Source organism: Cottoperca gobio, chromosome 20 (genome assembly GCF_900634415.1).
Source record: "Cottoperca gobio chromosome 20, fCotGob3.1, whole genome shotgun sequence".
NCBI lineage: Eukaryota > Metazoa > Chordata > Actinopteri > Perciformes > Bovichtidae > Cottoperca > Cottoperca gobio.
In genome coordinates, this window is record NC_041374.1 from 14,936,149 (window position 1) to 15,055,004 (window position 118,856).

Here is a 118,856-nt window from a genome sequence, read left to right on the forward strand (position 1 = left end):
AGTGTTCAACTCTCAGCATTGCAGCTTGTAACTAAAGTTTAGTTCCAGATTTTTGTTCCTGTTCGTACTTTCAGCTAGCAGCCCTATTACTGTTCACTAATTGTTCTCACAGCTTTTTGAGCCGTTTAGTTTTTGCTAATGTCGAACATCTCCTGCTGCTGCTGCATGTTATAAGTTTTTCCACCAGTGAAATTGGTGGGAAAACAAATTGGTTTCTACAAAAATAAATAGACATATTTGGATGTATTTGGTCAACAGATCAAGTATTACAGGGAGAATAAGTCATCGCATGGCTTTGTTTTTGTTGTACATGACACAAGCATAGGTCAGTTGAGCAGGTTGTTATGACCTTTAGCAAAGAAAAGGTCGTCTAGCCTCCTGCACAGACTAATAAAGTCGGCCTGAGCTGTTCTGCAAGTGAAGATCTTCATAAACAAATCTGGTGCTGTTTTCGGCGTTCTTGTTGTTCGTTCGTTCATAGGATCCAATCTCAACGGCAACTGGAATGTGGAGCAGAATTAAAAATATGCACAATCACACCTCCTTTTGAATGGTTTCCTCGTGTGCGTGCGCTTGTTGCAGTGTGTAAAATGGGTATGAAGAATGTTGGCTCCCTATTGTTGGTTGGTAATGTAAAACAGCAATCACTTGCCAGGGTTTCCTGCTGTTCGTCTCGCAGCGAGCCAAGGCCATGACAAACATAAGCTGGTCAGCACCCATTTCCACAGAAGTCATTTGCAAATAGAAAATGCTTTCATGCTACACTCACTGATATACACTCACACACACACACACACACACACACACACACACACACACGCGCGCGCACACGCACACGCACACACACAAACACCAGAGGAATGGAAGAGCCTGTTTTCGATACATCCAGACCAGGGTGAACAGCTTTGAGATATTAACGTTCTCCAGGATGAGACTGAACCTGATCCAAAGGATTCTGGTGCTCATGTAGGACCTAGAGGATGAAAGGAAGCAGAAACAGTATAAAGAGCAGAAGAGTAATGAGCTCAGTGGGCGTTAGACATCATTTCATTCCTACGTTAGGCCAAAATGCTTTTGAATTTGAAGTGAATTTGAACTTATATCTCCTATTCTTTAAAACTATAGGTGAATATAGCTTTCCAGCCCTTTTTGGGAATATCATAGTTATAATATGAGTTTCTCTACAGGTGCACGGCAGAAATTGCATATTAACAAAAGAGACAATTGCTGACTGTTTCTTGAGGGATTCAAACAGAGCTTCAGGCATCACAGTCTTTCATTAGAATGCTGATGCAGTCAAAATGCAAGCCTGGAAAACACAAACTTGGTGAAGAAGGGAGGCTTGCCTTGTCAGGAATTTACATTGAAACACCAAAGAAGAGGGCAGTCTCTCCTCTTTCCTTTTTCTCTCCCTTTCTGTTGTTGTCTTCAATTGTTCTGCTCAGTGGCTTCATCAGCAGTTTCCCTCCATTTGAAAGTGTGGGATTATGCAAGAGAGGCAGCATCAAATGATAGGTAACTCACCCACCCCTCCCTCCAATACCACCCCCTCTCCCTTGTCTTTAAGTCTCCCGGCTGCTGAGCATGTAAATCTGCGAAGTCTGTTAAAAACACAACTCAACAGTCAAGTCACTCACTGACAGGCAGCACTGTCAGCACACACAAGATGTTTTTTGAAGTCAAGGTCAATCGTATGAAAACATACAGTAGTAGTCCCTACAATGTGTGCGTGTGAAGAATTGTACGTGGGTGAGCTGATGCATAATGGAATGTCTTCTAACATGCAGAAGAGCCTTCAGGATACAATTGTCAGTTTCATTGTAACATTGTAGCGATTGTGTGCTGAGGTTCCTGTGTATGAAAGCTGGGATGATGTCAGCGGATTGTTGCGTTGTGACGCCCTGCACTGCTTTTCAGACAATACAATGCAAAAGAAAGACTACTTTTTTTTCAACCCCCCCCTTCCCACTCCTTTTTTTGTCGTTGGAAAAATGGAAAGAATTTAGTATAATTTCCAAAGAATATTTATCCATTGACAATGAATACATGTATACCGACAAGTTGTGTTCATGGTTCATTGACTTTCTGGGCTCTCCTCACTAACTCCTTCTAGAACGAGATTAGAAAACGTCACAAAAAATATCAAGAGGGGATAATGCACACCAACATTCATTTTGTGCGACGACGAAAACAAATAAACGACAACTTGATTACAAATGCATTTTTATGAGGAATAGCCGATTTATTTTGTATTGGAGTGAATTCTTGCAATAAAGCAGCACTGCTCTCCCGAGACAAAGTATTTCTGTAAATGATTGCTAGCACAGGATGTGCTCACAAGATTATTGACAAAGTCAACCAAAAATAAAACCTTTGACACACTGTTCTTTATTGACCTATGACATAACTTCTGTGGACCAAGTAAAGCTGTTTTTATTGACGGCGTGGGCCTTATGTGCAGTGTCCCAGAAACTCATCTGATGCTGTCAAGCTAAAGCACATTGATTATTGGGTGTCAGTGAGTGAACTGTCTCTGAACCTTTGTGTCTCATCTGAGGCGTTGAGTCCTCCTTTGAGTCTTCACGCAGTTTCTATTTTCTAGAGGAACTCACACTGTCCTTTTAGTTGATGAAATCTCTCAATCTCTGGCCTTTTTAAAAGATGCAGTTCAATACTTTTTTCCAGACTGCAGAACCGTCTGATCCTGGGATTAAAGCTGGGTGCATTTCTCTGCCTTGCAGTCCATAGATCCAACACAACCAGTATTTTCTTTTTCATTAATGTTTCATCGATGATTGAACTATTAATTCAAATAACACTGAGTTACTTTACCATTGATCTTTCTCTGATATGGTGATAAGCCTATTTTGATTAGCATTACACAATTAGTATCTGTTCCCTTGACTATTTCTTGGCCTCTGTGTGTGCTAATTAGTGATTGCTAGCATTGAACCAGTGATACAATGCAGGACCTTTTTGTTTCATTGACAGACCTGTTGATTATCCCCCTTTGGCATGCCAGTACTCCATTAAACAGATTGTTTACTTTGCCCATGCAAATAGATCCACTCTTACATCACTTGCATGCGGTGATGTACAGTATTTCGCCACATTTAATAATGCTATTAAACTTTACTGTGCAATGAAAAGACTGTACTCGCAGCCATTAGTGCTGGTGCAGGAAACCAAGTGCGCTGTAATTTGCTCCACATTATTGCCTCCGCTGCATTTTACTGTTAATATAATGACCCAATGTGGTGGACAGCTTACCACTGTGGCTTTAGATACATTATGTATTATTAAACAATAAAGGATTTATACAGGTTAACTATGTCTCTGCATCTGTCACGTTGGTATATGTATACATGTGTGCACAATATTTTCCTTTATGAATGAATGTTTTTACCACTTATTTTTGCTTTTGCCATAAAATATGAACACTGAATCCTACCACAACAGGATCAAAGAGAGATACACTACAATGAGCAGTGCATAATGAAAATCTTTAGTTGTTTCCCATACAGAGCTGAGTGATAAAACATCACATCCTCTCCCCATGCGTGAGTGTCACCCTGCATTATACCTCGGTGGCTGCACAGCAAACCAAACCAGGCTCAAGTCATGCCTTGCAGCTTCGCCAACCAATCTGCCCAGCAACATCTTATCCAAGGCTTGACAGATAAACAGGGGGGGTGCTGGTGAATGACTGGATAGGTGTGTGTGTGTGTGTGTGTGTGTGGGTGGTCTTCAAGGCATGGACATCAGGGAAAGAGGGTCAAGGGGTGTGTGTGGGTCTGTAGCTCGTGGCACTATCTGGAGAATGTAGGGTGAAAATATAGCCTGGACATATATGACTGATGGCGATGAAGCTGCGATGAATCTGGCCTCCGCATGAATGCTGATGTGAGTCATAAGGCATGTAGTGCTGCGGTGATGCTACAATAGGTTGAATCCTATGCAGAATTATAAATTCATTCCCAGTCATTTTACACGGGACCATTGGTAAGATTTTCAAACTATTGACAATGGAAGCCAAGGGAGGTGCTGGATGTAGGGATTGGGGGTGCTGTTAGGGTGGGAAAGGGGTAAGGCGTGTGGGGGCAAGCAGTTGGTTCAGTCATGATAAGGAAAGCCAATACTGTAGGAGAGAGAAAGAGAGTACAAGAAAGATAAAGACCTGCAATGTCTTATTCTATAAAGGACAGGCTGGGAGGAGGGAGAATCTATCAACGAACACACACACACCCACACACAGATTGATTTGGGCAAGTGGTTGAAAGAGAGAGAGGTTGGGGTGATGGACGCTCATGGTGGATGTCCACATTATTGTTCTGGCAGAGCAATCTTCTCCAATCTTGGCAGTGTGTAATGGAGGCACGAGAGATACCAGGTGCTGTTACCTTCTCCATTTGGAAAGGCAGGGCCACATGCCAGACTGAATTGGATGAACCTTTTATTGTTTGGCCTGCATTCAGCTGGGGTACCACCGTAGGTCCCCACTGTTTGCAAGAACCCCGAAGGAAAAGGGAGGGGGGGTTTAGAAAATAAATACGAGGAAAGACATGGAGACCATTGACCATCATTTCTATCGGTAATAACAATATAGCTAAAAGAAAGAGATGTCGGACAGGGCAAGAAGCCTATACTCCAATGATCAGACATAGTAATGTTGCCAAACTTTAAATAATAGGGTAGTAGTGCTTCCTGAACTCAAATAGTTAGTTTGATATGCTCTTTGGGTAAGGGTACATGTAGAGGCAAAAATGACAAGATTCTCTCTTTTTTAACAATTAAAATGCCTTTTTATTGCAATTTATATTCGTATTCAACTATTAGGAATCTTCTACTTGACTTTAGCTCAACCTATTTGTAAGCGGAAACAAAGGCGTGGACCGTATCCTTGCGTTGAAGTTTGACTTGACTGGCTGCAGCGTAGTTGTGGTCAGTTTTCCAGTTAAATCAGAGATTGTTACCAACATTTCAAGTCGATTCACTTTTAGATTTTGGTAACTACAATGTTATTATAACTGATAGAAATGATCATTGCTGACACTACAAAGACGAGACCTAAGTTGCAATAACTTTAAAATATGCTTTAAGTAATATATTTGCCCTCAGTAACTTGTACGTCTTAATCAAACGTGTAGATGTCTAATAATTTGGCGATGCACTTGTGATTGAGCGCTCATCCCTCAGCCTGTGAAACTCATAACGCTCACATCCATGCAGAAACAAAGAGAGTGAGACAAATAAAGAGCGGGTGTGGCATGGGTGGGGGGGTTTATATGGCACACTGGGACTGTAGATCATCTGATTAATATCCTCCTCTTTTATTAGGAAAACAGTATTATTGTGTTTGGTCATCGGAGCATGACAAAACAGCTAATACACTGGCTGCTGCAGAGCTGATTATTGTCCATTATGTTTGTTTTGAGGACTTTGGTCAGGCCCAAAAGGATTAGGGCTGATTTAGAGACTGAAAGGGGGGATTTGGAAGAGTATGTGTGAGTTTCTGTGCATGTGTACAGAAACTGTTGCTGTGAAAGTGTGAAGCAAACACTTTGAGTCTTTAGAACAAGACCCAGAACAGGGAGCGTGGCGCCTTGTTGCCTGGTGACTCTCGTTGCTAGCCGCACTGGCGATACAATAGGATAATGAAATCTCTTGCTGTTCCAACTCTCCAGGCTACAGCACAAACAGAGCAGTGAAAAAAAAAAAACACTTCAATTCATTGTCGCTTTTTGGATTACGGCTCACTTAATAATGCCTTTTCTTTGTGAGGGAATAATAGCACGGGACATTATACGTGAAGAAAGAGGGAATTGTTCCCACTGGCACCTCTGCAATTACCATAAAAGTTGTCTCTGCTTTAGCATGTTGTCAGTTTCTTTGATTGATCGCTTCAAAACACAAACACAAAGACAAGCGAGTGTGTTACAAAAAGATGTATTGTCGCCACAGCTCGGCGGTGCCAGAGGCCACGGTGAAGATGGTTCTCAGCATATGATAAGCCTCTGAAGGCCTCCTCCTCTGCGTTCTCGCCTGTCATTAGTGAAGAGGCTTTCTCCCACAGGCAGGTCACCTGAAGGAAGGTGTGAGGAGAATCTATTACAGCCACTGTCATGTTCCTTCTCAGGGACAACCCTGCACTCCTCCTCTCACACTGTCCGTTGGTAACTATCTGTTTTTCTTCTCACCTTTCCTCTCTTGAATCTCCTCGCCTCCGTTCACCTCTTATATTTTTGTCTCTTAGTTTCTCCTTGCTTACACTTTTGTTACCTCTCGTCTTTCCTCCCCTTACTTTGCTTTCACATTTCCTCTGCTTTGTGAGGTGTCCGACAACATCTGGAATCCAAGGTATCAAATTATCTTTTTAGAAATGGGATTCAATCCAGGGAAACCCCAATTCACTCTTCTAACCTTGGCCGTCGCGACAATTACTGTGAGCGAGGAGGGCAACAGCAACAAGAGAAAATACATGATTACTACACCGAGGCCTGCAGACTCATCAACCGAAGGGAGAGGAGATAGAGGGAGAAACAAAGACTGATTGCCGGTCGTGTTTGCGAGGGTTGAGTGGGGAATGTGTGTGCGCATGTAAAAGCACATCCCTGTGCTTCTAATTAGCTGATGTGTTCATTAGCTCTGTCAAGAGATTAGACGTTCAGTCAATCATGGCAGCAGAATGAAACACGGTTTTTAACGTTTCTTCCTCCGGTGATTACGTGTTTCTCTTAGAAGAAATGTAAAGTCAAGGATAAAAATCCCTGTTGTCCTTTAACTTCTCCGTCATCACCTTTTTGTGCCTTTTTTGTCCCGTTAAAGCACTCGCAGCATTGTTTCCTTGAAACGCCATCCTTCATAACCTTGAGGAACCAGGGAGAAATAAGAGACTCCTTCCACTTACATTCTAAAGAGGGATGTTTCAATAGCATTGGCAGGGAAGAAAAAAAAAGAGATGTGGCCCTCATGTATCCATGGTTACCTTGGCTTTATTGCTGTTTGTCTTGGGCAGCAGATGCAATAAAAGTGCTGCGAGAGAAATGACTGGGCAAGGGGTGTAATTGCAGGAGAAGGCACCACACGCAGGTGTTGGGAGGGTATCAGGAGGCAGGAATTGACCTGAAACCTTCTCTGCTCTCAAAACCCCTTTCAAGCTAGTTGGTTTACAAGGGTCTCATTAGCCATGATTGGACGGCCCCTGAATGTGCGCGGACATCATATTTTAGTTTTCCAATTAAGATCCCGGGCTTCAGGACTCTCAGGTATGCTATTAAAAAAGGCTAAATGTAAAATTAAGTGTCTCTCGCAGCGGGCTGGATCAGACATGGCCTCATTCGAGGAATAATGAAATACAGAGGTGGTAAGTCAGGCGTGCATAAGAGACGGATAGGGAAAAATGGAAAAATAAGTGTTAAAATGCAACCGTTTGTAGGTGCGTTGGAAGTCCCTTGTGTTGTCAGGTGTCTCGCGCAGTTAGCCATTTATCGCAAACTCCCCTTTTTGGCAGTGGACATGGAAAGGAAGTATAATTCCCACTTTCTGTCACCTTTTTTCATTTTTTTACCTCGTCTCTTTTCATAGTCGTACCTCTGCCGAGGACCTAAGTGTTAAATGAAATAAAGACAGGAATTCATTCACACCTCCTTGGTCCTGGTGGGGCAGCTGGGAGGAAAAGGAAGGCACATTATCTCCCGTGGTGTGGCCGCCACAGATAGATTGCCCACTGGGGCTCTGGATAGTAGCTGATACACACATAAATGAAATCACACATACACACTTGGCTTGGCCATGGGAGGATTGAACACTCGGGTGTTGTTTGCTACTGAAATGACACCGTTTAGAAGGGACATTTGGAGAAAATTGAGCTGGTTGTGGGGGCTGCAGGAGGTGGAGATCAGAGGGGTCTGGCAAATCCCCCCCATACTCTTACTTTCTGCCTGGCTATAAATCATGGACGAACCTTCCGGAAACCTCCCCCTACACACACCTCCACATATATGTGCTCCTCGCTCGGAGTAGATGTGAGGTTAAATGTGTGATGAGTCCCATGTTGTGCCACTTTTGAGCTGTATAATGCTACAGTTTGTGAAGTCTTCACTCCAGCTGCTGCATGTCATTGACATTTCCAGCATTCTGAAATGACAGATGAATAGTGATAGCCTACTCAACAGGGAATATGGAAAAATGAAAAAAACTGAGAAGTAGACAGAGAAAAGTCAACACTGTCTGAAAGATAGGCCTGCTCACGCAATTAACACATTGGCACATAAAAGCCTCGACTGTCACAAGCGGCTGGTAGCTAGTTATTGTTCTGGTGCTGGCTCATCAGGGAGAGTGTTGCCTTTGGGGAAGGACACCCATGGGAGCCTCGGGAGAAAGCATGATGATGACACACAGGATGCTCATCATTCAGGCACACCCCCCTGGGGCCCATAACTTCCTGATGTGACACCAACAGTTTGGTCACCGACAAGCCATCTAATCCACATTGGGGGGATTGTTACGTAGCACTTAACTGTGATTCTTTTAATCAAAAGGGGTAGGGGTTCAATTTAAGTGGCACTGCTTAAATAATCTACAAAGAAACAATTTCAGATCTGAGACCAATTTTAAAGAAATTCATCAAACAAAGACTGCTTGGAGTCACAACATCCCCCCCAATCACTCATTGCCAATTCATTATATAATAGATGCTTAATAATTAAATCAAAAGGAGCAGTAAATAGAGATCTAGAGACAGAGATAGATGTGTCATCATCATTTTGTGTTATCACATAACCGTAATTTATGCCTCTGTTTAAATGGAAGTTATTGGATTGTGAGATTATAAACAAAATATGGCATTCTATAAATATCTATCTTTAAAAAGTGCATATATTTAACCCTTAATTTAGGCCATACAAAAAGACACAAAGTAAATATAGTGAACTATATAGTACATTTCTTCCATCTCTTAGCTTCAGTTGCCATTGAAATGGAGAAGAAGCAAGTTGCACATTCATAACTGGGATACTGCGCCATAGTTTATGAATAAATCCCAAATTGACCCTGAAGCTCAAAGTTGCACTTATTTTAACTGCTGAATCTTTATTATTATTATTATTATTATTATTATTATTATTATTATTATTATTATTATTATTATTATTATTATTATTATTATTATTATTATTACTTTTGTACAAAGCATAACCTTCGGCTACAGCTCACTGTTAGCATCGCATGCTACAGAATTTCAAGCTAGATATTACAATGTTTCTTGTTGAAAGGAGTCCTTGTTGATTTTTTTTTTTGGTTACCTTTTTTGACATTTCATCAATAACCAGACATGTTCTAATGCAGTTGTTCTTTTTCATACTGATGATTCACTTGGAGAGTTTCTTTTCAATCCAAGCTTTGGCAAAGCTACTGTTCGTCACACATCGTCAACCGAGAACAGTCGCTCGGACTTTGCAACTGTCTTGAGAAACTCTTGCTGAAACTTTAACACTGCTGGGAGCAGGAGTCTGCAACATTAATGTGCATATATTTCTTATTGGAGTTGCATCTGACAACAGTTATTGTTAACGTCTGTCATCTCTCAGTCTGGAGGAGTGTTCAACAAATTAGTGTCAGTCCGATTATTTATTAGAGTCTGAGCAGGTGCCATTACCAGTGACTGCATTGATCGCTTCAGTTCTCTTGCAGACATAAATTCAGACAAACATGGGCATAGCGGGCATACAAATGAGATGATGAAATGTGTCGGCGCATCAAAATGTTCAAATCTGAGCAGTCGCACAGAGAACCACTCGGGTCAATGCAAATAAGCTTTTGTCATTGATTGACCCGGGGGAAAGAAAATGGAGATTTTACTTTTAAAATTAAATTGAGCAGGGAGAGTGAACGACGCAAGATGCTTTAAAAAGCTCTCTTGATTCATTAAAAAGTCTCTGTCACCAGAGACGAGGGGGAATAGGATTAGTGTGTGTGTGTGTGTGTGTGTGTGTGTGTGTGTGTATGCGTGTGCGTGTGCGTGTGTGTGACACAGCTGAGTGATTCTCTTCATGTCTCTGAGGGGTAATTAGCTCTGGCGTGGCCTGTCTTTGCTCTACAGGCCTGTTCGGTCCTGGGACTCGGCCGGCTGTGTCATCAGAGCCGTGGAGCTCAGTCTGTGGGGAGCACAACATGCAATGGACCTCTTTCTGTGGAGCCTGAGGGGTCACTCTCAAATAATCAGCCTGTCAGACCGCACTCTTTATGTTTCATACTCCCAAGTGATGTTTTTAAGTGCCCGTCTTAGATATTCCAATTCCTTCCCTTTCTTTTCTCTCCTCTCTTTCTTCTTTTTGCTCTTTCCTTTCCTATCACTTCCCCTCTCCCTCCTCTTTTCTCTTTCTTCTTCACTTACCATCCTCTTTTTCTTACATTTTTTGTCTTCCCTTTTTTCTCCTTTGCTTCCTCTTATTTTTCTCTTTCCTTTGCCCTTTCTTTCTTTCCTCTCGCATCCTATCCTAATCCTCTCCCCCCCCCCTCATTTCCTTCTCCATACTGTCCTTTTGTATTTGTCCACTGTGTGATGAAATCACATCGTCTCTCCTGCGGCAGCTTCCTTACCTTGAGTTGTATGATTGTCCAGTGGGACTACCACCAGTTGTTTCTGTATATAACAAAACCCCTCTTTTTCCGTCTCCTTATTCATGACTCCTGTCATTGATTTTCCACAACAAGGAGCGTGAAGGCTATCAATATTTCTAGCTGAAGAATGAAATCAATCAACAACACCCCTCCATGAGCGGTTAAAAATGAGAGCCCACTGGTTTATTATTAAAAAGCCAGTAGCTAGTGCTCATCCACCCATCTCCTCATGTTCTGCTTGAGCCTGTGTTCACTAATGGCTGGCCGGTGACCGACCTCAATATACGCGATCGATACATTGCCTTATGTGCTTAAAGAGACTATCTACAAGTGGAGAAAGTGCTGCAGCAATCCAAACAGACTGCGTGTTTAGCATGAGGTATGATTGCAGATACTCACTTAAGCATATAAACATAACATATTTGGGTGGCCTTCATAGCATTGTTCCAGAGAGTATAGCCACTCACTGAAATAATTCATGTTACCACAGAGATTCTGTCTTAATTCTTTTAAAAATACTCCAGGAAACTGATTGCTGGCCGTACAGCGAACGATGGCGCCGCTTTGCCCTCCCTGTCTCCAGTCCATCCTCCACGCCTCCAGTTATTTACAAAATTGGTTTAAGTTATTGTTGACACAACCTCAGATTTATGTGAGGTTTGGCGTTTTCTTCTACTTCGTGCTGCACGGTGCCAGCATTTTCCTCTGCTGCAGGCTGTCTGCTCAACTGCTTTCACATCATCAGAAGTTCCCATAAATCATAATCACCAGTCAGAGTATGGAGGCCAAAAGTTGCATCATTTTCAAAATAAAAGGGAACAAGGTATTTAGAACAGAAAAGGTTACCTTCAAAGTTTTGATTTTGCCAAATGTTATGAACCATTAGGGACACTGCAGCTGGACAGCAGGTGCCTGGAAAATGTTGAATGTGCCACATTAGTTACAGCACCAGCACCCAGCATTTCACCTCAAATCCGTGGTGGTAGTCGTGTGCATGCATGTCTACTGATGAAGAAGAGCCGAGATGGCTGAACACTGGATACCGGCTGTGTACAGTACATCTCAGGTTATCGTATCAGGAGAGTGTCATTTTTTAGGAGGAATTAACATTTAAGAAATAGAAGGTCCCTGAAATGGTACCATCTCTCTCTGTGATGTATTTTGTTTTGAAAAAGGGATAATAATCATAGAAAGGAGGGGCTGTTGGATTTGTTAAAAGAGGCAGAAAGGTGGGATGATTTTATTTCTTGGATTTTTTAGCCATGCTAGGAATGGCAATGTTGGTCTGTCTTTCTGTCGGATGGTCCACCATTTTGGTCTAGAAATATCATAACGACTACTAGATGGAGTGCTAATAACCTTGGCGATCGCCTGTCTTTACATCTATAGTGCTAATAAATTAATTGTATCTGCAAATTAAAGAGGTACTCCACTGATTTATTATTGCAATAGACATCTTCAAAAAACAATGGCCAAAATGGCAGAGAAGATAGCTTGACTTTTAACCATAGTGTGGCTCAAGGCTAGAAAAAATGCTGCATCCTACAATTGCCATAATTCCACCAACAGCAATGCTTCATTAGAGCTCCCCTGCCTGTAAATGCCTCTGTAATGCTCATGCCTTTCAAACTCCACATGCCTAGTTCGTAATGCAGGATTTGTGTAATCACTTTGTTGTCTCCAAGCCAAAAGCTGAGATAACATTTATGACAGTGTTATCCAATTTCTTACACTTGACATTATTATTATGCGTTTAGTTTCTGGCTTTTAGTCCTGTTAATGCTCTGTGTGAATATTAAGCCCTATTTAAAAATGTGTGAGACCTTTTCTGTGCCCTACCCCTTTGGACAGATGGCGTGGTCCACCATTAGAATGCTATTTAGCTAATTATCAGGGCAGCAACCACATCTAAGCCTCCTGGTTATTGCCAAACACACACAGACACACGTACTTTACTCTACAGTGTGTCTGGAGGGGAAAAGGCCAAAACTGCAGCTTTGCCAGTCAGACTCAACACGACACCACAGGGAGCTTTTTCCTCACTGGAGAGAGCTTAGAGCACTATGGGATGGATGATGATGATGGAAACAGGAAGTAGGAAGAAGTATTGGCCTTCTGGTTGACTTTCTATGTACTGCTATCAACACTCAAAGTCCACAGTATTGAACCAAGCCAAACGTGAGTTTTGCTGTTCACCAGACCACGGGGAGGTCAGTGGTATGATAGCTCGTGTAGTTAATTCAGCTGACGTGAAGTTGAGGGATTTAGTGATGGACAATTAGAATTATCCCCTCCACTGTGCTAAGGGCATTTGAAAAAATATAAATATGCATATATGCAATCTATCATTCCAATGGAAACAGCAATAATTGGGCCAAATGCTGTGCATGTCAGCAACGCAGCAGGGAGAAATGGGAATGATCTATGAGTTTTCCTAATGGTTCCCGCTGAGGAGAGCTGCCACATTTGAGGACATACAGTATATACACTTTCACAAAAACAAAATGAGATGGCTTTGAGATGATGGAGGAAAAACAGCTCCTGTCAGAATGGCATGTCACATACAGACAGACAGCTGACATTTCACACCGCAGTCAACAATCAAGCCATTGTTTATTAGGCACAAGTCTGTAGAAAGAAAAGGGGGGATGGAGGGAATGGCCCAGTGGATTTGATGCCAGCGCACACATTTATAAATCTCTGCATGGATACATACAACATACAGACGGACAGGCTCTCTGAGGACGACCCCAGATTGGGGATCCCCACCTCCCCCCACCCGCGGCCTCCAGGCAGTATCCTGTTCACTCATCCACATCCACTACAAAGACAAAAAAAAAAGAAGAAGGGTTGTCCCACATCCAGACGGCTCTGCATCCTCTAATGAACCTGACATTTAGCTGATATTTACATGTCATGCATGACTCTGAATTAGCATGCTAGACGCTAAACCTCAGATTAAACCAAAATTTTAGTAATTATACACAATCTCTCATGCAAAGATTTACTACAGGTGACCCGCTTAGCCAAGACATCCACTTAGTCCTGGTTCAACCTTCATTAAAATGTTATACACACACACACACACACACACACACACACACACACACACACATGGTATTTACATAGCAGTGAAGCAAAACACAGTTTCTCTGCAGGGGAACTTTCAATCCTGTGTGTCTGCTCAGGTTGAAATTGCTCTGCTGACAAGAGACAAAATATCAATCAGAAGTAATTTTCTTCCTACTGCCTCGGCTGTCAGCGGCTGCAGTCCAATGTTGACCCTATGTCATAATACATTTGTTTACCATTTACATCACTCACAACACTGACTCCAAAACGCTGAAAGACATTATGGCACCATCATCCAGAGAATATAAAGCAGTCAGGGAACTTGTGTGGTGGATCCCTCCTCTGCGTCGCATTCTTTCACCTCAGCCCCCAGTAAACAAGGCTGCATACTGAAAGGGTATATTATAAATGCCAGTTGGAAGGCAGGCACACATGTGAGGCGATAGCGAGTGCTTTTTACATTAATCAGATGACAGTGACGGTAAGGTCTGCCATCAACACCTCTAATGGACATGTAACATGACTGACAGACGACTAGCGGTGACGGAGGTGCTTATATCAGCAGGTTAGCGCCCAGACATCCTTGTGGAGTGATGGGTGTTACTGGTTCCAGGAGAATGAATGTCATTCTAGTCAACACGGTCTATGTATATGTGCCATACTGATTCTAACTCCACCTGCAGACAACAGCATTGCACCCACGTCTGAAGTGATCTCCCTCACCTTACTGTTAAACACTCCGGCAGTGGATTTGCATGAAGTCCGTATTGAAATGTCAGGCTGTTAATTTGCCTGGACCACGGCTGTGTGCGCATTTTCTACACCTGAGGCCCGGCAAGTCACGGTTACTTTAATTGATTTTTCACCGGGTCACCGAGAAAGGAAAGCTTAAGGGCGGATGTGGACCCGGTTGACATAATTGACATTTGGAGTTAAAAGTCAAGCACTGGTGGCTCCACATTCCACAGCGAAGAAGTTAATTCAGCCAGCGCAACTGTGTGACATATAAGGATCATGTGATGTGAATAAGAAAACTGGCTGCCAGAGTGTGATAGCAATTTTGTAAACAGCATCCCCTTGGCAAAAATGCTGAAATAGCTGTCATTATATCCATTTATCAATTATAGAAAATAGAATGAGTAACAATTACGGCAAAAATAAAAAGATGTTCCTGTCAGTCCTCCATTCTTCCAATTAAACCTGCGTCCACTGTCACTTGTTTGTCTGCTTTCACTGCATCCCTCAGGTGTTTGTAAGTGTGTGTGTGTGTCCATCACCCTTTCCAAGGTGCCTGGGAGCTGAGGGCCCATCTGTGGGCTTCCTCCTGAGCCTCTTGAGAGGGCCACAAAGGTTTCTAATTATCCCTGACCTTCTGGCTCTCCCTCGCTCTGCCTCCCAGTCCGGGCCCCTGTGGCTTGCTCAGGTCTCCCCTCTCTCCCATTCACTCCCTCCTCGCTCGGTTTGCCCCCTCGCACGTTCAAAAATAACCCCTCCGCTTGGCTCCGGCTACTAATTGCTGCCATTTCAGAGACAAAGACGTGTTTGGTGCGAGGCAATCCGGAAGGTCAGTCAAGGAGAAAGGCTCCAATAACACCTGCGTGTCTGTCGAGGCTTGGTGGGTGTTTAGAATCACATTGCTTTGACAGCCACAACTCTTTGTTTCAAGGTGTTCCATTTGTGGAGAAAAGTGCTGCTTCGAAACTGGTCATTAACAGGAGGGCGGGCAGGGATGATGCAGGGATGATGCAGGGACAAGATTGCTTTTAATGCTAAAAGCTGATCACTTTCAAGCTCAATTGGGACTTTTTATTTAAATATTCATGGTATGTTATTGTACTCGACACAAGTTAAGATGCAATTAGAAATGGCTTTAGAATTGTGCATACTTCATACTGCATAATATTTGTCTGCCTCGTTCCTCTGGAATATTTAGCATTTTAAAATAAGATAAGATACCATCTCATTGATAAGCCATTGGTACTTATTTGCTGTTATAACAGATCCCGCTCATCTGGGAAGGTTTTTCCACGAGAATATTTTAAAACCTAGCTTCAGGGATTTGCTCCTATTCAGCCACAAAGGCTGAGGTTAGCACTGATGTTGGATGATAAGGCTGGGCTCACAGTATGTGTTCCAGTTCATATCAAAGGTGTTGGATGGGGATGTGATTGAGGTCAGGGCTTTCCAGGTCAGTTAAGTTCTTCCACCCCCTAACTGGGAAAGTAATTTCTTCATGGGCCGGCTTTTGTGCACGGCAGTAACGTCTTGCTGAAACGGGAAAGTGCCAAATTGATGCCACAACTACTTTTATATAATGTATGTATGTTATAGCATTAAGCATCCCTTAATTGGAACTGCGGGACTAACCATAGTTCCTCTTTATGGGTGTCCACATACGTTTTTTGTAAGATAAGAGCATGACAGGATAATGCTTTATTGAAAAGTGGGGAAATTCAAGTGTTAACAACAACATGAGAAACATCGGAAAACAAGACTAACGGCTCTTCTCGTTCTACACACTATTCCGTACCTCCTTGTCTACCCCACCCTCCTGCCTGCGACCCAGGGGATCATGGAAGTTCTAACAATAATCCTGACGTAGTTAACATTTGACTCAAAAGCCACAAATGCCAACCTCATGGTGGTGTCCAAGGGATCACCAGAGGCGCATCCTCTGGGGACCATGCATTGCTCCATGGTAGTAGTAGTAGTTATGTACAAGTTTTATAGTTTTAGATCAATTTGCATTCCATGATTTTCTTCAGCATTTCTGTTACTATAACCCACCAGTGAGAGAAAACCTTTTGATGAATGGAAACAAAATTGGTGTGACATATTTAAAAACTGATTTATGCCTTAAAAACTTGGTATTTTGGGGGGGGGGATATCTGCAGCTGTTGTATTTTAAGCATTTGGTTAACTACACAACACTTATTCACAATCTTAATTTGTTTACAACTGTCTCACAATCTCTAAATTTCACAAAATGTTTCGTAATTAAAGTGAGCTAACATTGCCCTGGTCTTGACAGCCGATGATGTATGAGTTTTGGGACAAGGTGAACTCATTTGTTTCCCCATGCATGCTACAACCGCTCAGAGCACTGTGGTTCAGTTTATGGTCATGGATGAACGGAGAAAGTGAACATGGGCGGTAATTAAGACCCCAGCTTATTGAATTTCACACGCTTCAAATTTAGATTTATCACCCAGTAAAAGGTGGCCTTGCCACATTGTGAGGACGTTGAACCAACAAACAGTGATTAGCACGTAGAACAACTCTTCTAATTAGCCTTAAATCACATATTTGGAAATTAACCTCAACGAGCTCTTTGCTGTTTCAGAACCCTATTAAATATGTAACTTTTAGATGCTAATACGCATTTTCCACCTGCCACAAACCTCAAACAATAAGGGAATTTTCTCTCTTTTTTTCACAATAGATAATTGCTGCATTTCTAAAGAACCCAAACAACAGCATCGCCATGGAAACTATAATTATGTACGTCCCGATGAAGGGTGGAAATAGACATGGGAGAATGGGGGTGACGCTGTAAAGCATGTCAATGAATATCAGAGCTTGAGCCCTGCAGTAAATAATGACTCCACTGCAGCACTCTGTCTCCTGCCGAAACCTTGCTGGTCTCTCGGAGAGAGTTGCCAAGGAAACAGTGAATGAAATAAATCTACAGTTCCATGTCAGAAGGTTGAGGGAGAAGCAAGACAGGAGATCAGACATTTACAAAGCAAAGATTCAAATCTGTAATCATTTCTTTCCTCCATACGTGTACACATGCAGCATAGTGATAGGTGGAAAAGGAGCTGTGAGGCATTCTTCAGAAAAGGTAAAAAATACTAAATTGATGAAAAGCAATGTTGGGCCACATTTCAAAATGCATTCCTTGAAGTCTACTTTAAGGGTGCTTCTTCTTCCCTGGAAACACAGACTAACATGGGAGGTGTTTATAAACTTTGTGAATCGTGACAGCAAAGCATGACAACAAAAGGCCCTCTCTCAACCCGACTTGAAACCAGCAGCAGCAATAACAAACTGCAGAGCCTTGTTTGCATCTTGTTTGTGTTCAGTCGGTGTATCTGTCAGTTATCTTGCTCGTGTTGTTTTACGCCCGTGTTTCTAATTGACAAGTTGAAAGCTGTTGCCCCCCTGTCCTTAATCCTCCCCACCAGCATTCATTAAGCATCCCTCCCCTCTTCTAATTAACAGAGCATTACAAGAGCAACAAAATAAATCAGCACTCTGCATACATCCAACTGATAATGTATTCCAAAGTACTTATCAGGCAACACAATTCTCTCTCTCTCTCTCTCTCTCTCTCTCTCTCTCTCTCTCTCTCTCTCTCTCTCTCTCTCTCTCTCGCTCTCTCTCTCTCTCTCACTCACGTAATTAGACACTGATCAAAGTATTGCTTGATTTGATAGGATGCAAAAAAACAGATTTACTGTATAAATTAAAAAAGAAAGAAATGTAAGCCTGGGCTATAGTTAGTAAATAAGAGGAATGTGAAATAATTTCCCCAAAAAATAGGTTATAAAAGACTTTCAAATTGAGTATGAACCCTCCAGGACTTCTTTTTCATGTGGAAACTTGTCACAAACTCTTTTCCACCGATGGACTTTTGGTTTTTAAAGAAAAGCTATTTGTGGTAACTGGTTCCACAGTGATCAAAGGCAGAAGCATCCTTCACTGCAATGATAGTTCTGCTCGATCATTTTTGTAATTTTGAGCGTTTGCGTAGGTGGGGAGCTCTCAAACACACAAGCAAGCAGACACGCTCTTCTCAAAGCCCCACGGTTCTGCTTTAACATCTGTAGTTTTGTTAGCCTTAAACAGTGCACGATGGAAGAAGTGTCACTTCCTGTCATCCACCCCCTTCTTCATGTGGTGGTTCCTGAGTAGCAGACCTGTTCTTTTGTTCAGACCTCTGTAACGAAGATATTCATATCCAAAAGATTATTTGTGTTTGTTTGTTGTTTGGCACATGTTCAGCATCTATACGTGTGATTTTTCATGCACCAATGTATCTGCCTTGTTTTCTTCAATTACACATGTACAACTTTCCAGCAAATTCCCCAGTTCATCTATAATGGATCAAGGGATGTTCTCGCTGCTGGTACTGGATCACCTCAGTAAGCGGGCCTCAAACAGCCCAGCATGTCCTGGCACTTGTCCGAGCGAGAGGAATGGGGACCCCGATGACATGGATGTGGAGCTCAGGCAGTGCCGAGCTGCTCAAATATTGATCAGTGGGACTGTCTTTGAGCTGGTTAGTCTCAGCCAGCCAGTCACCCGTGGGACTTGATGGTGGGTGGAAAAGGCCACACAACAAAGAGAGAAAGAACTCGCAGGCTTGTCTGACTCAATACACATTCCACTGGTAGATGCCGCTACTTCTAACGCAGCAGAAGTCCTTGGAGGGAGCATCACCTTTATATTGACGTTCTGCTCAGCTCTGCTAGATGGCGCATCCCTAAGGTTGGACCCAGGGTGGATGGTTGATCAGTAGGGGTCAATAGGCCGTTGTGCCTGATTTCAGTGTTGTCATACAGAATGCCACATAGACATTGTTATACTAAAATAAATACAAGTAATTCACAACACTGAAACGACCTTGAGGATTTGTCACTAAGCCTTTATTAAACTCTGTGCCAACTCTTCCAAATTCTAACAAATTGAAAATATTGGAATATGAAATGTAGGATATTGATGGATCAACCTAAGGGTGCAGATCAAATCGTAGAAACCACTTCTTGGGTATCATGGGGGAAACGGAATTTGAGTTATGCTACATGGTGCTGAATGTTTAAAATATAACTCTGTTTGCACTGCAACTCACCTGGCGTGAGTCTATAATTAAACTGAACTTTTTGATGAGCTCTAACTTTTACTTCTCCTAAGTTGCCCAGATGCCAAAAGCCAATCTCGCTCGTACTCCAATCCATACTCTCAGATCCTATTTGGATGACTGCCACTGATTCCCTACACGTCAACACAGCATCAGGTGCGTGGCTGCATTTCGACTCATCCCTTGCCCAACTTGAATTTTCATCCTCATGACTGCAGGCTGCTGAGTGGCAACGGCTGGGCGAACATCACGGTTCTGCCAGAATCCTGACATGGCTGCAGATGCACAGAGTGACACAGGGTACCTTCACCCCTCTGGCAGGGGTCCCCGCCTGGCCATCTGGTGCCTCTAGAGCAGGTGCCAGTCACTCATCCCACCCGCCCGCCTTCCTGCCTGCCTGCAAGACACAGCCCTCCGCTGAGGCCTTCGGACCGGCTTCACAGCCCCTGCTCCCACCTCCTTACCTCCCTTTCGCCAACAGTGAGTTATCTGCTGCCCAGGACGGAGCCACGGGACATAAAAGAGCCAACATGCTGTAGTCGCTCGAATCCGTTCCCATACACGACGGAGAGCTAGTCACTTGGCTTGTGCAGAAAAAACAGGGATGTTCAGAATAAGTGATGTGGGCTTAGACAGATTGTCACTTTGCATGTTCGAGACAAAGAGGAATGTCGGGGGAGCGTGCAACCAGGCAACCAGTCATTTTGTCTCGTCTGTTGAGAGCAAACTGTTGAAGAGGAATAGATGTGTCGCCAGGGCAGACAAGCTCATGTAGAAAGCCTCATCAATCCTTCCTCTGTCAATCAATGTTGGGCTGAAAGATATCTCCCGGTCGAAGCAGCTGGGAACAGAAGATGAAGGCGCTGATTTGACTGATGACATTTCAGTGGACATTAGCACTTTAGCTGCCTTTCACTAAAGCCCATCAATATGACCGCCTCCTTCTTATAGACAGGCAGCACTTTGTTTCAGCCCCTATTTTTTCTGTCTTTCATTTCATTAACTCAGATGTCGGCCGAAATAAGCAGCTGTTATTTGTTTGTTTGCTCGCTGACATTTCCTTTGACATCTACGATGCATCAGAGCGGCCATAATCTCTGCCCATCTTCTTGAAAGGAGGCGTTGCTCAAAATGTGACACATGTTGCTACTTCATCCATTACCTTCAGCACCTTGTCGCAGAACTTCAGTGGCTGCAGATGAGAAAACTAAATGAAACTCTTCTAAATGTGGATGGATTGTATGCATAGGCTCAAATTATTCAGTTTGCGGTTTTAAACAAGATAGTCATATTTCAATTTCTGAAGGTCCTTTTTGAAAGCTGATCACGTTCTTTACCACTTGTGTAATTCAATGCCATGCTTTAGTAAAAGAAGAAGCTTAGAAGTCTCCCAGCCACATCAAAACTTCTAAACAAACTAATTTAAGGCCAGATTGTAAACCCAGTCTGTCTGTTACTCTCGATGGTGTGTTTTGGGGTTGTGGGGAAGAGGTTGACATGAAGACAGATGTTGTTTGGGCTATGTAAATGCTGGAGTTGTTTAAGGGGTGAGCAGGAAGACAAAATGATGAATGTGTGTCAGTGAGGCACAGCATCCCTCACACAGAAGTTTTCCTGGCGAGCGGGGGGCTTGCTGCCTTGTGCTGTTTTCAAAGGAGGCCAAAGCATGCCAGAATGCAAGTTTTTGCAAACCGCAGCTGCTCTTATCTGAGCAGTCCTAAGCACTTCCAGAGGTCCTATCTGTTTTGGTGTCAGCGGTTTAATCACAAACTGGTGAATGTCATGTGGTCGATGATGATCTAAGCTCCAAATGAGTCACCGTCGTAGTTTTCTCAGCCCAATAACTTTACTATTACATTATTACAGGGTTATGCTTTTCAGTCTCAAAGTGGACTTACCAGATGAACAAAAAGCCCTTCAATGGCTTCCCCGCACACCTTGGCAACCGGAGGGTCGCCGGTACAAGTCCTGGTACAGACCAAGTGTGCACTGGTACTTTGAGAGGTACCAGTTCACCTCCTGGGCACTGCCCACTGCTCCTAGTACTAGGCTTAAATGCACTCTAAATTTCACTGCGTGTGCTGTGCTGTGTGCATGTACTTGACCATTAAAAGAGGATTCAAACTCCTCCATTGTCAGATGCAGAAGCCTCCCCCACCGTGCTCAGCAGCGAACCCAGTGAGATGCCAGCAGTTTCAGCGAACATTACTATCTTCATCTTTCTGCTGCACTAACACCCTGTGTATCTAACCCGCTCTTCGGAGATAAAGAGCAGGCGACCGTATGCACGCGCACACACTCGCTCACATACCAACACGGCGATAAATGTCACAGCACTCTCCGTCCCGTCCCCGTCCCCCCCTCTCAGATAAAGACGAGCACAGATGAAAGCCCCTAAGAAAATATAATAGGGCAACGCATTTGTTGTGTTTGATAGCATCTGCATGGAGAGGACAATAGAGACACACAAGGAGGGCTCAAGAGGAGCATTCACAGCAAATACATTACTTCAGAAGGAGTACAAACACACCACTTGATTCATCACGCCGGCAGCGTCTGCGCTTCCCGAGCTCTTGAGTCGGAGGGAAAATGTAATCTTGGTAGAGTTTGGTACATTGAGAAAACACCCAACCAACTGGCTAATGTGGAACGGAACAGATTTACAAATTTCGCAGCTCAAGGAGGGGTTCAAAGTCAAATCAGGTTGAGCCGCCTGAGTGGGAGATGTGTGAGAAGTTGATATGTTTGCCATCCCTTGAGGAAAATACTCATTCATTATATTCATTGATTTATAACAGATAAGTTCAGTTCAAACTCGCCAACGTTAGAACTATTTTTTTTACCGGTTTTCCTTCATCTTTGGATATATATCTGAGAAAGTAAAGAAATCCAAAGTGATGGAGAAACTTCAGCAGCACACACACTGTGATGCAGATGGCGGTGGAAGGAGTTTTCCTCTGTTCACTATTCTTGCGGTGATTTATTACTCTCTTAATAAAGCCTCTTAACACAAATCTAAAGAAAAGAAACAAAAAGCAGAGGTTTGTGTAGTGGAAAGACTTCATGAATCACACTGACGCAGAGCCTTCCTCCCACCCCCATGGGTAGTTTATTGAGCATTAGGCCATTACATTGTGGAAACAGTGAAGGGCAACGTTTTTTGCAAGTCGGCCAAGTTGTTATCTTATCAGATGTGATTTGTGTGTTTGTGTCTGGTCGAACTTATTAAATGCTTCGAGTCTTAATGAAAAGCGAGGAGAGGACACTGACTCATATTTATAAATATTCCATCGCTAAGGGAATTGATGAGTCTTTTCTTGATAAAATGTAGACACCAGCACTCAAACATTACGTTGCTATTATCCAAAGAAAGTCACCCAGCCTGATAATGAGTCTACTTTGTAATAGGTTTTATTCTGAGGCTTACTGTTTTTAATGGACTCACTCACTAAGTCTGCTGATGTAGGAGACCGGGTGCATGCTGGGGTGGAACACATTATTTTGGTAGATCATCATTCTCATGTAGATTGTAGCAGATTAATTCATCAGTCAGTTGACATAAAATGATGTATAATCATTTTTAAAAGATATGTTGGGATAAACATTCTTTTGTGGTTTTACTCAGGGTCATGTGCCGCAGTGCTTCCTGGCCAGGTGCAGTGACTTCCTGCGGTTGCTCCTGGTTTCCTGGCAACCTCACAGTGACGAGACTCAAGGAATTTGCTTAGCTTAGTTTAGTAAGCATACCTTCTGCAGACAATAGCTTCATATTTAGAGCGTAGATAGGAGAAGATATTGATCGTCTCATCTAACCCAAAATGTCTGATGTATTACAAAACAATAAGTTAATTTATGTTATTGTAATTTGAATATCTTTTTGATTTTGAAATTTAAAGATGGCCCGTTGACTTCTAGAAACTTGAGATGAGCATGTGCGACTATTCCCTGATATTATACAGATGGAAAAGATTAATCAAAATGCCATAGTCCCAAATATTGTTGCGTTGCTTAAAGATTACTTTCACAGGCTTACGTTTGTGGATCTTTAAGACTTTACAGATTGTTCTTACAGCTCTTATTTCCACAAATTCTCCTGACTGTGTGTGGGTGTAAACTTTGCTTTATTATTTTGTGTCTCTGTGCTACCTCACCTTAATCCCTATCTGTAATTGATGGGAGAGGATTAAAGTCTATGTTTCTCAGTAGATTTGTTTTGAAAGCAGGTATCTGAGCTTCTGTTCTTTACACCTTTTTGTCATTTGCAGTGTGAGTTTGATAAAAGAAAAATAGAACTTAGCTGAATATCTATGGCTCGCATGACAGTAGACAGAAGGATTGTCTATGCCTTTACCCAAAGAAAATTGTGTTGTTGGCTGGGTGGATTTAAAATAATGTACAACAAAACATTGTTCTGGGGTTTTGGAAGCTGATTTGTGGCAATGTGAAATGTGATGCTTGTTATCATAGCTATAACCTGAGATACAGAGCGCACTAGAAACAGACACAGTGAGTGATACATTGTTCCCCTCCACCTTTAACTCCTTTTATGAAGAATGTCCTCTGCCTGCCTTTAAAAAGACGTGAAATACTGTGAGACACTGACCACTGCCCAGATAACCATTCACACGCTCATTCATACTCCCCCGTACCGCCAGACATATCTTCATATTTTTTTAGGAGGGTGCGTCTGGAAATTCCAAAGAAAGCATTGGGTAGTGCAACAACAAGAAACAAAAAGCAATGTGAGTAAGTATAATAATGGATTATAAGGGTTTAAACCCATTGTTGGTAGAATTCTTAAGGAATTATATTTTTTCTTCTAGGTTGTCTAATTTTGGGGCCCTGTTCAACAAGTCCTTGTACTGTACAGTAGGAAACAACAATGAGAGGTATAGCTATACCTCTAGGGACATTTACTATTTCCCGAGCTACAACATCAGCTGTCTGAGAACACCTGACCAAAACACAGATTCGACTAGAGAGGGGTCAGAGATCGTGTAGGACTCACTGATTGCCCGGAGAAAGATCAGGGAGTTCAATAGCATCCAATGTCAGAGACCATCTTCCAATAGAGACGGGGGTTACAATGGAGTTATCTCCATGACAACCAAGCAAACACCATCGGCTGATAAAGACAGTGAGGAACACGTGGAAGTTCTAGAAAAAGCTAGTGGACTTTGACTTAAAGGAATAGTTTACTGTTCTGCCACCTCCTATGGTTAAGGTTCCAATAAGTAAAAGTACTTAATTAGGGTGAGGTAACAATGGTGGTCATAGTTGAAATAAAATACGATACGGATATTTTTGAGCACATTCAGCAATATTGCAACACTATTGTAAAGTTAACAATTAGGGCTTTCACAAAATATGATGATAAAATGATAGAAAAAAGCTTGAACAATCTGGTAAATTCTGAAAATGACATCACTTTACTTTGATGCAGCTTTTAAAACACAATCACAATATGGATATGATATTCATATATTGGCCACTGTTGGAAGTGCACATCCAACCCCATTTAGGTACAGGTGCAGGCGGAAAAAAGCAGCATAACAAAGGAAAAGGAAACATAATCCGCTCACAGAAACTCTTACAAAATGTTCAGAAATGTGCAACTGCTGCTCCTGAAATCTCACAATCCTAAGAGGTCGTTGTAATCGCAGACATGGCTTGTTGTTTTTCTGCTTAGGACACTCTTGTCCTGTCACAATCATATTTTGATTAAAATATTCAGTAAAATAAGAAAGAAAACAAAAGTTACATGAATAAAATTATGTTGGCACATAGGACCCTGCGAATGGGTGATTGTGGGTGTAACAGCAATCAGCTAAGAGTCTACTGAGTGTTGTTCTTCAAAATCAGTTAGCTTATCACTTAGAATCTTTTTCATCCCTTTGTACGACAAACAACATCTGCAGAAAACACACTCGGCAATCAGCTTTTTATAGCTCGATCTTTTAAATAGCCAATTAGTTCTTTGTTTTGCCTGTGCTGTGTATCAACTGAGACAGGAGTCAATTTGATTTTCCATTTTGATCAGCAGCAGCAGTCGAGAACAATTGATTGAGCGCGGTGAATGACTCACTTTAAATCATGATATTACACTCATAGATTCCATGAATAAACATCAGTGGTAAACACAGAGAGGGTGGTCTCTCCTCTCGCTGGGATTTGCCTCGTATTATTTTAATTCTCACCTATTACAATGCATAATCTCCTTTACCGCTTTACAACCGCAGAGAACAATTGCAGCCTGAGAGCCGTCTATTGTATCAACAGTATGATAGCGAGTAACAAAGGCCTAATTACTACCTGCTGGATATGATGAGGAATAATTAGCTCGATCTTGGAGAGCCACTGACGACGGAGCACACTGAGGCCCATTAATGAAGGGAAATGAAGGTATTAACTCTGATGTTCTCACACCAGTAGTCAGCTGGATGTAATAAAAGCTAAACTTATCAGTGTGGTTTATTACTGTGTTATAAAGTGTTGCGCTATACAAATCTCTTGGGAAACACTTTGATTCTTTCTTGAACTGTTACTGAAAATACTTTTTATTATGAAGCAAGCCAAAACGAAAGAGAAAAAAAAGCAATAACACGACAGCTAAACAAACTCTTCCGATAATTGAGCTCCCCGCTAAGAGTCATGTTTAACAAGGTGCCATCCTCCGCCTCATGGTAAACTACTGAGTCCAGCTGAGAGTTGATACTCCCCACCTCCCCCCTCCCCCCACAGCCTTAACACTGAGTCATTAAACAAACTATGCACACCTCCTCAATCTGCAACGGGGAGTTTAGAGCTTCGCACTCTGGGTCAAAGTTTAATCCAGTGCAGTGCTGTGTAAAAAAGCTCTGGCCCCTCCAGGCCCTCCCTGCTGCTTCGTGCAACATTCCTGCTTCTCAGGATGACCAAAGATTTCCGCGGACCATTAGCATTGAACAAAGGAAAGCGGCGAGTGGGAGAGGGAGGCAGGTGCGCTTTGCGTCCCCATGCATGTACAATCCCTCAAATACAATGTTAGCAACTCTGAGACACTGGCGGAGATGGTGCCGCCACTTAGGAAAAACCTCTCTCTCTCTCTCTCTCTCTCTCTCTCTCTCTCTCTCTCTCTCTGTCTCTGTCTCTCTCTCTGTCTCTGTCTCTGTCTCTTCTCTCTGTCCTCTTCTCTCTCTCTCTTTCTCTCTCTCTGTCTCCTCTCATCTCTCTCTATCTCTGTCTCTTCTCTCTCTCTTTCTCTCTCTCTGTCTCCTCTCTCTCTCTCTATCTCTGTCTCTTCTCTCTCTCTCTCTGTCTCTCTCTGTCTCTCTTCTCTCTCTCTCTCTCTCTCTCTCTCTCTCTCTCTCTCTCTCTCGGTCTCTGTCTCTTCTCTCTCTCTCTCTCTCTCTCTCTCTCTCTCTCTCTCTCTCTCTCTCTCTCTCTCTCTCACTGTCTCTGTCTGTCTGTCTCTCTCTCTCTCTCTGTCTCTCTCTGTCTCTCTCTGTCTCTCCTGTCTCCTCTCTCTGTCTCTCTCTCTCTCACTGTCTCTGTCTGTCTGTCTCTCTCTCTCTCTCTGTCTCTCTCTGTCTCTCTCTGTCTCTCTCTCTCTCTCTCTCTCTCTCTCTCTCTCTCTCTCTCTTTCTGTCTCTCTGTCTCTCTCTGTCTCTCTCTCCCTCTCTCTCCCTCTCTCTCTCTGTCTCTTCTCTCTCTCTCTGTCTCTCTCTGTCTCGCTCTCTGTCTCTGTCTCTCTCTCTCTTTTTCCCCAGATGCTGTCACACTTTCACCGGTGTGTTTGACAGATGTTGTGTGGTTATATGTCAGTGTGTGGCCAGCTGTTTGTTTTCCCTTCTGTGTATGTCTGTGGCTGTCTCTGTCTCTTCTTTGCTACCCAAAACATTACAGATAGCTCCATAATTCAGCAGGGGGCTTTTTGTCCTCCACAGTGTAATTATATTATGAAGCGCTTGCCTCTGAAACGGTGATTATTTCACTTGAATTACCAAAATAAGTTATTGTAACTCATAGCTTCCACATTACCGCAAGAAAAATAAGCAGTGCAATTGAATTGTGAAGGGAGAGTAGCGCGTGCAGATGAAATATGTTAATAAGATGCCAAAGCATGAGCGCAACTTCTGGTTAATGGCACAACACGGCAATCTGGCCCTCCAGGGGAGAGAGAAATGAGCTTCTACATCACCACAACTCCCCCATCTGAGAGAGGGAAGAGTCAAGCAGACAGACGGAATTAAAAAAAACCAAGGAGAAAGACAGAGAGGCTGCATGTCCCTGCCTCCCATGCACATTATCTCTTCAACCAGAGGAGAGAGAATCCGTAAAGAGAGGATACTTTCCTTGACATATCGGAATAAAGAGCACATGAAAGGGATACAAAAATGGTGACAAGAAATACAGGAGAGAGAAGGATGTGAGACATGAAGCGGCAGAGAGACGCAGGATGTTAGGGGGAGCAGCAGGGTGTCGGTGTGAATGTGGCGCATCGACACATCTCGGGGACCCCGGCCGACAGATCCCATCGCTCTCAGCATCGCATTACACACACAACTGTTATGCTGTTTGAAACCCATCAGCCAGCACCTCAAAGATTCATGGTCGCCTCGCTTCCCCTCATGTCTCTGCAAGGGTCCAAACCTAGAACATTCTTTTTCTTTTTTTTCTCTTCCCATCAAAGGCGTTACTGATTCTGAAGCTATGTGAGTGGGCGTGACAGTCGTCTGACATCAATGTCCCAACACTGTACTGGAATGATATCACACAAACGGGTGGGCTGATTGGGCCGAGGAAGGGTGAATCCCGGAGACAGGGCCACGGCGAGGTCACGATGACAGCTCCTCGCGTGATGTAAATACAGGAGACAAAGTTTCATGGCGGAGTTGCAATCAAACAGCCAGTGTTGATTAAAACGACACATTTGTTTTGCAATGGGGTTTCCAGCAAATGAAATGGTCTCATTAAACTGAGGTCTGTGTAGGGCTATCAGGGGAGAGGGAGAGTGATAAGGGGGAAAAAGAGAGAGAGAGAGACAATTGGATTTCCGTGTTCTTTAATGAAACATCTCACCACAACACAGAAATTATTTGAGTGACAGGCTGTTTGTCAATTCAAATATTCCGACAATTCTAGTGGGGCGAATGAATGAGAAACAATTTCCCTTCAAATATACTGCTACACCATTATTTATTTTTCTTATTGTCAACAAATCCAATGAAAAGACCAAAAAAACACAAATTGATCCAACTAACAAGTACTGTGTGTATCTTATTCCTCTGTGCTATGCAATAGAGCTCCATTGTTCAGCATCCGAAGAACTATTATAAACACATCAATGAGCCACACTGTGGCACTGGGTGACAGGTTCCTACATTACCATGAACACAGACACTGCAGTTTTATCCGACTCAATCCCACAAACACGGTCCTGCTGCCCCAAATGCTCACCAGAGCACCAAATGTGGGTTAATTTTCCCTTTTTCAAAGGCGTACTCCACCCGTTTCGCATCGCACTACTATAACACTGTCGAACAATACAATGATACAAATCAGATCACCTTTTTGTAAAACACATTCTTATTCCTCGTCAAAACCTAGTGCCTAAATTACCCACAAGGCAATTCAACAGCCGACAGTACAGTCGGACATTTCGGGTGTGTTATGCTTGTAGTATGCTAGCATAACCAGAATATAGCCTCAAACCCCTAGCCTCACTTCTTTTCAACTCCACACTCCCAGAATGTTTTATTTTTCAAACTTGAGTGACATCACTCAAGGCCATTCTCAGACTTCCTCACTCTGGAGACACAAAAGCTTTATTGTGATTTCTGTACCTATGCAGTATTACTCCCCAACACCGGTAAACAGACATTAATGTGTAAAATCGGTGGAGTTCCCCTTTAAAAATCAGCTCGGGGCTGAGTGCCACAGACAGGGTGGGGAAGTTAGAAATTATTGAGTGATGACTAATGCAGGGATCAGACAACACAGACTGATAATGATTCAACCCAACACATGTGTTTCATCAGAAACTAAAAACAGCTTTCGGTGCAATAATTGCTTGTTTTTGTTCTTGGTATATCCAAATGACCGATGCAATAACTGGGACCCCTTGGGATGACTCAACATAAAGACCATCATGTTTTTGCCTAGTGGGAAAACCTCTGACATGTTCCATGAAGTTTGTCCATAGGATCACTTGCGCAGAACTGGGAACATGGCAAAACAAAAGAAATCAGTCTGTGTGCATCTTGTTGTAAAAAACAGCAAGCTACTATTAGTCTGTGACCAACATGTAGTCTACTATGTCTCTGGGCCAGGTCACGGCAAGCATTTATGACTCTTTGATAGTTTAATACTGGCATACAGCATTGTTGGTTTCGGTCTTTTCATGGGATTTGTTGACAGTAAGAAAACAAAATAACGGCAGCTTTATCCTTTTAAAGGTGACCTTAGCCAGGCAATCCCCAACGTCCTGCACTCACTCACAAACTGGCGAAAGTGCACAAAACAGTTGTTGAAAGCATTTGTTCCATTTCTTCAAACTGAAATAAAGGTTAAGCAAAGACAGATTACCAGTATCACTTTAAAACTGACCACAAGTAAAAACAACAAAGACACATTTGTGCCTTTCGTAATCTCACCCTTTAATCGTGTTTTTTTTCCTTCCTCCTTTTATTTACAGCCTGTTTGCACTCTTACTCATTTGCGCGCTTTGTTTTTTGTTCACCCTTCAGCAGCCCAGCTAGTGTGTGAGTATGTGTTTGCTTATTTTTCTCTTGTGCATATGTGATAGGACGTCTGACATGATGATAAAGCTTCGTGTCTGTCTTTCCAATAGAGGCAGGTGATAATTGTGTCTATCTCTTCCACAAGATAGAAGAGGTGTACAGAATAATGATACACAGTAAAGATTACTGTCGCCCTGTGGGTGCCTCTTCATTCCTCCCTGCTTGATTGATAAGGCGTGTGTGTGTGCGTGTGTGTTCTAAGGCAAAAATGGCATGGCTATATAGCGGCTATAGTCATTTCCAAAAATGTTGCCAACCACAATTGTCTCTAAAATAAGTTGGAATGGACAACAAAAAAATTGGTCTCCACTGTTAATAGTACTGTAACTTTTGTTTTTGATTCAGAACTCAACATACCCTTTAAAATAGTAAAATAAATGGAAATTATTGACATCCTCGATTTTAATATTTGGTAGCACAGTCTTTGGAGGAAATACCTTCTGTCGAGCGCTTCCTATAGACTTCAATGAGATTCCTACATCTCTACTGGCAGTTTGGCCAACACTTATTTTGCAAACAGCTCCAGTGTTCTTAGATTTGAAGGGGTGCATTCATCCGACTGCTGTTTTCAGATCTGTCAACGGGTTTTCAATGGGGTTTAGATCTGGACTCAAACAATCTGATCTGGATTAAAACAGTCTATCGTTTTCTTTTGAACCATTCTAGGGTGATTTTTCTTGTGTGTTTTGTGTCTACTGGATGACCCATGACCTTCGACGGAGACACAGCTTTGTGACACTGGGTGGAACATTGCGCTCCAAATTACCTTGGTAATCTCCCAATCCATGATGCCAAACAGATTCAAGACACCCGGTACCAGAGGCAGCAAAACCCCAAAATATCAATAAAAGTGCTCCATGTTTCTCACTGTTGGTACAGTGTTATTATCTTAGAAGGCTTCATTTTGTTTTGCTGTGAACACAGAGTTTATGTGATTAACACAAAAAGCTGAATGTGTGGTTATTAGATTGCTGGCCCCTGTGACTCTCCACAGGTAAATCGCCTGCTTTCAATCCAATCCACTTCTCAAAAGGTGCCAATAATATTGTCCAGGTAATTTTTGAATTTCTATGTGGAATAAGCTCGGATTGGTCTTATTTGAAAGAATAATGCAAGGTATTTTTGGCCACGACTGTAATGGTGCATAATTATGCTGCAAATGTGTTTTGCGCACTTAAGAGTTGGCATCATCGACAATCACTTCCCCTTCTATTGCACACCGAGGATAACACACACACACACACACTCACAAATACACACGCTAATCATGATAATAGCATTTGTTAGCAGGCCTGAATGAAAGCCACAGTGTTGACGAGAGGTTTTAGAAATCAGCCTTTATTCACTTTACGTTATTAGAATTTTACAAGGAAATATGAATTCCATATACTATGTCCTTTCCCCTGATAACATTTCATGTACATGTTCTGCCAAAAGGCACACGGTTGGGAGAGATAAAGGGAGTGCTCCAACACAAACCCCGGCTGGATAATCAAAAGATTTAGCAGAGCCCTGGAGTTGGATACTCTACACCGTATTGCTCTATTTGGAGTGGGGAGGTCTAATTATGTCCTGAGGACTGAAGCGGCTTCCCTCTGTACCTCTCTCACGCACACTTCTTACCACACAAACACACACAGGCTATTTCTGCTAACTATCTCACACACGGCGGTTAGATGAGCTTTGGCCCCAGCTTGTTTACCGTCTCCAGATCCTCTGACGGCTCCAATCTTAGCTCTTCACACAGGAGCCTGTTTGGCCGTCGAGGCCAGGTGACAGATAAGCTGGTGGACGCTCCACATCCAGGCCTAACAACGCTGACCTTTTGGTAAACACAGATAATCGGTGACTCATTTGGCCCTGAGTCCCGGGACCTCTGTTTAGGAAGGTTATCTCCATTTAAAAGTGGAGTCTGGACCCTGCAGGCATGTGGACACGATGGTAAGCTTTTGTGACCTTGTTAGCCTTTGTGTATGCAGATACCTCAAAGCTGCCCCTGGTTAAAGGTTAACACTCGACATAATAAAACGGCTTTTGTAGTTGTTGACCTCTGAAAGCATGGAACTCGTCACCCGTGTAAGTGTACGAGTATGAAAAGCATACATCCTAGTCTCAAGTAAATCACAGGGTCAAACAACATGCTTGTTCTGTGCTGTTTTTAGTGGAGGCTGGGCAGTAAGTCTTTGACCCCTGTACCACTTCACTAAAGTCCAGATTGTGATCAGCAGAACATATATCCAAAGCACATTCACTTCTTTTAAATGCCAGCAAGAAAACAGAAAATGAAGTACCCTCAAACTCGGCGATATGCAGACTTCAATCGGTCGGTTTTTAATTGAGCCGTGGACACGACTCTCACAACGCATTACTCAACTTCTCACAGCTGATGCAAACAATAAGTGTGCCAGCTCCATTTCAAGGTTACAGCTCATTTCCTGTTAGTACGAAAAGGTAAAGTGTGTGGGTCTTTTGTGAACTAACTGCTACAACAGTATACTATGACATGAGTATTTCGTATATAATGCATATAATTAGTATGCAGTATGGATTTGGGACACTTTGGTAGATATAGACTTGATTTGACAAACTCAGAACTTTCTTTAACTTTCTTTACTTGCAGTACAATCATGCTAGGACTCGTGCTCGATGACTTAATGGTCAGTATGGAGAGGACAGATTGCAGAGATCAATGTGTATATATGGGAATGTCAGTCATACACTGCTGTTCCCCACCTGAAGTCTTTTGCATGCACATGCATTAAGGTAAACCCCTGTCAGAAACCTGGTTATGTGAAAATAAATCTGGCTTTGGAAATCAGGTTACTCCTAAACCAGGGGTCGGGAACCTATGGGTCGCGAGCCATATATGGCTCTTTTGATGACGCGATATGGCTCGCAGACAATTTTGAGCTGACATTTTTTAACATGATTAACAAGTAATAAACAATTATACGGTGTCATTTTAAAGTAAAACATTTAGCAGCGGATTTGTTTTTAGTTCTCCCCTCTCCTTTCCTCCGCTCTGTCTCTGACTGCACAGCGCACACACTTACACACGTGTGTGTGTGTGTGTGTGTGTGTGTGTGTGTGTGTGTGTGTGTGTGTGTGTGTGTGTGTGTGGTGTGTAGCCCTGCCCTTCGCAAAACAGCTGAGGAGAAACTGCGCAAAGCAAGCAGTAGACCGGGGGTCAAACTCATTCACAGAGAGGGGCAACATTAAAAACTGGGACTACGTCGAGGGCCAAACACGGTCCACATGTATTGAACAGGATACACATAAAGTGCAAAAAGATATGGAACATATTTAAATCAACTGCAAACGGGTTGTTGAGCAGTTCAATTAAAATATCTGAGCAGCAAAGTCGGCAAATGGTCTCAGTTGATCAGCAGAATGCTGTCGGGAACACAGAGGTGGAGATGTTTGTCAGTGTTTGGAAACACGTAGTGACCAAAGTTTCCTTCTGCATCAGAGTCTCCCACAGGCAGCTCGGCATCATACATGTCCGTGATCACACGGCCCTGAAGCTGCAGGTTTAACAGTGAGATGCTTCGTTATGTCGCACAAACAGTCCAGCTCACATCGTCCCAGAGATCTGTGCTGTGTTTCCCTTTGCTTTCCAAAAACTTTCATTTCATTCACACATTTAGATTCTTCCTCAAATGTCTTTTCCCGTGGTTGTGCCATGCATTGATTTAATTACCAAAACCGGCGGGCCAGTTATGACAGACATATGATATTTTCTCGCGGGCCGGATATAATAATAATAATAATAATAATAATAATAATAATAATAATAATAAATTGTATTTGTAAAGCGCCTTTCAAAGCTAAAAGCAATCTCAAGGCGCTAAAATGCAGGACAACAACAAAAACAACACCAACAACAACAGACATAAGAGGTTAAATAGGTCATAATTGCCTTGAGTTTGACACCCGTGCAGTAAACACTGAAATATGAGATAAATAACGTAAGCGTTTAGTTTATTTAATAAAAGAGCACCTGTTCAATGCAACACTGATACTGCTATTAGTACTTGGAGACTTGTTATTCTTAAAAAAATGCATGCATAAAGTTGCGTTCAAATTGATTAAATATATGGCTCTCAAGGAAATACATAAACAAATATTTGGCTTTTATGGCTCTCCCAGCCAAAAAGGTTCCCGACCCCTGTCCTAAACCGTTATGGAGAAGAAATGTGGTTACCACGGAAAGCCCGCAGTAACGGGGTGAGTGCATGTAAACGCACGAGTCGAGATTGACACCAACTCAGTCAATGAGACCGAATATGTGGCCTCAGACAGGTAGTAAGAGGCTTTCGCACGTGTGTCTGTGACCTGCTGACATTTCTCCATGTCGCTCAACTCCTCTGACTTAGTTTGAGTGAAATGTTTTAATATTTGCCCTGCCCCACATGGCAGCCAAGCTCTCTTTTCGGAGCTCTGAGTGAAATTGAGCACTTCAGATCCTATCTATTTGATTTCTCACTGTCCTAATATAACCTCTTCCACATGAGGCTTTTTATTAGCGCCCTGGGAGACGAGCTTTATTTGCAAGCTGTTTGCTGTAGCAAATCGTTATTGCTCCATGGCATTTCAATTGAATAAGATATGAAGTTATTGTGTCATTCACTGGCCCCAGACGTGACTCCAATAAGAAATTTAGATATTGAAATAAATAATAAAGGGAGCTGAAGATATGATTCTACCTGAAGAGGGTAGGAAATATCCAACAATAGTGTGGAAAGAATACTATTCCCAAATTGATAGCTGTTCATCTTAAACACTCAACACATCCACATGAAGAGATAGATATTTTGCTAAAAGTTCCCACACACAAGTTCTTTCACAACTCCGCGTCTCAAATTTCTGTGCACTCTGTACTGCACTGGAACTTTAAGGTATTTTTGCATCATTTAAAGTTTCAGTTTACCCAATACACACACACACACACACACACACACACACACACACACACACACACACACACACACACACACACACACACACACACACACACACAGTTTGGACATTTGAAGTGAATGAAATGTAATTGAATAATAACAATAACAATTGAAAATATTGGGCCTCGTGTACCTCATGTGTCACAACAGACTTGTTGTTCCGTGGCACATACAAGTTATTTTTAGAGAACTCGTCAAATTCACCATTTTTCCCATGTTTTAAATTGTCTCCAAATTCATGAGTCAAGTCTTTTTCCACAGACTTATTTGAATTGTAATATCTTGATCTGAATAAACGTTTTCATTTAAAAAAAAAAATAAATAGTTTAATTTCTGCGGTGGCCAGTCAAATATGGCCATATCCTGGCCATATCCTTGATATATTACTTTTGTAATGTGAATGCTGTGTTTCTACTGTCACATTCTTCCAGAGTTGTGAAATCCTCTCCTAGTTTTATAGCCCGCTGTGCAGGCCTCTTTTCAGAATCAATACACATACAGACAAAATTGAGTCAATCTCCATAGACCCCATGTTTAAACGGCCAACTTTACAGCAACAAAAAAAAATCATATTTACAGCCTGGTACAAAAACGGTTTTGGCCCCTGGCCCAATTTGGTGTCACAAAAAAGTACAGGTGTGTAGTTGAAATCAAAATGAAAGCCGAGTTCGAAGATGGGTTTGGTCCGAGCGAGGTTGCCGGAATTACACCCCTGGCCCGATTTGGCATCCCCTCTGGTGTGATCCCATTACATGATGGTGTCTGTAATTACTTTGACTTTCTACATAGTAGAGCAGGCTGCACATCTCCAGCTTCTCAATAAGATAACCATCTCCTTTAAATTTGCCCTGCTGCTGTGGGGGGGAACAGCATGAATCATGGTCATGGTTTCTTATGGCATGAAAAAGTGCAACTATTGACTGACCTCCTTTTTGGTTGCCCTGTAAATTCTTTGAATCCAGCCGACGACATTGGACTGTTTTGAACTCTGGAAGTCAAAAGCAATTTCTCTCTAGTTTTTATTATTTTCTGCAAGAAAAACTAAGTTGAGCTTTGACTCAAGATGTCACTGGCATTTACTAAGGTGACAGTAATGACTAAATCCATGTAGGTTCTTACCTGTGTATGTTGAATAGCTAATGTAGGAGAATGTTACACTAAGTTGTTTAATATTATTGTAGTATATGAACCTTTTGAGGGTGCATGAAAAATGTCGTCTTTGAGCAGGGATGGTGGTATATTGGTGTGCATCGCTGCCTTCCAAGCAGTTGACCTGAGTTTGGTTCCCAGCCTGTTGCAAATGCTTCCATACGGCTCCAGAATACAGTTGCTTTGTATTGTTGTCAGCAATGTGATGTTATCAGACATTTTCCACCCTCTTACTTGGTACAGTGGCAAGTAATTGACCAGTGTTCCATTCCCAACCGTCACAGTTGTGTTTTGTCTGTATTGCTTTTGGATTCAATGTCCAAGATGTGATTGTGTGTCAGTCTGAAAAAACGTTTTTAATATCAACAGTTTGACTCTTTTTTTGTTTTCTCTCTCAACTTTGTCAGTGTAGTGTAACAAGAGAAGGACTTTACCTCCACAAAACTCAATGACAATAGGAGGTGTGAATCGACCAATCACAAAACCACATGATAAGCAGAATCTGAAGATGCTATTTACGTGTGAAAACCAGATGACGCTAGCATATTCAAGTTGTTTGGTAAAAAACCTCCATCCACACGACCACAAAAAGAAAAAGGGAATATTTTGAGTTTACCGTGACTCTCTAGTCTGTTCCTCATCCCTGCCTGAGGCTAAAAGCCGCAGGCTACGCTAGCAGATACTAGCATAGCGCACCTGAATTTCCAACTGAACTGGCGTTGGTTGAGTTTCATTGTGGGTAATGTACATTAGGTGCCAGGGAGAGGAATGCGTGGGATAAAAAAGACAACATCTCTGGTTGTACTGAACAGATTTAACTGTTCAAAGTGATTCTGATAATGTTATGGAGGTGAAATCAGTGGTCTGTGATATGCAGTATTTCAACATGACAACTTATACTATATTATCCATAGTTGTTATAACTCACACTCACACTGTTCAAGGATTTTAATGCAGGTTGCTGTCCAAGGAAAGCACCCTCCACTGCACAGTGTATCATCATTTCAAAGTCAGACTGCTGACGTTTAATGGCACCTACATTTATGTCAAACTATTCCTTCTTTATTTCTGTTACAGTACAGATAGCGTTAACAGATGTGATATTTAGTTATTATTTCATGTCCCCTGACACTACTATTGACACAGCTAAATATGTTATGTGTAAGTCTGCTAATTCCTTTTACTCTAGGGTGTCATTTTTGTGAATCAAAGCTGCTCCCATATTAAGCAGGAAGCCTTGTAAGGCAATTTGGAGGCATTCGATCTCAGCAGCCACCACTGATGTGCAGGTGGTATTTATTAAGAGAGTTTGGTCCGACTTCTTCACATGATTTGGAAGTTGGAAGAGTTGTGACTGAACCTCAGCAAAGTAAAGTCACTCTGTACAAAGCCTTGAGGCTCCAGGGCTTATCTTTGCAAGTCTACCACCACGGCTGGCGTGGAAATATTTCACCAAACCTGACTGAAATGAGTCCATACTGGTCTGTTTGCTGCTAAAATGTTTGGACGCACACAGACACTTTTCTTTATCTGCTCCCTGTCAAAATTGTTGAGGGACACCCAGCACAACAACACACACAAGCTCACATCAGGCAAACACAGACAAACAGACAGACTCCTTTGCCATCCAACTGACAAACATGCACACACCTGCGTGCACACACACCCACACACACACCTTATCACAGCAATGGGAGGTGGTTTTGAAACTGTGACAAACTGTCCAGCCAGCTGAGGCTATCCATGGAGAGCATTTCTGTTCTGTTGTTTGATGCTGTTTTAGTAATTAACTCAGACAAAAGCTCCAGCAGCTCCCTTCTGATGTACACTCAACACACACACACACACACACACACACACACACACACACACACACACACACACACACACACACACACACACACACACACACATATATAAATAGACACACATTCCACATCTATCCTCCCTGATAATCAGGGAGTCTGGAGACTTGCAGAGTGTGTCAACAGCATGAACCGATTTATACAGAAATAGTTTCAAAATGAACATGTGGGAATCTCTGTTGGTGGATGTTTTGAAGAGCATGCAAGGTTTTGATTGTACTCATGTACTCATCTTACTAAGCATCTGCCTCACATCCTTCTACAGATCCTGAAACATGAAAGTCAAACAGCAATAAGGGGAGTTCCCTGAAATGTAAATATGTCGGCACATGATAATTCAGTGTAAACTGTTAACAGCAGCACCGTAACAGTGAGAAACTGCAGAAAAATGAAATGCTATGAGAAAAGAAAATACCTGGAACTCTTTAACTGTTAGTGTGTTTGCCCTGTACACAGGAGGCATTCTTACTGCTTTGAGAAGTATTCATTTTAAACTAAAAAAGAATGGTCAAAATCGAAGCAGCAGAGGTTGAGATATCCTGACTTTAAGGCCAAATTTTGGAAATGGTGGATCACACATTCCCCATAATGCAACTGGATAGCGTATATATCATTAGACCTTCCCTGCCTCCTAAAAGGTCTCTTCTTTCAAACCCCGTACTGTTGTAGTGCAGGTTTTCAATCCTACACACTGGAAAGAAAATACATTCAAAGAAAACTAAATGTCAACTAAATATGTGGACCTGTGGTGTCTAGTTTAAATGTAGACGTTCTTGGGGTTCAAAGTTCACATCTAACATTGGAAACAGCAGTTGAGAAACAATCTCTCAAAAAGGTCAATGTAGAAGCTGTTCTGAGGCTCATATCTCGTGATCTTTTTGCGGCTTTAAACTTGAAACCTGAGCCTTATAAAGTTGTTATTGTTATGATCTCAGTCCTGGTTGAGTTGACAACCCCCATGGTTACTAGTATCAGCAAATGTGTCATGGTAAAAGGGTATGACTTAATAAAACTCTTTAGGATTATAAATTTGAGTCAACATGGATTAGACGTAATGTACTGATGAACAGAAATTGAATTTGTGGCGATGTTTTGTCAATTAGATGTAAAGCGAGCTGCTGCCATCCTTGCTAATTCATAGAGAAGAGTACTCCCCAACATATAACTAACTATTGGTCCTTCCTTTCTCCAGTCAAACAGCACAAATGACAGATTTTGTTGATCTTATAAGGGACCGTGACAGTATTTACAGTTGTCACCATGGAGCTCCGCAGCGACACGCAAACTTGTACTTTTTGAACTTCAAACCAGAGCTGCACTGTGTTTATTTAAGCTTGTTTCTCATCTCGAGTGTTTGGTGAAATATGAGAGCTGTGTTTTTATGTTTGGAGAGAGGGTTTCCTTGGCAAAGTACTAAATACGCTTCTCATGTGGTGATACTGCGTTTGAGGAAGGTGAACCTCGATCCATGATGTTTGGTTTAGCTTTTATAACATTTGTTGTCCTCTGGTTTGACATCTTACCCTCTATATTTATAGGGGGATTCAAAAAGTTTATATTCCAAGGTCAAAGTGAAAATGAACAACTTCTTCTTCATAATAAACATTACCTTTTATGGCACCACCAACCGTGAAATTGTGTAACTGGATGTGGGTAGCAGGAATGAAGCCCTTTTGAGTCCTGGTTTAGACGAGCAATAAAAGATCCAAGTATTTGCAAGTTTCCACAAACGTCTCATTGAATTGTTCAATATCTGAGATAAACCGACATGGCGCTCTCAGCTGAACTTAAAGCTGTCCCCTGTCCAAAGAGAAATCTTCACCCGTATTGAAAACTAAAACAGATTCCACGCATTGCATCGTGTAGCCGAGCCAAGTAAAACATTCCACATGTGTTGGTATCAGAGGAGCTTTGGGAGAGTTGTGGGTTCAGCTTGGCAGACTGTCAAAGCCATTTCCAAAGCAGCATCATATCTTAGTGAGGTAATTTCATTGAATCGTCCCCCGAAGCGAAATGCCTAAAAGGCCCCTAATAACTTTATTACCATATATATCAAGGCCAGGCTTTGGTCTTGCTCACATTTGTGGAAGACTTGGAAGCCATCTGTGAGCCGCTGTGCTGCTCTTTCAATCTCTCCTCGTTCGTTTGACCTACAGTCATCGCCGGCTTCTGTTTCCTTTTTTTTTCTCCCCTCTTTTGTTTCCCTGCCTGTCTTCATTTAACTTGTCAAGTTCCCGGTGCAACTATGCGCCAGCCCTGTATTATACTCTGCTGTTCTCATCACCGAACCCTTCAGTTGCCTGGAAACTGAGTACGGAGAAGACGTGTGATGAGGCAAAGAACACCTTCTGATACAAAGTAAACATCAAACCTTGTTATTTAAAGTATATGGAAAGTCTTTTGAATGATAGTGAGGTGCAATTAGAGTTAACTGTTGGGTAGATCGACATTTCCTTTTCAGTATGCAGCATTGGTGTGCCTGTGTCCTCTGCACTGAGGTCTGCAGCTGATATATGATTCCAGATCATAACAATACTGGATAGTTAATATATGTGATGTCTGAAGCAACCAAGGACACTTTTCCTAATGAAAATAAGGACACTGTAGACAATAATCTACATTGCCAGAGCAACAAGAAATAAGTCGTTTTAATGATAACATAATGCTACAGTTAAGGGCTTTTAAGATTTAGGCACAAAAACAAATTGGTTAGCTTTTGGGAAAGATCATTTTATTGCAGAGCTTTAGTAGTTTGGTCAAATTTTACGTATGCTTGCCCTGCTGACTGACAGGCAATACACAGGAGTAAATGCAATACACAATATAAAGAATAAATTAGAATATACTACCCCGTTTCTTTGGAGCAGGTGGCTTGGAATTACCTGATTTGATTTGATCTGAATTGAACCTTTTTAAGGTTAGTGAACAGTGATCAGTGGTCTCTAGTAACAGGAAACGTCTCCCATGTTGAGGACAATTTGTTGACTCATCCATCTCCCCCACCTCCTCTCTATAATGACGCCACTACTTCCTACTTTGTTCATGTCATTACCAGAGCTGGTAAAGTTTTTTTTTTACTTGAACATAAACACATATGGTTTGATTTATTTGCTGAAACAACGCAGTCTTAGCCAAAGCTGCATGAATTAAAGCATGTGGACGTCTGAAAAAACTACATCCAAATGTGGTTGTTGAACATCTGAGACCAAAAAGTATTAGTGAGGTCCAACACTGATGTTGGGGTGATGAGGCCTGACTTGCAGTTGGGGGTGTTCCACTTCATCCCAAAGATGGTAGATGGGATTGAGGTCATGGCCCTATGCAAGTCAGTCAAGTTCTTCTACACCAAGGTATTGTCTTAAGGCATTTTCAAACCTGCTTTGTTTAGTGCAATTTTATCGGACTCTGTTTCGTTTTTCCCATTTGGTACTATTTGTTTGGGCAGATCTGAAAACGGCAATCACGTCAAGACTTTTAAGAGGAAGTGGCATCAGTCCGGTCACAAACAAATTCTATAGTGTTTGTGGTGGAAACATGAAAACACTCTGAGATATCATTGGATGCTTTAGCATTAGCTTTCTCTTCATTCGAAGGACCAGACCAAACCATGAAAAACCCTAACCCTAAACTTTGTTTTCTTGCAGACATCATAAACTAATTGGTTGTGACAAGTGCATTTTCAGGAGAGGCAAAGGCAGATCATTTTTGGATTTCTTTGCTAGGGGGAAGCTGTATTTTATCTCTAAACAAATACATCTAAGTAAATATAACAACAACAATAATAATGAAAATAATAACATGGTTTGTGATGTGAATAAAAGTGCCATGAAAAGAGGGCCAAAAACCCCAATCCAACATTAAACCACATGCATGTGTGTGCTTCCATTGGCTGAGGGCTGATGTATTTACGGCTCACTTCAGACTGTATCACCAAACCCAGTTAGACAACTTTGCACACAGTCAAAAACAGCAAATCACTTTTGTTGGCTCAAAAGTACTCTACACAAAACATTTACAAATATGCTGTCAAACATAATGCAATGTGTTATTCCCACAACATTAACACAGTTTGTCTTTTAGATTAATGGCCTGACACAAACAAGCACATTCATCCATCCTGTGTGCTATAAAATGTTCCCACCAACACTGACGGGGCTGGACAGCTGAAGTCGCTGCAGTGGCACAAACTGCACTGACTAACACCCTAATTGGCTTGATTGGCTTCAGGAAAGAGAGAATAATGAATAATAAATGGATTCAACAAAAATACTTTATTTCAGCTACTGAAAGCTAACAGTCACTTCAAATGTTTTGTTTTTTTAAACGTGTCCTCGTAGAAGAAAGATCTGCATGTTCTTTTAGTTCAACAAATTAGTCAGTCACTGTGTCAGTGTCCCGCCCATTGCAACAACAAATAGGAATGCTGATCGTTATCGGCCGATATTCAGAAAGAATGTGCGATCCAGTGATCGGCATCAATGCTTTCTAGTTGCCAATAGCAGATAAGAAACCGACAAGATTGACTTTTTGTGATTCTTTACTCAGTAAACTTACTATCAACATGTTTTTTCCAAAGCTTTTAGCTCTTAAAAGCCGGTGGGCAGCTCAGTAATTTTTTGGCTATATAAAGGCCCTGTCACACATATCTGTATGGCAGAAACGTATGCTGGTGAATATGAAAATTTGTCAGAGTCCAAATACGTCCATCTTTTCATCGGATCGGAAAAGTGAACGTATACAGATACGCATGTCTAACCTATTGATAGCGTATCACTTACTAATACAAAATGTATCAGACGAATACCCAACGAATGCATAAGATATACAAAAATATGGCGTATACAAAATATCGGCAATACGCTGGTTTATGTTGATATAAGGTAAGGCATAAGTAGTATTCGTTAAGAGCAGGCGGTGTTACGCTGGTCGAACGCTGATGTTTTGAGCACGTTAAAAATGTGCTTCATAAGTTATGCAGACGTTACACATAAGTTACGTTACGTTAGACATACGTGAATACGGAATACGTACGTGAATGCTTACCTACGTAAATATAGTACGTAAATACCTACGTGAATACAGTACGTGAATACGTTAGAGGTACGTTAGATATAGGCTATGTCGGCTCTACAGCCAACTTATTGATAACGAGTGGATAACCTATTCGTAACCTATGTTAAGCTTATCCCTGACGACGGAGTAACTTATTAAACGTGTTTCTACAGTACAACTAGCGTTAAGCTAGTGTTTTGGGAGCTTATTGGGGTTTGAATATAGTATATAGGGTCCCTGTGAGTAGCTTATCCTCACTTCTTCACAGCACGTCTTGATGAGTACATCAACCCAGCATCGGAGAGCATGGAGGATGCTGAGAGGCCGGGACAAGAGTACATTCTAGCCGTTCTCCAGCATCAGCATGACGTGAACCAAAAGGCACTTTTGCAGCTCCATTGTCCAGACGCTCTGATACGTTTTAAATAAGTAAGTGATACTCTATCAATAGGTTTGACATGTGTATAATAATTTTGTTATGTATACATCAGCTACAACACTGCTGTGGAAAAGTTGGACATATTTGGACTCTGACTAATTTTGAGCTACTTTTCATATACGCCGGCATACGTTTCTGCCATACGGAACTGTGTGACAGGGCCGTATGTCTGGCGTGTTCGGCGTATCGTCTGCGTCCTTCGAACGACAACAATTTACCGTTAATTTATATCAACATATTGCCGATATTTCGTATACACCAGCATACGTTTCTATATGTGTGACAGGGCCTTAACGGTGCTAATGTTAATGGAGGTTGCATTGAGTTACACTATGATGCGTTCAATCTCCATTTAGTTAAAATTATTATTGAGAGTATTTTTTGTTAATCAAAGCAAACATTTGAATTAAATTACTATCAATTATTTCAAAATCATTTGAATTGTGTGATTTTATGCAAATAACGACTATAATTGACAGTAACAAGGTAAACATTTTAGACTTTGGGACAATTTGTAATTATTTTTGGTTGGTTCTGGGACGGTGGTGAAAAGAAGTTAGTCTGGACCCTTGTAATCTGTATCATCAAAGAAACGGATTGGAGCATCTCGCATATAGCATTGTAAATAAAATAAGCATTGAACTTATTTTCTTGCTTTCTCATTTTAAATATGTATTCAGTCAATTAAAAATTATATGCTGTCATAAATAATGTCCTTATCATCATGGAATAGTTATTTTGCAATTAAGACAATTTGGGTAAGACAATCCTTCACAAGCAGTGTGTTGGTCAAAATGTTAAAGGACCTTGTGGTGAGATTTTCTTAGTAGTTCTAACAGTTAACATCTGACATTCATTAGATTTAGGTTAAGAAATGTGTCAGACGAGAAGCAGGAGCAGAGGGCAGACAGGATTTCCTTCCCTTCACATATTGAGGCAGCCCTCCATCACTTCATCATCACAGACAGCGAGCCCGCCGTATGTGTTGACTTTTCAAAGCAGTGAAAGAACACCATATCAAATACCATCAGTCCTACTTGTCAACCCCGCTGCCCATTGTATCTTGTCAATGCGATGTCTCGTCAGATTAAAAAAAACAAAACCGAACAAGGGATGGCCGATCCGTGCATCACGCGGCTGACATTAAATCGATACGGGGGTCATGTATTTGCGGGTCGCTCCATGGCCACAGAGCTAATGACAAAACAAGACGAATTAAGTCTCTGCTTAGGCGCACTTCCTCGGCTTGACAGGATGATGGGGGCGGCGTAATGGGAAAACAGGGGAAGAGCCGACGAGGAACCATATAGCCGAGAAGAACAGTGCTTTTTATAGGCCTCATTTGGAGAGTTGTTGGATATGCTGCACACTGTCGGATGTGACACTGATTACCACCAGCATGTCAAGGCAAGATAACCTCTTGAGTATGTGTCATGCTGGGTGTATATGTGCATTTGTGTGTGTGTGTGTGTGTGTGGTTTGTCTCAAGAGCCCATTGTGAGGCTGTGAAGGTGGCAGAGTCGGAGAGGCACAGACCAGGCCTGATAGAACGGCTAGAGGCATATCGCTACATCAGACGCTGGCAGTGAAACAAATGGGGTCACAGAAGGTCAACAGCGTCACAATGTCAGTCTCAGTCTGCTGCTGGTATGACTCTTAGTCTTGCAGAAACAGGAGGAGCTGATAAAGCAACAGCTGAGCTCTGACACGCTATTGCAAAACAAACACAGAATAGTAGCTCATAGTCTGGCATTTGATTCATATCAGTGAATTTATAGAGCCTGAAAAAGAGTGTGTCCGAAATGAAAGAACAAGAATGCAATGTGTTGGGCGCAAGTGTGTTGTTTGTGTTGTTCTCGTGCCAGTCCTCTGTTTTTAAAGCGCTTGCCGAAACCTTGTGGCGATTACACCCAGCCATATGTCTCGTCTGTAAGCGCTGCAGCGTCGCAGCCATCCAATCCATTTGGCCTTTTTAAAAAACAGCCACTCTCATCAAACGCGTTATAATTAACCATAAAATATGACTGGGGGAAGTGTGGTGGACTGTCGCTTTTGTCCGCCGTCCAAAAAAACGGGCCTGGCTTCCTCTAGTGGGAGTCTTTTATAGCAAATTAAAACAGAATGGTGTGACTGTGTGCAGCTCTGTGTTTACTTTCTCCCGATATATTGTAATAAAGATGTAAATAATAGAAACTAGTGAAACATTTTACAATTGGTACTTTAAAACCTCACAGGCTGCCACCGGAGTAAAGTAGATGCATGTATTTGTGTGTTCAACCCACCTTCCACAGCCTTCCTGCTATTTTCAGATTTATGTCAGAAAAAGTGAATAGTGGAGCTAGTAACAAGCATTTGAGGTCTGCACCAATAAACATGCACTTCTGCATGCTCGGTGCTCAGAAAGGTGATGTTCACTGGGGACCAGGTTGGTTTTCTTTTTGATAATTGTCTCTGTTTGAAAAGCCACTAAATCTGTGGAAGCTGGAAGTTTCTATATTCCCAAGTTTCTCTCTCTCTCTCTCTCTCTCTCTCTCTCTCTCTCTCTCTCTCTCTCTCTTGTCTCCATTTCTCTCCCTCCCTATATATATATTTAATACATATACAGTATATGCTGTGTATATACAGTACATACATATAGAACATACATTATTGAACATTTTGCCAAAGCAAAGAATGGCAAGGGCAACATACAGAAAGGCAAATTACTATGTTAAAAATGGTCTATGTAGTATGCACCCTCTTTGCATGTAACTTAAGAATGACTACCTCTCTTTGTAATATGCTGATACAAACTTTTCTACCACTCAGAGCACAGCCCACGCTGCATCATTAGTATTTACATTTTTAGTATGGATTAAGTTTAAGGTAGTTACATTTATTATTATTTTTACATATTTGTGGTAAATATTATAATGTCATCCTCTGCTTCAACAAGAGCTTTAATTCTGTTTTCTCCTATTTTGTGGTTTCAATGTTAAAGAATAAGGCTAGTATTATTATTTTCAGCTACACCAGTCACGGTTGACATTAAGTTCATACTACTATTTTGTTTTGCCAAATATATTTTAAAAATAAAACGCAGTTGTAAAAATGTTCACTGGCAACATTCTTTCAGTGAAGACAGTTCATTCTTGTACTGGAGTAAAACCGTAGGGACATGGTCAGGGTGGACGTAGCAAAGAAAGGACAATAAAACTCACGCGTGGTTAAGTTAAGACAGCAAAATCACTTTTGTTGTGGTTAGGGAAAGGCTGTGGTTTCAGTTAAATGTTGTGTTGTGCTTCAAATCTGTGTTTTTCTCAAACCGTAACCAATTTTTTCTCTCACTGTAACCAAGTGCTTTGAGTGCCTAACATAACCATAAAAACATAAATCATGCTTTGGTCGCTATGAGTGGATAGTGTTGGGAAAATAAGCATAATTCAGGTGCCGTTACGTTTCTACCACATTGTATTTGTTGTAGCAAAATATTGATACAGAAATGTAATATCTGAGAAACGGGGTTGCCCTGGGGTACTTGTATTTGTTCCTACTGAAGATATAAATGTTTAAAAACCGATATAGTTTTATCTTTTTTTATATAGAGTTGCATATATTAAAAAAGGGCTCAGTATTTCCTAAAACATATATATATATATATATATATATATATATATATATATAGCTATTTACAAACATTACTAGAACAGGAGACAATAGTGCATAGTATTGTTGGGGACTATTTTCCTCTGCGGATTAACATTATTTTGCTGCAAAAGGGGGGTATTTGCAGCAGTGTATGTCGGTGATAGTAGTGATAATAAACTACAGTGTGTGTGTGTTCATTTATAACAAAGTGCAACAGTGTGGAACATTGAGGTGTTTATAATAGTTTTTATGAGATATATCAGGCTTTGGATCCGCAGCACCCCAATTTCACAGTAGTAGGATACATTCAATGTTTTGTCTTTTCATGGGATATCACCAGCCTCATCCTTTTTAATATATTTTACAGGTAAGATCTGAATATTCGGCTTCCAAATGTTTTTGCTTAAATCTTTCATCGTATACAAAGATGTGATTTCAGTATACTCTTCTGATTCACCTTCTCCTTCTGGCTTCTCCCCTCCCCTGCTCTGTTTCTCTGTCTGCAGCCAATTACATTTTCTTCTCTCCCTGTCAACCTCCATTTCTCTCTCCCTCTCTTTCTGTCTGCATTCAACTCCAAATCTCTCTATTTCTCTCTCCCTCTCCCACTCTCTCCATCTCTCTCTCTCTGCTGAGCACAATTTCTCCCTCCATCTCTCTCACTACATCAAATTCCATTTCTCACTCTTGATGTATAAACATTTCTCACTCACTGTCCCGTTCGCTGTATCTGGCTCCAAATATTTCCATCCCCTTTCTCTTTCCCGCCCTGCCTCTATTTGTCAATGCCTGTCTCTTCCTCCTCTCCGTCTCTGTCCGGCTGCATCACTTTCTCTCGCTGTCTGTCTCTATTTGTCTTGGTGGACAGGTTGGTTTCTCTGAGGGCTGCACTCTGACACGGTGAAATGGAGTTAGTTTGTTCCTGCAGCGGCACTTTGCAGTCGGGATAACAACTCCACATATTGACGGAGAGGAGAGAGTGGACTTCAGGGGTCATCGTGAGCAGAGGTTTCCTCAAAGGATACACATGTTTTTTACAACTTGGCTCTTATTTTCATAGGTTTATTTTTAGTCTCAACTATTGCATAACAGCGCCCGGTGACAGCAGTTTGACAGGAGGATTGTTCTGTTCCCGGCCTCCAAACCCGTGTCTTTTGTGTGATAACTTATGACTATAATAAATTATCATTGTTGAGACTTGTGCTTTTTTGGACCGGGAAGGAAACGCAGTGTTTCCCACATAATTAGATTATCTTTGTGGCGTTATGGGTGTTTTTGTTGTATGGGAAACCCTAAACCCTAAACTTTCCTCACGATACTCGTCATTGGTCTGTAAATTGTTTCTTTCTTGATTTTGGTTGGCAGTTTTACTTTGTGTGTAGGAATAGGCTCCAGTATCTACAGTATGGAATTTGAATTGAATGGAATTTGAACAAGTCCCGCCCTTGGACCGATGCACAAAAGCTGATTTGTTTTTTCGTTGCACATTTCTTTGATATCTGTGTCCCACTAAATGCACGCAATTGCAGGGATCAGAACAGAGCTGTCATAGAGGTTGGTGGAGAAGGGCGTGGTTACTAAACTATGTCTTCACATTAGTAATGCCCCTGAGGGTTTACATGCGGAAGGACCACTTCCCCCAGGCCCTCAGCAGCCACACAAACTGGCCCCCGCTGTCAATCAGACTTGGGATCGTAGACGCAGTACGTCTGCTACAGGCTGGAGTGCATGCTGAGGATTTGAAACTGGCTCTCCATCTGAAAATGGTGGACCTAGAAATCATGACCCATGACGTTGAGCTCATTCACCTCCAGAATAAGGGCCCTAGAAATGTAACGGGGGGGGGGGGGGGGGTTACAGCCACAACAACTACAACAACTACAGAGTAACAACAGCTGTGATTGGTCAGCCTGGGCTGCTTGTGTTTCTGACGCCAGTAGAGAGTGAAGACAAAATGAAACAAGTTGAATATAGCTCAGTTATCTTCTTCTTTTCAGTTCAAATCCAAGGCTGAAGTATAAATCACACCTACGCCATTAGTATCAATGGCAGGACTGTTGCTAAGCACTTGTGTAAAGTATAAATCCAGCTTTATACTCAGACTGTCTGTTCTACTGCACACTTAGTAGTCTATTATTGCCTTGCAATTACTGCTCCGCACAGCCAAATAGGTACATGGCCAGTTAATTTGATTGTTACTCAGATACGCTGGCTGCATTTGTGTCACTGAAGTTGTAACTTCAAAAATCCCCCAATAATCGCCCTGTCAGATTATTTAGGAATTTGGATGTGTCAGAAATAAGCTTGTAGGAATATGGTGAAGAAACATTAAAGTGGATATTCCCTCTCCAGTAGTAGAAAGTAACTAAGTATATTTACTCTACTGCACTTAAGTACAATTTTACGGTATATTTCATTCTACTTCTACTACAATTCAATGGGAAGTATTGTACTTATTTTCTCCACCACATACAGTGTATATTTTAATACTTTTCAGATTAAAAGATTAAAAAATATTTCTTATCTATAATTATTTTTATGATAATCGTATAAAAGCAAAACATTGTTAAACCAGACTTGTGACCCCTTTCAAAGAGATCAGTGTGCCCCTTGTAACATTTCAAATTCCAATTCAAACTTCTCACATGGTTCCATTTATGTTTTTAAACAAAAGCCCAAAGGCCTAAAATTATCCGATTTTTCACAAAACAAGGGCAAGAATTTTCTTCAAAATCCAAATTACAATTTGTTTTCTTTCCTCTCCCATTAATAATTCCACAACCCCTCAGGATTATCTTGTGACCCTTTTGAAGGGCCTGACACCCTAGGTTGGGATCCACTGGACTAAAATAGCTAAAATAGTAAAATGCTGCTTACACATTGATCCAATGGTGTTATATATAATAATATTGCAGTCGCAGTGATTACTTTACTTAATAAGAATGGTCCATACATATTTAATGTTCTGTTGTATTGGTACTTTTACTTAATGAAGGATGTGGATACTTCTTCCACCACTGCCCTGTCTGAGCTGATGTAGGTATCACCTCCAAGTGCTGTAGCTGCTCTCCAGCCAGCTTTGGGCCAGTGTTGGCAGCCAGAATCAGACCATCGTACCGGGACTGATTCTGGTGTATCGTTCATCACTGGGTCTGGCAACCAGGCATGTTGGATTTAAGCTATTATTGGCCTGAGTCATTTTGACTTCCTGGGTGGCACTGAAAATAAAAAACTGAAGCTCTGAACCAAAGGAAAACCTACTGAAGCAAGAAAAGGACACCAAAGCCATTTTGTAGGACAAAAATATATATCACAGCCCCGCAGGTGAGTTTCTTTGTTAAATGTAAGTGCCAGTTTACAGAGAGGAAGGAAACCTTATCCCAAACCTGAACAATATTTTCATCATTGTTGCCTATTAGCTTTTTAGGGTGAAAGCCAGATTCATTTAGAAAACTTAATTTCAAGAAGTCTTGCACATGCACAGCCTGAGGATGCCGATACATCCTGAGCAAGCATGTAGCAGCTGAAGGAAATCTCACCGACAAATTAATCCTTTAGTCTGATTGCCTTTTTGTGGCATTTCAATTTTGTGTTAGATACGACACTTGTACAACTTTGACAGAGAAGTGCGTTTAACGTGGCTGTCGGTATGTTTGTGTCGCATGTGTCTTCAGGAAAACTCAGCGACACTAATACATTTGACGTGAAAAGTCCCCTCAGTCGTTCTGCTTTCTGATGGGAAAACCTTTTTAGTGATTTGTGAGCTTGTGTTAGTGCGAGTGAGATATCTGAACAGTTGGGTATGACTCAAACATGAGCTTTTTTTTTACTATGATCTCAGTGTATGGCTCAGCGTCGTAAAACCACATCCTGTCAGTCTTCTGTAAATAAGCCAAGACTAAATCACCAGTCCTGTCACATGATGCAGTGTTTTGTCAGCAGCAGCTTCATGACATCAGTCGCGCCTTGTGACAAAGACATAAATATGCACTTCAAGATGTTAGAATAGCCACATGAAAGATAGAATATATATATCAGCATGACACGACACATAGTGTACGAGTGCTCCATGTACACTCGCACAAGCTCCCACAGTAAGACTGATAAGGTACCTCCCACCCCTCCAGCAACACACACACACACACACACACACACACACACACACACACACACACACACACACACACACACACACACACACACTCGTATACAAAGGCCAGCATCTCATCTTCCTCAGTAGCCCATCTCACTGTTTCAGCTAATCTTTACCATCACAGGCCAGGCCGCCATTGTTGGGATTTCCTCTTCTTAATTACTAGGACACTGGGCTTTGTGTGCGCGGCTGTTTCAGGCTCCATTTCTAACCCTGTTGTGTGTCTTTAACCCCCGTGTGAGGTTGGAAGGCCAGAGGGGCAACTAGGTTTACCACCTGTTGTGGCAATTACTAACTGAACAAAGCATAGAAGGCAAGGAGGGGTTTTATTTCACCTGTCAGTGCCTTTTTATTTTAGTCACCTTAATCAGAAGGTAAACTTCCAACACGAGCAATAAGCTGCTGTAGATGTTTTGCTACAATGACTGAATAAATTCCACCACCTCCACCCTGATCAGGAACAAACAGTTCCGAGGTTAGGAATGTTCAGTTTCATGGTGTCACGTTACATGATTTGGGATTATGCGGTTGACATTTGGGCTTATAGTTATATTTATTACTTTTTCTCATGTATTGTTTTTCTGTTGGCACTCATCATCGTCCACCTGTTGCCCCAATTATCCAGTCTCTTTCGCTTTGAATTGAAAGACCCACCAAAACGGCATGTTAACGATATGGCCCCATTAACAAACCATGAAGCTATATTTATCATAACTTTGTTCCCATATTTGCAAGGCCCTGAAGATTTTTTCTTTGTTTTTGCACAAGTTTAAAGATTACAACCCTGTCTTCAAGTGTACCACGGCTTATTTCTTGGGTGCACCCTAAAGAGCGTGCCACAGTGTTTGGATGTCTGTCACGCTCCCATCTCATGGAACAGATACGCTTCTATTTTATCTAATGTAATAACAATCCACACAGGCTGCGAGACACAAGCAAATCATGTGTCAGACATTTGTGTGAAAGATCGGAATTTGTCTCATCAGACAAGCTTTTTTTAAATATCAATAACCACAATCTTCCCCTAAACTTGACCATACCTTAGTTTTCCTTACACAACCCTTCAATTGTTCTGAAGGACACACCTTCACAATGACTAAAGTTTCTTTGAAGAACTTGAACAGCGCTGTAGCCAATGGTACTGTATGGAGTATACAGTACATTAGCAATATACTTTATAGATCTCTATATATAGATCCCCCTGGGAGCAGAGGGTTTCTACAGCAGTCACCAAGGTGATTTTAAGGAGGGTAATCTCTCATAATTCAAGTCGGATGGATTCACCGGAAATCAAATCAGCTTCCCAGACTGTGAGCTGAGGAGGCAATATCCCAGTGCAATTCTTCATTGACCTACATAGCGTTTCTCCCTGTCAGTTCTCTCCCGCTCTACACCCCCTCCTCCCTCCATTGCCCTGATCTCTGGGGCTTCTCCCTGTGCGTTTGATGATGAGCAGCACAAAATTCATCATCTCAGCCTCCGAAGTGGAGAAAAAAAACCTCCCAAAAAAACAAGTGGAGAATAGAACATTACCCGAAAAAAAATATATATATATTTATAACAAAATTTTGAATGTGCCAAGGCGGTTTTGCTCCCTGGCTTCCCTGAAATGTAATTAAGCGTCGGAGACAATCGCGAATCTGTGTGCCTCCCCAAAAAAATGATCGCTTGATTAGGTATCGAGGTTTGGGTAATTTCCATCAGTGATGATGTGAAATTGGGGTGCTGCAAGAGTGAGTTGGCTATGTGTGTGTGTGCGCAATAGGTTCACACACACACACACACACACACACACATCTGCAGTTAAATGCTGTCACATGTGCAAACACTCATACAAACCCACATGCACACCCAGAGACAGACAGTGGGCTCCCTCATCATTAATTCAGGAGCCATCACTCTCACCCTCCTCCTGCCCCTGAGAAGCTCTCGATGCTTCCCGGCAACATTATGCATATTTATTCATACATCCTCCCCGCTTCACTAAATGTCACTGTAAATGTTTCTACTTCTAATGAAGCCATTTCTTTATGGTTTTTTTTTTGTTCCATTCCCTCTACCGCCCCCTCCTCCTCCCTCTGCCTCCGTGTTTCCCCCTGCCTCCGTTTGAATGAGGAATATCCCTGAAAACGTTTCAGCGCTGTTGTTCTTTCTCTATTACCATAATGTCTCTAAACTTGAGAAGTGCTTTATTCAGCCCTCTGCTAATTCCGTTCATACTTAGTTTCACCTCGCCCAAACGCCTCAGAGGAGAAACGCTGCCTTTGTAGCAATTACTCCAGACCTTGATCTGACTGAACCACCCCCAACATCACCACCACCCGCCCCTCAAGAGTCAGCGGTGCTGGGATTTTTCAGGGTCTCCTCAGTTTCTTCACCCGGAGCCAGCTTCACTTCGGCTTCTGCTTGTGTCTCTCTCCGCTTTTGTTTTCGATTGCATTCACCCCTCTTTCCCTGCTTCTCCACAAACACGCACATGTGCATTCCACACTCCTGCGAACAAAAAAAGCCCCGACAAAACACTGACAGAGTTTGAAGGTGTGTCGTTTGTGCCAGCAAGCCTGTTCAGGAGTGTGTGTGTATGTGTGTGTGAAACCTTCTTCGCTGGTAATTATCAACCGCTGCAGAAATTGTGAAACAGGTACAGCAGCATATTGAAAAGCCTCTATTCACATGTGCAATAACCTTTCAGCCTGTAGCTGTCTCTTACTGTGGTTGTCATGGAGGAGAAACTGGAACACAGTATGATTAGTAGGTAACAAGGTCTTTTAAAAAGTTCATGGTCTGCACCTCTAATCCGCTTTGCAATGCAGTGGAACAAGATGAGAACATGTATTTAAATATTCCTGCTGGGGGAGGAAATTCCATATCTGTCATCTCATACTGAACTTAAAGGTCTGGAGTGTGTGCCGCAGTGATGTCCCTGATGCACTTTGTAAAAGTCAGAGAACTTGTTGTTTTCACAGAGGGAATACTGCCAAGATGGATATGGTAGAGCTCATATCAAAAGGTTGGGTTTTTCTTGCATAAATCCAAGAGATTAAATGGTCCATGTGGAAACGGCGAGCAAGATTCAGTGTCTGGCTGAGATGAGAGCAACATATATTGGATGATATGACCTCAGGACTGGCATCCTGCACCCAGTCATTTTGGGCAGCAGTGCTGAAAATATCAGGGTTTGCTGTGCAGCTGCGAGCGGAAAATGGACGAAATCTCTGAATGGGTGGCCTAGCTGATTCTCCCCAGGCTGCGAGCTGGTTTGATTCTCCTCTCCAGTAAACTGTGTGTGTGTACTGTTGTGAACTATAAACCAGGTTGGTTAGTGTCTGCTGTGGAAGCAAGAAAGTAAAAGTGAAGGTCTTGAAGAGGGTTCTATCTGCCCAAAGGCAATATATTTTGTTGCTGGTCCAGGTCAGACCTCGATTTGTGTGTGTGTGTGTGTGTGTGTGTGTGTGTGTGTGTGTGTGTGTGTGTGTGTGTGTGTGTGTGTGTGTGTGTGTGTGTGTGTGTGTGTGTGTGTGTGTGTGTGTGTGTGTCGGTCGACTGGCTCGCTAATGGCCGCCGCTCATACGGCAGTTATAGCTGATATTGCCGTGCTTACCGCATTGTTGCATAAGCGTAACGCCCACCCTATGGTTGGGATTTAACACTGGGTTAACACTGTTAGCTTTGTCAGCACTGTTGCCGTTGTTTGCGCTGTTAGCACCGTTAGCTGCTAGCCGCCGACTCAGCAATTGTCATGAGGCAATCCCTCAATAATAGATATGCTCTGAATTCTGTAGAAATAACCTTTAAGTGTCTTAATGTGCCTTTAAGTGTCAGTAAACCTACGTCCGGTAACAAAGCAGGAAGGAATATTCCCTTTATTTAGCAATGTGAAAGTAAGTAAGGGAGGTTGGGTTGGTGGGTGGACCGGTAGCATTTCTTATCTCTCGTAGGTGTTTGGTTGGGTTGAGATCTGACTGTGAAGGCCATAACATATGATTCACTCATCCAACCATTCATTTAGCCCCTGTGTACTTTCTGTAACCTCTAACCCAAAATAGCACAAACTGTGTCAAATCATGTCAGAATTCTTGGCAGTTGACTTCAAAGACCGACTTTTCAATCAGAAACTGAGATGGAATGCTCGCACTGACTGAGTGCCAAATGGATTGAACCTGTACATTTCACTCTGACTCACTCACTTTGGTGAATAAAGGCCAGGCTAATGAAATGAAGTCCACTGCTCACAGGAGCCATAAAGCGTCTGCTTTTGTACCGGAGCTAATTATTCATCAGGGTCGTACTAAAGATTAGTGCGGATATATATGAAGAAGCGAATCCTTTAAATGGCTCTTTTATTGTTCCCCTACAATCCCCCCCTCTCCCCCTCATTTCAGATACGGCACAGGCAGCCACCTTGTGAAATGACTCTAAGTCATTGTTCCTGTGTTATCCTGGAGACACGAAAGGCTAGTTAGTGCCGCCTTTGATAGAGATGCCCGGCACCATTTTAACATTTGTGTTATCAGCAAGACAGAGAATTACCAAGGCTTGGAGGGGAATAAAGCCACTCAATCCTCTGTCTCCCTCTCTCTCTCTCTCTCTAGGAGCAGAAAATAATAATGTGTAAGGATTGTAGGCTTATCTTGCTCTATTGTGTCACAAAAAAAAACTTTTAAAAAGGGGGACATCTCAATAAACATGGCAACCTCCTGAATTGACAGCGCTGCTTACATTCCTCATAGGGCACGATTATAATACACAGTGCATAACAATTATTTCACCACTGATGCAAAGAAGAATGATGCTAATGCTGTTAATGCTGACGCATGTGAAGTCTGATTCAAATTTATGCTGAATATAGTGATTAAGTCTGCAAAAACCTTTAATCAGCACACTTGTTTGTAAACCCAGCTGTGCACTCTCAAGGCATTACAGTAAAGTGAGTTTGAGGAGCAATAGGTGGCTCTCTCTGAGCTGCTCACCACCTCTGATGCCCCCTACAGGGCAGACGCCTCTTAACCACAGAGACCTGCAGCTGCAAACCTCCAGTTATTGCAGTCAATTGCGCTAAAACAGCAGATAACTCAAGCAGCAGCGTGTGCCCGGCTTAACCCTTCAGGCCCAGTCACAGTGGCTAGAGAAGCAGGTTTGGGGAACTTCCAGGCTGGATTGTTCTTTTAATTTCAGTTCCCCTTACTGGAGAGTTGCACAATAAGAGAAATATGAATGGATGTTTTGACCAGAAGTTTAGCTCTCTCCGCTATGAGTTCCAATGAGTCTTGTTTTATGATCTGTGGTATGGCATTTCCTGGAATCATTTTCAAATTACTGTTTGTAATTGAATTAATCTGAAGGGTCATTCATAATTCAGACTAGGAATTCCTGCCTGCAAAAAAATATTGTTAGTTTTTTTTAGTTTTTACCTTAAATCATATAATATAGTTAATTCATGCCAAGTCCAAGAAATGTTTCTGTCCTTCTTGTTTAAATCTTTAATAATACCAAATATTGGGACTTTTATTGTTGTTTGATTTTATTGACTTGACACCCTTGGTTGGTGTCCCCTCTCACACCTATAGTGTCACCCCTGGTGAAAAATGACATACGCTGTCATTCAAGAGTCTTTTTTGGTAAAAGCTGAAGATTGTCCACAACGAGAACAGCTTCTTTGTTCACAGAAACAACTGTGAGAGAGAGTCCTCTTGGTCCCTATGGGCTCCAAGCATACAGGGAATTAGCCCATACAGTACCTACTATGATAGGCTTATGATATTTCTATAGGAACCTGTAGTGTGTGTGTGGAGCTCAATATCACTTGAATAATCCTGCAGGGCTCCCAGAGAGTTACAGGTTTACAGTGATACCCCTGTTGTGTCCTTGTAACACTTATAATAGAAGTGCTCTCGTTTCTCATCGGGGCAGATAAAGCTGAGAAACATTTTCTGTGAGTGATCCAAAAATAAAAAATTGATCTCATTGAAAATGGTTTTACAAGCTCTAAGACGCCATCGGGTTAGTGCATTTTCTGTCTAAAAGTGTCTCTCCACTGTCTGACTTTACGATGCGTCCTATAAAGGCTGAGAGAGAAGCAGCTGGGTGAAATCTGCATCTCGATTGTAGAGACACCCCACACACATACGCCAACACACACACACGCACACGCACGCACGCACGCACGCAGACAATCACGCGCTCCCGCGTGCTCATCCTCGTAAAGGGGCGTGTGGGTCTGGCAGGGACTCAAACCCTCTGCATTTGCATCAGTGGATGAGCCGAGAGTGGTGGCGCGCGGAGACACGGACTAGGGGAAAAACTTATATTAAATCAACCAGGACTTTTCTGGTTCTCGTCATTATTATTTCTGTCCCTTTGACGTTTTTGGAACTGCTATTTCTTCCCACACACTAGCCGGATTTCACATCTGACAGCGCTGAATAAAAGGCAGTGAAACGAGGAGAGAGAGGCAGCGGGGAGGAGACTAGTCTGTACGCGGAGAGCAGAGCGAGTCTCCGGGCATCGGCTGTGCGTCTTTGCGCGCTGGGGACCTAAAACTGAACTGGACTGCGTTGTGGTTCTCCCCCGGTGTACACAGAAAGGGGGTGCTTTTGTGTGGTTCTGGAGAAGATCTGGTGTCATTTAACGGAATCGGAAGAAGCCTATCGGATCGTACACTCTGCTCCACGCATGTTGGAAGTGGAGAGAGGAGAGCTGGATGCCTGCGGGTTTGCGAGACCTCAAGACGCAGGTGAATGCAGCTGTTTTTATTTCATTCATGCATAGGGCTGAAATAAATATCGATGCGTTAGTGTGCACTGAAATTAGCATAGATTGTTCATCATTTCCCCGTAATTTCACGTACAATTTTACGAATTTGGCTCATATAATCCCCCTATTGTTTTATTATTCCTTATTTTTCCGGTTTTAAATTGTCCAATTCGAACTTGCATATTAAAACTATTTTTTGTTCCCCCGTGTATTGCAATGCACTGTGCTTTACGCAGGATTTTGCAGTACATGACTGTATGTGCTGGTTGAGGTTTGTTGAAAACAAGCCTGCTCCGTTCCTTTATTTTTGTGCGGAGTGACCCAGTAAGGGCATCCTTGAGTAAATGACTCGAGGCTACTTTAATTTATGCTTTAATTGATTTCCCCTAAATTATAGAGTGCCAGTTTAATGGTGTCACTGTTGTGGGGCAGACAATCGGCGCATCTGGGAAGCTACTGGAGCATAAAAGAAGCCCACTAGGTCTAAAAGGGAAAAAAACAATTTCTATTATTTAGCTCCTGTGCAAAAATAAATGGGCATAATATAAGCACTGCAGTACAAATATGCTCCCATCTGAACTGAAGGATCAGTGTTTTGAAGGCTTGGAAGACACCAAAGGGAACTTCTGTAGATTAGATAGTTCAGAGTGTCACATACAATGATCAGTCCCAAAGAAACACCCCTACTGTATTCCCTATAATGTCATTTATAATCGTTCAAATTATGATGTTTTATCGTATTTTCGCAAAATATGATGATGATCTAAATAATGTTTTATTCTCCTGGAGGGAGCCCTGTCCTGTTACATCTCCCATTATTGTCTGGCTTCTTTTTGTAAGAAGTGAGGGAGGGAGGGGAAGAGAGAGTGAGTGAGTAAAAGAGAGAGGGAGAGGGAGAGAGAGAGGAAGAAAGAGAGAGGGAGTCATGTCACTTAACGGACTGCTGGTACTCTGTGACTCAGTGTGAAGCTCCGCTTACATATAAAGACACAGGGCTTTTCTCACATAGGTTGGCTATTTGTAATCAAGCCAATCATCAACCTCTCCCAGTCTACACTCAGAGCCTATAGAAGCAAAGTGGTCACAATTTGGGGAAGGGGTGTATCCATGTCTTTATAGTCTTGTTGGTATCAGCAACAGCGCGTTTAGACAGATCGGAGATGTCCAGAGCGCACGGCCGCTGCACGCATTCCTAACCTGCTCACATCTCCGTCTCTTTTCACTCCACAGCCAAGGATTACCTCCTGCCCGGACATCATTTGACGGAGTATTAACGAACAACATCAAAAAAAAAACAATAAAAAAAAAGGAGGGTGTCATTTCTTGATATATCTTGGCGTCTTTGTTGAGGATATGGCACGGTCGGCGCTGGAGAGAGGAGCGCAGCCGGCGCTGGAAAGAGGAAACAGGAGCTGAATGACAGGATGCCAGCGACCTGAGCCCGCTCTCAGATCAGTTCCAACTTCGTTAAAAGAGACACTTCTGCTTTATTTGTCAAGCTCAGAGGAGGAGAGAAGAGTCTTGCCCAAAGAAAACTGTTGAAGGAGTTTCATATCGGAGTTTTTTTTTTTGTATGCTTAATTTTATTTTTTGGGTGAGAAAACAAGGATGCATTGTGGATTAGTCTTTATCCTGTTCATGGGAATCCTTTTGGTGGTCAAGGCTTTCAAAAACGGTAAGTGTGACATCTGATATCTCTATAAATAAAGCTTTTATGTACTCTGCAAAGCTACTTATCCCAATATTTTTCTAAAAGATTAGCCTTCTCTGATCTCCGCTGATCTTTTGGCAAACTCACAAGCGCTCACCTGCCCATTCCGCCAACACCCAGGAAAATCCCTCTTATTACATTTCAACAGACTTGGACATTGTTGCTCAATAGCGACTTTTTTTAGAGATCATTGTGGCCCTATTTAATTTAGTTTTCTTTGTTTTATAACTTTTAAATATTATATACCTGTAATATCATTGCCGTATATTATGTATATATACCGTGTTGCTGTTATTGCAATGTAACTCCCATGATACAATTACTGTAAAATATCACTTAAAATCTTTTTATTTATTTTCACGCAATTACAGTATCTTGTGAGGCTTGTAAACTATCGCCTCAGAACATGATTTTAATCCCCTTTTTTTGTGTGGCCAGCTATCAGTTACGGAGGTCTGTGTTTTGGTAAAGTTCAAAAAGTCAGCGCGGCTTATAAAACTTCCCCAAGTTCTATCATTCTTACAGCATCAGTTTCGTTTGCGCTTTGATCCCATATTCATTTTATATTCCGATTTAATTGATTTTCAAGAGGTGTGTGTGTGAATGTCAGAACAGCAGATGGTGGAAGCTTTTATGCTACAAGTATGAAAACGCGCGCAAATGTATATAATAGAAGTAGCGGGCCTCTGGAAAACAAAGGATAATTCCCTGTAATGGTGAAACTCATACTGTATAAGGAAGTTTAAAGGAACAGACTCGAGTGACTTTTGGCTTCGGTAGAACAGAAACCTTTTTCTGAAGCTTCTCCGTTCACTTTTTCAATATTTTTTTTAACCGCTTATACATCCACCCAAAGCTGCTCCTTTTCTTAATGTAATGTGAGGAACTATTCCTTCATCTCAGTGTAACTTCATCTTGTTTACCACAGAAAGTAATACATAAAAAAAGTCTACTTTTTAGCAACTCTCTATAAACATATTATAATATATTAGACACGATATTAATATTATTAATAATAATACTAAATACCAAAATAAATATACATACTTTGTTCCAATTTAACTCATGCAGCTCCTTTTAACATTTGTTTGCCAATGAAACTCTGTAAGATATATACAGTACCAGTCAAAAGTACATTAACTGGTGTAGTCCAACTTACTCTGTAAACTGCTATGTAGCATAATAAAAATGTATATAATTAGTAGCATTAAAAATGTGAAATAAGATTTTCTTTCACTAAAGGACTCTTTCCAATCCCCTCTGCAGATAAATGTGGAGGCAACATCAGAATCTCAACCGCCAACTACCTCACCTCGCCTGGATACCCCCTTCGCTTATCCCCCTTCTCAGAGATGCGCGTGGGTGATATCTGCGCCTGGTCCTCACCAGCGGATCCTCATCAACTTCAATCCGCATTTCGATCTAGAGGACCGGGAGTGCAAGTAAGTACACTGTGATCTTGTCTATGAAAAACAGATGTGCTTCTGGTCCCAAAGAAACTCATTCATTCGATCTGATTTTGTCCCCGGGGCCCCCTCGTGATCTAAAGTTAGTCGGTAATAAAGATGGATAGAGTGAGACATCTATGAAAATATTTTACATGGTTTAATTCTGCAAAAAATGCGCCCATTTGGCCCCCAGACCTCACTTTGGGAGACACTACACAATTAGAGGCTGTATAGAAGCTGTTCATACACACTGATCTGTGTGTGTGTGTGTGTGTGTGTGTGTGTGTGTGTGTGTGTGTGTGTGTGTGTGTGTGTGTGTGTGTGTGTGTGTGTGTGTGTGTGTGTGTGTGTGTGAGATACTCATTCCCCCCTTTCCCTCATGCATATTGCACATGAAACTGCGCCCTCTAGTGTCGCAAGCTCACTGAAACTGTGAGGTTCCTGCTCTGGCACTGCACAGGGCAGCAGGAATGTCTCACCCCTGCCATTTGGTTTTGGAATGTCCTCGCTTCTCGTCCTTGTGGAATGAAGTCACCGGGGTATAATATTGATTTGAATTGCAGTCCTTTTGCAGAAGGCTTTGATGGAAAGCCTCGGGTCACCAGAGGCCATTAACTATGGTTACTTTATGCACTGCAAGGGGAAAAAAAATCTGTCTTAATGAGCCGTTTACTTTCATATTCCCTCCTAAAACCCCATTAGTCTGCAAACAAGTGTGACATTCCAAGAACGGGTTACATAAAACAACAAGTCTCAGTTTATTTGAATCAGTCAGGCACTTTGTTAATGTCAGAGTTGGACACATCTATTTTTTCCCCACCTAAAACTCAAAACTCTGTATTTAAGGTGAATCTTTGTGACGGTTAGTTACTGATCTTTATTTGACTTGTAAGCCGCGAGCTGTCGCATCCAACAAAAGGCTAAGCGGCTAACCTGTTGTCAGATAGATAGTTTAAGCCGATGAAACAGGAGACAGACAGTAATGTGATGAGCCTGTGTCAGTGTGGGTGCCCTGAGGTGAGCCTTGCCTGGGCAGACTGCCTCGCTCTGATTGTGTGTGTGTGTGTGTGTGTGTGTGTGTGTGTGTGTGTGTGTGTGTGTGTGTGTGTGTGTGTGTGTGTGTGTGTGTGTGTGGTTTTGGTGCATATGTCGGTGCCTCTGCCCCGCTCTGTCTCAGCTGTTTGTTTACGCTGCAGGGCTCGGGAGAGTACAGGGCTTTGCTGGATCCTGTTACTGTATCCTCGCTCCACCCAAAACCTGGACCCTACACTTCTTTTGTGCTCCCTCAACGGCCCCCCCGTATATGTCCGCGGGGTTTGGCTTTTTTTAATCCCGGATTTCAATCCCACTTTAACCTTTCTTTACTGCCGTCAGAGATTAATGGCTGAATGCTGCTGTCTGTTAAAAGCTGGATGCTCCTTGACACTTCTTTTGGGTTCAGATTTCCGCACCAGAGGGACTATTAAACTGTCCAAGATCCTCAGTTAGGACGAGAGAGCGAGGACGGGACAGAAGAAGGGAGGGTTAGGGGTAACAATGCTCATGATAATCAAATTAGTCAGGAATGAATTTCCTGTTTCTAAATGCACGCAGTAAAGAATTTTGTCCTTGCAGGCTCAAGGAAGGCTGATTTTTTTTTTCCAACTTGAAACGAGGGCAGGCTTAGTGATGCACCCGTGTATCATTTACAAGTTAGCTCTGCGCTTTCATTTAGCAGCCACTGAATTTGCTGATTGCCAGTTAGTTGTTAAATGTGTTAGCAGATGGAGTTTGTGTAGTGGATGTGTTTGCGTCTGTCTCTCCCGCTCTCTTCGCCTTGCAGTTTTTTTTTTCTTCTTTTGCCTCGACCCTATTTCCTTACTCATTACATTGGGAGCAGACACAACCAATAGTGTGGTCAGAAGGTTATAAACTGCTTGTCTGGAGGAAATGTTAACAAATGACACTGGCAGATGGCTGTCAAACTTAAGTAAGTCTCTGATTCATGCGGGTCACACGGAGATTGCGCTGGAAAACAGGGTCGACCTGACTTACGGCTTTTGTGGTTTTCATGGGACGTTGGTTCCGCTCCCAAATGTATTCCACCTTGTGTGGCTTAACTTTGGCTTTAGCCAGCAGAGACAAGCCATGAAGTAAAATCCATTTTCCTCCTTAATTTCAAATTATGGCACTATGTAACATGAGAGTGGGTTATTGTGCTAATCGCTGACACGGCATGTCATAGGTAACTCGATTATGGGAGGGGGAATAGTTACTTATGTATCTGTAGACAGTAGTTGGGTGTGATTTGTGTTAGACCCATCAGACTCCCTGTCGCAGCGCCACTCACCAAATCAGCTCTTACATAATGGAAACTGATGAGAGCCAGAATGGCTTCCTTATCTGATGGACTGGCAGAGTGGGCGGAGGCGGTGGGGGTCACAATGCATGCTTCAGTGCACAGCCTTGCAATCTAATTAGTGGGCAAATGGAACACACATGCACCACATGTTCCCCTACATGGCTGTTATCAGCAAACCAAACAAGAAGCACTCAAAGTGGTGCTCGTAAAAAGAAAAACAGCCTTTACTGAGTGGAGTCTGGCCAAGGGTGGTGTTGTTGCACGTGTGCGCTCCCCTTGACAGGTTTGTTTGGGGAAGTGCAGGAGCCTGTATCCTGAGAGCTGGGGGAGGAAAACACTTCATCACAGAGATAAGGAGACTAAGTGAGCCCTGGGATTCTGAATGCAGAACGTGTTTACCTTTCACGCACCGTTGTAGACTTTCACAGAGTGGAGTTACGGGGGCCGCCCTCTCCGCTCTCGCAGCTAATGAAGTTTGAGGTTTGAGTTGATTTGAATCCAAACAAGTGGCAGACATGATTCCCCTAAGGCAGATTGAAGGGCAATGTATCTAATTTGGAAGACAATTCTTACCGTTCGAGCAATATTTTCTGTGAAATCTGAGAAAGTTAGTTTACCGTTTGGAGCAGACTTAAAGAAGACCTGGTGCATCTTTCATCCTGAGCTGCAGGCTGTTCTCTCCATCTCCTGCTGACTCGAGGAGGAGAACCAACTTTCTATAGATGTGATGTACCCCTGACAACATTATGAATCATTGATGACATCGGATTTGCTGACCGAATCAAAAAAACAGTTGCTTCTCTAGCACACTGAGATTCCTTGCAGCAAGCCAGCCAGTCAGTCAAGGCTGCACTATTTGTTTTGGAGGAGCAGAGGAGAGGGGTTAAAAACAAAGGGAGAGAGAGACCGTCTCCTCTTTCTCAGCACTCCCTCATCTCTTTGCTTTTCTCTCTGTCTGGACGATATTTTTCTGGACCTCACAGAAATTCCAGTATGACTGTGTGCTGTAGATGGAAGGGGGGGTTCAGATGAGATGTATGGCAGGGTGGTACTAGGCAGCGCAGATATTTGAGGAATGCCTTCTCAAGCAGCCCTTTGAGGGGGAGATAGAGGGGAAAGTCAGTGAAAGCCTCCCACCTCTCCACGCATCAAAAGTCTTCTTCGAGCCCCCCTGCCTTCAGGTGCCTGTAACTCAAAGCATGGAAAAGCACTCTTTTCCCTGTTTTTTTTTAATTGTAGTCCTTTCCTTTCTCTGTCCCTTTGCCCCTTCCACTGCGGTCTCCCGCCGAGCTGCCCCTGTGGAGCTGCTTGGCCTGCGGAGCTGCTTGGCCTGCTGGGAAGGCAAACATTCTCTGCTGTGTACCCTCTACAATAGAGATCATGCCCCTCCTGGCATTCCTGACCAGGCACTGGACTCCAGAGATGACTAACAGGAGCTTGGGAAGGGGGGGCGTGGGTATCGCCCTATGCTGGATCTATAGTTGGCTCTTTCTTTGTTATGTGGAATCTCACTAACGCCACTCACATGGTCACAGCGCCCAACAAAGAGTGCCACCTGTTTCTTGGAAGTGAGAGTGGAGGACAGAAGGGGCTTTTGGGAAAAGATCCTTTTGGCCACTTTCCCTAATTCCCCAGTCACCCTGGCACCTGAATAGCATGCATCAGCTGCACGATAAAGAACCGTGGAGCTTCACAGCTGGGGAGTGAGGAGCAGTAACTCCTCACTGGATCTGATACCAGCTCCTTCTCCTCTCTCACGCTCCTCTGCAAGGCAACCATGGGCAAATAAGGAGAAGTGGTTTTGAGTGACCGTTTATCAGCCGTTGTCATGGAGGAAAATAAATAAGGCAGGAACGCAACATGAGCCTTTTTTTAACAGGCCTGTGGCGGTAGAGGCTTTTAAAGAAGGGAAGTGCTGCGACCTCTGGGGCCGAGGGTAACGGGGCTTTGGAGTGACATGGATTGTTGGAGATACTTATGGCCTGTTAGCGGGCATTTATTTCGGTTGTCGATGTGTGCTTCTTTTCATAGTGCATATCAGGGAAGAATCTTGCTGTCGGAGTTCAAAGCGGCGCTGCAAAATAGACACTGCAAAATAAGAAGTGTGCGTAGGAAGACGCCGCTTCATTTAACAACCAGGTTTGACAAAAGCAGCTGAAATTATGCACCTGGTATTTTCCACAGCAATAGACTCCCACAGTTTATAACAATGGAAATCAAATTACACTTAAAATTACATTGAAACAGTTTACTTTGGAAGACTAGCTTGTCAGCAGCGTATCAAAACGCGATCCACTTTAAATATATCTTGTTTGCACTCCACTGGCAATTATACCAAACCTTATTTTGTCAGCATGGTAAAACTTCGAGAGACTCTGCATTTAAAATGCATTTAAAAAGACCACATTATCCCATTTGTTACCTGCGAAACGTAATGGCTTATGAGGCAGGTGAGCCATTTAAAGCAAATGAAAGCTGGTGATAAATGTTAAGTGTTCACCTTGTTAATTAACCAGAGGGCAGAAGAGACAGGACAGCAGACAGAGATGTTGCACCAGAAAGCCGTTGACCTTCACTCTCATTACTCTCTTTCCTCTTCTTCATCTCTTTTAAACATAAAGGGTTACTCCCTGGCTAATGACCAGGATTAAAGTGTGTGTGTGTGTGTGTGTGTGTGTGTGTGTGTCAGTGACCGTGGGGTTGAGGGTCTTTTTTTTCACCCGCCGTTGAAGTGTTTCACCTTGGCCACGGCTTGGAAGGGCAGCCTGATTGAAAAGCTTTCTGGCCGTGGCATCTGCCATCCTCCCCGCTGCTCTGTCACCACTTTGATTCATGCACAACCTGACCACAACCGGGAGGCGAGCCACTCTAGCTCGCAGCGGGAGGGAGGTCCACTTCAGAGCTGAGGAGTAAGAAAAGGAGGAACGAGGGAGGGAGAGGAACAGAGAGAGAGTGCTCATAAATAACCCGGTGGATTTCAAGCCTCGGCCACATATCTGCAGCAGCACAAAAGCATCATACAATCTCACGTGTCTGCCTGTTTTGTTTTTCATCTCAATGTGGGAGTTAGCGGCTCATGTTTGCCAGGGATTGAGTGTCAGTAAGCTGTTTCTGGCACACGGTTAGTGAATTCATTTCTTTTTTCCTCCATCTTTTTCTTTCCAGCCCCAAACCAATAGAAGCTTCCCTATATGGAAGTTTTTTGTGGAATGGAGCCGCGGCCCACACAGCTTAAGAAATGTCAGTCGTATGCTCTTTTACTTTTTTTTAAATCCAAAACAGATTGCGAGAATAGAGCCGCATGGAGAGCCTCATGATTAGAGGACAACATTTGGTAATTTCAGCTCTCTATCTGGACACACATCTATTGATTGTAAGAAAATTCATACTCCTTTTCCTTCCAGTGCTGACGAAAAAGCATTAAACACTGAGGCTGTGATTCAATTATGTGTTTCTGTTTCCAAAGGACAGTTGGCAATAAGTACCGTCTCCCCCTTCCTCTGCCTCATATAATATAATTAGCAACAGGTTTTCGTCTCTCGCCTTTTATTTTTCTTTCCATCAAATGCTGATTTCTCAGTTTATGAGGCTGTATGGAACACAACAAGAAGGGATAAGGAGGGTGAATGAATAAGGAATAATTTGAGTTCATGATATGTGGGTGGCAGAGCAGTAGTCAGGGCTGGATTACTTTGAAACAGTACCTCCCAATGTCTTACTTATCCACCCGTCCCAGAGGAGAAAGGAAAGAGAAGAGGCTGTTTAGTTGAATTGATGAGGGAGTTCTGGACACTTTAATGCAGCGTGTCCAGGCTTGTCAGACATGTTTCGTTCAGTGGTCTAACCTTGAATGGGGCTCATGAGTTTGATTGATGTGGCCGCGGTCCTATGCAGCCTGTTTGTTGCCCTTACGCCACAGCGCTTACGGATCCACAAGGGGTGGCAGGTGTGAGGGGGGGGGGGGGGGGGGGGCTTAGCGACCACAGGGTTCTTTATTCAAACAATCAAGCAAGTCCCCAGAGGGGCACTTGGTGAAGCAAAGTTTGTTTGCAATGGGTAAGAGGGTAGGTAGGTAGGAAGTAAAGCCAATGACCCTCCTGTCTCAGCCCCAGATCCCCGGGGTCATTTTCGGTCACTGTGTTTGCGCACAGCGGGCCACCGGCACGCTGGTGTTTCTCCACCACTCAACTGGGCGTGATTCGACCGGGGAGGCAAGCAGACAGTGATTGATGGGGCGGTACCCCACTGCTCTCTGATTGAGTTAGAGCTACTCACAGTCCCTCGCTTTGTTTGCTCTTTGCTTGATCTCTCCTCACTAAATTGGCAACTTTAGTTGTGGTCTTTCTTTTTCATAGCAGCCACCACTTTATTTCTTTTTTTTTTCTCACGGCTTTATTTCTTTTGTTACATGGCAGTAATTGTAAAAAAGGATTGTAAATTCAGTCTCACTGCAACCTTCTGTGGCATTATCACAGCAGGGTAGTGCTGAAAGAGTTATTAGTAGCTTGTACCCCTGGCGCCTGTCAAGCCGTTCCAGGTTGACCTCTGCCTACACAGGGATAAGCGTCAAGAAGGCCCCTCTCTTCCATGCATACTTAAACAATCTCCCAGAGGGTTTTACCAGAAAGAACCGGGAGCTGAACCTTCTGGACAGACCGCGTCAATGTTGGCAGAAAGGTTTGATTGTAAGGCCAGTAAATGGAAGAGTCACCTTGCCCTCCAAATTCTGGCAAGGGCTGGCTGGCCATCAGCACTTAGATCGGCTCTTTAATGCCAAGCATTCAGCTTCACTTACATGCCAGAAATACACCTCTTGGCATGTGGCCCTCACAGCGCGGCCTATTTGGCTTTCGAAGCGCTGCATCATTGGAAAATCAAGTTCTTTGCAAGCGCTGAGAACAATACAGCCATCAGAATGAAATGAAGGATGTGGTTTCAAACGGTAGATATTGGGTCCAAGGGCTGATCCACATTCAACGGAAACCTCCCAACTGATCAACTGGTCACGCTAGCAAATATGCGCCTATTTTTATTTATTTTTATCACCATCCTTTTTCCTCTTCCAGTTAAGAGCCAGAAATAGCTTGGTCTTGTCTCAAGGTTATTGTGTAGTTTAAGGTCAGGTGGCTGAACACATATATACACTCAAGCGGACTATCCCAATCCTCCACAGTCTTCCCTTTTCCCAGCCAAGTCACTGCTTGTCCAGCCAGATGACCAGGTCACAGAGCACCCAGGCCAGACTGCTCAGAATCCCCCCGCCTACACAGGCTGCCGGGAGGACAGAGAAAAGAAAGACGACGCCAGGGGGGACGGATGGGCCGTTTAATTGAATAATTCCCAGTGCAGTTATTACTACCATGGCCCTCGAGCTTCCTCGCTGTTGCTGAGCCATGTAAAATAATCTTAGATGGAGAGAGAACATGCTTCATACCTCTGAACCTCTTGCTGGATTCATGTTGGCCCCTGTTTGCCAACGACCACTATCAGCTTTTTGCACTACTTCTCTCTTTTGTTTCTGTTCCGTCACTCAATTAACCGCTCAACTTACATGCCTTCACACTCTTTCTCTATCTCCCCTCGCCAGTCAGTTTCCTTTTAACCCAGCAACACCACCATCCCACCCACACCACACTAGTTCTCCCTTCCTGCCCATTGTGGAGATGAGAGTTTTGAACAGCACACACAGGCTTTACCTCTAGTTGACCTCAGCCTCAACTCCCCTCCTCCTTTCCCTCCCTTCTCCGCTCTCCTCCTCAGCTCCTCTTGCCGTCTCTGAATATGGCATGCTCCTTGCACACACAGCTCATTACCCGACAGGGAGCACCGCTAGCTTCTCACAAGCATCAGAAACAGATAGATGATTGCCGTCCTATATGCCGCTCCATTTTGGAGAGTGCATATTGTTGTTTTTTTCTCATCAGCCTGTAAAATGCGAAGCGTTCACTTGGCTAATTTTAGTCCCATGTTAAGTTCAGTAGGTCAGTAGCTCAATTTTGTTGGCAATTATTTCTATGTTTCCTCATGTTTTTTCTTGTCACATGGTTTTCAGCATGCCAAACCTATATCACGCACATCCTACACAATGTAGTCATGAACAGGATATCCAGTAATAGTCTTCCCCCCTAACAAGCACCCCCTTTATTAGGACGTATTCAGAATAAATGAGATACTACTCTTGGAATCTTTTGATTAGGGCTATGATTCCTGGTCTCTTATGGAAGTTACCTCTTTGGTATTTACGATCAAAAAGTCACAATTTCATTATCTTTTTAAATGAAAATCTATCCTTGTTTTCTAGTCAGCTACAGATAGACATTGAGCATTCTGCATAGTTTTTTCTAGGTGGTGGTCTTTTGTTTAAACAAGTCCTGAGGCTTTGTGTTCTTAGATGAAGTTGAGTAATGATTCAAATAGGTGGTGGCCCAAATAATGTAACAAAACCCCACTCTTGGCCCATTTTGGACTACATACTTTGTGAAGTAAGATTAAGATTATGGGGTCTTTAAATCTCCATTGTACAATAGGTTAAGAGGAAGCAGCCCAATTCTCCCTGCAGGGTGTGCGTGTATTTATGTCACTGAGTCCCGTAGGTGCCCCGGGGGGTGAGTAGGCGACGAGAGCAGGGCGGTGACCGTGTGTGTTAAAAAGACCATATACGCGTCGGTCCTGCTGTGCCACATTGCCCCCTTTCTCTCAGCGCCCTGTTATTTTTACCCTTGACTTCTCATTGTTGTAACTGCGGCGTATCATCTGAGCCATGCCACAGACCCCTGTGGAGGACTCTCTCTTCGCTCACCTCTGCCTGCCCCTCTCTCCTGTGTAATCAGAGATCCTCTCAAATGTCAAGGTGGGACAAATGGGAGCCATTCCCTCCTGTAATGGCCCCAGAAATGGTCTGGAGTGCTTCCCTTTCCCTGCCTCTCTTTTTCTCTTCACCTTTGAGGAAACACACAGGACTTTTCATCCTTTCTATCTTAATGGCTTGCTTTCTTTCCTTGTATTTTCCAGACTTGTATGCAAATGTTCTGCTTTTCTCTCTTGGTCCTTTGTAAATCATATCACAGAGTTTCTGGCTCTGTGGTGTTAACATGTTAAACCTTTGCAGAATAGGGTGTATAACTGAGATACAGCATAATAGCGCTCTTTCAAAAATGATTCTATAATAAGGCCATTACTACACTGCTTTACTTATATGAAGTGTTTCTTAGAAATGTACCCAAGGGGGTTCATTTGCAAAAGCATACATTCACACGTGAATATTCATATCTGCGCACTCGGATGCATACAGATTGCTGCTGTAATGCTAAGCAATTTCATTTCCGAAGCTCACTTAGCAGGGAAAAAGTGCTAAATGTGTATTTCCATTTTGCCACGAGCAGTTTTCTAATTAATTGTACTTACTCATTCTCGCTGTATTTATGATAACAAGAAGTGTGATGTGAACGACATGTGGTTAGATGGATATTCTCAACCCTGCTCACAACTGCAGCTTTTATATACAGCTTTCATACAGTTGAAAGTTTTTTTTATATAATATTATTTTTGTTTTTATTGAAATGTTAAGTTCTAGTTTTGTGATACATTATATGCTGTATTGATATGATTTGCTTGTTAATACGTGTTGATGGCTCATCATGTTTTCATTTTCATAAAAAAAATTAATATTTATCACTTACTTATTGTATTATATTAATTCATCACTGTTTATATAATATTTTAAATTATTTTAAATATTCAATAATTCAAAAATGACAATATATTCTTTTTTTTTTTTTTTTTGATGCACATTCTTTTTTTCTCTTGAATTTCCATTAGCTCCGCAAGAACACCATCTTTATTGTAAATAATGTGGTAAACATTGTTGTCTTGGAGCTGGTTCTAAACCAACCCCTTCTATAAAATATATGTATTTTTGATTAATAACTTTTTGATTATTTTTATCTCCATGTCAGCAGTGTTAGGCCACATAAGACAAATGACTTTGTAACAGGAACGGCGTCTTTTGTTTTGAACTACTTCACATTTCTATAATCACGTTATTGTGACCTATTTGTCATGCTTGGCCCTTTTAATGAGGGAAGAAGGTCAAACTGTACTTAACAGGATGACTGAAAATATGCATGGCTCTGCTTTAGCCCTGTAGGCATGTCACAGTAGCCCATGGGAATGGAAAGCAAGTCAGCTGAACATACTACAGCATCGCCAGGGTTCAAAGTGCAATAGTCCTTACATGTGAGGTGAGTGCGGGGGATTTAGACGGCCCGCTAACAATGGAAGCTTTTGTGGTCAGTTTTATTCCCCTGCTTGTTTTTAGCCCCCCACCCCTCACCCCCCTCCTCCTCCAGTTCACCACAGTGTGAGCCTGCTCTGTGCTGAACAGAAAGGATCCCCCCTTGGGGCAGAATTCTCCCTCTGTCAGTCTGCGCTCATACCTTCGAATAAAGGATTATTGTGCATGTTGCAAAGGGAGGGGGGATGCAATAATTGGGTCTAAATAGCCAAATTCATTAATTTGATTGTTGCCGACAGCAGATCTCTCGACAGCGTAATTAGGTAAGCTAATGGATGGAGGCACGCTAAATCCATCAATGCTAATGATAATTGCTGTTCACGAAAGCGGACATGCTTTACAAACGTGTGGCAGAGGCCGCCACAAAATCAGAAACAGACATCTAAAAATATGAGCGAGCGGAGTGTAACCGTGTGGGGGTGACACCCAAAGAGGCCAGTTGGAGGGGTGCAGCTGTGCCGTGTGGGCGGGGAATATCCATCTTTTTTCATCTTCCATCCGTCCATGTGGCAGCGTGGTGGTGAGCAAAGCAATCATGCCCTTCTGCCCTCGCCACAGAGGAACCACTTCTGAACCCATCAGCTCTGATTGGTTGGTAGTTTGTCCCACTGGGTGGGTTGCCATGTTCGGAGGACTTCAACTCCTGCAATAATTTTCTGCAGATTCAGAAGTGGAGACACATCAGTGGAGAGGAGAGGGTGATTGCTAAAAAAAAACAAAAAAAAAAAACAGTTGATCTTTTTTCCAGCTTCATGGTCAAATTCTGTTTTAACGGTGAGGTCTTGATCATCAATAAAAATGTATGTCAAATAGGGTTAATGTTTTAAGCTGAGAGCATTAAGATGTACACCCGGTTTACTGCCTATTTTTCGCACTTCCTTGTCTGTCAAGGAGCTGATGCGGGGCTCATTGCAGGAAAGAGGGAACCTGTTATTCTAGTGCAGGTTAATGAGTGTCACATGCACGAGGGAGGCCGTATGTGAGGTAAAGTAGAGAAAGGGAGACCGTTTTATTTCAGCGAGGTATGTCCCCTCCAGGCTAGGAAAAAGTAAGTCAGGGATCAGCTTGTCTCGTGCCCCTTGTACAAACAGTAATGATGTTTTTTCAGACCCCCAAGTGACAGTTTGTTAGCCGAGACTCGTTAACACGTGAGTCTCCGGAGTCAACAAAGTCCCTTTTCCTGCTAACTCCCCTGGGCCTCACAGAGCTGTCCCAAGTCTGTTTAGGCCTCTCCACTTGTGTTTCCCAGAGATGTTTGACATGTTGTAGGTGACATGTTTTCATGCGATAGCAAGTTATACTGCGACAGCCGCAGAAAGAGAAATGCCAGAGTGAAGTGCAGAGCATTTGTTCTATACACAGCTGAACCAAAGGGAGTAATAGCAAAGAAAGGGCTCTTGTTCTGGGGGTTTCCACAGCATGCTTGCGCTTATAAATGGTCTGATTAAGAAATCTAACCAATTGTATGTGGTTTATATAGTCTGTCATAGCGTTATTCCATCGCTTCGGATTGTATTGCTTTTATAGAACCATATCAAGCAGACATTTATAGAGGGAGGACAGATTGTTTCCATGGGAAAGCTTCAGGCAATATAACTGTTATATTGTTAGGACGCTAGTTTGTCGCCTTCTCTTTGGCTTTGCAAGGAGGGCTAATGTTCTCATTTGACACTAGCGGATTGCTTTCTCTCTGTGCCTGAAGAAAGGAGGCAGGCTAATACATTTGAGTCGGTGAAGCGAAGGTCGTTGAGAATTACATTCACCCCCTCCTCACCCACCCACCCCTCTCTTTTTTCTCTTTAATTTCCCCACTGGATTGGCAAACCATTTTCACTATTAGCACTGTGGTAGGCAGTGTGTAATTGTCTGTGTGTGTGTTGTGGCGTGTTGGCAGGGCCCACCCAAACCCAAAGCAGACTAGACAAATAAATAGGTGCATGGCTCAACTGGATTGTACTGTCATGAGGAATAAGAAGAACAACGGCAGTGATACAAGATAAAAAAATCACTACTCCGGCCCCTGATAAGGGGAATCCTAGTTTTAAATTGGAAGGTTAGGAGGACCCCACAACTGTGGGACCCATCCAGGGCTTCAAAGTAGGCCAGTTTCTTCTTTTCTGACCCTAAATGGAGGTTGAGGCTCCTATATAAGGACTCTCAACACTGGAAGTCCCTGCAGGTGTTTAGAGCAATGGATTAGAGCTACGTTTTACACAGCTGGCAACAGGAGAGCTTTTCAGGGCCCTCGAACTGCCCCGCCAAGCGTTTGCCATAATGTCTTCCAGATGACAAGGGCCTGGATGGATCTGTATTTGCAGAGCAAAGCATGTGGGCCTATTCGCGCAGAATTGCTGGAGTTCTGGCTAACACACTATTTAGACCATTAAGACCCAAATACATTTTGGAGAAGGAGGTCTTTTTTCTTTTTCTTTCCTCGCACAAAGAGAACCCCCAGGGTGTATTCTCTCTTCTATCTGCATCCTCTCTCCCGCTATGCTGCCTTTACGAGGGCCATCCGAGCTGATGAGGCGCCAGGGTAAAAATGCAATAAACAGCTTTTCTGGAGGTGTGAGGAGTCGAAATATATAAACGAAAATAAGTGTATCCCTCTTGTTTGGATGGTGACTAGGGAGTTTGCGAGACAGGAAAAATAAAAACATTGGTTGACTGCCATCTGTCCATGTGCACACACATAAAGCCATGCTATATTGTACACACTATGCATAATGTTGTGCATGTTTGCACATGTATCGTGCATATGTACACACAAACAGCAAATCCACAGAAGCACTTGCTCAGCTACTTCTGTTGTACTGCAGCTTGCTCTCCTCTCCTTCTTCACCTCGATGATGCATTTCAGCATCAATTTTTTAGGCGTCTGGCAATGCCCAGCTTTTGGCAGTTGCTGGGTGGAGCGAGAGGGTGGGGGTGGGAGAAACAGAGGCTCTGAGGTGAATTATAAGTCTGCTGATAGAACACAGCAGGGACACGGAAGGATTGATGCTCTCTGTTGTGAGCTGGGAAAGATGGAGAGGAGAGGAATCAGGAGGGGAGGGGAGAGAGCCCTCAAGCTGAGAAATTGATGGCACAAATATATATAATAATATTGAGAAAACAATATCTTTAAATATATGCCCTGCTGACCTAACTCAACGATGACGTAGGTACAACAGAAAGAAACCCGATGCCCTCTTAAGAGGAGCCCTTAAAACTAAATAATGAGTAACTCCCCGGACATTTAGCCACAAAGCGCAGGGGAGGGAATAACATTGTAAACACCACGTGAAACTAGTGTTTTACTGTGCTGCAGCTGATAAAGTAGCTGAAACAAAGTGGTACTTGTGTAAGCCGTTGCCACAGCTGGTGGCCCGGCGAGAACAGAGGAAGAAGACCCGGTCTGAGATCACTATACAGAGTAATGAAGAAAGGCCAAACAAGTCCAAAACCAGATCTTTCCAGAAACCTTTTGATGATATTTGTAATGCTACAATGTCTGTATGGGGTGGATCCTGAAAAGAGCTTTCAAGAGCAAAGGTCTGGTTATCAGAGAGAACAGACTGGCAGTCATTGTTTTTTATAGACAGTCGGCAGCTTTCTTTTAACCAACTTTTAACCCGAGACACTAAAAATGTAAAAAAACAAAGAAGAGAAGAAGAGGAGGCACTTGATGCATGTTGACAGCTACATATCACCTCAGATCAGTCCATCCGAGCAGAAAGAAGAGTGAGGTCATCCATCCACTGCACCTCCTCGGGGGACCCAGTTTCAAGGAGTGCCACTTCTGTCCAGCTCTACCTTTTTAGTTACACTGTGTTCTTTTCTCTCAGTAGCTGACTTCTACTCCTTGCTTTTATACATCATGTATAAAGACCCAGTAGACACCCCTCCCCACCTCACCTTTGGCAACTAAATTTTTGTTTTTACGCTTTAAAAAAAAATGTGACGCAGGTGAAGGAAACCCTTTTTGTAGAAAAAGGTGTCAAAGGTTGCGTGTGGATACAAGTAAGGCCCCACCTGAGGAATTTGGCACACCCGAGCCTTCATTTAAAGTGTAAATCGCCTTTTTGTGTGAAATCCTGTGCATTAAGGGAATTCAGAATCGCTAAGGAGAAGTGATGTTTTGACAGTAATTTGGGAATCAAGCAAAACTATGGAAATAGGCCCCTTTGCCCAGAAGGCACATATTTTCTGTGGAAGGGAGGAGGAGACCGAAAAAACATGTGTGCGACAGAATGTGCCTCGCACACCTGCATTGCATTATACTTCCCTACATCAGAATTAATTTCTGTATTCGCTTTGTGTGAATTGCATTTATTTTTCATCTGGTTTCTGATGAAGATGGAGGACCGTCGCAGCAGGTCATCCGGGTTTGGGCAGGAATATGCTCGATAAGGGGCCTGCAGAGCTGAAAACTTGGCAGGAACGGTATGTTATGGGCAATTAGGAACTATGGAAACCTGAACCAAAATCTGTTGTTGGAGCTGTGCTCGCCCCGTCACTCAGTCAAAACACAGCACGGAAAAGTCATCCGAACCATCATGCAAACTTGCACACATACATATACAGTAGGCACTAGTGTAACAATACCTCTCAAGTGGATTTAACAAGTGCCTGAAAATACACACACACTGATAACCAGAGGCTGTTTGGACCACCCTCGTTGGCGAGTCATTTCTCCTCTACCAGCTTAAGTTTCACATGCCAGATTCTGTGTGTGTGTGTGTGTGTGTGTGTGTGTGTGTGTGTGTGTGTGTGTGTGTGTGTGTGTGTGTGTGTGTGTGTGTGTGCGTGTGCGTGATGGCTGCTGTTCCCAGTCCTGTTTCAAAGCTGTTTTCCTCTTCTGCTCCTAAACTCCAACTCAATTAGGCGTCTGCTCCCTTCAATAGCCGTAGGTCTGAAATTCCGTTTGTGTGGGTGTGTGTTGAACAGCATTAACACCTGCTCTTTCTCTACACCAGCCTAAGCCAAAGGCCACGATATAATCATTTTCAATTCCAGTTTTCTCTCATACGAGAGGAACACACACTGTCAGTGTTATCTAGTGGTTGAACAGGAGATAGACAACTCTTCAGCTGAAGTTCAGTAGTCAAAGCAATTACGTAAACCCGACCTCAGTGCTGCTGGGAGGTGCATAACACCTCTGCAGTTTGTGTGTGTGTGTGTGTTCCAGGTTGATATAATGAAAGCATAACCCGCCCACCTGTTCTCTGAGTTTTAACCTGAGACCTCATTAGTACACAGTGTTTTATTTCCACTACATTAGCTGCACAATATGCTGTGGTGCTCTGTGTTTATGTGGTCCTTTGAGTATGAGTTTTTGTGTGTTTATCACCATGTGTGTGCGTGTGTGTGTTTGTCTTCATACATGCACAACACGAGTGTAATAACAGTGATAAATGGTTTTCCAACAAATCCAATATACAGGAACAGAGCAAGAACATAACTAAACCTGAGGGCACTAGAACACAGTGTGACTAACGCCGCTTCCTTTTCTCTTGTCTTGTTTAGGTATGACTATGTGGAGGTGCGAGATGGTGTGGACGAGAGCGGTCAGCTAGTAGGGAAGTACTGCGGGAAGATCGCTCCCTCTCCAGTCGTCTCCTCCGGAAACCAGCTTTTCATCAAGTTTGTGTCCGACTACGAGACGCATGGAGCAGGTTTCTCCATCCGATATGAGATCTTCAAGACAGGTGTGTGGCCTAACACAGCTGTAGCTTCACTTTGCAATTTGAAATATTACCACACGTCACAAAATATAGACCTACAACCACAGCTATATGTTAAGTATTTCATTGATATATTTGTATCAAATTACGCTATTATAATGTAATTGTTGAGTTTCTGGTTCAAGGTTAGGAACACGCATAGGAAACCACATTAATATGAGCTCAACATCACAAGTAATTTCAATCTGATTGTCTTTAGCTGATGCTGTCACCCATACGCAGAAAGAAAACTGTGGGAATAATTTATAAAAATGGGTCCAGAAAGAGCCTCTCTGTGTAGTTTCATGGTTTGTGTGTGATTTAGTCAAGGCACCAGAGCATCAAATTATGCAATCGCAATATGGCAAGCAATATGCTTCCTTCAAAACTAATGAATCATAGTCCCATATGTTCCATAATTATGGCAGTTTTTATCTGCTGAGAATGATTGTACAATAAGCAAGGGCATAATTTGCTGAGCATTGACTCAACAAATGTTGGTTTATTGTCAAATGGCAATCCACAGCAACAGTATGAACCTGGCATTATAACCACTGATGAGCTGGTTTTGGAGAAAGTACACTCGAGCCATAGAAGTGGCTTTCGGAAGTGCTTTCACTGCAGTGGTATCCAATCAGTGTGAGGTTCCTTCCTTAATGTAAATAATTCATCTGGGTAATTTAGTGTGGAATCATGTATGATAAACCACAGATATCCTCAAAGGATGTTTTTCTTATCAGAACACAACATCCCAGGAGGAAGGATTTCCTGTTGGTTGGCAGCCTTCCTTTGTTTGGACTGGAAAGGCTGTGGTGGAGGAGGTGGAGGAGGTGAAGGAGGAGGAGGAGAAGGAGGTGAAGGAGGTGGAGGAGGAGGAGGAGGAGGAGGAGGACAGCACATATCTGCAGAGTGACTCGTAGGCAGACAGGTGCGACAGACTCCACTTTCATTAATTAACCTTAGCAGCAGTCTATGTCCCCCCCCCTGTGACCTCAGATACATGATGAATGTCCCTGTGAGGTCCCTCCTTCCTTTTAATCTGGACTAGTGTGTGTGTTTGTGTGTCGGGGCTCGTGCGTGTCACCATCACGGCAGGGCAGCTGGTGGAGTTTGGCTCTCCATTTACGAGATCAAAGCGACATTCCACCCCGACATACGCAAACTCATCCGCACACACTCCCTCGGTCCCCCTTGATAGGCCAGTTAAATCTACTACATTCTTCCCATGATTAGCTTGGCATTTCCCAGTCTCATCTATTAGCCAGGACTGATTTATAAATGAGGCGTGTTAGGGCCCAGTGGCGATAGGGGATGGAACCGCTGAGCAAAGTCATAGGGCGCTGAGCTATGAGGAAATATGCATCAAGAAAGAAATATAGATAATAATGTGGATAGAAGATATATAGAGAGTTGAAGCTAGATGAGAAAGAGTTAGCTGATTATCACAGCTTATCAACAAGCAGGGTATTAGCTGGGAAAACATTGTGTTGGCTAACACATGTAACGTTAATGATGATACACAGATGCTCTGATAACGGATGGAGGAACGGGAGGCTTGTGCATGCCAATGAAGGCAAATGCAAAGAATGCAGGCTGTTTATCACCGTGATTATATGCGTGGAGATCACTGGAAGTCAACCTCAGGGGTTTGGTACTGCTTTTCATCTGCTGTTACAAACAAGCAAAGGTCACATTGAATATATATATACCCACAAAGCAAACGCATGTAAACACGTACTCCCCTCAAGGATCATACGCCAACTTTATACAAGTATGTTTACATGTGCAGGTTTACCCACTTAAGCTCTAAACTATGTAAATGCCCTTTCTCACACACTTCAACATGCTGGCGTTTGCAGCCCTGCTTTTATCAACAGTAGCCTTCAAAGTGTCTAATTGGAAGAGAACAGGTTGTTTTGCGGCTCTCTGTGGCCGCTTCCACACCCGTCTCTACCCCTCTCCACTCCTCAATCCCATCCAACCATCTTAATTAGCATGGCCAATTTATTTTATAGCCTGCAAATTGGCAGCCTCGCTCCACTGGCTGAAGTCTGGCAAGAGACGGGGAGAGCGAGATGGCGGGGGAGAAGGAGATAGGGGAGAGGGATAAATCGGGGGAGTGAGGAATATGTGAGTGGAAGCGAGCTCAAAGATTAGCAAGATGGTTGTGTTTGTGTTGTGTCTCTGCGGAGGCCTTCGACATTAATAAAATGGTGCATAAAAAAGTTGAGCTAACTCTGGCAATGATTTGATAAACAACCATCAGTATGAACAACAAATCAGTAATCGGAGTGCACTGAGATGAGGTGGGGTCACCATCCACCAAAAAGACTGAACGCGGTGTTTATCCTGTCATCAGACAGTATGGCACTTAAAATCCTCAAGTGCTTCTGGAAAGATCCGTCCTCTTAAGTACACATGCACACACATGCACAACATATGTTTTCTTTTAACAGCTCTTAGTAAGCTTAGAGCCACATCAATGCTGGCCGAGGACCCATTGAAGTGGGCGAGGAGGCATAGATAGTGCCACTGGCAGCCCCCCTCCTCCTCCTCTCCTTTCCTCCCTCCCTCCCCCTCGCATGCACACACAAACGCTCATCTCCGTCTCCTCACGATTACTCAGCAGAATGACTAAGTGTATTGGCTGGAGGCCCATAACGTTTGTCTTTACACTAAAAAACACCATATTTTCACGCAACAGCCCTGTTTATCATGTCACTCTGATGCGGGCGCTTTCAGTCTGAGCACACACCTGTGAAAACACTTTCAAAGTGCGTGTGCGTGTAGGTGTGTAGGTGTGTGTGTTGGGTGGGGCCTAATAGGGGGTACGTTCTGCTTTCATGGACGGCACACCCTGATGGCGTAGGTCACATCTGGCATGGAGACGTACTGTCATCACACACACACACACACACACACACACACACACACACACACACACACACACACACACACACAGCCCTCATTGAAACCTAAGACAACAAATCTCTTTAAGGGAGACTCTGAGACCCCCCCCCAACAGTGTGTCATCCCTCACGCAACGTCACAGGCACAGTTAAAGCTCTAAGTGCCATGTCAGTAATGCAGTGCCTCAGGGTGTGTGTGTGTGTGTGTGAGAGGGTGAATGTAAACCTGCCATTTCATCTGTTTTAATGACTGACACTCCACAGGCTTCAGGTTAATGTTTGATTTAGTGTTGAAAGAGTTAATTCTCCACCGACGATTAACCCCTCTGCATTAAGACGGAGTGAAGCGGAGGGGAGTTACGAAGGCGGCGGGGGCAGTAATGGGGGTGGGGGGGTGGTGAACTGGGCTAATGATCAGCCAGAGAGCAACATGGAACATAAACAGTGGTGATTTACTTAGCAATCCAAGAACAACACCTTCAGCCCCTATGGCTCCGGCCTCTAATAACCCATATGAAGGAGAGATGAATAGAAGGGGAAAGAAACGAGACAAACAGATTTAAAAATGAAAATAGCAACAGGCTGTCACATTTAACGCCTGTTCCCTGGCGCAATGTTGTTCTAATGATTAACGCCCAGTCTCTGGTCTGCTTTCAGCACTTAAAGCAACAGCTTAATAGAGACATAGAGGACAAGTCATCAGGGAGACTAACAGTCGAAAGGCTCCCTTAATGTCAAAACCATATTTGTTTAAGATTTATATCGATCTCTAACACTTGCAAAGATTGAAATCAGATCTCCATTACATATCATTTTGTCTACCACGACTTTTCCTGTTAAACAAACTCGAATCACTCAGTGACTGACATTTGTTTACTCCCCCATCCAAAGGAGAAGGGCTCAATGTAAACGTATTACTGCCGGCCGTAAATGTTTGAGCACCTGGTTGGAGGTTGCCGGTAAATGTTGCGTGCGTTCAAGGTTACTTCTTTTTACTCTCTCCCGACATCCTGTCATAAATTCAGCTGTTTGTTTAGAAGCAGTGGTTAGACTACTGGGTGCACACTGTTTTATCTCAGATAAAATGGGATAATCTAAGCATGTCAGCCTGAGTCAAACCTTTCTTATTATTTACCAAACCATTTCTGTTTACTATTTCAACCCCTTTTTCTATTGAGGCGATAGAAAAGACACCAACAACTGCTAGTGATGGTTAGCATGTGGCTGACAACGGCATTTATTTGTCTCCTGAAGCTCCTTGTCTCCACAGACGCATGCACTGTAAGTCCGAACGCTGCCACAGACTGCTATCACTGAATGCCTCCCAAGCAGACATCAGCACAAAGCATCCTGGGTGTAGCGAGGAGAGCCAGGAACAGAAGCCCTCCCGCGTGGAGGCACTAGATAAAAGAGATCTGTTGGATGATTATCGCGCCGGTGGGACCGAACAGAGCGCTCCGTCTTCTATCGCCACTCTATTTTGTTTGTGATGTCTTCTCTCTGTCCTTTTTTCTTGAGGGGGTATAAACACAGCCAGGCACACAAAAGCTGACAATAGGGGAGTGTGTCCTTGGCTCGGCCTCAGTCATGATAATTCAGAAAAGGCACAGAAACAGGAAGACTTCATGGTGATAGGAGAGATATGTAAAGTTATCTGCAAATAAGTGCTATTACATTTGTTTAAGCCTGCATCAGTCTAGGCATTATAGTCTTATTTTGGTTTTCAGTGGGAACCATTCCCAAACACAAAATCTGTTCTGGTCAACTGCTGAGCTCAGATAAGGCTCATGGTGGAGGCTGATGAAATAGATGGAGAGTGGAGTTCAGAGCCAATATCCACAGGAAATTCAACAAACTGACCTGAATTACACTGTTGATACTGCAGCTGTCTAGACCCCTCAGGGACTCATGGGCGCCTTTTTCAAAAGAAGTGGCTCGCATCTATAGTTCACTCCCCCTAAACCTGACATTTCTCCACAAAAAAATGGCAAAGTGTGCCCAACTGCAGCATCCAGCAACCCTCTCATCTATGAAAAATGCTCTCTCTCTCGACAAAATCTCTCCATTTTCCCGGGGTAAATACGAGGGGAAGCTGTGAAATGAATGGTGCCCACTGTTCTCGAAAGCCACACTTTAGTGGCAGCACTAAATGTCAGCTCTTTTTAGACTCAAAACGCCGCTCACCGTGGCTTTCAACTTTGGGGGGTGTGAGAGAGAAAATCAACATGGCTCTCGCTCACTTCACTCACTCCATTGGTGGACGAGCTGAAGTGGACTTGATGGTCTTGAATTAGGAGCCCAGCAATAAGCTTGAGTGACAGTGGAAAAAGCAGTTTGCCACATTTATTTAAGCGACAATGACTGTAGAACGGAGGCTCTATCTAGCGATAACTCCCTGCAATTTTGGTTTTTGATCGGCCCCATCTGCGCCCATCACACCGGCTGTCAGAAGAGCATGAAAATTACATTATGCTTTTCACATTTCGGCCTCTAATGGCTCTTAATAATTGCCCTGGATGGCAGTAGTTTTTTCCCCCTGAGTTGTGTGTTATGTGTGTGTGTTTGTGTAACCCAGGCTTGGCAACAATCTGACCGAGCACTTGAGCATGCATAGTGAACACGTCTTAATGTCTCTTTCTATCCATCGTAAAAAATGTCCTGCGTCATTTTTTTAAATCACATGTCACTCATTCTTAAATCTTAATCTCGTGCTCATGATGCTCTGAGATGTGGCTGACACGGGAAATGTGTCAATGCTCCTCATCAGCTGAAAGGCAGATCTCCGGGGAGCTGTGTGAATAAATATTTTGACTTTTAAAATTGTGTTTGAGTGTGAATGTGTGTGTTGATGTATGTGCAGTCAGTTCCATCACTGACACTGTCATTTTGCCTGAGTCTCATATGTTTCACAGACGTGTCCTGATGAGGGGGGGGGGGTGTGTGTGGGAGAGAAGATTTTGCACAGTGAATCAAGCTGTTTATTCGTCGCTCCCTGATTCTGATGATTGAGTTCTTTCACTAATGTTTACTCTCACAGTCCAGATGTTCCAGGAGTTACAGATTTAGCAGCAGTAGAGTGATGTTCGTGCCCATGAGTAAATGAAAAAAAGTCACAAAACCACATAGTGGAATGTTGAGACACCCAGATGTAGCCTCTATTGAAAAGAAGAACTATCAAGGTGGTCTCTGGTCTCTAGGCCGTAAACTGTCCTTCAATCAATAGAACAGCTGGGAGGCAGAGCTTCTCAATACCCACCACACAAAGAAACCCCGAAACAGATCACTTAACCAACAGTCTTTCAAATGAACCATCCCCACCCTTTCTTTTGTCCCCGCTTCGTCTCGTCTTCTCATTTACCATCTCGTTTCCTCCCTGCAGGTCCCGAATGCTCCAGGAACTTCACCTCCAACAGCGGTGTCATAAAGTCGCCCGGTTTTCCAGAGAAATACCCCAACAACCTGGACTGCACTTTCATGATCTTCGCCCCCAAGATGTCCGAGATCATTTTGGAGTTTGAGAGCTTCGAGCTGGAGCCCGACCCGACGCCCCCTACTGGTGTTTTCTGCCGATATGACAGGCTGGAGATCTGGGATGGTTTCCCTGGAGGTGAGCAAGCAATGTATAATGTGCAAAACAAAAAAAGAAATTTTCTGTATTATAACCATGAACTAGTTTTTCTTTTAGCTAGTATTACTAGTATGTGCTTATTCAATTCTTAAACTACTTTCACCCACTGCTTAGAAATCTGCCATTGTGTAGTGGAAAATGGAGGAGGAAATGAACAGCTTTACACAAAGTGATGGCCTTATCCGAGCCAGTGGGCTAACTGCCTTAACCAGACTTGGCAGGGCTCCAAAAATCTTTAGTCATCGCTCAACGCCAAAACACTTCCTGCTTATGAGAGCCTACCATCCTTCCTTGTTTTTGTCACATGCTACGTTGATTTGTATAGTGGGAATTTAGGGAAAATCTCAGTCGTTTCTTCTCTGACGCAGGAAATGACTCTGAAAGGAATTTCCTTTTTATAGTTGTCCTTGTGTTTCCCACAGAAGAGAATTTGAACTGTACCAGTTGGGTCCAAATAATAGCCAACATCTCCTGTTGCTGTTTGAGCAAAAACCTGCATCCCTCGCGCCGATGGAGACAAAATAAAATATTGCCAAATAAAAGCATTCTCAAATCCATCTAAAGAATCGGCAGGTGAGAGACCGAGTGTTCAAAGCAGTGGCTCCATGGCCTGAGATGAGGCTTTGAACTCACTGAGCGAAATCACCTCCTTGAAGTTTTTTTCCTGGCTTTTCAAACACGGGGTGCACAAGATGAAAGCTTTTCTCACCCATCAGGGGCTGAGAAGTGTTCTCCGCTGTGGCGTTCCAAGTGATCAGGTTGGGGTGTAAATCGCGGCGCCTTTTCAAGGGAGTTTACTTGAAGTTCAATATTCTCTCAGCTCACATCTCTGTAAATTTGAACTGTGCGCAGTTGACCTTTGATTCCACAAAGTCTTTCCTTCTCGTTTGTATATTCTCTCCCAGAGGTGGGACATGTTTAATTGTCAAGATGTGTGTTGATTATGGAGACCCGCAAAGGCTTGGAGAGCTGAGAAATATGTCACATTATTATCACCTTTTAATACACATTTTAACAAAGAAAAGTACATCAGGCTTCTGGCATAGAAATGTTCTGTGCTATTTCCGACTTATTAAGATTCAGAGATTTCTTTCTGCGGACAGTATGACACAAAAGAAGCAGAATAAGACACACCAGAATCTTTTGTCAAAGCTGAATAGGCTTTCCAGGGGCAGAAAATGGACTCCACCACTTCGGACCGACGTGGCTTCACACCCTTCAAGTGTTTTTGTATGTGACAGACAGCCTTGTATAAAAATAAGCCATGGGTAGACAATAGTGTGTCAGCTTTTGCCAGGTGGCTCCTGTGGTGTCTGTTGGATCGATAGTGCATTAGGGCTGGAGGCATGCTAGGCGTCGGAGTGTGCCGAGATGGGAGATGTCTGGGCAAATGCAGGCCTCTGTGAAGCACCGGGCGTACACCTCGCTGGACAGGTGCTGTGGAAGAACAACTTCCACTCCCTCTTCCCTGAGGAATGGAGAGGCAGGCAGGATGCAGACTTCATAGCGAGGCTCTTTAAAATTTCATAGCGCTGGGGAGTCATGCAGATAATCCAGGAGATGGCATTTTTATGTTCAGCCCAGGCCTTTACGGGTTTAAAAAACACACATAGATTCTCACGCACATACACCAGGAACCTGGGTTATGAAGATTAATCGGAGCCATAGCACCCCTGCCCCAGGAGTCCCTGTGGTCTGGCCTTTGCCTTTCATGTAGGAGCTGGGCTGAGAGAGTGGCATGTTTTGGATGACAGGAGGCCACAGGGAGGCAGGACTGTCACTCGCCGCTGATCACAGCATTACTAATCACAGATAAGCTGCAGGTCCCTACACACCAACAGGAACACACACTCACAAATGTGCATGGATCATAGCACACATCAAAGGCATAGGGCAAGGTCATTGTGCTCTCCTGCTCCCTCCCTCAGTACCCCATCACTCTTTCTCCATATTTCTCTGCCTCCTCCCTCCACCTCGCATTTTCCGCCCCTCGCTGCCCCGTTCTTCTCACTCTGCTCAGTGGAAAATGTGCTTTTATTGCTTTCTCTCTTTTAATGCTGCCCTATTGTCTCTACCCAGTCTCCTTCACAAAACTCACTGGGCCACGGCTGTGTCCGCCTCAAGTAAAAAAGAAAACGGCCAAGGAATTTACAGCCAACAAATAGACAGAGAGCGTGACCTGCCCACACCACAGGTCCCTCTTCCGCTTTGCTCTTTTTGTGTCAGGAATGTTGGGAGTCTTTTTTCAAGCTTCTTTATGGGGTCGGGTGAAAAAAGTGCAGCCGGTGTACATACCTCACTGACACACTAGTTTTCACACCTCCATGGGGGGTTGGTAGTTAAACCCATGTGTGACATGGCTGTGGCACACAAACAAATATTGAGTTAACGCAAGTCTTTGTGCTTTTCTCTCCTTTCTCTTCGCAGTCGGTCCATACGTCGGGAGGTACTGTGGGCAGAACACCCCAGGCCGGATCATCTCCTACACGGGCATTCTGGCACTGACAATCAACACCGACAGCGCCATCGCTAAGGAAGGCTTTTCGGCCAACTTCACCGTCATCGAAAGGACTATTCCAGAAGGTGAGTTGGCATAATAACACTGAAAATCTGATTGATTGGGATGTCAGGGAGCAAAACAACACAGGCAACAAAAAAAACCCAGTATGTGTATTGAGACAGAAATCTAAATAAATCACAATCCAGAGAGAGTTGTTCAATAGAAGAAGATCTGCATTGTATTAGCCTGAATTAAAACAGGGTAGTTGCATAAGATTAAGAGGGCAACAAAATAACCCCCAGAGGACTAGTGCTAAAAGTAAGAAGCAGATGTTGTCTGCAACCCAAGCCACACAAGGTCCTATTATGACGAATTCCCACGTGTTTAACAGAGCTGAGGAGTTATTAAATAAACACTTACTGCTTATTCACTTGGGTAATATGGGGTAGAAGTCCACCTCCCATGGTTTACAAGACCTACATTTACACACTGTGAGTCCAGACAGGCTCCAAAAGGCAGCTTCCCAACCAGTAACCACCCCGGACACACATCCCTGCTTTAACATTCAGCATCGTCATCCCAGGGCTCGACCCCCCGACCCCATTTTGCAAAACGCTCCAGCTAAACATTTCATTAAGGAAGACGAACGCTGGTAAGAGTCATAAATCTGTCCAGAGGCCAGACCACCCCAAACACACACAGTCAGTCTTTGAATAGCAATAGAGATGGATGACATTCAACAAATGTACTAATCGTCTCCAAAAAGGATTTTGTCTTGCCCAGAGGGAAGACAGGCGCTGGGTACACACACAACAAACGACCCCGCCTCACAGTAATGAGCCCACCGATGACTGCTGATGTCATTTCTGCTGTCAGTTTCTTCCGAGTTACTTGAGTCACTTTAATCACACATGTAAAATCAGATTTTGCAAATCAACTCTTCAATTTCACCATTAAGAGGCACGGTGAACTATCTGACCCATGATCAGTAAATACCTTCATTTACATGAGTTACTTAGTCTTACATCACCGACCAAGACGTTTCCAAGATCCAAACTCGGTCTGCACTCTTCCAGAGTTGTACCACTTGAATCATTCATAATCCCCTTATGCATAATACACGGTGGATTTTCTCGCCTCCGCATGGCAAGGGGAATGGTACACTCGAGCAGAAAGCTACTGATGAGTGGTGATAAGGTGATGAAAGGAGGCCTTGTCTTCTGTTCTTACCCCGTCTCTCTCCAAACACCCTCCCCACCCATCCAACCACCCTCGCTATCTTTTTCGGCTATCTGCTTTGGTTGGTAACCAACATGATCAGATACCGTCCTTGGCCACAAACAAACACCTCTTTGATTTGTTTATCGTGATCCAGTAAGTGATTACTGAGTACAAAGGTTTGACAAGAGCGAGCAGTCTCATCAGCTGACGATGAGGGCGAAGAGGTGTGAGACATTTTTCTCGCCATCTCACTGAGACTCCGACACACTCGTGCGCGATAGCATGCACGTAGATGCGCGACGGCGCGTTGACACTGAAAAGCACACGCTGACCCAGTGGCTGAGGTGTGTTAGCAGTGTGGCAGATGGGGAGACCATCTGTGTTAACTCCCAGGCAGCAGCCACATAGCAGCTCCACACTGCTCCTCGTCCTGTGCCCTCTGAGTGTGTATGTGTGTGTCCATGTACACACAAGCACATTTATGGCGTTGGGAGCCTTGCGGTCAGAGAAGCGGGCTTGTGAACGAAGGGTTTAAAACACGGCCGAGGTGCTTTATGACCAACTTCACCATCAGGCGAAAAAGAAGTAAATAAACAATAGGAAGAATAATGGTCCACATGAATGTGTGAAAGTGTGCCTTCACATACCTCTGTTGTTGTGGGGACATTATACAACTCCTGCCCAGATCAAAAGGTCATGTTGTTTGTTCCAACCGTTGCAGCGGTGTCAGCATGTCTGACCTCCAGGGTTAGAGAGGCCGGCCCCAAGCTGACCCAGCTAACTCTTTAGTCCTGGAGCCCAGAATGCCTCAAAGCGGCTGCCCCATGTCAACACAAACAAGGAAAGCCACCTCCTACCTCCTACCATGGGTGGTTGAGTGTAATATATGTCCCCAGAATACACACCTAAACTCCCCCAAGAGACCAAGATGGGGAAAATAGTCAGTGTGTGCAAAGAAGATAAACTGCCCTCAGGGATGTGAGGGAAACAGATCCAGTCAGTGGAAGAAACAACTGGAGTGAAAGTCACTTTATCGCCTAATACTGGTGTAATCTTAGCCCACGCTGAAAGTTTAATGAAGACATTTTTACGTCTTAATGCGAAACACTTCCATTCGGCTTCCATTAGAAACTAAAGAGGGAGAAACGGAAAAGGATTTACTGAGGCATCGCTGATGTGCTGTTCTTTTCCGGGCCAGCAGCGCTGAGTGCCTGTCGTGTGGTGTCCTGCTCCCCAGGGACGAGCTCTGATTCTGGGGGACATTGAAAGCTCATGCTGGGTACATTCTGGTGCTTTCAGTGCTCAGGATTCACATCTTTTACTCTCTTCTTTCATTCCCCTCAGACTTTGACTGTAGCGACCCTTTGGGGATGGAATCAGGAGAGATAACATCGGACCAAATCATGGCCTCATCGCAGTACAACCCCAGCTGGTCCCCAGAGCGCTCCAGACTCAACTACTATGAAAATGCATGGACGCCGGCATTGGACTTGAACAAAGAGTGGATACAGGTACCATATTAATTCTCATGTCACAGAGATGTAATTTGTAGGGGGGGTTATTTGCTAAAATATCACAGAAAATGACTAAAATGACATTAGATTTCAGTAACTGAGGAGAGGTAGAGAATATCTGAAACCATGGCAGTATAGAACAATTCGCCAACTGCCTGCAGTATGTTTATGGAGGTGAGTCACAGTCTGAGGGTGTATGCAGTATTAGAAGTGACTACTGCCTGCTTGAACACAGTAGGAGTGTTCTGTGTTTGTCCTTCAGTCTCCAGAGGTGCAGTGTCTCCATAACACTTTCACAAGACGCGACCATTTCGATGATGAATGTCAGCTGTCCTGATGGACCTCCAGGTGGTGGAGTCCACCCCTCACAAAAATTGCCTGTGTCCACCCTCTCTGTCACTGTCTATCTATCTGTCTATGTCTTTTCTCTCCCTCTGTCTTCCTGTCCTACCTGATAACTTCCCCTTTCCTTGATAACAGTGGCCGCCTCCGGGGATGCTGGGATTTAGTCCAGGCATCCTGCCCAGCCTCACGAACATGCACACACACACACACACACACACACACACACACACACACACACACACACACACACACACACACAGACACACACAGAAACGGTCTCTGTCATATTTTTCTGTCTGTCGGCTTATCTTCACAAAGCGATCATCACCCACCAGGGGGAACTTTATGTGGAAAGATTAAGGATTTAGTTCTTCCCTCCCCAGATGGGGATAAGTCACATATCCCAAGTCCACTCACAGCACAAACCCCCTGTGACAGAACAGCACTACCTGGTTGCAGTTGGAGCATGTTTGATTTATTAACCGAAAGCCTCCAGGCCTTGTAAATGCCCAGACTGTTTTTCTTTTTCTACTGTTTTTCTACAGTCTTTGCTTCGTTGTTGAAAAGGTTTGGCCCCCACATATTCCTCAGGGGATGAATAATAGAGCTGACCCAAAGCCAAATATTTGCTTGGGGAGGGCCATAAGCAAGCTTTTCCTTTATTATTGCAATGAAAATATTATCCTGAAGGCCCCTGTTGCTCCTTCAGACTAATTTAATCAGTGTTTGAGCATGTATGTGTGCGGGCTTGAGTGCATTCTCCCGTGTGTGTGTGTGTGTGTGTGTGTGTGTGTGTGTGTGTGTGTGTGTGTGTGTGTGTGTGTGTGTGTGTGTGTGTGTGTGTGTGTGTGTGTGTGTGTGTGTGCGTTCTTGGCTTTGTGGTTTAGTAGGAGGGTCTGGCCGAGTTCATATTGTCCTGAAAAAGACCCCAGCATGCATCTGAGTGGATCAGGAAGAAACATGGCCTGCCTTACCACTTCCTCCAGCAGTTGGGCAGTCTGTTGTATTAAAGCATTTTTCTCTTTGAAAGCAGAGGCCATTGTTCACAGTCAGATATGTGTATCAAGGGTAACAGCACAGACTTGAAGGCTTCTCTACCCCGGTTTTCCTTTTTGTCAGCGGAAATTACAAGCGATCAGAATGATTTGTTACCACTCTAGACATCGCTGCTGTAGTATTGATCATATTGAGTATTTGATTTGGCAGTAAAATCTGGATGTGCTCTAATGGGCATGCTGATTTCCCAATACTAATCGAATCAAAACACTGAATGGGGCTCTTCTAATTTCTCATTTCAAACCCTGCAAAAGAGCTAAGTCTGTGGTTGCCACATAATTTATGCTTTTGAAAGAGTGTGATGTACTCGTGCCGAGCACTCTGAGCAGAAGCCCAATTATCACAAGTGGTATTAAAAGAGTAGAATTCTTCATTCCTTTTTCATTAAGCCTGTCTGTGGTGCTACAACAAGCTCAGGCCCCCTCTCGGCACGTACAAATCATCTCAGTGCACCGTCAGATGCATAGTAATCAATTCATTATTTATTTCATTATCATTCCCTGACTGCAGTTTGAAGCAGACAGTTTTTATTATTCATGAAAGCCCGCCTTTTGATTCCTGGGCATTTTCCTTCACTCTGCTTTTCCTTCTTTTTTTGCTGAACATAATCCAGATTTGTCATCCATTTTATTGCTGCCTCATTCTAATGCATGGAGAGGAGGAGGGCAAGATGCTAGAGTCTATGTGCTCGTCTCTAGGTAATTAGATTGGTGTGGTGTGGTTCAGCATTGAGTGCCGGGTTAGCCAGGCCATTAATCAGCCCTTTGGTGTACACAGAGATGGACAGATGTCCTTTGAAGGGGGTTTGCGGCTTGAGGAGGGAGTAAAGAAAGAGGCAATAATCCTTCAAAACAGAGCTTCATTTCATTTGTTCCTTTCAGATCTGTCTTTTCACTCCTGTTTCTTTTCAGGTCCACAGATCTATATCAAGGTAGAGGGAGAGTTCTGCATATTATCTGCCTGTGTGAGCCATGACATGACTTTGAAGCTTAAGAGGATGAACAGCAGGGGTCTCTGCAGCAGGTTGCAGCAAAACATAAATAAGGGCACACCTACAGACTATCCAGTTTATAGCCTGATCCTTGCTTTATGAACTCAGACTGGCTCCACAAGGAAAACCTGAATGCCACATGACACTGCATCTGCACGACACATTCGTCTCTAAGGCGAAGTTGTTTAGGCGCGTCATGGCCTGAAAATTGACTGTTCCTTGGAGGATCGTGACGGGGGTAATTGCAGAAAAGCTGACATAGTGTGGAATGGCTTTGTCAAATATGTCGGCGAAGCGATCTGATGGTTCACCGGGAGTCACCCCAGCATCTGAATGATGCAATAAAACCCAAGACTGGGTCTGTCGGGCAGACTGCCATTGATCGCACATACACAACATGAATAATTTACACTGTCTTGGAGAGAACCCAACCGTCAATACCTTGAAAGCTTCTTTATTGAGCATCCCATAATGGCAATATATTGTAGTGTATGTTATCTCATACACTAGCTTAAGTTGATTTTGCTCTCTATATCTATAATTTAGCTGCAAAGGCTCCTGCCATTATCTTTAATCTTCGTGCCAGGATGCATTATCCTTTAATTACCTCATTGGTATTTATGTATGTATCAGCCTGACTGATAGCTAAACAAATTTAATCATAAGAGGAGATGGGGAGTCCCTTTTACTTTTGTCATTTGAGAAATGTTTTCATGTTGCTTGTCTAATAGATGACAGTACTAAACCAGTGTTTGTTTGCAAATATGCTCCTTTATCTCCATATGTGGTACAGAGGAACTTGCATATTTACATGGGAGTTTAAAACCTTGAGGGGGGGTCGGGGGGGGGGGGGGGGCTGTTTGAATCCATAAGGCTAGCAACTGTGAAACATGGGCCACTTATCAAAGATAACAGGTTGAGTTTCACCGCCTTATCAACCAAACGACCACTAATTGCACACTTCCTCGATGAAAGTTTCGGCCACCGTGGCGTTTCTTTCCCCCCACAGCCTCGAGTGCAAAGGCTAACGTCAGACGCTTAACAAGTGCTATATCCTGCTTTACTTCTCATCCCAATGTGCTTTCAATTACCCCAGGTCAATGAGTTGCAGAAATGCCCCCTTCGCAATTGTCTCTCTCTTTCACTTCTGTCCTTGTTCCAGGGCGTACCGCCGTGCAGAGTGATGAGTAATTAGAATGTGGACTGGTAATTAACGGCAGCTTCTCAGTTGATGAAATCTAGCGAGAGCTAAGGATCGGAGTCTGGCATGTGGCTGCCGGTGAGATCATCATCGCGTCGTACAAATGGAAACAATGGACGCTGTCTGTGCCTCGCTGCTCCCGTGCCTCGCTCTCAATTGGAAAATCAATGAGAGGATAGAGACCCACACTCGAGTGGAGTAGCCCAAAATTGGAATAAATCGAAACATGAGGGATAGCATGATGTCATGAAATAAAACTGCTGCATACAAGCCCCGAGACAAGTTAAGCTGTAATCAGTGTCATTTTCAGTGTCTGTGTTTTAGACAATAAAACCATACAGCAATAGAGTCATCACTCAACGGTCATACGCAGCTGTGTATCGATGGGAAGGATCATCAAGCAGCTTCCAGACATGACATACCTTCAGGTTGCCCTCGTTTCCTTCCTTCGTTTCATAACCATGACTCAGAACGTTAGTCATGTGTGTGTTGCAAGCATGGGAATGACCCTGGAGTCTTAAAGATGATTCAGAGGGAAGGAAACCTTAAAACCTCACTGTTAAATGCTTCCTCTAATAGCTAAGCTGTGTAATCGGCTTAATCATTCAACAGTACATATCCGAGCACATCTAACACACAACAAACCAGACATCCTTTTATTTTATTATAGCTGCCGTCCGACCCATACATCCCTCTTTGTCAGGAACACAGGCGATCGTCGCATGGGATCACATGCATAATTTAATGCCACCAAAGAGGTGTCGGGGGCTAAAAATAAACTGCGATTCTGTCAGGTGAATATTGTGATAAATGGGAGGTCGTGAGTGGACCTCTTAGGTCCTGCAGCATTTGAGTAATACAATTTTCATGAAGGGAGAATTAATTACACTTTCAGGTAATAGAGCTTTTTCGAAACGCTTTCACTGCCAAAGAACTGCAGGTAAAATGAGTGAAAAGATTGCTTGAACGCTGGTTTAGAAATACGGCATCTACGGCTAGAACGCATCTCTTCAGCTGTGTGTATGTCAGTTCACAGAAATGTTAGCTTCCTCTTATTACCATACAAAGGACAATATAATCCGATTGTGTGTACAAAAACAGGTGACTAGAGGCTCTGCATGTACTTGATGATTCCAAGCTATCTTTCTTCCATCTATACCATCCTTAGAGATCTATAAAGCATTTCCAGAGGTTGTTTCCGGGACGCGGGCCTCTGTGTATGTCTGCTCTTTGACTTTGGAACACAGAGGAGCGCTCCATCCTTTCTCACCCTCGGCATTTCTCTTGTTGTTTTTGGTGAGAGAAAACGAATAAACTCATTCCCCAGAGGCCTCGGTTATTCAGTCAACAGCCCACACACACACACTCCGAGTGGATGCTTTCCCCCCCCCCTCTGTTGGGGGAAGCAGAGAAATGGATTTAAAAAGAAAGTATTTGGTAAACTTCTCCCAGAGTACGGATTGCTGCATGCAACTTCTTGGCAACTCAATTATAAGCCATTCAAGCAGCGAGAGATAAAGCTTTTGAGCCTTCGCTGTTTCTTGAACGCCCCCCCCCCTTCCCCGGCCTTATAAACCACATGTCTCCTCACTGCACCCACACAACAATGACTAGGCTTTATCCTCAAATACATATCATGTGGCCTTGCTTGCTGCACATCTGAGTCTTGCAGCACAGAGACAACACACTGAGGAACGGATAGACCTAATGATCACGCCCACAGCTCGCCAGGGATAATTGTAAAAGGATCTCTCCAAACTTATACAAACACCTGTAAATACATAAATACTGTGTGTCTGTTTGTCATTGCCCGTCATTAATACACGCATATATACGCCTCAATCAAATGTTGCTAATCTAATTGCATGCACTCCAGACTAGAAATGGCTGATGTTACAAGCCCGAGCACGACTAATGCTTTTTCTGCCTCTCTGGTTTTATTAGTCTGTAAAAAAAATGACTGGAGCTGTGTACACTGGATGTTGTGAGGCAAGGTGCTTTGAGTCATCGGTTTGCCTCACAACAGGAAGTCGAGAACACCCAAAACACACACAAGGAGTATTTTTGAACTATGCTGGAGCAGGAAAAACTCCTGGGAGACAAGTACACATAGGATTCCTGCCCACATATCAGCCTGTCATTGCTTTATGGAAAGATTCTAAAAGTTCTGGGTGATTTCTTACCCTGCCTGGCATGTTTATGGCTCGGACTGTATGTGTGTGTGTGTGTGTGGCCCTTCAGATATGAGTGAACTGCACACCGGCATGCCCAGAATGTATGGTGTCATTTGTCTATAGGTAGCCAAGCACGCAATCTCATAGGGGAAATAACAACATGGTGACCGAGAAACAGACTCAATCTTTTTTTCTGTTGGATCAGCAAAGTCTCAAAATGAAGCGCATCCCTATAGATGCTAGATTAGGAGTCATAATTCACACCTTTCCGCTCAGTGATTACATCACCCATTAAGCATGATTCAGCCTTTCAGGGCTCGATGACGAATAGTTTATCATCTGAGAGTGATATATTTGCCTGAGATCCACTGTGCACTGCTTGCAATTTTCTAAATGTTAGTTATTGGTTTATGTATATAGGTCAGCTGGTGCGGTCCGTGGCTCCGGGCTAAAAGGAGTCCCACTAGTTATCATTATCTGTTTGTTTTCACTGCGGTCTCTGTGGTGTGGGATGGACTGTGCTTTACTTCCAGCCTCCTCTCCCTGACCCCTGTGTTAGCAGTGTTTGCTCGTTCCTAAACTTCTAACAAGCAGCCACTAATAAATCATGCTTTGCTCAATGCCCAGGCCCTGATATCAACCCGCTTTCTGTAAAATTGATCTAGTCTGTGCACTTCCTCATGCTTATGTCCTTCACAAGTTCCAAAGCATCATTGTCAGCAGCTTGTTTACCCTCCCAACCTTCTCCTCTTCTCTCTCTCTTCACATCTTCTCTTAGTCTTTCCTTTATCCCTTCCTCCCGCCATAACATAAAAACATAAAAGTATGTTTGAGATTTCAGCTCCTTAAAACTGGCCAATTTCTCATACCTTCGGTGCCATTTAAATAAAAACTTTTTTTTTTCAAAAAACAACTTTCCAGCTGGCCCAGAATATTAATTAAAGTCCTACATCAGTCCAGCCCTCTTCAAACTCCATATTTCAGCACGCTCAAAGTTCTAAAAATTGTTTGAGTCTGAGCACCCATGAGTGTTCCCAATTAGCCCCGCCACTCATTTCATTCTCAGAGGCTCTTCTTCTCCATTACACCTAATGAGATCTTTTTCAAAGAAAAATCCCAAGGCCAAGTCTTCCTATTAGACCTTTCTTTATTTTTTTATTATGTAAGCCTTTTCAGTAAGCCGCATGGCCGTTGGTCCAGATTGCAAATGAGTCAGGCTGGCCATTTGAAGACAGATGTTAAAGACCTGCCTGGGCTCATATACACCGGCACAGGCCGCGCTGCCTTCCGCTGTGCTTTCCTCATCCAGCGCTGGCACATATGGCCGCTTACCCGTCAGAGAGGAATTCAGCTCTTGCGTTATTAAATGGGAACCGTCTGAAGCTGAAGGGATTTGATTTTTATCTCTATTTGTGGACCCAAAAGAAATCTGGGACTTACTGTATAAGCCCCTTGAGCCTCTAGACAGGAACAAAAGTATTCCGTCTCTGTATGTGACTGTCTTTTTTGTTAGTCTCCAACCATCCAAATCCTTTGAGTAGCCAAGAGAGAGTGAGAGAATAGCATGGTGGAACCTCATTTATTGCTCCCATCTGTTTATGTCTTTTTAACTTCTGGAAGTGAATGTGAGGAGCGCCAATGACCAGCGTTCTGTGGCATGCAGATGTTCCGTTCCTGCTCTTTGCTCCCAATCATTAAGTGTGGTGCAGCACTGTATGTAAGGTTGGCAGACGAAGCTTGCTGGCTCTAGCTGTATGGGTTTAGCATGCCGGAGCTCTATGGAGATGTTTGGTGGCAGATCACCCTGGCTTTGATTTTCTCAGCTTCTGTCTCGCTCTCACATAAAGCCTTTCACTGTTGTCGCTCTTTCTCGCACACCCTTAAACATGCGAATACCGAAGATCTCCTCAGTAATCTCCTCAAGACTCCAGTCGCCATTCCATCTCACGTCAACATCAAAGGCCTCTTCTCTCATCACGATCTGGAAACCCGCTCCACCACTGCTTCCTGCCTCACTCCCACGTTTTTGCAGCGTCTGCACGCACCACCATTACTCCTCATTACCGTCAGCTCAGCCTGTCAGAGACGGTGTTAACGTTTGTTCAAATTAAGTGTGCTGCTTCATACACTGAGGAGTTAGCGGCCTTTTTCTTTTTAAGCTTTTCAGTTTCACACTACACTCACTCTTTTCCTTCGATGATGAAGGGATGGTACGGTGGGGTTAAGCAGCCTCCACGGAGGTCAAAGGGAGACGATTTATTATCACTGGTGGCTGAAAAAATTCCCAGAATGTCCCAGAATTAACAAAAACTGACCTCCCCTCCAGGCACCTAGTCAGGCCCTTATATTCCCAGTGAAGTTAGGCAATCTTAACATCATCAAAAGCCAGTTTGAAGGCTATTCTTTCCACAGTGACAGAAGCCAGGGTGACATATAGAAGACTGCGTGTGCGTGTGTTTTCCCTTTCCTAGCAGTGATGCTCATTGTTGTGAACAGGCATGATGGTTGGCAGACAGAGACAGGTCTGATGCAAACTACTGATTTTCTCTGCCCAGCATCACCTACGAATACTACACACACACACACACACACACACACACACACACACACACACACACACACACACACACACACACGCACTCACACGTATGAAAATGTATGAATGCGACTACAGACTAGACACTGGCTCACATGCCTCTCTGACCCCGGCACCTCTGGCTTTCTCCTTGTGAAAATGTAATAGCCTTGCAGTAATGTACCGCAGTTCATGATTACTTTATAAAGCCCTGCATATTTTAAAGGAACAATATTTGATATTCAATCTGTATCTCTCTTTCCTCCTGGCCAATTTTGATAATGTGATTGCAGCAGAACTCGCTCCATTCAACATTCACTTTTATCCAATAAGCTCTTGTCTCCCATCTCAGGAAATTAAGTTGTCATCCTGTGTCTCTTTCATTAATGTGAATATCATTTCATTGCTGTTTATTACATTCCAGGTAGCCGACTATGGCCAGAGGTGATTCTAATAGTGGGGTTATATTTTTAACTCAGCTTGTCAGTGCATTATTAATACCGACGATGCTTTCAAAGTCTTTTCTACTAAAATGATTCAGGCTCTATAAAGGGAAGATCTTGTCTTTACAGCTCCTGTGGAACATTTTAAGCAGCGTTTTCTCAGGTGTCTTCTCTCTCTTTCCCCTCCACAGGTGGACCTCGGGTTCTTGCGCTTCATCTCGGCCATCGGCACGCAGGGCGCCATTTCCCAGGAGACCCAGAAGGTTTACTTTGTCAAGTCCTACAAAGTGGACGTCAGCTCTAACGGAGAGGACTGGATCACTTTGAAGGAAGGCTCCAAACAAAAGGTAGGAGACTTAATTCCTCGTTATCATTAAGTTATGAGTTGAAAAAGTGAAATAATCTGCAAACACGAAGCTTTGATAACTTTTGTAGATACTTTCATAGCCCCCTAGCTCTACGTGAGCTTCTGCCTAACCGTGTCATAAAAGCCACCGCTGCACTTTATGGCACTTGAAATATCCCGTCTTGGTAAAGTAGCCTGCTGTCTTGTTGTGGTGGTCTATTCTAAGTTGCCTTTGAATTTAATAAAAGGGGGAATACCCTGCGACTTGAGGCTCTGTCTCCCAACGTGCAATTATACACTTTCCTCTGTAGGGTAATATACCCACCGTCTATGTAAGTGGATGGTATTTCCAGCACAGGCTGCGGTGCTAATGCAGCGCTGCAGTAGCCCTAGAGAGGATTATGTAAAGAATGTAGCTTCTGTTTTATGTCAGGCACCTGTCAATTTGTCGTAAAAAAAGCGGGGATGACAAAAGACTTGACAAACAAGAGTTAAATGCATAGAGGGACACAGGGGAGGCTGTCATGTTTGAGCAGCTGGTAGAGGAGGGTCCAGGAGAGAGGGGAAAGAAGAAGAAGGCATGCTTGACCGGAGCGCGACAGGCCGTAACCATCGATTGCTGATCGCACCAGGTTTTCTCCATCTGGAGGCAAACACCCGACCGCTGTGGGTATACAAAGCACATGTGTGTGACGTTTAAATACCACATGGAATTTTCGAGTGAAAGACTGCGAGGCCGCAAGTGTGACAATAAAAGTTCTCAAAAGCAACAGAGCATCCAAACAAGCGTGTTTGTGCTGCTATGTGCACATGCCCCTGGCCTTGATTATTTTATGGTCTCTCCAGAGTACACAGTTCCCTTCTGTAAAGTGGCGGCTTAAAGGTGCCGCGGTAAGCCTGGCCTGGGTTTTTCCGGACTCTAAAGTGCTTTTGTGCGCAGGGCCACCATTTGCTACATGCTGAGCCTGCAGTTTGCCGTCTTAGCTCTGGAGAAAGCCACTTTATACAGTTAGCGAGTGGAGAGGAGCCTCGGCGTGACATTTAAGAGAGTGGATGTCTCTGTTGCAGCCCCTTAGTGACAGGTATCGCTCAGGGACTGGGATGCAGACGGGTAGGCAGGCTGTACGGACTAATGGATCAGCCCTGGTGCTGTTTTAGTCCCTCCTAGATTAGCTGAACTGCTTCCTTTCTGTCTGCCTGTCCATCCTGCTCCTCTCAGCTGGATTCCTCTCTGCTCCATAGCTACTCCGTCGGGGAGGTCATGAGGTCACATTGTCATCGGTGTGATTCAATTACGCGGAATGAACTGCGACGGACTGTAGGGAGTTGTTTTGCTGGGTGGCCAGCCTCTTCGTATGGTGCTAGTAAAACTGCCAACCCGGCCCCAGAGGAGAACAGTGGCATCTCTGACCTTTAAACAAGACACTGCAGTAAAACCTCCACCAAATCTGGAAGTGGAGGACTGAAAAAGGGCATCTTGAGACAATCTGGTCTTGTCAGTGTTACACATACTGCCTCAGGTTTCTCAGTCACATCCCACTGCCTGTTTGCGCTACATATGGCAGATGGAAGATGGAAGATGGCAATTTCAGAGGTGACGGGGAAATTAGTTTAGTTCATGTGTGTCACATTTGTCTGCATACAAGCTACACAGCATAGCATCACACCAAAGATTGATCTTTTTAAATAAGTTGTTTAGACTTTCCAACACTACTTCATGTTTGAGCATCTTGACTCATCGCATGACAATCTCTCCCTGCCTTCGCGCTCTGTTTCTTGATCATATTCAGCCAATATCATCTCAATTCAACGTGTCAATTTTCCTTTCCTTCTGCCTCTATCACAAGGTTTTCCAAGGCAACACCAACCCAACAGACGTTACCAAGACGATGCTGCCCAAACCCACGCTGACGCGCTTCGTCCGAGTCCGTCCCGTTACCTGGGAAACAGGCATTGCGCTGCGCTTCGAGGTGTATGGGTGTAAGATATCAGGTTGGTGCTGCTGAGATCCCTGCTGATCTGCATACACACACTCACACTCACATGTCAACTCTATCTTTGCTCACAGCTGCCACTTAAAACCCACAACTCTATATTACTAGAAGTAATCATTTATTTCGGCCCTTATTGACAGTTTTCCAAAAAGAATGCTCATAAAAATAATAACTAATACTTATACTAATAATACAATAAGGCATTCAATTAAAAGGAAAGCCAAAAAATACTTCCGAAAAGGTGTAGGCTGAATCTTAAGCTTATTATATCTATCTTTTAACATATCATTTTCTAATAGACCCTTTTACTGTTACAAGCGTCCAACCATTTTATAAAAAATAATAATCCCGTCTAAATGTTATGTGTTTACAGCCTCATTTTTTAAAGATAAAACATTTAAATGTATGTAAAGTTAATAAATAGTGCGTTGGTTGGTTCGTAATAATCCAATCAATTTAAAATTCTTACAGCTTTCTTCTGTAGCATGAAAATTGGATTAGTGTTGGTTTTGTACTTGTTTCCCCGGATCTCCATACTGCTTATATTCTAATTAGATACTGAACAGTTTCAACTGCAATAATCAGATGATGACACTGACTCTATTTAGGATTTCTGCACATTCCCCGGTGTTAGTTTCGCTCCCTTCTTGTTGCAACAGACTTCCATTCTGGCCCCAGTTGTACAAACACCTTATTTCTGCCAGGTGTGAGATGAAGCGCTATATCTGTGAGAGTCTTGCTCGAAGGCTAAAGCTAGCTGCTGCATAATAGAGGAGTGGCACACGAAGGAGGATTACCTATTTATGTTACCCCGTGTTTAGATGTACCTCATTCAATATGAATGGAGCCAACAGCCGTCAGGCAGAGAGAGCCGGAGCAAGGTGGGATCTATATGGTCCCCTCCCTCCTGTTGAGCCGCTCTCAGCCTCCTCTTTAGCCACTGTCTGTCTTTTGCATACAGAGCTTTGATTTTGGCAAAGCTCTTCTTATCTTTGCCTTTTTGTTGATGTTATTTTAATGAGTGGTGTATGTGCGTGGCTCGCTTTCATATGGTTTTCAGCACATCTGTCTGCATCTCTATGGGTTTATGAGTATGTGTATTGAATGTTAATTATTGCTCGCTTGTGTGTTTTGTACTCTCATAGGGAGTATATCTTACAAGGACAAAAAAAAAAACACCATTGTTGTCAGTGTTGTTAGTTCAGTGTTAAGCCTCGGATTACAGTTTGAGTCCGAATTAGTTGTAGACCGCTAAATGGGCTCATATGCGAGTGTGTGTATGGAGTTATGCAGTTATGCATTACATATGTGAGCTGTTCATGTAATAGCAGAGGGCACTGTGGGTACAGCAGGGTTACAGCTGGGGCGTGTGTTTCGGGCGCACAACCAAACCGCTGTACAGAGCGTAAACACATCACAGGACCGAAGTCACCACAGGGCCTCCGTAAGGACGTCAGCACCCCTGGGTGCTATGAAGTCACTGCCAGCTCCACAGCGTGCAGCCATCGCTGTCGCAGAGAGAGAAACTGCAAGGCTCTTGAGGGCTGCATAAACTCGGTGACTCACTCCGTTCTTTCTTGAGTTATGATACCAGAACTTTATTGAAAAACTTTTGTTGAAAGACATTTTTTTTTTTCAGAAAGTATATACAGTGCACCAAAATGTGAGCTATATAGAGCTATATGAAACTATTCAAAAGGTGCATTTTTTCTAAGTTCAAGACCATAATGCAGGCATCCGATTAAAGGAGGAGTTGTCCTCCAGAATGTTGCAAGATGTTTTCCCCTAAATCATCATGGTCGCGTGCCTCTGCTGATACAAACAGCTACTCATTAATAAAAAGATCCACCGCCCTGCTGTTTGTAAATATGCCCTGGTGTATAAATATCTCTGATCAACCACTGATGCTCCACCCAAACCCGTAATGTGGGCCATTGCGTGCATGCCATCTCCGAAGCTTCTGTGATCGCAGCTGAAGTCGATTAAGAGCTCCAGATGACCCGGGGAGTGTCTAAACTCAGATCAGACACAAACACACACAATCACACACATTTACCTTCTTCTCATATCCTTCCACTTCAAAGGCGATCAGTTTTCAGTGCCTTAGCTTTGCTCTACCAGAGGCTGTGATCAGTCTCAAACAGATCTTGGCCAAAGACGAAAGAAAGGAGGTAGAAAAACCCACGAAAACAGTCGAGAGGCTTCCGCACCGCCATCCTTTCTTCCTTGAGCTCTAGAATGCGGGACCAGAGCTTCGTCTCACGGGTCTGCATAGGAGCTGTTTTAGATAACTAGCGAGAGAAGTCTGAATGAGGCCTTGTTCTCCACGTTTTTGCTCTTTTTTCCCAGATGCAGCTACGCTATTGAGTCCTGCAGCAGTACAGTGCGCACTTTGTCTAATACAGACACAGAAGAAGTAATAATGCCCGGAGTTATCCCTCCGTGGGAGCAAGATAGTAAATATTTTATTGCATCAGGTCCCTGACTCAGTGTCTTGGGATTAAGTGTAAGGAAGAGACAGAAAGGAAGATTAACCCCTAATTCAAGCTGCTACAGTAGGTTTTCAGCACTTGTGGTAATTACATAATAGAGAAACTTTTATGAGCTCCAGTGTTTACTACTTGACACAATTCACTTCAGGGTTTTGCTGAAACCTTGAACAACAGTGTAATAGATCCATAAAAACGTATGTCAAAAATGTCAAAATGCATGACGCAGGATTTTCTTTTTTATGCGTGACAGGTGATCAAAGAACTGGTACTTTGCTCATTTGAAATGTATTTTTTCAGGTTGTTGAATTGGATCCGTCCTGCGTCACATGCCAGTAGAAATGTTGTTATTCATCAAATTTCAATAACATTTCATAACATAGGATAGGAGCTTAGCAAGTATGGTACTGGATACCTTTGCAGTATTACAAAGGTGACAACATGTGGAAAATCAATGTTAGATCAGGTTATATCATGCAAATGCTTCCCAGCCGTAGCAACAGGTTGCTCGGCTTTTGATATGGAGGAATGGCATCGAGAAAAAAAAGGATGTGAAAGAAAAAGAAAACAGCTGTCTTCTTTTTGAAATGAATGGGAGACGCATCCAAAGATGCTTAAACCTACAGAGAGTTAGGATAGGGTAGGATCAGAGAAGTAGAGAAGAAAGTTTGAAAATGTGGACAGGAAACAACAAGGTGTTAAAAGACACAGTCCTACAGATGTTGACAGCTGCAGAGCAGAAGGTAGATGAGTGCAGCAGCAGATAAAACACAAAGAGAATGTGTTTTTATGTGTTAGTATATGCGAGTCTATAGAGGGAGGAGGGGGTGGATACGGGAGATGAAAAGAAAAAGCACTCCCAGAATGCAGGACATAGAAGCACCAACCGAGAGGAGGGTTTTAATTGGCTGCCTGGAGACAACCGCTTCAGGCAGAGGAATTAGTATGCATGAGATCTGCAGACAGAGAGAAGGAGAATAGAGCGAGAGATCACAGCAATATCACAAAGAGTTTGGGGAATTATCCTCCTCACTTTGTGTTTCACTTTTCCTGTTGTCCCTATAAGAACCTCAAACTATACTTGTGGCATGGTAAATGATGTTGAACATCAAGCCTTTGGATCAATTATTTTGTTGCCCATCATCTCTGCAGGTTTGTATCAAAAAGCTAAGTTCCTTTTTTCCCCCCTTTTGTCTTCCAGAGTACCCATGCTCGGGCATGCTGGGCATGATATCAGGTTTGATCACGGACAACCAGATCACTGCATCCTCCCATACGGACCGGAGCTGGGTGCCAGAGAACGCCCGCCTACTGACCAGCAGGACGGGGTGGACCCTGTTGCCCCAGCCCCAGCCCTTCACCAGCGAATGGCTGCAGGTGGATCTTGGGGAGGACAAGCTGGTGAAGGGGTTGATCATCCAGGGAGGGAAGCACCGTGAGAACAAAGTCTTCATGAAGAGGTTCCGCCTCGGCTACAGCAACAATAGCTCCGACTGGAGGATGGTGTTAGACGCCAGTGGAAACAAGCCAAAGGTGAGGGTTTTTCTTTGCCGTTGATCATATTCTACAACACCCTTGAACCTGGATATTTGTTCAGTTGCTACACCAGAAGCATAACTCTAACCAAAGAACCCTTAATGCTTTCTTAATGTTGTGACAAAGTTCTTCGGAATAGTTGGATTTCTAACACAAAAAGAACACTGTGTAAAATGATTTGAATACATGCTTCTAAAAATGTATCTCAGATACATCAGAGCATCGATTCCGATTATGACGCATTCAGTCAATTTTCACCAGAGCGTTGCGCCTGGCAGTTGTGAGTCATGCAGAAGTTGCTGCGAGTCAATTTCAGCGGCGCTTTGAATCCCATTAGGATAAGCATCTCAAGTCTCTCAGAACCTTTTCCCAGTTCTCTCTTTTCCTGCTTTGTATTCTGCACGACACACACCGTTCAACCCTTTCAATGGATAGTGAAACCTCTCCAGAGACGAAGGAGGGGTGAAGGGAGCCGGGGGGGAAATAAGGGAGGAAAGACGAGGACGAAAGGGAGGAAAGAACGTGCAACATAGAAGTGACCCAAGATTTATCTGCCAGTGCACGCACAGAAGACACACGGCAACACTTTGCTCAATGCATACACACGCTTACACACAAAGAATATATACGTATATACGACGAACACATATACAACCACACACACCTCCAAGAAGAACTGCAACAGCCCATCACCAATTACAAGCGTCCCTGACAGGGCATAAATCTGATCCAGATGGGCTGATGGTTGATTTATGAAGGGAGTAAGGAGGATCCATATCCCCCCTGTCCTAGTTAGCCGCCTCTCTCCCCTCGGCTGAGAGGTTCACAGCGTCTAAGGTGCACCAGGCTCCTTCACGTGATCAGACCCATTAATCCACTTCCATCATTTCTCTATCTCCTCCTTTGCTTGCTACTCTGGCATCCCATACCCTCCTCTTTTCCCCTTCATTTATTCCTTTACTTGAGGAGGATCTAAGGCAGAGTTGAAGGAGACGAAAGTTTCCTTTGACCGAGTAGTGTGTCATGCTGTCTTTGCCACTGGCCCCCCGCTTCACTTGCCTAAGCCTGTGCTTTAGATGTCAGCAAGATGAGAGCGATTTGGTCATCTTCTGTTCTCCCTAACCACATACCCAGCACATGCCACCCATCAACCCCACTTCTGGTTTTCAGGAGGCAGGGATAAGTCTGCCTCGGGGTATCTCCGTTTGAAGAGATGCATCTGTCAAACGCCCGGCTGTGACATTATCAGCAGCATTGCCTTTTTTCACTCACTCCTTCCTCTCTGTCTCTACCCCTCTTCCTTCCACCTTCTCTCATTTTCCCTGCCAGATATTTGAAGGGAATAGCAACTACGACACTCCTGAGCTGAGGACGGTGGAGGCCCTGCTGACTCGTTTCATCAGAATCTACCCAGAGAGGGCCACTCCTGCTGGCATGGGCCTGCGACTTGAGCTCCTGGGATGCGAGATCGAAGGTAAACTGGAAAATCTATTCAAATCTAATGCAATGTCTGTGTTGTGTCTAAAGTATCACTTACGATTAGGTGCAAAACATGCAAAGAAGGCAAGGTTGTTTTGACATTTCTACGTGTGGTGCGGATTTCTCAACAAGCAGTAATGACGTTTCGACCAATGGTAGCAAAGTTACTAGCTAGAGTGAAAACGTTTTTGCCATGCTGATGACATTTCCACAATGACAACGTAACTGGGCAAACCTTGACTGCAGTGCATTCGTTCAAAGTCATATGTTAGCATCTGAAAGATCTTGACGCACACACAGGTGAGCCATCTATCATCCTAGGTAATGACAAGTAGCTTGCGCTTTATGTCGAGGTTATTTAAAGATGTGGCGGTTCCCTGTGTTGAGCCCACAGCTGTCCAGCTCCTGCTCTTTATCCCTACAAGGGACAGTTGTCTTGTCTCCCTGTTACATCAAAGTTGCCCCCATTGCTAAACACTTCTAGAGGATCAAATGAAAGCCCACCTGGCCCAATAGGATTATTGCAGCATGGCCCCCATCGCATTCTTACCAACCCCTGCATGTCTTCCTACTTTCAAAGGACCGCACACACTTTGCCATCTTTAAAATTACCCCTATTTTTTTCCAGCTCTTTATCAGTCTCTCTCAAAGCTGATGCAGCACAACTCAGCGATATAAGAGTGTGCAGCGCTAGCCCTAAGTGGATTTACATATTGGATTTCAGGGAGGCCCATTCCGTTGTAAGCCCCATAGACTCCCACCGGGAGCTTTAGTCAGATGATAATGCATGTTTTCAGTGTTAATGCCAAACACACATACTCACACAGACGTATACACACACAGAGCAACCGCAATCACCCTGCCAAATATGTGGTTACAGGCATGGATACACAGCGAGGCACATACACAGGTGCTTGTACGAGGGTGCACAAGCATGTGTGTATGTGTGTGTAGCAAGCCATAGCAGGAGGGCTAAATCCTCATTTCTGTGAGAGGCTCCCCTGACGCAGCATTGACCCCATCCCTGACCTTCCCCACCCTGAATCTGACAGGGGCTGATCTGCCTCATATTTCATCTCGCAGAGGGAGAGAGCGAGAGCATTGGCTCAAACACACATACACAGATAGTGTAAACATACATTTTTAAGGCAGCTTTCCCCCCTCTCTCTCCAACACTCCCGTTTATTACTCAGTCAGTGTAAACACACACCGCAGGACGGCTGTGCAGCAGTGGAGCGTGGAGTGGATCATAGGGCCATGCCCACATCCAAGTGTAGCAGGGCCATAATGATAGGCCACTGTGGCAGCCAGGGGCCCTGCCTATGTACCCAATTCCAAGCCATGTTTCTGCATCTTTAAAGTTTCCACTGTCCAAGCCCTAAGGACCGTGCTTTAGCTTCGACTCTATTTATACACCCACACCTCCACAGCATGATAAAAGGAGGAATTGTAATAGCTCAGGCCTAGATTGAAGCCCAGTGTGTTACTGTGGGTAGAACATGCTGAGCTTCTGAATACATATTTCAACCTTTCCTTGCTTTTCTTTTCTATTTTCTGTTTTAATTATGATGGCAGGCTGAAAATCCACCTTTTCAGACTACATCTACGCCCCATGCTAGCACTCCTTACATCTCATTTCTTTGAAAAACCCCATGCGCTTTTATTGCAGCACTCTGAACTTCCAGTGTCAGTTTGTCTCAGAGGTAGTTTCCGGCTCTTGTCACTATCACGTTTGAATGCGCCTGCCGAATTAATGTAATGTTAATTCAAACCCTTTTGCATTTTCCCACCTGATCTCATTGTAATCTAATCTATGTGGTCTGCTGTCTCTCTTCTCCTCCGTCTTTACAGCTCCTACACTCCCGCCTACCACGCTAGTCCCGAGCATTACTCCGTCGGACGAGTGCGACGACGACCAGGCGAGCTGCCACAGCGGCACAGGTGATGACTACGACGTGACAGGTGCTAACATCGCCCTCATGAGACTGCAACCAAACCCCCATGCCCCCCTCTTGCCCTTCCTTCCGCCACAGCTCACACTCTATCTGCTCCACTTCCCCAGCTTCACCTCTCTCTGTTATAGTCAGATTTGATACCGCAATCTGCCACCTCCTGCGCACACTTGCAAGCTAGCATGCATGCACCCACGTGCGTGTTGGCGTATACGCAGCTCTAATTATCTGCACCTGCCTCATCCCTTAGTCTGTCCTCTCTTACCTCCGCAAACTCACATTAGAGGATTGTCGCTCTTGCTCCAGAGATGGCTAAATGTGCACATCCACACACACCTGCTTCTAAACCTACCAGGAGGTCTTTCCTTTCCTCTCTCGCCTGCCTTGTCCTCCCGCACCTTCTTTTCCACTCACTCCTCTTGGCCTCATTTCCCACTAACCCAGTAAGTCTCTGAGCCTGCACAGCTGCCTGTACTCCCCATTAACCAGCAGTCTCAAATGATGAGCATGGCACAGTCTCGGTCACGTGTTTGAGAGTATTACATAAGAGCGTCATGTTAGATATATTGAGACAGGGCACATATAAGACTGAAGAGAAAGCCAAGGCATGTGTTGATTAGCTAGATATAGCTAGCATGGATAGATTTAGTGCATGAGTGCAGTTATTTGAAAAGAAACGTAACTCTTGTCAGGCTAAGCTAACCATGCTAATGTGTTGTGTTGTGACAGCGGGTACCACAATGCCAGAGACCACCACTGCTGAAGTGGATACCATACCAGGTGAGAACACTTTCTATGACACCCAGGTCTATAATGCATTATAAACATACTTATAATGTGTTATAATATGCTTATAGCATTGGATTATTATAAGAACTATTCATAATGCTTCATAACAATAATCATACAACATGATAAAGCATTGACTTATAAGGTCACTCAATGATTTTATTTAGCAAAGATCATAGTTGTAATACATTATAATAACTTTACTGTGCATCATAATCACTGTTATAATGCATTATATAATGTGATACTACTTACTGTAAGTGGTCATTGTTTGCTGTAGTTAAAGTAAAACAATTTTTTACAAGATTTATAGATATTTTTCTTTACTTTAAGCAAACAATGACCACTTATATTGACTTATATTCATATTATAATTCATTATAAAGTGATTATTATACTATGGCAATTATAATACACTATGATTTTTGCATAAAATAGGAATGTCAGTGATTGACCAGCAATTATGAAGTAGTAAGATACTTGACCTTATAAGTGATTATAAAATGCTTCATTGTAAAACAATGCTTACTGTTAAAAGGCATTATGAATGAGTGCTTAAAACTATAATTATACAGTGTTACCCATTGTTTCCTTCCCATCAATGATTCCAAATCCTTCTGAACGCTAAACTTGATGTCTTCAAAGATCACATGTGAGAATGTTGAAACGTGGAGTAAATATTTAACTGCTCAAGGATTTTTTAAATTAATTTCCATAGACTTATCAAAAAGTGTACCATAGCTAATGATTGCCAGCTCGAGGTGGCCTCTCTCCTCTGATGTGTGTCTGTTATTAAAGCTGATGATATGGCCCTGAGAGGCTCCTGCTGACAGGGTGAGGGAGGTTGTGTGATGCAGGGCTAGCTGATGATTAGCACTGGTGCTCTGTTGCTGCCTCCTCAGCATAATCACTAATCACTGGGCCGACACTGCCGCACACTAAACACACACACAGACTACAACACAAAAACAGGGAAGCACAATGCAAGTGACCACAGGAAATTGAGTGTGCTTTAGGGTCACAACCAACACACACACACGCACACACACACAGTGCTGTTTCCTATAGCCGGTTGATGAGGCAGCAGCCAGCTGAGAGGCTGTGCCCCAGTCTGACCTTGGCTAATGGGCCATAGGCTCCACCCAGCCCCGTTCACTCTATCAGCTGGCTTTGTGGTCTGTCTGCAGTCTGCTGGGGCACCAGCTATGATAGACGAGAGCTGAGGTGCAGGTGTCTGTATATGCAAATGTGTGTGTGTATGAACAGAACTACATTTCTGTGGGTAAACACTCATCTGTCTGCCTTTTCATTTGAAGAGTCTCAAACCGTGCATGCTAATCAGTTCTGGGTTTTTTGCGTGTGTCCGTGTCTGTTTGGGTGTGTGCGAGCCATGCACTCTAATCTCAGAGGATCTGGTTTCCGTTGGCGGAAAAAAAAGTCTCTTTTTCTTTTCATCAAATGGCCAAGTAAGTCATGTGGCTGCTCCATCTTACGCAGAGCTTGTTGGTAGCCTTAGTCAAACCCTCCTAAGAATGAAAAAAAAAAAAAGCCATAGACATTTTAATTGGGAATGGGATGTCTCAACGAAAAAAACGGGCTTGGCGTCTGAAATGCGGTTTCACATGGGAATTCCATCCTTTGTGTTTAATGGGTAAATAGAGTCGTTGCCTGTAGAAGCTAGTTAAAACCTTCCCATTATTAAAGGAAATATTGGCTCATTTGGAAAGCCGCCTCGCTGTATCTCTAAAGGAATCTCGTGCTGGAGTTTAAGGCCGTGGCTAACATCCCAAACATCTCGCTCCCTTGTGTTCCTTGGAAGTCTTTCTTTATCCAATTTTTTTTTTTAAACCACTAAAGCCTGAACTCCCACACAATTTCTTGCCTCTACTGAGGCTCCTTCAGCGCGGTGTGTGTCCATCCATGGGGGATTGCATTGTTGGAATGGGGCCCCGGCACTGTTACCATAGCTGTCTTCAAACCTCAAGTCTCTGCTCTCATTAAAAATCCTGAGCTCTCTGCGGGTTACTATGAATGTTGCTTTCTCAACTGGACACCATGTCCAGACCCCATCTTCCTCTTCCCTTGTCCCTGTCTTTGTGCTGTGCCGGTTCTTAGTGTCCCTCTATCCCTCTTTTATATACCCTGTTACGTTCATTAAAAGAAATCATTACTGTAGCCAAGACATAAGGTCTACATGAGGTCTTTACTGTCGGCTCACTCTTTTCTCATGTTGGAGCCATAACTGTCCCAGTCTGTCTCTCCCTCCTGAGTTAGCTGTTTTTATCTCCCCCAGCTATGGGACTCCAAGCTTACATCCCGCAGTTCTTTGCTGCCCTCTAGTGCTTGTAGCTGCTCAGGATGAGTGAATGAAGCCCTAAAGTGTAGCCTACAGTCATGTCATGACAGGCCCCCAGGTCATTGTTCGGTGAAAGCCCAGAGCTCCTGGCTATTTCTCCTTTTGTAATAAAGAGGCTGATGAAATGCGATCTCCTGACACATGATCTTGACCTTTTTATTCTACACATTTGCAGCTTTTCTGTGGTTTGCCTGTGACTTCGGCTGGGCCAATGACCCGTCTTTCTGCAGCTGGACGTCAGAGGACACTGGCTCTAAGTGGCAGATACAGTCTAGCGGCACCCCCACCCTAAACACTGGACCTAACATGGACCACACAGGTAAGGACCTTGTTTGGTACCGCTTAATTGGGACCACCTCCTGATGCCAGTACATGCTGAAAGTCTTTTCAGCCCTCCAGAGTTTTTTTGTCATTGATACAAGTTCTTTTATCCAACAGGTGGATCAGGGAACTTTATTTACACCTTGGCGACGAGTCCCCAAGAGACCGAGGTGGCTCGGCTGGTCAGCCCTGTGGTGAGCTCCCCGGACTCAGACCTGTGTGTGTCCTTTTGGTACCACATGTTTGGGCCGCACATTGGTACGCTCCACATCAAACAGCGCAAACAGACAGTCGACGGACCGGCTGACATCCTGCTGTGGACAGTCAGTGGTCACCAAGGCAACCGCTGGAGGGAAGGGCGTGTCCTTGTGCCACGCACCAACAAGCCCTTTCGGGTAAATCCAAATTGTTTTATGACTTGATTGGGAATTTACCACTATCACCGTGTTGTTTCCATTGTTGCATTCTGTGAAAAGATTGCCAAAGAATCACTCTGGGCTTTTCTTTCAAGGTGGCGATTGAAAGTCTGGTGGAGAGAAAGAGCTGGGGAGACATTGCTGTGGATGACATCAAGGTTCTCGATGGACTCAGCATGATGGACTGTAAAGGTGAGGCCTTTAGCGTTCATAGCTGCCATGCCTGCATTCAGTTCTTGATCTGAAATAGAACTACACAGTTTTCCTTCGACATTGGATTTCATTGGAACTTCTGTTTTGAACAGATCCTGACGTACCCACTGAGCCGATGCTACCAGAGGATGGCCTCAATGAAATCTGTAAGTCATTTCACACATGGAGGGTTTATTTAGCGTTTTTGAGAACTATTTGCTCTGCCTTCATAGTTTATATCATACCTCACATCTCACTCTTCTCTCCTGCTTCTGTCTCTCCCCTCCAGTTGAAGAGATCACTGAATATCCGGATTTTGTGGAGACCAACCAGATTAGCGGAGCAGGCAACATGCTGAAGACGCTCGACCCCATCCTCATTACCATCATCGCCATGTCCGCCCTGGGTGTCTTCCTGGGTGCCATCTGCGGCGTGGTCTTGTACTGCGCCTGCTCGCACGGAGGCATGTCGGAAAGGAACTTATCAGCCCTCGAGAACTATAACTTTGAACTAGTGGACGGTGTCAAGCTAAAGAAAGACAAACTCAATGTACAGAACTCATACTCAGAGGCGTGAGATGGGACTGAGTGCATTCATGTGACTGTATGACGTGCAGAGCTCGCAGAGCGTGCACAAGACTGGCTGTAGGCATATCCTCTCATATATCCACGAGTAGGCAGGCTCAAAGGACTGCCAACACCCTCAAATCGCTGGATGAGGGACAGGTTCAGGAACCAATGGGAGGTTTGGACTGATCCACGCTTTTCTCAGGAGCTGCAGTAAAAAGAACCTACCAGTAGGGGACACTGTGTACAAATACAATACAGAAAAAAATATGTACAGATGATTTAGATGATATTTTAATTTTCTATTTTGATTTTCATTCATTTTTACAATCGGATGCTGGTGTTGAGACCAATTTATTAATAATGTTTAAAGTATTTATCGTTTTCTGGGAAAGAAATGTCTTTTTTTTATTATCAGTTCATGAAGGCTGTTGTTTATTTTCAAGTTTTGAAAGAGACTTATCAAAATCGTAAATGAACCATATCCGGCAAAACTGTAGATTTGCCTCATGATGTGGCATACAGGGTGTGCCCGTGACCCTGAAACTTGTACCCTTTCCCCTTGACCTCTGTCACTATAAAGTGAGGGTCCCATTCATGGCAATGTATGGTTCTGACAGTGCCTTTAGTACATTTTGGTTGGCCTCCTCTGTTGATATGGTTGGGGTATTTTTTACTGTACTTGGCATAAGTTATGACAGGAAACAGGGGGCACATAATCCTATAAATACCTGCAAAACAGGATAACAGTCACAGCGCTTTGTTTTGTTTTTTGTTGTTTTCTGTCCATAAACCACACACTGTAAATAAGTTTTAATATATTTTATTGCCCTTTTTAAAGAAAGTAAAAAGGAAAAAAGCTGCAGTATCCCTTTTTTATGGGTTTGTGTGTGTGTGTGTGTGTGTGTGTGTGTGTGTGTGTGTGTGTGTGTGTGTGTAAATACAATCTTCCGTTTTGTGGAAGGTGCAGTGTTATGGTTTTTGACTTTAGATTACTTTACTCAGATGAGTAGGATTTGTGTGATAATACAGCAATTTCAATGTGCATTCAAGCCATCTGTCATCACAAACAGAAACCACCGAAGGACGGATGAATCAAAAGGTATCAAAAAAAACTAAACAAAAAACAGCTGACATGATGGACTCTTTCTCCACCATTTCTTCATATCATATCTCTGCTTTGAGTTTGACTGGTCAACAAAACATTTTCACATAACTTCAAACACACTCATGTTGATGGCAGAAGCGACGGTGAAATATATCAAAAAGTCTGTCAGCATACCAAAAAAAACAACAACAGTCATCATTGCTTTGCTTTACCTAAGACCTAGGCTAGCTTCTCACCTCCAAATGTCACTGTGGATTGTTCACTGAAGAAGTGCTATCTGGACAATGCAGCTTGAATGCACTTTGTTACCGATTCCCTCCTGATAGGAGCCTATTAAAAGAGGGGTAAACACACTAACTGAAGAATGGTGCTATCATTACTTTAGCTAGACACATTAGTCTCATGATGAACCCAGTTTGTATTGTTCACATGCTGTAATGTAGCTTAAGGCTTCTCGGGCCGCAAAGAATTTGACGTGTTTCACGTGTAGCAGCCATAACGTTGTGATGTCAGAGCTGATGTCATTAGGACGGGACACTGGTACAGCGGGGGATCGAGTGGCGTCACCTGAATCAGGTCACCTGGCCTCCCCTCTGTGGCTTTACCAAAGGATGGTCGCCCCACCCCCCCTCTTCTTTTTCACTGGGGGTTCTCACTTACACACAAAATACTATAAGACCGCATTAATGGTCACCACTCACAAAAGACTACTTGCTCGGTCGGAGCCCGCAGAGAGAAAATCTAGAGGGGGAATGATAGGACGCTTGTAGACAAAAGCAATGTGCGCAGTCTTGTTTTCTATCTCTTTTTAAGCTTAAAAGAAGTGCAAATGTCGCCTCAATGTGAACTCTTCACATCTCTTTTGAGACTCTTGTTTGCAGATGGATGGATGGGACAATCCCACCACTACACACTACAAGGGGAACTCCCCGTGAGACTGACTGTATCAGGACACAAGGGCCCATGGGACCGGGACTCCGTGGTTTTTTCCGCACCACTATCAAACAATCAAAAAAACTTGATCCTGAGAAGGGTGACGTCTTTTTACATCCGTGTGCTTTGTATGTCGTGCCGTGGTGAACAATTCTCAGCTTGTTCGTTTCAGATTTGACCTCCCACTCCTCAACACCTTTCCGTCAGCTATACGGAGGACTGTAGCTCCAGCGACGTCTGCTTAAACTAGAGAAAAAGGATACTGTAGCGTGGACTCAAAATAAACAATGTTGCACTGATAAATATATTTAAGAGGTTTATGTGTTTATAGCGTTCATTTGCAAAAAAAAACCCAGAAGAAAGTCAAAAACAACAAAAAACACCTGTTTACCTGTTTCTTTCCTCTTATATATATATATATATATATATATATATATATATATATATATATATATATATAGTTTCAGATTATGTGCTATAATTCTGAAATGTAAAAATATTGAGATGTTTTCATTATTGAAAAAGGCATAAAAGATGTTCCAACAGTAATGTCCCTCCCCTCCATTTACATGGCATATTAGCGCTTCGTTTTGTACTGTCATTCCAATTTTGTGCAGATTTTTTTTTTACAAGAACGAGAAAATAAGACTTTTATTTTCAATACTGCTTTCTGTAATTTGCTGTTGTAGGGGGAAACAATGAATAAACAGCAAGGCCTTAAAAAATAAAAGGGGATATATGTGTCATGAAACTCCAAATCTATTCCACTCAGATCGACTTCCCAGCCGTGCTGTAAAGGGTTAAACCAGCAGCCTTCACAAGCAGCTCTTTGAAACATCTGTTTTGCATCAAAGTAGCGTCAAAGCGCCAATACAGCAAGACGCTGATGTAAACAAGAGCGTTTAGTCGAGTCTTTGTCACCATTTTCCAAAGACGCAAATAAAAAGGCCTCAAGAAGGAAGTTGACCATTTATTTAGGTTATTTATCAATTACGGTGCACTTAAGTTGTTGTGGTAGCTTTAAACGAAAACGCAACTGATTAACTAATTGACACCAAGTAATACATTGTGAGTATTTACTCCTAGATCTCAGAGCAGATGGAAACAACACCAGTATGGTTTCTAATGTGAGGACTCTCTACCTATTAGAGGAGTAAACAGCGGTGAAAATGATGGCGTAAAGAGCGAAGGGCGGGTGCTGACCGCTAATGTGAAGCTCATGTGCTACACTCAGCTGCTCAGCTGCTCTTCTGGTTGCTCTATCATTAGCAGAAATTAAGCTACTCTGCACTGATTTATTTTCCCTTCTAAGAGTTCTGTCCACATCCTGAAGTGCTGCCGTGTTATCTTGCAGGGCATTGATAGGAAAAGAGCTGAATATGAATGGGAGTTAGTTTTATAGATAAATTCAAATTCAGAATGTAAGACAAAAGAATATTAGCAATTACTCGTAATGCTTAATGTCTTTAAACATTAGCAAGTCTTAGATAAATAGTGGCAATGCTTAGTCGCCATTATCATAAACAAGCAAATTAGACTCGTAACATAATTTGGCTGCATATTCTTCACACGCAATTAACTGCGAGAGATTTGTTACCCAGCAACCGCACTAGATCCTTTCTATCTCCTCTAAAACGGCTTGAACCGAGGATCCTGCACAGCAATACTCTGCGCTCATTAATGAATTAATTAACCAGTCAAGCAAGCAAGAGACCAAACATCAACAATTATTTATGTGTCTCACACTCTTTAAAAACATGATACTTTCATACAAAGCTCAATTATTGTCAGTGGTGTATGACCGTCCTTTTTATTCATTATTAATGCAGTCATAACTGTGTAATAAATCACCAAAGTTGTACATGTTGATAAGTCATTAATAAAGGGCATCGCTCTAATAATCCATCAGGGCTGCAGTTGTGAAAGTCGATAAGATGTTAATGAATGGATTCTGGTCCAGATGTGCTGCAGCTCTTTTTCCAGAAGCATAGAGGTCAAACAGTCCATCAGAGCAAATGGATTTTTTCATAACCTGGAAACCCAAAAGTTACTTATGACTGCTCTATAGAGCAATAACAAACAATTTATCAACAATTAATAGTAATTATTTACTATTTATAAACCCTTTACAGTGTTTAGCAGATTAAACATCCTTTCACTCGTACAAATCACAATCAGTGGTGGAAAGTAATAAAGTATATACTTAAGTACTGTACTAAAGTACAATTTTGACATATATACTCGTACTTTACTTGAGTATTGTTTGTCTCAATACTTCCACTTATCTACACTTGGCCACTTTGTACACTGTTACATTCTGAAAGCTTTAGTTAGTGGTTACTTTTCAGATTTCACATCAGAACAACAACAGTATGTTAATATTATATAATACAACACATGTTTTATATTAAACATGTTTCCAACCTTCTTGGCTTGTGAAACTCTTCACAATATCTCGATGTCGCGTAAAGAATACACGCGAAAAGTCCAAAACATGATGACCAAATAAGAAATGCTTTCAAACACACTATGATGTATTGTAGATGTAGACAGACGGGCTAATTTGAAAACTATAAAACTATAACTTCTCCCATAAATGGAGGCTGCAGTACAAACAGATGACTGACACTATAGTTAACCACAGTTGTAATAATAGAAACAATATATTTACAGGAAAAAGTTTGTTATTGCTGACAAATACTGCACACCAATGAACATTTAAGTTAAAAATGTCCTTATAGTGTCATACGGCTACTTTATAGTGTGTTAGAAACCAATTATTGTTATTGTGTGTCAGAACTTAATTTCTTTCCTTTTGTCTCTCCTGTGAATCATCTCACAACCCCTCAGATTTACCTGTATCGTTAAAACTTGCTCCACCTCAATCTAATGATGTCACAGGGATGAAACAAATACTTTTACTTTTGATAATTAAAGTACATTTAGCTGATGATGCTTATTGAATCCAAGACTTTTAGTTGTAATTAAATTTGTTTTCCATTTTTCTCTTATTTATGTAAAGGATGTCAATGAACACGATCTGCAGTGTAAACTCATTTTTGTAGTTTTCTATCCTACCACTAGATGGCAGAGTGGAGTTATATTAGCACAAGGTGCACATGTGTCTTGGATGTGGAGTTGAAATGAGTGCAGTTTAAATACAAGAGTGCTTCTACATAAGTATCATATTTCCCCCACACAAGGCAACAAGTTTGCTTAATAATAAACAGTTATCATGAAACAAATAGAAGTGCATTTCAGTCATAGTGTTATCTACTGGTGCATGTGTGGATCAGGGAGGCATATATTAGCAAATAAATAATAAATTAACAAAGTAATTCATTTAAACACAGTAAACAGCTACACCTGTGCTTTTCCTCCTGAAAAAAAAAAATATTATTATGTTGTCATGACAGTGAAAGTTGTTTGTTCTGAATGTTTGTTAATGGCAGGAATTGTGGATGCAATGAAAGGAAAAGCAAGAAAGTGTAAACAAACTAGTATTGCATTTTTTATTTGTTATTTGTCCCAGTTTCCATGCAGTGACCAAAACTGACCACAGGGAGGCTCCAGAAAAACATGGATGTACTATGTACATACTCTGCAGTACACTTAAACACTTTAAACCACTCTTTAATGATTATGACATTCTTATGAAAATACGTATGTGTTTTTATCTTTAAAAGGGATGTTCCCATCACTAAACAGTTTTTATATTTGACCAACTTGAGCGTTTTTATTTTGAGGAGATCACATGGTGATCCTGTACACACGACATCTATTGCACGTCTGTCCGTCCTGGGAGAGGGATCCCTCCTCAGTTGCTCTCTCTGAGGTTTCTTCCATTTTTCCCCCTTTAATTATGGGGTTTCTTTTAGGAAGTTTTTCCTTGTGTGATGCGAGGGTCTAAGGACAGAGGATGTCGTAACCTGTACAGTCTGTAAAGCACACTGAGACAAATGTATAATTTATGATATTGGGCTATACAA

General features: G+C 43.2%; 1 protein-coding gene across 1 annotated transcript; it reads left to right on the top strand.

Moving 5' to 3' along the window:
* Positions 1–57,809: 57,809 nt before the first annotated feature.
* On the top strand, positions 57,810–114,161 carry nrp1a (neuropilin 1a). Its single transcript, XM_029457589.1, is given in 19 exon segments — positions 57,810–58,315; positions 59,566–60,010; positions 61,313–61,377; positions 61,379–61,488; positions 77,637–77,818; positions 84,122–84,349; positions 86,798–86,953; positions 89,436–89,602; positions 98,582–98,737; positions 100,584–100,728; positions 104,421–104,752; positions 106,085–106,229; positions 108,086–108,196; positions 108,916–108,966; positions 111,507–111,650; positions 111,770–112,047; positions 112,164–112,260; positions 112,374–112,427; positions 112,550–114,161. Coding segments are annotated over 18 exon segments (2,775 nt in total). The 5' UTR covers positions 57,810–58,315; positions 59,566–59,943; the 3' UTR covers positions 112,837–114,161.
* Positions 114,162–118,856: the final 4,695 nt, after the last annotated feature.